General features: G+C 37.6%; 2 protein-coding genes and 2 long non-coding RNA genes across 7 annotated transcripts; 1 reads left to right on the top strand and 3 right to left on the bottom strand.

Moving 5' to 3' along the window:
• Nucleotides 1–62,501: 62,501 nt before the first annotated feature.
• Nucleotides 62,502–77,233, bottom strand: CEP44 (centrosomal protein 44). 3 transcript variants are annotated; one of them, XM_056347430.1, is made up of 11 exons: nucleotides 77,137–77,233; nucleotides 73,761–73,912; nucleotides 73,037–73,184; nucleotides 71,938–72,084; nucleotides 70,912–71,019; nucleotides 69,547–69,678; nucleotides 68,966–69,175; nucleotides 65,893–65,962; nucleotides 63,767–63,891; nucleotides 63,480–63,517; nucleotides 62,502–62,676 (listed from the first exon to the last, which is right to left on the bottom strand). In XM_056347430.1, exons 2-11 carry the CDS (start codon nucleotides 73,847–73,849, stop codon nucleotides 62,628–62,630), a joined length of 1,116 nt encoding a protein of 371 aa, XP_056203405.1. In that variant the 5' UTR covers nucleotides 73,850–73,912; nucleotides 77,137–77,233; the 3' UTR covers nucleotides 62,502–62,627. The 3 variants fall into 3 exon arrangements, with proteins under 3 accessions (XP_056203405.1, XP_056203414.1, XP_056203399.1); XM_056347439.1 differs by lacking the exon at nucleotides 77,137–77,233 and having other exon boundaries at nucleotides 73,037–73,179; nucleotides 73,761–76,003; XM_056347424.1 differs by lacking the exon at nucleotides 77,137–77,233 and having other exon boundaries at nucleotides 73,761–76,000.
• Nucleotides 77,234–77,285: 52 nt separating this feature from the next.
• FBXO8 (F-box protein 8) lies at nucleotides 77,286–95,162 on the top strand. 2 transcript variants are annotated; one of them, XM_056347450.1, is made up of 6 exons: nucleotides 77,286–77,486; nucleotides 81,544–81,880; nucleotides 84,053–84,179; nucleotides 91,840–91,958; nucleotides 93,580–93,776; nucleotides 94,520–95,162. In XM_056347450.1, exons 2-6 carry the CDS (start codon nucleotides 81,552–81,554, stop codon nucleotides 94,705–94,707), a joined length of 960 nt encoding a protein of 319 aa, XP_056203425.1. In that variant the 5' UTR covers nucleotides 77,286–77,486; nucleotides 81,544–81,551; the 3' UTR covers nucleotides 94,708–95,162. The 2 variants fall into 2 exon arrangements, with proteins under 2 accessions (XP_056203425.1, XP_056203434.1); XM_056347459.1 differs by having other exon boundaries at nucleotides 77,300–77,486; nucleotides 81,541–81,880.
• LOC130153050 (uncharacterized) lies at nucleotides 78,005–81,878 on the bottom strand. Its single transcript, XR_008823195.1, has 3 exons — nucleotides 81,807–81,878; nucleotides 80,124–80,245; nucleotides 78,005–78,633 (listed from the first exon to the last, which is right to left on the bottom strand). It is a non-coding gene; the product is annotated as an uncharacterized LOC130153050 (long non-coding RNA).
• Nucleotides 95,163–96,394: 1,232 nt separating the features above from the next.
• Nucleotides 96,395–108,663, bottom strand: LOC130153046 (uncharacterized). Its single transcript, XR_008823190.1, has 3 exons — nucleotides 108,539–108,663; nucleotides 104,556–104,646; nucleotides 96,395–96,662 (listed from the first exon to the last, which is right to left on the bottom strand). It is a non-coding gene; the product is annotated as an uncharacterized LOC130153046 (long non-coding RNA).
• Between the last annotated feature and the right edge of the window lie 17,881 nt (nucleotides 108,664–126,544).

Here is a 126,544-nt window from a genome sequence, read left to right as displayed (position 1 = left end):
AATAGTCACACAAGAATAAATTAGATATGTAATTAAACTCTAGGACACCTGGAAAATCTAAGCTTATAACTGGGAAAGATTTAAAGCCATATCTTTCTTCTATGTATAGGTCGCTTCTGGATTCTTCTTGTAACTCTTCTAGAAGAGATGTTTTCAAATCAAAGCCATACAGAAAACTTCATGAAAGGCAGATACTGCATTCACTTCCATCTGATAATTTGATAAGGAAGCCTCAGAATGCAATAGATGCTCATTTGATCAAATGTTTATACTAAGATAAATCTTAAATTATTAGCACATCTGGAACTCACTGAAAGAAACAAGGAAGTAACAACGAAGTAAAAACCCTTGACGCAAATTCTAATATGAAAAATAGAAAAATCAATTTTCTACCTTTTAATTAAAAAAAATGCCCCAAACCAAACATTACAGTTTCCCAGTTTCAGTTAGTCTGTATTAAAACACATCTGAGGGTTTTATCGGTACAGGAAGAACAAGTCCTAAATATGTTTTGGAAGGGTTTCCTGTAAGACTTCCCCCTAACCTTTGGAAGTCTTCCAGAAAGCAAGAAAAAGAGCATGTTTGATTTACAGACAGAAACACCCAGAGAAGCAGTAAGTAGAAAGATGAGTTAAAGGAAGAAAGTGAGTTTCATTTTTGCACAAAGATTGTTTTGAAACTTCATCTTCAGTTAAAAGTCTTGACACAATTTCAAGACTTAATTTATTTTGCCTAGGAGATGATCGTTTTTAAGAAGAGTGTTCCAGTTTTGTAGGGAAACTCAGCCAAAAGGAAAAATAAATATTTTAAATGAGATACACTAATTACTAAGAACATAAAATGAGAAGTAATAATCTAGACTCATATAATAATCATTATTTGCAGTGAACATTTAATCCCATGTGACAAGAGTTTACTTTTCAGTGGGTCCTTACAGTTTCAAATAAGAATCTTTTAAGGGTAAAGAATAAATATTACTAGTGAGCTCCATTTTTTCAGTGCTTACAATACTAAATGAAAGCCCAAATCATAATGCATTTCAACTGCTTTGTGACACGACAGTGTTATTTTATTTGTATTATTTAATGTCTTGATTCAAGGTAATTTTTTTAAAAGGTACATAACCAGTCATCAACATAATTATGGGGGTAAGACATTATATTCTCTATAGTTCAGAAGGACCTGGAATCTACTTGTATTACATGTACCATAAAATTACATGTGTAATATTTTTATTATCAAGGGGATGATCCATGCAGTAACAAATCCTTCTTGTAGTTTCCTTAAATTAAGAAAGTCCTGATATGAGAGACTAGACCTCTTCCTCTTGCTTGGAGCATAAGCTTTACAAACAGCAAACCAAGATTAAACTTTTGTAACACCAGAATCTGGTTTCCACTGAAATCTTGAATATGAGCCCGATCTTTAAAGGAACAGCATCAGATACCTAATTCTATGGCTTTTGAGCAGGATGGGGCTCTTCTGACAGATAATGATTTCCTTCCTCCAGTGCTGAACTGCCATAAACTTTCTACAGGATGATTCTCCAGCTTGAACTTCCTTTTTAGCTAAGTCTATTTGCTTTGCATCAAGGGATGTTGACAGTTTTCAGCTCTAGCTCCAGAAGTCCAGATGGTTCAATGAAAGTGAAGGATAATACCATATGACTTAGATTACTCCCTTTTTTTTTTTTTTTCTTTTCCCTCCAGTACAAAAAGGAACAGCTTAATGTCAGGTCAAATTTGCAATTCAAACTGAGAGGGACAGTAAACAAGAAGAGTTACGCTCTTAGTCTGAAGGGACAGTAAGCAGGAAGAGAACAGGTTGGGTAAAAACACATAAAATGCAAAAAGGCTAAACCTAAAGCATCTTTAAAATAAGTAACTTCACTGTTTATGTGGAAGGCCATTATTATGAACCGTGGACTAAATTTAAACTTGTACAGAGACAGTCTAACACACTATTCCCAGGGATTCAGAGGATAAAATGAGGATTTTCACAGTAAAAATTAACCTTAATAAAAAAAAAAAATATATATTTCAAGCAATCATTCTTTAAGCAGTGAAGCATTCACAACAGTTACACATTCAGTTCTTTTTAGTTTTCTACAAGCTCTGTGCTAATTCACTGCTGGCATCTGCTGGGCAAACCTTACAGAGACCATTACCACTGCCAAGGCAGAATTAATTTCTTGCTACAGAATTGCACTTTTTCAGCATTGACTTTCATCAGAGGGTTCCTAGCCCTCCTGCTGTCAGCCAGAACAGAGGCCACGCAGGACAGTATGATCATCTGGTGACAAGATTCTGACCTCTTGTCCAGGATTTCTGGATGGTTTAAGGCTCTTAATTCAGCCTCATGAAGCACAGATTTATTGCAGTGACATCCAAGAAGAATGCAAAAGATCAATCACCCTGACCTTGCCACCGCCTTCCCTGCATGTTTCCATTGGATTACTTTAAACACAAGCATTTCAGCAGTGAACTACGCTCCAGCTACACCAAAACACAACTGTTCCTCCTCTTCAGCAGTCACTGAGAACACACTCACTTAAGACATCACCCATTTCGCTGACTTCAGAAATGCTGTAAGGCCAGTTTATTAGCTCACATAGCGCTTCACTCCACAGAAGTGACCCAAGGTATCTCAGCAGCATTTTTCACTTTGTAATGTGAGCTTTCCTCAGCAGCCACCATCTTGAGAAACTAAAGAATAGGAAATAAGGCTCTCAGTTACGCAGCTTTGAACTTCTTACTATAGGACATGAGAATAAGCACACTTCTGCCTGCTTTCAGAAAAAAAAAAAAATGCACAAAGACAACTGTAAGTGCACTTTCCCACAGCTGCAAACAAAAGCCACAGAAGAGAAGACGAAATAAAGATATTTTTGGAACACAGGAATGTAAAACGCTTCAGAAAAATGGTTGTGTTTCAGCTCATCTAGCCATTCCTATTTACATAAATGACTAACACCTCAGAATCTTGTACAGCGTTTGACCTTGAAGACGCATTTCTGCAATTAAGACTACAAGCAGTTAACGCCATACACTCATGAATGCTGCCATTCTCAAAGACCCACAGACGGGCAGAGAATACTGTAATCTCTGCCACTCATTCTGGAACAGCTCTTGCAAAAGTAAATCAGCTTCCTTGTACAAAATCCTTCTGGCAACTTCGCTTCAAACAGATATACTGTTCCTTTACAAAGCTTTTTTTTCTTCCCTGCATTCATAAGGCTGTTTAAATACACAGCCCTCAGCAATGCTTACAAATTAGCTGACACTTATCAAAGCCGTTGCTGCTGCTGTTTTGATTTAAGAGAGTTACTTTCTCTGGTATGTATTAATGCAACGCTAGAGAAAATGCAGTTAGGCATCCACACATGCCCTGTGCTACACCAGCCCTTCGTCTAATACTCATATTCTCCTAGAGGAAGAACACTAAATATTGACTTCATACAGGGACTACTACACATTCATTTTTACATACTCTATATGTGACTTTTTTTCCACACATATATGTATTTATATATATATCTACACACTCACAGAAAACACATAGAATGGAAATTATTTTTTGTTCTAGAGCAACACATACTACCTATGCATGTACCTGCAACTAGTAACTTTTATAAAAGTTGTAAAGCATTATTTTTCAAAGACACTCATCTGCCAAATCTGTTCTCTGAAGTTCATGGAATATGCTTAAATCTGTATAAACTACATTTCCTTGATCGGGTTTTACCTCATCTAAGTCTAATTTGCAATTTAATTTTTCTTCTCTGTTCCCAAGTACATAAAAATTAGATTTACTCTTTAAACATTCACACATTAGCTGACGTATAATCTTTGACTCAGTATGTATTCTAAGTGTCTACTTGCTGAGGCAAATCTATGGCCTTATCTGTTATAATTTCTTATATATTATTTTTATATATTATCATAGATAACTTTCCCAGTCACTGAAATGCTTGTGATTCTATGCATTGGACACTTCCCAAATATTTTGTGAGAGTCTTTAGAATCATAGAATCATTTAGGTTGGAAAAAAAGAGCTCTAAGATCACCGAATCCACCGTTGTGGCAGAACAAATTTACTTTTTTCCATACAGGTCTTCCTCCTGCTGTTTGAGCTGCTAGCATTATTACTTTTTCCTTGCAGAACGGAAAAACAGAAGAAAAAAACCCCGAACTCCCAAAAGAACAACTCGCCTTCAAAAGCTATCCATCCAAAGAATAATGACAAGTCAAAAAAGGCACAAGAGAACATACATTGCATTTATTGAGCATAACTGTCTACAGAATGCAACAGTGAGTTCTGCTTAAAAAAAAAATAAGATGTTACAGCGTGGCCAAAACCAAAAATGTGATCAGGAGGTCCATCTCTGGGACTGTGTTCTTTGAAAAATCATCAAATATATCATCTGAGTAGCCTCCTTATTGTTTGTCATTCCTCATTATGTCTAATAATGTCAACCATGCAAAAAAACCCAAACAGAATAAAATGTTTCCATAAAGTACAAGCTGGACTGAAGATAAGTAGCTATTTCTTCCAGTATAGATATTTGTCTGTGACACGTACATGGTGCAAACTCTGTGGCTGAAAGAACAGGACTCGCTTGTATCAGCAACAAAGAGTCTGTATACATATTGTTATGAATAGTAAGGTTGCTTTTGGCCACTAATTTTCCCTCAATTTTTCATTAAACCATACTGCTGGAAAAAAAATATTTATACAGCTTAAGGAAGAAAAATGGTTCAGTAATTACTCTACATGCTGAAATGGCATCCAAACTTCATTTCCAAGGAGAGTTTCCTAGAACATTTGACCACAAAAATATGATTATTTTTATAAACATAAATTAAAATATTACAGGTTGCCAACAAAGATCTGTGGGGTCTGTTTAACAGACACAGGGACTAAAAACCTATTACACTTTGTTAATGGTATTTACAATTACTGATAGCTTGAAAAGCAATCATAATCATTTAAATAAACTAAACATGTTTAATTTCTGTAGATTTGGTAGAATTTAAATTCTGTAGACCTTGGTGCTGCATTTACAACAAAATATTTTTGTTCTCAAATTAAATGGAATGTCAGCACTGAAACATTAGTCATTTTGTAGAAACATCTGTATATAAGGCAGTATTTGAAAATGCACACTCAGTTTCAGGGAAATGCTTAGACCCCATCAATTTCAGTGAGACTGAAACCAGCATACAAGTCAACTGAATCAGTCTAGTTCTGTGCTATAGACAAAGAGTCATGAGTTAGCATATAGCAGTGAAGCATTAACTGCATACAGCTCCTGAAGGCACAGAGCTTTCCTTATTTGCCAAATCCTCTTGTAAGGACTAAGCATTTTGGACAGCGCTTGTAGTCAGAGAAGGCAAGAGCTATGCAAGAATCCCTCAAAGAAATTAGTTGGAATTTTCTGCCTCACTCCAACGCCTCCTGCACAACATTGCTCTCCACCTTCTGGAGAAAAGCCGTCTTCATTAGCTGTCTGGGTTGTAGTTAGCTCTTTGCTTCCAGCTTTCCTTAATTTCTAGATATTCAGATAAACATTCAGTTAAAAGCCATTTTTAGCCTATACCAGAAAACTAAAGTTCATCTCCATACGTATTGGGTCACAGCTTCTGAGCTGCACAATTCTAGAGAAAATGCAGAAGAAAGTGTTAATTTACATGGATTTGGGCACTAATTAACATTAAATGATGCTCCACAGAATGTGACAAACCACGAAGATTTGCTAACAGTAGTTGCAAAACTGCATAAACTGAGATTTCATGTTCAATTTCTAAATGAAATGCCAATGTCAAACCCTACTGGCCACACACACTCTTTCCCTCCTCTCCATGGACAGGTGACCAAGTCCCCAGTTCTGGAAATCAACAAACAACATTGGAAGAAATTAAAAGAGAAAGAAAGAGCTGACATAAGATGAGACTTTACAGTCACAGGTGCAGATTAGCACAAATCTACCTATAAAGACTCTAGCACTATAGCGTAGTAAACATTCTAAATTTTCAGTATTTATAGGGATTTGCTTAACAGGGCTTGCTATCAATTAAGCAGGTAATTTTATGCTAGCAAAGGTATCCTCAACAAATATTAATACTTAACACTCATTGCCATTGAACTCTGGGGTATAAACACATTACACTTTTATAAACTGGCAAATAACAGCTAATAAGCAGCATGACTATTGTCTCTTGGAACTCAGCTACCTCTTTCATATTAGAACTTTGAGGAAAGATCTGACCTGCAGAATCATAGTTACTGGTTTCTAAATACTTACATTACTTTACTTTTTTTTTTTGTCCTTGCATGCTGTTGGTTTTTTGTATATTTAAACCACTCAGAACATATGAACAGGCCTCTAATCATCTGCAAAGCAACCTGCAAATATCCTCAATGTTTGCCTGATATTCAAAAACAGTTTTTGCAGGTGATCAGCCATTATGACAGCGCTGCTTGGCCCAGGAGTTAGAGCCCCAAAGTAGAAGTGCAAACACAGCAAGAGAATGCATTTTCATTTGCAAATCTTTGCTTTAGATTTTGCAGGTCTGATTAAAACTCAGAGACTGAAATACAACTATTACAATTGAATTTATAAATTTCTACTCTAATTTTTCAACTCATTAGCAACTTACGCATTTTGACCAAATTACACTCTCTAGTAATTCTTAAAGCATACTTTGAAAGTGAGCTGCATAAGAAGTTCTATGATTAGCCAGATTCAAACCAATTCAGTAGCTTTGTTTATAGGGCAGCTGCCAAGACTTGAGTCACTAAGTCAGCCTGTGACATGCCCACTTGTATAACTTGTATTCTTTGGCAGCATTTGAGAGTTTTGTGTATCTGTTGTTGGATACACAATTCTACTCCCATATCAAAAAAAATCAGTGATAAATTTGTACAAAATTAGTTTTAAAACTGTACTCAAAGATCAGTGTATTTTTTTTTCTACATCCTGCACCATACTCTTAGTTGGTGGCCAAAAGCTGGTAAAAAGCAAACCTCTTGCCACAAATCATACTTGTGATTAAAAGAACAGATTTTAAATCCACCAGGATACTGTATCTTCTCTGACAGGAGAACTTGGTGGACATACCAAATGTGCAAACTCAATCAATTCATCACAAGTAGCATCGACTTTAGCCTGCTGCATACTGATAGTGACCGCTATGGGGAGAGAGAAAGCACATTCTGTCTGCTTCTTTCTCTCTCCCCCCACCCTTAATCAAGTTAAGGAAAGAGTAGTAAACTGCAAGCACATTTGTCTGCTTTTTAAGCTAAAGTTGGATGTAATGCTGAAATAATGTTTCTCTTATCACTCAGAGAACTGTTCCATTACCTTCCTGCAGAGATTTCATACCTCCAGGAGTTGTTTCCTAAATAAATGGCTTGAGAACAACAAAACACAATAAATGTTTTGAGAAATTATTTGCTTTGCTTCCTCTAACATCTAGCAAACAGTTAGGCTTTCTAAACCATCAACTTTTAGTCCCAAAGACAGCATTGCAGTTCTGGATTAAGAGTTTCTAGTCACCAGCTGTTATGTTACTTTTTTCCTCCTAAACCAGAGGTTTATTTAGTGGAACAACCAACTTCTATCAATTTGATGACTCTGGCATCCTCTTTAGGTGGTATAATATAATCCAATTCCGTATCAGACCTTAAAGCTTGTCAGAGCTTGCTTAGCTGTTCCTATTTATCTTTCTCTGGAAAAGAAAGGAAATGTTTTGTTTGCTTTCTTGTCTCATTTTGCCTTTGAGGATTCCAGTGGGCCAGGTTGAAATCCAGAATATTAATTACCTTGTATACCATTACGTCAACACGATCTGGAGGAAACAGATTTTTCTGGGTTTCCTGTTCTAAATGGTGTGGGTTAGAGTCAGATAGAACATCTGATAGTTGAGGACTGGGGCCTCTCTATATGCAATCAGTTCTTCCTTATCTAGTAAAGCATTGTTTTTAATTTCTTGTTCTGTCAGTGCCAGGCTGAAATGAAATTACACTGTTCTTTTTTGTATTTGACCTTTCTACACCTACAACTTCACAGTTTTACACTTTGAGATAGGGTGTCTGATGGTCAAGGATGAGAAGGTGCAGTGAAGGTAGTCATTAACAAAGTGAATCTGTAGAGCTGTAGAATCAGTGGACACTGAATCGGTGTTTCCCCGCATATTTAGAATCACATTAGTACCAGGTTAGTTTCACTTGAATTCTGGTGAAACACATTCACTAGATGGCTAAATAGAAAAGAACTTGAAGAGGAATTTGTTACCCACTGGCTGGAGATCAGCCCAGAGCCCGATGAATTTTCCAAATTCCTATGGGGAAAGAACATGAACCAGTGCCAGTGAAGAGAATAAAGGGTAAAGGAGACAGACAAGAATCCACCCAAGCTTCAGGAAAGCCTTGTTAGAGGCATCTGCTTCAGGACAGAGAACTTTATCTAGATGATCATAATCTCATCTAGGCTCCCTCTCCCATGAAAGGCTGGACCAGATGGTCTTTCAAGGTCCTTTCCAACCTGGTCTGCTCTATGGTTCTGCACATTACTTTTTTAATAGCCTCTACATGGGCCATACTATGGTGCTTCAGGAACTACTCATTTGCAGACCACCATAGCATTCCAATCTGTTGACAAATTGCTCGTGACAGATGGTGGCAAGTAATGGCATAAAAACCCACTTTACAGTGGACAGCTATGAATTTCCTTCCTAAAAAAAAAGTCAGGTTTTAGGCTTTGGGTCAGAAGGAAGAGAAGGGAAAAATACTTTTTTGGATGCAAAGTTCTTGGTTTCTCTTGAAGTCACTGAGCATGGCTGCAAAGTTCCACTTCCCATGTCAGATCCAGTGGTTTAGAAATCACACATAGAAGAACGGGTTGCAGGATTTTATCTCATACCAACTGATAACAGCCGTGCTAACTGTAGTGTAATGGGGGGGGGGGGGGGGGGGGGGAACAAACAAAAAAACCCCCACCAAAACACAACACAAAAACCTGAAACCAGTTGTGAGGTTGTCTGAAACAGTAGAAGTGCTGCTTCCATGTGCACATGCTGATGAAGGAAGGGAAACTTTTGTTTATGGTAGAAAAACCCCAGCACTACCAGCAGCATGAGGACACCATGTGCAATGCCTTCATTGTTTCCGAGTTACCATTAACGGACAGAAAGTAGACATTGAATTCAGTCTGAGAAAAGGAAGGGTTTTTTTCCTAAGTTGGCCTGGAATCAGCTGTGAAAAGGAGGTATCTAACATTTCAAAGGGCTTCCTAGGCAGCCAGATGCTGCTACATTAAGGAAACTCCAGACTTGACAGACTGGAATGGAGTAGAATAATATGAATGCCTGTATATCCCTCCAGCATCAGCTCTGCCCAGGAGGAGGTCTGGGGACATAACTGTACCTGCCCTTCCTCCCCTGTTCTTGGCCCATGCACCAGCAAGAACTGATCAGCTGATACGGAGTATGCATCAAGTGCATCTTTGGCTGGTCCTAACTCCACAGCTTGCCAGCTTAGGAAAAAGCACAGCTGCCAGCTTAGGAAGGAAGCTGGCAAGAAGGACTGAAAGGCTAAGGAGGGGACTTACACTCATAGGCCCCTGCTGCAGCATTTACTGAGATATAGTATTTTTTGCCTTTGCAAAAGCAGACAGTTTTCAAGATGGAAGGCAAATTTAATGGGATTACTTTGGTAAGGCAGGATTCCTCGCATAAAAATATCACATTCTTAATTAGTAAAATAGTCTCATACTTCTAATTTCCCTGTATACTCTTATTTCTCAGAAGACATCATTGGCTGTGTTAGCATTATGTTCAAAAGGCTTTTAATATTTTCTAGCATTAAGGGGAAAGGTAGAAGTTTCATTTTATCCAAAAGATGAAAAATGCTTCATATAAAAATGTTATTGTCAGTGATAAACACAATCCTGAATTTGTTTGGTCTATTTGACGCTAGGAGCATTAGATGCACTTAAGTTATTTTCCTTTGCAGGTAGTCTGAGCTCAGGGAAAAACACTTCTATTTCAAAGATAATGTATACTGTTACATCATAGAAAGTATTTCCAGCGTTACTGGCCTGAGCTCATATCATTTAGTCTCAAGAATCCATGACCTGTTTGGAACTGAAACTCACTTTGACCCTGCATAACTACGTACTGCAACTACCCTATTGTGTAGGGGTAGCAATTTTATTTTTTACCTAGTAATTTATATCCAAATATGATTTATATTTTCTCACGCACACTAGCTGTCATATATTTATCATACTACATTGCAATAGATTACATAGATTAGACTTCTATGTACAATATATTTTAGAAGGAATGAAACTAATTGGGGAAAGAGTTTAAATATTAATAGAAAGAAATGATCTTTCAAAACATCTATGTAGCAGAGCACACCATACCTTCCTTACTCTCTTGTAAACAATTGAAGTAGCCAGGCAGGTTTTTGAAGGTCACATTGCATTATTATGGATGAAGCTCCAGAAAAAAGGCTGAATTGCAATGTTTCTGATATCACATGTGGCAATATGTACTAACAAGCATGTGACCTGTACCACAAACTCTGTAATTCATAAGTTTTTGAAAAAACAAACATACTTTAGATAGCTCCAACTTACAGATAATCACTCTTACTACACAGGCTCCATGAGAAAAAAAATGGAACAAATGTATGCCACCTTCTGTATCTTGCATAAAACAAGAATAACACAAGTTTATTGAAAAGCCACGGTTTTGGAGTTTATCGTTACATACACAGGTAAGGCTGAAACGTAGGATGTCAGCTTAAAAAGGTAAAGAAAGTGGAATCAATAACCTGACTATACCCATGCTGCCCCTTGCTCCTTCACTGCCGGCCATTCATCCCATTTGGTCACACTACAGGCCTTCTTAATGAGCTGTTCCTGTAAACAAGCCAGCTGCTGATAAAGTGGCACAAGGAATCCAAGAGCTTCTCTGCAGTCTTGTACCTCGCAATATGTGTAACTCAGCTTTCAGAAGGATGAACCAGTTCACACCACCAGGGAGCACCAGCATCAGCGCTAGTATGGGATCATGGAGGCATGAGAATGACTAGCAAGCCCAAAGCCCACATCCTGACCACACAGGAAGATGTTTTTAAGTACAGACCAGGCTTGCACATTCTGCTTTTCTTTCTTACACTTGGCCCAAGGAGGAAAGCCTACTGGATTAACTTTTAATAACATTTAATTTCAAAACTTCAGAGGGCACTTGCCAATGCAGAGATGCTGAAATTTTGGGGGAGTTAAATTATGCATTTATAATTTTCTCTATTTTGGTCTCAGGTTTTTTTCTCTGCCTTTTAGCTGTCTGCTGTTAGTTTGTTATCTTTTACTTCTCTGCACTTGTATGATTTCAGTCATAGGTTTCCGTGTATCCTTGGTTTCAAAAAAAATTGTGATTTCTGGTATGCTATGAAACCATTCTTTACTACATATGAATGTCCTCTCTCTCACTAGAAACCTTGCACCAGCCAATGCTGCAGAAGAATATGAAAGGTCTGTGAGCCAAACATCAAGAGAAGATTGAGAAAAACATTGCAAGTAAAATGTCTTGTGAAATTCCTGCCTCCTGGGAGGGACATTTCCATGTGAAATTTGTTCTCAGCAGAAATAGTACAGTGTAAAATCAGTAGCCCTAATTTAAGTAAAAAAAATTTGCTGCAGAAAAATTACATTCATAAGTAAAGCCTGACTCCCTGCTACAAGAAGGTTTGCAGACAGAGTGTATATGGGGAAAAACAAGGAAAACTGATGAAGTACTAAGTGGTTGATAAGCAGGCCCTTTCTTTGTCTTCTCTCAGCAAGCTCTTTTCAGCAAAAGACAGAAAAAGAACATAAAAAATTACTTTATGCTTACAGGGGCAGATTAATTGTGAACCTCATTTGTTCTCCTCTTGTTCTTCGCTAGACCACACTCTAGTGCCTTCTTCATCCAGAAGTCTGTTGCAGCTTCTTACTCTGTCCCTGGTTCTCCCAAACCACTGACCTTGATCATAAACCTTTTTCTCAAACTGCCTATACTGAAGAGGAGGAACTTTCAAAAGTTAACAGTACCCAGCAGCTTCTGGCTGGGATTGGCAAAGGGATTTAAAAATGAGACTAGAAAACAAAGAGTGAATAATGATGGTCATAATAAATAAAAATGGAATTCCAAGTAACATAAAATGATACAATAGAAATGTTATACAATGTTTACTCTGAATCTCTTACTCAGCTTGTTTTGACAGAGCCCCTAAGCGTTTACATGACTAATAATAGCATAGCAAACCCAAAAATCTTTCTTAAAACACTTTACCAAGAACCTCTTTCTCAGAAGAATGACTTTTGCTGAATATGGGTTCTGTAAATGAGCCTCTTCTAAGAAAAGCAGCCTAAAGGAAAAAAAAACAAGACTTCACCAGAACTGTGATGAAACTTGCAGTGATGATTTTACTGTCCTATGGCAAGTTTCCCCAAAGGCAGCATCTTGGGCTACTTTTCAGAAGAGTCACCAATGCTTCCACAAGACCTTGAATATCTTAACTTTAAATTTACATTGCTATAGCTAGCGATAGTCAATCTTGACTTAAGGCTGTGTGGTAAACTACCTTATCTTCTTTTAACATTGAGACCTGGATTAAATTTTCCCTACAGAACTTGATAGGGGTAAAATGCCAGTATACTATCATTAAAATGCTTGTAAAATGTGCATGAATTTTGTGATATTTTGTCTTCGGAAAAATATTTATAAATTATGAAAAAAATATTGAAATTAAATGTTATAAATGTTAAGTTTTAGATTTGTTTAAAGGAAAAGGTTTTTTTTATATGCTTCCACTGAATAGTAAGCATTTTGTTTCCCTTGAAACAAAAATTGTCAACTGTCACATTCTGTCTCTTTTTTTAAAATATTTTTTATATTTTTTTTACACTCTGATCAATTTCTATTCTGATAATTTCTAAGCACTAATGAAATGAAATATGCATTACTTAACTTGCTTGCATGCTTTCCTCTAGAGTCCACTGTATGATTTCTGGAATGCTGATTACTTCATATTTTTTCTCTGCACTATCATAATCCTGCTAGGGATCCAGACAGAGACAAATTTAAGCAAAATTAAGTAAGTTATAGAAAGCCCAGTCTTGCAACCACATTCTGCACTGCTCTCATGTGTTACTACATTTCCCATCCTCACATGAATGAAGCACGTTGGGTTTTTTGTATGCCTGGTTGTCCAGTAAAGAACAACTATGATCTACAGGGAAGAACCTGAAACTGAGACATTAAATCCTACCTTCAAAAAGTCTATGGGCTTTTACAGTTTTCTTTAATGGAGACAGTATTTTGTATATGGGTGCTTCATAGCTATGGGGCATTGAAACAAATTTCTGAGTAGCTCTCTAACCTCTTGACCTGTCCTTTTTATATAAACCAGTGCTACGCTTTGCTTCTAGCTAGCATTTAATTAGTGGAGGAGAGGAAAACAACACTTTCTCTGGGAAACACTAAGAAATGAAACAACCTGCAAGATTATTACCAACCCCAACGCCATTCCCAGCTACCACACAGATGACTATTTCACTCCAAGTGTTGTAATTTCATATTCTGATAACTTTGACTTGCAGATTGTATTTTAAAGGAAGAGTTCCTGTAATGTGCAAACTCTGTTCATCTCGCCAAAACTTCATTTTTGTTTGTTCTGGAAGCTGCTTGTCTGAATCTAAAACAAAAGCAATTGGTTTGCCCTCAAGGTTTAGTACAAACAAAGATTTTGAGAAGATTTAATTTAAATGTAGAATAAGTAGTGAAGGAAGAATATTCACAGATAAAATTTCATTTTTCAAAACATTCAGGAAAAATCAGTGGACTGCAGGAAATATGCAACTGGAAAATGAGATGGTCAGATAAGCAATAAGCTTTTTTTTGCTGAACATGATATCAGTTTCAATTTGCAAGAATTAACTGTGAAATACAACACGAAAAACGTGTGGTTGAGTCAAAAATCCAATAGCAAGATACTTAGCTAAACTTCAACACCAAAAAAAGTCCTTATGGAGAATATATTTATAGAAGGATTAAAGAGCATATGCATACTATAGAAACATAAATGTTAATAAAGTCTCCTGAGAAAGCAGTGAAAGTACTGTTGGTTGAACTGTAAATAAAACCTAAAAAAATACCTATTAATCATAGAAAATAACACATGCAGAGGTAAACGTACACACTGCACATGTAGAGGTAAACATACACGTTATTTGATCTGTACTAAAAAAGGAGGCAAAGTTCTGGAAATTAAATTGTGGTTTATTATCTCAGCAGGTTTAATTTGTTTCATATACATGGTTTGTCTGGGGCTTTTAATCAATCTAGACAGTTCTCCTGTTAATTATTAAAATGCCTAAAGCCTCTGCATGTACTTCTTGTAGTTGACATAATGGAAACAGAAGTGACAAGTTTTTCTAAGCAATTCTGTGAACATACTGTTCAGAGCATAAGAACAGGGACATCCTACCACATTATTTGACTGTTAAGAAAGGAAGTGCTGTTAAGTAGTTAAGTAATTCTGCCTCAGATGCTGGTGTATTACTGGTGACATCCTAAAAAAAAAATTAAGAGTTAACAACTCATATACATGCAAACAAAATTAATTCATCATTTCAAAAGCTTTTGTTGTGCCTAAATACGTGGGGATACCTGTATCCTATTGCCCAGACATTTACATGTACTTTCATGATCTTCCATGCATGTTACCTACAATCACCACACTTATTTTGTTCCTATATTTAAAAAGGATCCAGGAGGAAAATTACTTCCTGCGTTTATGGCCACAAGTCACAATAGCCCTGAGCAATGTTCGTAATGACATTCCTTATCTCTTGCAATCTTGGCTTCCTTTTGTTTGCTGGGCTTGTTGGGAACACTTTGTATAGTAGTTACTCTAATCTTGTTCTCTTTCCTAAAAAACTTCCACACAAAAAAACATATTTCAATGCAAGAGAATTAATTTACACTGTTAGAAACAAATCCAATTACCTAGGAACATCTATCGATTGCAGTCACTGTAAACAGGGCAGATCCTGAACCCCAGAACTGACTACAGTCGGGCAGATGACGTAAGTGGGAACTTTCAGTAGCTGGTCTATGCTGTTTGTTTTTTTGAACACAAAAACAAGGATCAAAATTGTTACGAAATCTCAAAAAGTGGGACAGCATAGTCTTTTCTGTTGTTCCTCCTACGGGGCAAGGAAAGGAAAATTAGTAAAGTTACACATCTGAAATGCATAGAGCTTCTCCTGCATCTTTTATGAAGTACTTCTCTGGCACACAGACTTTTCATTTAGTATTTTTGGATCTGTTTTCTCCATTAAAACTAAAAGCAATGTAGAGCAAAAGTATTTCCCTCTCCTTTATGCAAACAATGCACATATCTGAGGGTACACAGGAATTGTCAAACTTCCATATCCTGTCTCTGACAGCAGTCACTATCACTGTCAGAAGAAAGCAGGCAACAGTAACAAGATCCTTATCAACATGGAAAGCTGTACACACCATCTGAAATTGATTCATGCCTAGAAGATATCTATCCTCAAGATAACTAAAAAATACAAATAATCTTGTTACCTCTACAAAGTAGCAGACTGGTTTTTAGTCCTTTGGCTTTGACATTACACAAGAATTCTTGACCTTCTGGTGTATTTTCAAAAAAACATCTCATATCTCCATCACAGCACAAGATCCCATCTCCCACTCAGTTCTATTGCCTAATGATAGAAGACCATTTTTTTTCCCAGCTGAGACACATGAACTTCTAGTGCAGGACTGCCAACAGCAGCAGACAAACATATTGTACAAAGTTTCTACTCTACAACTACCCTCAAGTTGTATCAATAAGGTTCAAATTATGCAGTGGGTTTGGTCATCATTAAAATTCAGAATAAATTATTATGCAACTTTATACAGAAACGTACTAGTGATATCAAAGTACTTTCCCTTATATTCTCTACTTTATCAGTGACAATCTACAGGACTTTAGCGAACCTAGTGCTGCTTCTCAGCATCAGACAACATAATCTGGAAAGTCATTCTGACCTTCCTAAAACACCTCTAGTTTTTAAGGCATACTGTAAAACCAATCAAAAAGAACAATTTCATTTTTTCTACAGGTCTGGTACTCTGATTACCTGTAAGAAACCATGTCTTCTTCAAAGTCATCTCAAATGTGAACTGAAAAACAAAATTAGAAAAGGAGCTTTTTCAATGTGAGTGTTGAATATTCCCACTGGGAAAACTGCAAAGAAAATTCAGCATAAAGTAAGTTTAAATAAGCCTGATAAAAATAATGTCACTTGTAAACTCATTTAACTTCCTCCATCAAAAGCTTCAAAAATGTTATTCTCTGATATCTGAGGTCACATAAATACAATTTCTTGTGAAAGTCAGTTTTCAAAGATGATAATGAAAAGTCACAATTAAAACATGTTCTTGTATTGCATGGGAAATACATGTCCTTCTAGTGAAGGAATTAGATGAAACTTTGGAGTGAGTTTTCATTTTGCATTTCACCTTAATACTAATTTATTTTTAGAATGCTAGTATAGGATTTCAAAATTAACTTTTTTCTTTATCTTTTGCATCCAGTCTTTCTATGCTGTTAAAAAAAAAAATAAATGCTAGCCAGACCTGCTGGATTAGATCATCCAGCATATTTCAATACAGGCTGCTCCTCACAGACAGGATTTGGTGTAGTTTTTTCTACAAAAATCCACCATACTGGGATTTCCACAACTTCTATCAAATGTCCCTTTCTTCATAGATTTCAATCTTAAGAAGCTTTTACATATTCAAATCTTAATTTTATTTTACAGATTTCACCCTGTTGCATTGGCTTCTAGCTCAGTGGATTACAGTAAGTAATTCCTCTTATTCTTTGTATCTCTACATGCAAAAACATAAGTAACTACAGGTTGATTTTTGCTTTTTTCTTCCTTGTCTTTTTTCTGCCACATTTCTGAACTAATAATCGATACCAGGAAAGAAATGAAGGCCATGTTACAGCTGAGTGTGAAAGAAGAGGGACAGCAAAGAGAGAGGCCACAAAGTGCTCTTAAAGAAAAGGGAAATAGCTCACAGCTAATTAGTATGAGATACACTGGGAACCAGCACAGAGATGCAAACTTCCAAAATAACTTACACTGAGAACTATTCTGTTTAACAAATAATCAGTGACTAATCTACTTTCTTTTCCAAACTAAAAACAATGTGAAGAGGGGAAGTATAATGTTTACATTCTTTTCATGTAGCAGTATTTTTTTATGTACAGTGTGCATGTAGAATTAGTTGATTAAAACCAGCAGACCATATAAAAAAAAATTTGAACAAAACCCTTCAATCTTTTGGGATGTTGGATATCTGCATTATTTTCTCCGTAAGTATTTGATTAATTCAGGATCCCCACAAAGGAGAGCCTTACTATGAATCACCTCAAGTCTGGCTGGTTTTCGCAAGGCCACAGGAATGTTCCCACTCTGAAACGTACATTTAATTGGAAGGAATTAATCAACTGTTTAGAGTTGAAGAAAAATACAGTAGGCTCCATCTGCTTGGGAGCTCAATAGTGAATAATCTTGCAACTTTTTGATGGTTTCTCTAGCTTACTAAGAACTTGAAATATCTTTAGCATAAAGACAACCAGATTCTCATCTCTGTTTTCTGTTCTTCTTTCCTTTCTCTTCTCACTCCATGTTCAACAATGTGAACGTTGTTGTATATACAGATGGTGCTAACTATTGCCTAAGAAATACTTATCCAGGAACCCTAAAATGGTTACAGTTTTTCCCATTAAATTATTCAAGCTGCAAACTTTGCACAGAGGAAAGTTTCTACCCCTACACAACAGAAGTGTAGTGGTACCTGGCAAACCCCATTATTTCCAGAACATGAATGGATTAACATTTTAATGTGTTATGATGGAGGCCAGTACTGCAGAGGAATCTAGTCATCCCACAAAGGAAAGGTACACTACATTGCAACACAAAGGTCTCTGAACAGTCTGTACAATCGTCAGTCAATATCACGTCAATGCTAATTAAATAAAGCTGACAACTTTTGTAAGAAGGTATGGAGAAAGATGTCTCAACTTGGGAAAACTTGTGTAGTTTTCTTGAGTAACATTTGGGTTTAGTAAGTATCTGATTTATATAATGCTTACCAGTTCTACTGGGAAAGAGACAAATATGTTGTGTGTACTCAAATCTGAAAGGAAAGGAAAGTTAATCTGCTTGAATGCCATAGTAATGTAATACATAGCATGTAATAAACGGATAGCATGAGAAAGAAAAATGAAGTATTTGTACAAAGTAATTCCGTTTCCAGGGTAGAAAGATTCCTGGTGCCTTTGGTGGATGGAAATTCACTAAGATTACACGTTATGACAATAACACAACTCTTTTTTCATATGAGTTGCTAGATGGGACATAACTGGTCAGTTGCCTTATTGATTTAACAAAATTTGCAAAACAAATGCATTTAAGAAGATAGTAATCACTTCACTGATCACAAAAGTAACATTCTACATTTATTTTAAACAAAATGACATCTATATGCTTTCAATTCTATCTCTCTTTTAGATAATTCCATTGTGCTATCTTACGTGGTAACCACCCTCACAGTGTCATCTGAATGCTTTCAATATGAGCAGATTATTCACTTGAAGCCAAGGATTATCCACTTTTGAATAGGTAAGAAGGACAGATCAATAAAAGTCTTCACACACAGTACATACTCCAGAGTTCATTAGGAGAGAGGGGATAAGAAAAGTTTGGAGCAAGACAACTTACTGCCATGGATAGTAGGCAGCCAAGCCCCAGCCAGCCGCTCACACACCCCCCCCTGCAGTGGGATGGGGGAGACAAACTGAAGAGTAAAAGTGTGAAAACTTCAAGGCTGAGATAAAGACAGTTTAGTAGGTCAAACAAAAGCTGCATGCACAAGCAAAGCAAAATAGGGAATTCGGCTGTGTCCCCCCCCAGCTCCTTGTTTCCCCCAGCCTGCTCGCTGATGGGTGGGTGAGAGGCAGAAGAGGCCTCAGGTCTGGGCAAGCGCTGCTCAGTGATAATTAAAAGACCCCTGTATTACCAACACCGTTCTGGTCACAAATATAGCACCCTACAAGCTACTGTGAAGAAAATTAACTCTATCCCAGCCAAACCCAGTACACTCAGACACAGGGAAAAATAAAACCCTAATCAGAACAAACACAATACTTTAACAAGATATAGATCAAATACACCATCAGAGTCAGGTCAGCCCAATTTATAAGTCAGGCTGTTACAAGCTACAAAAAGAGAAAAAAAATCAAAATGGAGGGGTGGAGGCAGTCCCTCTGAAATCACCATCTACTCAACATTTTCCACTTAAGGAAAGCAAAACATTAAATGCAAAGGGTAGGTGTATACTTTACAGTCTTTTTTAAAAAATGATTTTTTCCTGTGAAAGCAGATGTATACAGACAACAAACAAAACTGCACTCTCAAGGTTTCAAGTCAAATGGGTTTTGGAGAGGAGGAATTTAGTGAGCATTTAATAGCATGCACATTGAATTTGAGATATTTAAGTGCTGGAAGGAGGACATATTGCAAAAATACTTCTGAGATCCCAGGCACAAAGGTGTTTTCCCCATGGCACAGGAGAATTCTGTTCAGAAAGACAAATAAGAAACCTGAAGTTGTTGTTGGACAGTTGTTTGTGTGAATGGTGCCTCAAAGCAAGTACAAGGTCAGTGAGAAAACAATAATGCAGAAGATGAATTGCAATGAAAATTGCAACATTTTTTCTTCTCCATAAAAAAAAAAAAAGAATGAAAAATACAGCTAAAGAGCATGTATGGAAAACATAAATTTTACAGTGATCTAGATGAGAGGAGTGTATGGGTGTTAAGAAAAGTGCTTGACAACATTTTTTCTGGAAATGTTTAGGAAGTAGGTCTTGGCCCACTTAAACACTTGACACTGGAAAATATGAATAATTTTCAAAAAAATCGACACAAACATGGTCAGTAAAGGTATGCCTGGGGCTTTCTTTCTCTGCCTCTGCTTCTGAAAGACACTTAAGTTATTAGTTTACACAATGAAACTATGTTGGCTGAACAAAGGAAGAGCAGTGGCCACCACAGTCAGAGGCACTGCACAGACAACAAAAGCAGCAGTTCTATGTGCATTAAATATACCAGGAAAAGATGACAGTTTGTGACACACCAGGCTAGCCTCCACTTTGAGCAATGTGTAGGGAGGAACAAAATCCCCAAGGGCAGGAAGCTCTGTATCACATTGGATACCAACTGGAGTATATCATAGTGGATAGAAATTGGAGTTTATCACGATACTCTCAAGTCTGGCTCTCATCTCTCTCTTTCCTTTGACCCGATAAAAAAACCCAAACATCTGCAGCAACTAGAAAGTGTAAAAGCTCTCTTACAAGTGGACACACCAGCAAGGAAGTCCAAGACATTGTCCGACAGCTGAGCAAAACAAGCTTCACACTGTTCCTCTGAAGCAAGCGAGTTCTCCATGACCTGGAAGCATGTGGGACAAGCAGGTACAGTTCAGCATTGAATTGTGAAGATGGCTTCAAGGCAGTAGGAATTCAGAGTAACTGTCACAGCAGGCAGAGTAGCATGAGGTCCCAGTTCAAATTATTTGGTGGATATGCAAAAACTACTGTAAGCTGGAGGAGCAAACACGTCTACTATGTGGACAGCAAATTCATTGTCCTGTCCAGTGAACATATTCAGAGTGGCTTTCCTGTTATCTGACTCATGTGCCACTTTAAATACTATAAATTAAATATATTTGTTGACAAAATGCACTTAACACACAGTAATTCAAGGAAATGCCCAGCAAATCTCAAAACAGCAGCACTAAGGACTGGGAAAAAAGTCAGCTGCTACAGTAGCAAAACCATTAAAGTTTATTGCTTTATCTTGGCACTAGAGAATGGCGACATCTCCAGCAGCAACAACCCTGCACATCTACTGTCATTGCTTACAAAGCTGCTGTTGGAATGACATTCGCAGTTCCTTGTGTTGCTTCCCCAGTATCTACACACAGCAAGTGCCGCAAACAAAACTGAAAATGTCTATTAATGTTTACTAGCAACTTCTCTTTATTTCAAAGGATGAATCATCCCTTGGCTCCCCGAAACTCTGAGTTAATCTTAGCCACTCCTGCATTGACTCATACTCACTATTATTATTATGGGGACTCCAGTGAGATACTCCAGTCCATACTACTAGTGCCATAACACATGTCTGATTCATCCCAAACAGCATATTGTCAGCAAGCACAGTATGATCCCAGGATGTATGGGACAATGGAAACATAAAATCAGAAATTTGAAATAAATTTGTTGAAGGATTAGCAACTGGACAAGGCACTTGATAGCTCCCAACAATATGTTGCTGTTCAGGTGATTTGCATCAAATTAGAAGGTACAAGAGCCTTGTGAAGCCCCAACGAAAATAAAGAAGGAAATCACTGACTTGTGGGCAGAGTGTCATCGACTAGGAGCTTCCTTATTTGTGCTCTTGCCTCAAGAAAAAGGGGAAAATGCACTCTGACCCCTAGTGACTATTTTCATCATTCAGGCTTCTCCGGAGCCTGCCAGAACCTATTGTAAATGTGCACATACCTGGTAATCTCTCCACTAAAGGATGTTGCTATAAGCCTACCACTATCATATATGACAAGTGCTTACAATAAGATCCAGAACAAGTCAGGATTGTCAGGGCTCCACACATGAGTCTTCACAACTCCAGAACTACCTTACTAGAAACATGTAATATAAAAAGTGCTATTCCTTAAACCTTTTAGTTAAATAACCATTTGCTAAGGATTTCAGAGACAGAAGAAGTAACAACGCAGTAGCATGACCCCTTAATGGACTTTTTAGCTTCAGGTTACAAATATCCTGCTGTGACTCCCATCAGTACAAAGTTTGTATCCAGGTCACAGATAACACAGTCACAACTCCTATCCAGCTCTACAGCACATCAATTATGTGGTCTACTCCCTCTGCTCTAAAGCAGCCTCCCACTCCTGTGGAGTTGATTTTTGGGTTTGGTGTTCAGTGGAGGGGCGGAGGGGTGAAATTTCCCTTTCCTGTTCCTCCCCTAGCTTTTCCCACAAGAAATCTGAATAGGAGAATAATCCACAGCTCCATCAATATACCAGCTGGGGAGGTCACCTGATTTAAAACCAACTCCAGAGCCTGCTTCGACTGTAATGCACAGACCCCTTGAAAGTGTTATTCTAATTGAAACAATCTGAATGTAAAAAAATAACAAAATAAAATGAAACAACTTCATTCTGTTTTTATTGGAATGGAGTTGGGAAGGATAATTCAGGGAGAAGAAATGATTTCTTGCTTTTAATCACAAAAATACATTTTTCCCTACTTCTCTTACCTCCCTTTAGTAAATGAAACATCAAAACTTTGTTACTGAATTTAACATGGATTGTGAATACCAGATAGGATGGTTCACCTGCATCGTTGCATTCAGTATTCAGAGTTATCACAGAAGATAAACCTAATTACTAGTAATTAGCCCTCTTCCCTCTCACAATCAAACCCAGACATTTTACTCTAAGAAATAACCTTAATTGAGTCTGATGGTCTGTTCTGTGCAAGGATGACATGTAAACTCTGTCACACTCTGGATCACAGAATCATAGAATTGTTTCAGTTGGAAAAGACCTTTAAATATCAGAGTCCAACCACTAACTCAGGACTGCCAAGTCCACCACTAAGCCGTGTTCTTGAGCGCCCTATCTATGCGTGTTTTTGAATACCTTCAGGGTGGTGATTCCACCACCTCCCTGGGCAGCCTGTTCCAATATCTGACCACTCTTTCAGTAAAAACATTTTTCCTAATATCCAACCTAAACTTCCCCTGGCACAACTCGAGGCTGTTTCCTCTTGTCCTGTCGCTTGTTACCTGGGAGAAGAGATCCACCCCCACCTGCCTACAGCCTCCTTTCAGGCAGCTGTAGAGAGCAATAAGGTGTCCCCAGAGCCGCTTCCTCTCCAGGATAAACAACCCCAGTTCCCTCAGCTGATCCTTGCAAGACTTGTGCTCCAGACCCTTCACGAGCTTTGTTGCCCTTCTCTGGACGCACTCCAGCATCTCTACATCCCTTTTGAAGTGACGGGCCCCAAGTTGAACACAGGATCTGAGGTGCAGCCTCACCAGTGCTGAGTACAGGGGGACGATCACTGCCCTAGTCCTATGGCCACACTATTCCTGACACAAGACAGGATTCTTGGCCACCTGGGCACCCTGCTGGCTCATATTCAGCCAGCTGTTTACAGCACCCTCAGGTCCTTTTCCACCAGGCAGCTTTCCAAGCCACTCTTCCCCAAAGCCTGTAGCGTTGTGTGGGGTTGCTCTGACCCAAGTGCAGGACCTGCAAGTTCTCTGTTGAACTTCATACCGTGGCCTCAGACCACTGGTCCAGCCTGTCCAGATCCCTCTGCAGAGCCTTCCTGCCCTCAGCAGATCAACAGTCCCACTCAGCTTGGTGTCATCTGCAAACTTACCGAGGGTGCACTCAATCCCCCCATCCAGATCATCCATAAAGATATTAGACAGAACTGGGCCCAGTACTGAGCCCTGGGGAACACCACTTGTGACCAGCCACCAGCTCGATGTAACTCCATTCATTCACTACCACTCTTTGTGCTTGGCCATAGAGGTAGTTTTGTACCCAGCAAAGAGTACACCCATCCAAGCCATGAGCAGCCAGTTTCTCCAGCAGAATGCTATGGGAGACCACGTCAAAGTCTTTACTAAGGTCCAGGTGGACAACATCCACAGCCATTCCTTCATTCACTAAGTGGGTCATCTTGTCATAGAAGGAGATCAGGTTAGTCAAGCAAGACCTGCCTTTCATAACCCATGCTGTCTGGGCCTGATCCCCTGGATGTCCTGCACATGCCATGTGATGGCACTCAGGATGATCTGCTCCATAACCTTCTCCAGCACCGAGGTCAGGCTGATAGGCCTGTAGTTTCCCAGATCCTCCTTCCTGTCCTTCTTGTAGACAGGTGTCACACTGGCTAACCTCCAGTCTTCTGGGACCTCCCAGTTAGCCAGGACTGCTGATAAACGATGGAGAGCAGCTTAACAACCTCTTCTGCCAGCTCACTCAGCACCCTCAGGTGGATCCCATCTGGCCCCATAGACTTCCGCGTGTCAAGTGGAGCAGCAGGTCACTGACTGTGGTGACTTCATTCTGCTCCTCATCCCTGTCTTCCAGCACAGACGGCCAAGTACCCTGAGGGTAACCGGTCTGACTATTGAAGACTGAGGCAAAGAAGGCATAAAGTACCTCACCCATGATCAAAAATACCAAAATTCAGCTGGTGACCCAGAGCCAGGTATTGATCAGTGTGATCTTTCAATTACTTGCACCATCGTTCCCTGCAACTGGCAGAAGAAAACACTGCTTGAGCTCCTGATCCCTCAACCAGTTGCCACAAGACCCTGAGGTCTCTCTTGATTGCCCTCAGTTTTATTGTTGTTTGGACTTCATTGCTGCTCACCTGAAAAACTAGTAATGTATAATAACCAGAGGGCTGTACCAGACAAGGGAGTTTTCTAGTAACATCCCTTACCTGGGTGCCATGGGGGCAGCAGATTTCCCCGTAGGTTGGGTCCAGTCAGCATAATGAGCCGTCTATTCCTCTCAGAGTGGAGTCACCAACAACAATCACCCTTCTTTTTTTCTTGGCAGAGGCGGTGGCAATGTGTGGTGTTGACTGACTCACCAGCCTAGACAGCCCCTCCAACCCGGACAGACTTTCATACACATAATCATTTTCCTGGCCCTCAAGTTCCAGAGCCTCAAACCTATCATACAGGGGTAGCTGGGAAGGTGAATTAGCCTGCCAAAAGCTAACCCAAACAGGAGAACTGTTTATGCAGACTTTTTGCACAGGGAATTTCACCTTAGAAAGCATATCAAAAAAACTACAATATAGAAAGGTTTAAGTTACTTTACAAGTTAGTAATCTACACAATAATTAACCAAGGTAAAATCCTGTTTAAAGCAGAAAGAATATTTTCATACTCTGAAGTGTTACTCATGAAGCCTCAGGACCTTGGCTTTTATATTATTATTTTTAAATCCTTCTTGGTTCCTATAACTTATCCATAAATGTCTCTGCCTTTCTGATAGTTCTAGCATGCCTCTTATCCTCAGCCCTTCCCCCCTACCACCATACACCATAGCTGCTTTTTTTAGAAAATACTTTCTAAGCCTTCTCTTCATTTTGCTCCACTGCCTACTTTTATTAAGTATTCGTATGGCTCTTCCTTCTACTTACCTGTTTTTATCTCCTTTTGCCCTTTTAAGTTCACCTCTTCAAAGCTCCCAATAACATCAGTCTTCTGGTTTTTAATCCAAAATTCTTTTTACAAGGGCTTGTGACTGGAAAGATTATTGCTTTTCTCCTTACAGCACACAGCTTCCACCTTCTGTTTTCTGACGAAGCTTTTTTCCATCTGAACACATGAGAACATACACAATGCTGTAGAATAAAAATGAAAAGGAACAAATGAAACAATGTAAACTCAGCCAAGTCTTGCAATAACGTAGCACATAAACGTGAATACAGTTCATACAGAAAAATTAAATAAGGAAATCATAACAATGTAAAAAAGGTGAGAGAATCCAGACCACACAGAAGTTGCATACAGAAAATCAAGATTTACTCAATCCATCTACCTCATCCATCTTTAAATTTGAAATTAAAGAAACAAATTATTTCTCGTGTTTTGTTTATCTTTGCCATATAACTGCACAAAGCCAAGATAAATCTGTTCAATAAAACTACACAAGAATTGCAGTGACCTTGACAATGGATCTGTAACAATTGTGCTGTATAGATAGCGATGGTTTTACTGACAAGACATTCAATTTACGTACAGTGATTCTCTTGTAAGTGATAAAAAACATCACTGTCACTGTTTGATGAGATAAGAAAGGACAGCTTTAAGTTTGATTAAAATTCAAGGGCCTATGTTAGCACACAACTACGTGGGACTTGCACTTGAATGCTCCATGAAGTACTGACACCAATGCGGTGAAGTAGCGCGCTCTGAAATTCAGCACAAAGCAGGCTGGCACTGAGCTTGCCAAGTAATTGACACACTTTGTGACTCAGCTTCAAGACTGTCATTGGGCTGCCATTGACCCAATAAACCAAATGAGACAAATTGCTTTCAAGGAAAAAAACAAAACAAAACAAAACCAAACCCAAAACAATTCTGAAGGCAGTCAGATAATTAGTTTCCCACAAAAAGTTCATATCTGTTCTTTCATCTTCAAAATGCTGAGGAATAATTGAAAATATTCCAGGTTTAAACCCTATTTCCCTCACTCTGAATTTTATATACAATGCTGAAGCTCAACACTTTTTGGGCCACTTTTCTACATAAACAGTTTGCGCTGAAGAATAAAATAATCCTATCTCCAACTTTCATATTGGTTTTGAACATAAAAATCTACCCCTTTTAAAGCTTTCACTGGGCAAAGTAAATTACCTCATTTTCTACCCTATTCCTCCAGTCCTAATTCCAATTTAATTCCTCCTGTAATTATTTTAAATACTTGAATTATGTTCGCTGGCTCACTAATACTGGAATGCAAGGTATATGGTATCTGTCATGCCTGATGTGTCATGTTTGGCTTGGCTAACAGCTTTGAGCCAAGTAAATTCAATGCGGGTTTATCATCTTTATGTATCTTTGATTGCAAATTCCCCAGGGCAGTGACTGAGCCCTCAACAAGGTACTGAAATCTGCTAAACAAACATCAGTATTTAACCTGTACAGTAAGTTTCCATGACTTCACTGATGTCAAACACTTTTCAGTACAATAATTGCCAGCCAATTAGGAAAGTTCCTGAACATCGTTTAGAAGAGCATTTATGGTTCAACTTCCAAAACAAACTCTACAGTCACATATATTGCTTGACAAGTGTTTAACCTCCAGTCCCTTTGCCTCTCCACCTTCTTTGTTTTGAAGTGCTTTCAATATTTCTCTTAGAATACCATTAGTATAGACAGAACCAAGTTAATTCTACAAATGTAGTAAAAAATCCAACACACATGTATGGAATATTTGTAAATCACAGTTTCTATTATTTAAGAGCATAATCCTGCCTTGCTTCTAAACGTGCAACATGAACAGCAATTATTAACAACTAGAGGACTGAATGCATTATCAGGCCTCTAAGAACTGTGTACACACACAGATCAACAGGTATCCAGGGAAAGAACCACAGCTGTATATACACAGAAATTCTGATCCTACGATAATACACAGAAGTCTGTTTTCAAACATTTGTTGAGCCCAACTCAGACAAAAAGTAGCATTAACCATTCAGTTTGCAAAATTCTATTTTATCAGTCCAATAGTGATATTTTAAAGCTACAGTATTGCCCATTTTCCTCTTTTGTAAGACATGAAAACACAGCTGCTGACTGCTTATGATTAGTAGAAGTTCCCTTACTGTTTTTCAATGAACTGAGATAATGCAATTACATTTAATTTGCAGCCTTATATTGTCATAAATTGTCATTTTGACTGGAAGAATAATTTATTTTTTCTGTTCTAAAATACATCAACATGCTATTAGTATCAAATACACATTGTATTACAATAATTTATTATTTCATGATGTAGACGGCGAGCTAGAAAATTTCTTGAGTGCCTAAAGATGACAGTGTATCTAAATTTTAACTGATCATTTGCAAGACTTCAAGATATTCTACATACAAGTGCTTTCAGAGTTCTTAATTTTCTTTTGAATGTTTGCACCAGTTTTGTACAAATGAAAGCACTCAGATCTCATAAACAGACTAACAAGTAGATGAAACCACTGTTCCTTGGCCACAAGAAAACAGGATTATTCTTAATTTTCCCTACTGGACAGTCAAAAAAAAAAAAAAAAAAGCAGTCTGCCAGAACATACATTAACATTTTACAATATTAAAAAAGTCACATGGGTCTGAAAAATAAAGTATTTGGATGCTTCTCAGCTCTGTTCAAAACAATACCTATCTGCATTGTGAAAACCCTTTTTGGGAATACCTAGATTAAACAATCTAACAGATAATCTGTCCAGCTCTTTCTGGAAAGCAGTGCTAACAGCTGTCTCCAGAAAGCCTCCCAGCTACACTTTCTAGTCCTTTGCAGATGCAGCAGTTGCTCCCGTATAAAACGCAAAGTTCTCAAGGGGCATCTGCTGGAGACACTCTAAAACAACATGTACAAAAAGCTGTAGTTTTGTCAAAGAGTAGTTCTGGGATCCTGGTATTCTCTAACAAATCTATATGAAGTACAGTCTTATCTAGTATTTCCTTATGAGATTTGTACTATATCTCCATGATTAAGAAGTTTTAAAAATCAGAATATGGATTTGTGGGCGCACATGAAACTCCACTCCCTGATGGGCCAGAGAGCAATTAGTCCTGCTGAATGGAATACGCTGCAGCAAAATTCACGCTGCTAAAACACTTCCAAAAGGCAAAATATTAAATTTATCAGACATTAGTTCAAACCCTCAATTAATTTCTAGGGGTGGCAGAGAAACACAACACACCACCATCCATCCCCACCCCCCTAAAAAAAAAACAACAAAACTACCAGCCTCATCTTAAAAAAAATGTAGTGCAATTTAAAGCCAATAATACTGAGGGTAGGAGGCAATTTGTTTCTCAACATCCAAGCAAAGCATTTTTTCCTCATAGAAACTTCTCCTCTATGTTTTGATGACAAACTTTAGCTGTAATTTTACCTTTGGGCTAAAAGATGCAAAAGTTGCTCATCATTTTTGGTGCTCCCTCACTGTACATAATCTAAACAGACACCTCATTGTTCAGAGTGTTCATGGCCTCTAACCACAAAACAAAGGGCAAGAAAGCAGTTACATCTATTTTAAATAAATTATACTAAATCCCAGCGGTAATAGAAGTTATTGAAGTTCTGTATCACTCAGGATTTGACTAAATGCAATAATAAAACACTTATCCATTTATAACTATAAAATAATTACTAAGTTAACACTTTTTTTTGCAGAACAATTTATTTTAGCTCAAACAAGTTAACAACTGCACCTACACCGCCACCTTGTGGAAGTTATCGCTTTTGCACTGCTTGGACAGGCTCAAACACAATTTCAAAAGGAAATTGCCTTTTCTTTTAGAATGCTGCTCTTACCTGTTAGACACGTCAACGTTTTCTTAATAAGGCAGTATCAGTTTAACTTGGACTCATTTTTCTACTTTATAACGTAAAAAGGAGAGATAAATCCTGCACCAAACTCACAGTTTAAAGTGCAACTCAGCTAAAACCAGTAACAGGAAAAATGCACCCTGAATGCATCTCAGCGACCAGTTGTTGAATGCCCTCATCTTCCAGAGCCAGCCTTGTAAAATCCCCCTTTCAAACACATCCTCTACCCTAAAATTTAATCTTTATATACTCAGCAGCTCCAGTAAGGCCCCCAATAACACCTGTACAAGATTTCTCACCCTCAGAGGAGCTGTCACTGAGCAGAATTCATGGCCAGACTGGGACCAGCTCGCAGCAAATACAAAGGAAGCACCTGTGTAAGAAGCTCTCCATCAGCCTTTACAGGTTAAGACATACTTCCTCCTCACTATACCCTGCAAAAACTACAACATATGCATTTTTCATTCAGGGATTGCCAAGTAACCTTTATTCATTTACAAATAGCATATCGTGTAGATTCAGCAAAAGGATAAGAACTTGTCTAATTTTCTGTTTACCTGAATTTCATTATACTATGATTGATAATGTTGAAGGAACCACCAATAAAAGTTAAAAAAGCAAAATACCACACCACAGCACAAAACTTGGCAGCATAAACTATAACAACTGCAGCAAAACTACAGTTGGGATCAAGTCTGAAGTTTTGCAAATGCACTCTGAAGCCTCTTTTGTGGGCTGTCAGTTTGATATATTTAACAAATGTCATCAAGCCTTCCGCATTTTCACCTTGACCTACTCTACATTCATGTTAATCTCCCTAATTCTTCTCCCTTATCCCTGGCACTGTTCTATTAAAAATACGCTGTGTTTTTATCTTGCAGATATAAGGTCATCTTCCTGCATAACTTATTAAATCTGCCTGGTTTTGCACATCTGTTAAAATGGAGACATCAACAAGCTTTAAAAGACAGTGCAAAGGTAAAACTTCTGCTTCCACAGACAAGTACTATATGAAAGTTTTTAAAAACTGTGCGTACAAAACTGCTTACATATTTTTGATTATATGAAATAAATCTAAACATTTACTTATCTAAGGATATGAATTAGTTCCTACACATGCTGGCCTCCTCAGGCTCTTCAGGGACAGCAGCAGCACCACCACAGTCTTGGCCCAATTCAGAAAACCTCAGCTCTACCTGTCGCAGTTCCAATTGTGAGAAACAAGAACAAAATTAATTAGAAAGTTGTATGTAATTGTGGTGGTTTGACCTTGGCTGAATGCCAGCTGCTCACCACAGCTGCTCTGTCACTGCTCTCCTTCACCAGAGAGGGGAGAAAAAATACAATGAAAGGCTCTGTGGCAGAGACGACAGGGAGAGATCACTCGCCAATTACCGTCATTGGCAAAACAGACTCAACTCAGGGAAAAATTAGTTCAATTTGTTACCATTCAAATCAAAGTAGGATAAAGAGAGATAAAACCAAAACATAAGAACACCTTTCCCACCCACCCCTCCCTTCTTCCCAAGCTCAACTTCCCTCCTGAATACCTCTTCTGCGCTACACGGTGCAGGCGGATGGGGAATGGCGGTTACGGTCAGTTCATCACACGCTGTCTCTGCCATTCCTTCCTCCCCATACTCTTCCCCTGCTCCAGCATGAGGTCCCACCCGACAGGAGACAGTCCTCCACAAACTTCTCCAATGTGCGTCCTTCCCACGGGCTGCAATTCCTCACACGCTGCTCCAGCCTGGGTCCCCCACAAGGTCACAGGTCGTCAGAAAACCTGCTCCAGAGTGGGCTCCTCTCTTCACAGGTCTTGCCAGGAGCCTGCTCCAGCACAGGCCACCCACAAGGTCACAGCCTCCTTCAGGCACCCACCTACTCCAGCATGAGGTCCTCCCCGGGCTGCAGGTGGGTGTATGCTCCGCCATTAACCTCCCTGGGCTGCAGGGGCACAGCCTGCCTCACCATGGTCTTCACCACCAGCTGCAGGGGAATCTCTGCTCCAGCACCTGGAGCACCTTCTCCTCCTCTTTCTTCACTGACCTGGATGCCTGCAGAATTGTTGTTCTCACATACTCTCACTTGTCTCTCCCAGATGCAATTTTGTTGCACAGATAATTTTTTCCCTCCTTAAATACACTATCTCAGGGGAGCTGCCACCATCACTGATGGGCTCAGCCTTGGCCAGCGGTGGGTCCATCTCAGAGCCAGCTGGAGTTGGCTCCACCAGCCATAGGAGAAGCTTCCAGCAGCTTCTCAAAAAGGCCACCTCTGTAGCCCCGCCACTACCAAAACCTTGCCATGCAAACCCACTACAGTATAATAGGTTTGTTTTAAATAAATAAATATTATTCAATGAATAATACTTCTGATATTCTTCAGCTTCGCAAGACTGTGAAGTTACTTTCTCAGAGACTTTTTGGGGAATATGTACTGTTGTCCAGGTTAGGTTAATAATCATAATCAAAACTGCCTGGGATTTTTGGTGCAAGAAAGAAAAGGGGAAATAGAGTTTGGGGGAGTTTCAAATTAAGATAGAATGAACCCAGGTGAAAGTGTGAGAAACTCTGAAAACACCCATTTAATAAATTTCAATAAATGATTAAAAAATGAGAACACTTAATAGAAGCATTCAATCTTTTCAAACATGTACACAAAAATGTATATGCACACTGACTGTGGCAGGTCTAAGACCAAATATACATTCTGTACCTTAATATGCCAGCTATATCTGTATCTGTCTTGACTAACACATAACATGCTTTAATAGTGTACATAAGTAAATCTTCAGCAGATCACATCCCCTTCAAACACAGAACTTAGCACAATGTAAGTAAGGTTGGCAAAGGCTGCAGTTTCCTGAACACAACATATATTGGATGCTTGCTTGTCAAATAACTCTAGCAAGCACATCATGCCTGTGCGGACAGACTGGGATACCTCAGGCATTTGCAGAACGTTGTCGTGAGCTAATTTTATTTTTATGATATAAATTAAACAAATACACATTGTCATGTTATATTTTCTCATTGCATTATCACAAAATAAATTACATTTTGAGGCTGTTCCAAAGCCTACTGGTGAAGTTATAAAATATTGTGCTAGTATTTTTGTCACAGTTATAGTCTTTAAAAAATAGGTATCTATCATGGGAGGAAGGACTGGATTAAAGTGCTCAGAAGACCAAGATCCTCACAGGTGAAATCCAAGGACAAATAACCAAAACATAAAATGCATTAATTTTAATAAATCTAGAAGGGAATCAACTCAATTCTCAATAAAATTAGACCGGTAACAGAGAGATAATCAGTTAACTGTTTTACATGGTGACTTATTCTTTGAATTAGTTTTCTTTATAAGATGTAATTATTTTAGCAGAGCCAAGTATGTGTGTGCACATGTCTGTATTACTGTAGCAATAAACAGATAGATACATAATATGTGTACAGAATTAATCTTGCCAAACATTCCATACTAATTCTCAGTACCAAGAGACCGATATCTAGTCGTACTAATGGATGTCCAGCTTTGTGAAGAGATATTAAGCAGTTTCACATGCTTTAGGGCCATTTGGTCATTTCTTTCAGTGTCGAATATATAGAAATATTTTAGAAGAATTCCGTATGTTGATGGTAAATATGCTGCGAAGTAATTATCACGTGGCATATCCAGGCAGCAGATCAAATATCAACTGCGCCTCACCAACCGGGCTGAAAGTAAATTATAACTATATAATGCTACTGTGAAATGTGTCACAATGAAAAAAGTCAAAGAAAAAAATCAAACCTGTTCTCAGAATTCAGTTAAACCCAAAGAAATTCTGTCTTGAATTTGGCTCAGACAAATTGAAGATGCTCAGAATACATCATATGCTGTATGTATAAATACATATGGTGCTTCTTTATGTATTTGATAGGAAGCATATGACTGGAATCTTTCAAACCTTAGGGACAGGCATAAACTTAAATCCATGCATGAGGTATCAAAGGTACTTCGCGTAACTAAAAAAAACCCTTCAAAAAACAAAACCAAAAAACCACCAAACCATAGGGCTCTGTTATTTGTTAGGCAGATTCTGCAGTAAAAATCACAATACAGCAGAACACCATAAGAATTAATTTCTACCTGTCTAATTATATGTGAAATCCCCAACGGCTGTACTTAATCACTTCCCTTGAAAACTGATTCTAAATGAAGACAGGATTTTTCTCCTTACATATCATGAAATTAATTGGTTTGCTGTCTTTTCCAGTACATAACTCTTTTTACTGTTGGATCTCCCTGTCTCAGGGAGTATGTATAATTCCACCATAGAGTACTGCAAAAACTGTTATATAGGTGTCACACAGGGGTATAGACTAATTTACTAATTTAACACAAATTACCAGCAATTACTAGGAAAAAGACAATCTGATCTGTAGATGACCATATATTACATATATATATGACTATCTGCCTTTCTTACATGTTAAATTATTTTACCTGTTTAACTGCAGATGGAAGTACTCCATTCTGATTAGTGCAATCCAGTATCTCATCACTCATTTGCTGATATGAGTAGATTTGCCTCTCGCTTTACAGAATAAATTGGTAAAGTTGTTCTATACATGCTAACGCCAAATATCCTAGATGCTTTGATTTGGAGTTCCCAGGCACTAAAAGGAAACCAACATCCTGGAAAATCAGAGCAATGGGACAAATTCACCAAAAGTGACTCCACTGTCAATTCTTTTCTGGTGTTCAATATGAAATTAATGGTGATGCATTGAATAGCAGAAACTATGTTTTCTGGCTTCAACATAGCGTTGTTGATTTTATGTCAGCTTGACTGCAGAGATTTAGAACCAACCAAAGAAATATTTTGAGATGATAGTTTAACTCTTGTTGCAATCATACTTTCTACTTACTTAGGTAATATAGTTACTGCATGAATTGGAATTTATAGAGCCCTAAATAATGAATCATTTGTAGGACATCTCTAAGGGCTCTGCTGTGCTCTGTAAGATACTCTCAAGTCTATCAAATAGCTTCCTTGGCTTCAGAGAATAACAAATTTTTTTTCAGGGATCACACTCTTCTGTAGTTACCCACAAATTTTTTTCATGTTAAAAAGTAGGTGAGAAGTTACATGTTCCTACTTTTATTTTCTAACATTTCTGTCAGACTATAAACTGGAATGTTGATATTATGTAATGAATGCAAGCTGAAAATTAAGTGTCCTTCAAAAATCTTGTTTCTTGCCTTTTTTAGAAGGAAATTAAAAAAAAAAAAACAAAACACAAACAAACAAAAAAAAATCCAAAAAACAAAACCCAGGGTAGAAGTATAAACAAACAGCACACTTCAAGATTTTGACAAAACCACTTCCAATTCAAAGAATGTTTCTGTAACCTCACACTATTTTATTTTTTTATTCATCATTTATTCATGCAGAGATAACAAGGTGGGTTTGCCATGGAAGAAATCCACTCTTGAAAAATAATTTTAAAAATTGCAGGTCTGTCTAGGTAACTACATTGCCTTTCTTCCAAAGACATGTAAGTCAAGAATCAATATCCAAGAATAATGCCACCTGTTATGACAGGTCTTTCTTTTTCCTACTTTCAGAACTACTTCAGGACACCTTTAATGTTTTCCTTTAATTCAGAACAGAATTAAGTTGCTGTGCCACAAAAAGCAAACAGTAACAGCTGATTGCAATGCAATCCCACAAGACAAGTCCCGACTGCCATGCTTGTACTTGGCACTGAGGGAGGCTACTCAGAGGCCAGATGAACAAGAGCTTTTGTTATGCAGCCTCAGTGGTCTCAAAACCGCAGACAGAAACATATGGGTAGCATATCAGCACTGAAAATGACAGGTCTGCAAATGTGCAGCATCCTCCTGATGGCCATTATTATTCTATAAGCCCAGTTTTCATACATAAAAATCTGAAGATCTATTTTTATTGCCTTAGAGCTGAACATCAGAAATCACTTTAATATTTTAGAGCTATCAACTCAGTGTCTGAAAACACCACGGCTTCATGTTCTGTTCAATAAGGATTTGATATTGGTTCACAATTTCCCTGTCTCATTTAAACAATCACCTCTAGGGGATTTTGTGCCCCTTTTCCCCACACTATACTTTCACAATTTCTCTGATTCTTGGGAACTCACAGAAGTTTTACACATGTGTATCAAGATGAGAATAGCCACTTTCAGTTAAGTAAAAGTAGGATCTATTCCAAAAAGCTGCAGACATCAAGAGAGCAAAGTATTACTGGACTGGTTTAGGGCCTTGACTTTCATTTATTCATGTTTATCTCAGGAAAATTCCTGCTTTCTACATGTTGCTTATATTAATGGCCCAATGGCACAGTCTCAGAATTCCTTCAGTCCTATACTCTTGGACATCAAACAGTTTTTCAGGATGCAGAAACCAGGGACCTTCTTTAAAAGATGTATTTTTAAAGCACTCCTCCTAAAAGTTATGATTTTGTTGTGCTCAGGTCCATATACATAGCTTGAGCCTCCAAATTCTCCTAAATCTGAAATGATTGTGGTGCTCTTTTAAAGAGAAACTGCGTAGTTTATACAGAGAGTCAGCAATTACTGCACAAGATAGTATTGCCACATACTCGAGTGGTGCAGTGTAAGGTCTTTCAAGAGCAGTCATTCCTGTCTTTTCTGTGACTTATAAATTCAAATTATTTTACTGGAAGTTTTTTCACAGGAGTCTCATTTTTGCACATTACAGAATGTTTTAAATGTTCAAAGCATTCATAAATATAGTAATTAAGTATATCCTACAATGTTAATTTATTTAGGCACTATTTAAAAGACATAAGAGCACACAGTATTTCATGCTCAATGCATACTTAAACTGTCTATCCAAAACAAAAGTTTTTATAGACTGAAGTGATTATTCTACTCATATATTATTCTTTATTCTTTCTACATATGCAAACCTATTTAGCTATTTATCTATGTCCTTTTCAGTGCAGCTTGAAACAACACAAGAAGCTGTGAATAGATAGACAAGAATAGCCCAAACAGCAGCATATAAATCTGAATCATGATCAACACCCCTGAAACAAGTTTTCCCTGCATCCCCCTCCCCACCTTGCTGTTGAATGTTGGTTACAGTTTCTGCAGGTGGCAAAAAAAAAAAAAGCATCCCACTGAACACTTGTACATCTGCCATACCTGAAAGAAATTATAAACATGCTCACTGTCTTGCTAATGCTCTTCCTTTGGCCCAAGGATATTCTCATGCAATAGTGATACATACATCAAACAATAAGATTAAATAAAAAAAAAAAAAGTAAATTAGTTGAATGAAGTACTGTACAAGAGCTCCAAGACTTTAAAGAAAATCCAACCAGCCATTTCTTCAAATAACAAAGCTTTTAATATACTTTAGGTACTGTTCATTTACTGTGCAATGAATGACCTGCCGTAGACTTCTTTACACATAATAAAAGAAAGAGTTGGACTTGTGAGTATCGGTACTTAAACAACCTTATAAACTTGTGCAAGACTGATATAGCCATAAAAATTTTGTTCATCACTAATAAATCACTCTCTCTATTTTAATAGCACTACCATAAATCCAAATTATAATAGTTACTGTCTAGACTTACAGTGATGTAACTGAGGTCAGCACTTGGATCCATATGTTTTAGCACATGGGTTATTTCTATACATATTTAAAACTCTGGAACCATACAGAACTAATGAGGCCACAAAGGAGAGTATAAGTTGTCTGTATGCCCAATACAGAGCGTCTGTGCACAAACAGAGAAATGGATCTCTCTATAGCAAAGCTAGTTTGAACTTTGTATTTAAAGATATATATTCAGCAGGGGGAAAGGAAGTGCATAGTATAACAAGAACAGCAGTTTCACAAGCCACTGAATTTCACTGCTGTCCTGCTCTTTCTCTGTACAAGCAAGTGATCACTAGATTGCACAACAAAAAGATGTGTGGTTTCAAGACATATATGGAATGGAAAGTACAGGACCCTGTAGCTCAGTTGCAGAAAGAAAATGAAACAGTCATACTAAACATTAACAGATCAATTCCATCAACACCACAAACTACAAAATGCCTTTGAACATGCACCAATTGATTGCAGAAATGATACTGCTTAATTTAGCCAAAAAGAACCCTGTAACTATTTTCTGGAGTGCTGCATTTCACTTCATGTAGATAGGGGAAAGGGAACAGAGAAAGGGAAGGAGACCAAAGTAGTTTTTTTCCATTTGTACTCTGTGGTAGGGAATTGGGGATGTGCTCTCTATGCTGCTGATTGAGTCAATCAGGTCACATGTCCTTGAAAAAGCTTCCAAAAAGATGCCTGTCTCTATAACTTATCTCACTGCCCAGTATTGTACTGGAAAACACTGTAGGACACATAGATTTGTCAATTAGGTTTCTGTGTTAAGTGTTCTGTTTTAACTGAATAGAATCATGCTGGCATGCCACTGAGAGAGTCCTTCTGCCATGAGCTTACTGTTCAACTATGTTATTACAACTAACAAATGGAGATAAAGATCACAATGAAGAATGCAACTGATTTTACTACCTCAAATCACTTGTTAGATTGTAAGCTTGTTTTGATAGCATCTACTTTCTTTCTTGTATCCACAAAGTACATAAGGCAGCAAAGCCTGGTGCATTTAATGGGATCTGAGAACACTCCTGGAAGGAAAGGAATGTATATAAAATTATCATTTCCAGAGTCCTTATTTTTGCAACCAAATCAAAACTTCTCTGCACACAGTTTAAAGCCATTTTGCCCAGAAGTTTCTTCGCATATCTAGAAAAATCTCTGGAAACACAACTCTTGCATGTGGAATGTGTCAGGGAACAGCAAGCATCAACTGTTTTCAAAAACATTTTTGAAGAAAGATAAATGCCATTTCTTTTGCTTTCAATTTACAGATAGGATCATGGTATTTTCAATAGGTTTTGTATGTCTCAGACTACCATGCCTCAGATGCAAAAACACTACATAAAACACGTTTGTAAAATGGCATTTCCACCTTTCTTCCCAAAGCGTGTTTTGCTTCTACAGGAAAACAAGCCAACAGGCTCTTAGCCCTTCGGTGCTCTCCTCACCAAGGTGACATGCAGCCTTCCACATCAGATTCTCACAAGCTGGAAGGATTCCAGAAAGTCTCCAAGGACAAACTGTAGCAGGAAACCCTAGTTAAAATATTGGCAGCACATAAATTTGTCTTTTTAATGGCAACCACTTTACATTGTTTAGCACATTTAGCAGGATTTAAAGATGAATCTAATACTGTCAAAAACTCTCAGAAATAGCCTGTGAGGTGGAGGCGGGGGAAAAAAATGGTGAGATATGAAATAGATACTCACTGCCAACAGGTCTTGAGCAAGCATTGCATGAGCAGGTGAAAAAAAATCTAGTGACTGCGAAGAGCTTGATGACAGCTCTGGGTCTGTTTCCTTTATTCAACTGTTTCCGCTTATATTCACTTCTGCATCTGTTATATATTTAGGGATGTTTTTATTAGTACTTTTGGATCCATTGAAGCAGGTGAGCTTGTGTTCAAAAGACAACTAAAAAAAATGAGAAGTTAAAAAGAAAATATGAAAAGATTCAGAGAAAAGTAAAGGAACAAAGCGTGCTCTCTGCAAGTAAAGGCATCCACATTTTGTGTCTATGCCATTTGAATGGAATCAAAATGAATAAAACCATTTAATTTTAAAGTAAACCGAAGAAAGCAGTTTGATACAAATAATCTCTCTTGGCAAGGACTGCCCAAGATGGATAACAGCAAATATACACACATACTACATGCAAATCTCTCTTATACAATGATGTTCCTTAAGCAGCCTTTCCCCATCTTCCCACCCCTTCTACTTTACAATACTATTTAAATCTCACTTCATAATCTTACCTGTTTTCCTCTGTATTATGTGATGACAGCAGTCCCAACTAAGGAAAGCACCTGGTATGCACTTGAGATCCAAGTGCATAGTGGCAGGGAGACAAGTTAATTCCTCACAGAATGCCTTTCCTGAATAGGAATTCTGTGGCCAGGGGTGATGAATTTATGCTTTTGTTTTCAAGCTATTCTTGGCTGGAAGAGAAAAAAGAAAACAGAAAAAAAAAAGTAACATAGAGACTTATCTCCAAAGTACTAATTACATTTTGGGTTATATGTAAAGGTTTTGGGTTTTTTGGTTGGTTTTGGTTTGGGGGGGGGGGGGGGGTTGGTTGGTTGTTTTGTGGGGGGGGGGGTTGTTGTTTTACATATAACCTGTTTTTAACACCTTAATTGGTGGTTAGGACAATGTGCAGCCTTATGTTTGCGGCTATATGCAGAAGTATTAAAATAAATTATACCAACTTCCTTTGTACTGCTAGGAGTACTGAATTCTGACAGGTACTATAAAGAATTCCACAGTCCAATAAATTGTAATTTCACATCTAAAACATTTAGAGGTGCTGCAGAACCCCTTAAGTACATCACCAGCTCCTCCCTCAAAGCAATTCGAAGGAATACAAACATCTGTATTATGGCATAGTTGCATGATACGTTGTCTTGTCTTCGGTCAGCAAAGGCTGTTTAGGATGTTCCCATGCCTTTCCTCCTTGACCCCAGCTACTCCTTCCTTCCTTCAAGCTGCTTCCTGAATTGAGCCAATTACAGAAAAATCTTGGGGGTAGGGGGGGTGGGGTGGAATCTTCTTTGGGGCTTCGGTGTTTTACCTACAGTAAGCTCCTCTCTCTATTTGGGATCACAGATGAAAACACTCTCCAAATTATAAGTACCTACATATTATTGGAAGAGAGGCATTTTTCTCTTTTAAAACACATATGGTGATGATGTTTATAAAGTAATCCAGAGGAAATTGTCTGGGCTGCAATCACATAAAAACCATGAAACTCTGGTCTAGCCATCCAGGAGCTCACAGAGAGACAGTTCACATTTCACTTGCTTATCCCAAGACTGCTTACCCTATAACTGCACGTATAATGCAATAAAAAGTGAAAAGTTTTGTGAAGCAGGAAAAAACCCAAACAAACCAATATGCTTCTTATGTGAACTATTCTACAGATTGGTGGTTAGGACCATCCCTGACAACAGAGACACATATTTGGGTTCCCACCCCTGAGGAAACTACCAGATGTCCTAAGCCATAATACAAAAGGCAAGTCTTGCCACCAATCTTGCAAGCAGACCACTGCAGTTAGTGGGACCTGAGGACATCTATCAGACCAAACCCCAAGAAAATTACTGTAAATGAGCTGGTTGGCTTTGGATACCAACTGGGTGCAATGCTTCTCAGAACTGGTTAGAACGGGACACAAACAGTGCAGAGCTCTACAGAACTATACACTTATCTGAATTTTTGTTTTAATGTTTCTTTTGAATTCTAGTGGCCTTCAAGAGACAGCTTTGTGCTCTGGCATCATAATTTAATTTGATGCCAACTTTCTTCAAACTTAGCTTAATAGCTCCTTTGAATCCTCTTGCTAATTCTAAATTCATAAGGCAACATTTTTGTTCATATCCCAAAAAGGAGATGTCATACCTGATATTACTAAAAACGTGGATGGATGCTTTCTCAAAAATAGTTATCATACGGAAGAGAACATACTATGATTTAATCAGTGAAAACGACTCCATTCTTGAAAGACATATGAATAATAAACACATATGTTGAGAAGAGCAAGGCATCTACAAGTATAAAATTTTGATCAACAGCAGAAAATACTTCTGTCTGAAAATGTTTTATAACAGTCTGCAAACCTGCAAATTAGGCCAATGTTCATTACTTTGTTGAAGCTACAGGCACAGTGTGAAATTAAAAGTACAAACCATAATAAGATGACATACATATGAAATTAATTTGTCATTAACTACATTCTAGCCTCACAAGAACTACATTTGTTTTCATTTTTTGTCACATATTTGGCAAATTTACAGACACCTCTGGAATGTTAAATCAGATTTAACAAAAACAACCGTTTGCCAACTGTTGATGGGGGAGCAGCTAAAACATTCAAACTACTGATGGTTTGGATACAGTCAATGGGGCCAGATCAGGTCTAACTCAAATCAAAACATGCAAAGCATATGCTGTAGGGGACACCGAGTTCACATTACCAACTGTTTCACCTTCAAGATCTACTTTTACAGTGCTGCAGTGCTTACCAAAATAGACATAGCCTTACAAAAATTGCCTCTCCCCTCACTACAAAACTTAATTTTTGCTGTAACATACTTTCTGAAACCCCTTCACTTTTAATTTCTTGACAACTGCTCTGCCCAGTATGTCTATACTCACCTTACATGTTCCAATTCTAGGCCAAATGACCAGGTAAAAAACACTATAAAATACTTGTATTGGGCACAAAATTAATTATCCTGCAATCCGGTATCCAATATATATTCAAAACTGAGTGTGAAATTATCCATAAGCATTACAAGCGTAATCTTCAAATGGTACTATTGAGTGACAATTGCACACTCAGAAAAGAAAGAACAACGGAAAAAAACATAGTGCGGAAAAAAGAAAATCACTTCTCTGAATTGTGACCAAATAAAGCTTTTCAACAGGTTTTGAGCTGATGCCCTGAAGGGGGTAAAAATGAGCACCAAGGGGATTTTTTTAAATGTAACAGCACCTGAAGCCTTATATTTCACAAAATGTGTGTAAAAAAAAAATATATTTCTTCAGTGAATAAAATAAAGCTTAGAACTTATATCAGCTCTAAGCTGGAAAGAGAACTAATGTGACATTGTCTGCAAAAGAATAAGCCCTATTCATAGTACAAACTATACTAGGAGGAGAAAGGAAAAGAGAGGGGAGACTCCAGACCAGGGTTCCTCAAACTTTTTAACCAGGGGGCCGGCGTGAGGATGCAGTGGCAGGCAGTCATCTGCGGCTGCTTGGTTTCCCCCCCCAGCCCCCGGCGGGGGGGTCTGTAAATACCGGGGGCCGAATTGAGGACCCTGAGGGGCCATATCCAGCCCGCGGGCTGTAGTTTGAGGACCCCTGCTCCAGAACACGTGAGCGAGTCCTGGGGATTTAGGCAGTAGAAAAGAAGAGAGTATGGTCTATTCAGGAGACAGATTTGCCAACTTTTGTCAGTTTCCTCCAATACTTGCAGAAATTTGGTTTCTCCAGAACATATTTAGGGAGACAGACAAAAATAATGCATCACAATGTAATTCTAAAAATGATTGAATAATCAAATACATAATTTTCATTTATTTTGTAGTAATTTTTAACAGAAAAAGTTTTTCCTTCTTCAAGGAAGTTACAAAAGCAACTTTTTCTGACAGTCTTAATAGAATTTGCTTGCCCCTTTTGTGAAACTATAATTGACCACTTTCATTTTTATGTGCAAAACATTTCACACAGCTGTAGAAATACTGGAAACACCTGTTGCTTTCAAATTCCTGAAGGTATTTTAAAAAAAGTATACCTCAAAACCCCATTTGGCACAGAAAATAATGGATAGAAGAGATTACCCCAAGACATACCTGTTTCTCATTCAGGAGGCAACCGATCTTTCTTAGTTAAAATACCCAAATACATGAATGGACGCTTCTAAATAGTGCTGTTATGAGTAAATCTTCAACATTCTGCTGCATGGAAAGGCTAGTATTATATTCTTAACAGATGTAGTGTGAGAATGGTTTTATACTCTTTAGAGAAATCACGTAGTATGATTTATCACCCTAACTCAAGTGAAACAATGCTGAATGGAGTACTGTCAGTGATGAATGACAATTCCAGCTGATTGAAATTTACTAAAGAAAGCAAAAGATGGCATCATAGCACTATTTTAAAGCCTGGGAAAGCAGCCTGGTGTGCTGAAATCCACCAGAATTTCTGTAACTAGTGGTTTTCCACTATCTACTTAAAGCAAAGGAATTACACAGTGTAGATTATGGGGCCTGAGGCCACACGCAGTGTAATTTTCATCATCTCTGGAGAAGGATTTAAATATCAGTATAGCTTTATGCAGACACCAATTTTCCAACTGATAGAGCGTTACTATACAAGAGTACTCAAGGTTAGATGTTTTCAAATCCTTGTAACTTGAAACCTAGATTTCCAACATACTGGGCCCAAATCTCTCTGCTACAAGAAAAAGCTAAGCACAAGGTAACTTTCAATAATAATGTGATATTTAAATTCTTTGAGAAATACATCATTGTCCAAGTCTGAGTGGTGTACATAATGTGTGAGGATTTGAAATTTGCACATACCTATTCCAGTGAAATAACTTTCAGTAGGGCTTGAGGTCTATTTTTGCTACCAGATCAACAGAAAATAAAGAAACAAGCCTTGTTCACATTACTATAATGTCCCTCAAATGCCTTAAAACTTGACTGTTTTTTCCTCCCCAAAGGGAGAAAAAGTAATTTCCTTCATTAAAGATCAAGCATTAAAACTTATTGGGGGGAGAGTGTGTGTGTGTGTGTGTCCATCGGTTGTTTTTTTTTTTTTTTTTAACATTTTGACATTAATACTTGGAGCTTTGAAGTTCTAGTCAGCATTGCATTAACTGTTGCTCTAATGAGTGTTAACGCAGTTCTTGCCTGTCCTCTAAAGCGCTATAACAACACAGTGCTTTCAGAATTTAGTTAAGGATATAAATCTTGGCTCCAGGTGTTTCTGAATCACTTTTCATAATCTGAAAAGAAACTAGTCTTGACCAACTCTAATAAAGTTTGAATGCAGTACAGGTTTGTACTAAGTTAAACTATCTTAAGAATGAGTATGTAAAATAAACCAAAACTTACTGACATATTTACTTTCTGGAAGGCATGTTAAATGAACTTCAAAACCAGATTTGAAAATCCAGCTGTAAAAGGGGTATGCAAAAGTGATAAATGAGGGCTGAACACCATCCAGATCACATACATAGTTTTAAGAACTACAGTAAGCAACTAAAAATTCCACCCTGAAGTAACAATTCAATTTAAATTAGAACCTGTAGTTACTCCTCCAATTTAAGTCAATAGCTACTCTGTGGTTGCCATATATCAGAAAAACATGCTTAGTGAGAGTATGAAAAAGCTCAGCATAACAAATATAAACAATGAACTTTTCAAACATCATTCCTGAGTGCAGAGCACAAAACTTCTTCACTGCCAACCCTAACACAAATCCTCCCAAGTCTGTACCCACTAATCATGTTTCTACTTTCAATGAGGTTCTGAATGTCTGCCCTGTCCCCCCCTACTTACTCACTAGAAAATCCTCCCTCATTATCTTGACTGATTGCTTCAATTAGCAAGTAACTCAGACGCTCACATTATGTTCTGTATTTCAATTCCAGGACAGTAAAGGTTCAGTGATACCCTTCAGGTTTACCTAATTAGAAGGAAAATTAACTTACATGCTCTATAGACACAGTGCTGGGGTAGACTGCCTGAATAATGCTTATATATCGTTTGCACCAGCCAAGACCTTCCTTGATCACAGACTTCTTTCTATATATTTATAGAGACATATTTCTCTTTACATTTACCTCAGAAGAACAGATGGTTAATTGAGATTTCCACTAGAAATACTTGGAGTTTAAGATTTGGAGCCTGTAAAACATCCACTATTAGGTAACTCACTGAATCAAAATAGCCCAGTTACTTTTAGAGTGATTTTTTTTCTGATCATTGTGACTTAATCTCAATAGGTATTCAATGATACCTGCTTTAGTAAAATCAATTATTCTTCAAAATTTTCCTTTTTTTTTTAAAAGTACTTAAAAACAAACATTAGTTTGGACCTTTTTACTTTTAAAATTATATGAAGTATTGTTTACATTTTTTCTGCCAATGCAGTTTTTTCAGTTACCCGTGATTCTGTGCTGCATTTAGCACATCAAATTCCAAGTCCAGAGTTTAAATAATTTAATCATCCAATTTTCTTACTGCATTTCAGATTTTTACACCAGTTCAGGTTTTCTAGCACTAGAAAATGGACTGAGGTGCACATGCATACAGGAACAGGCAGCAGTACTTTCTGGAGTTTCCCCTTCACAATTCTGAAAATTAGTCAGAGCAAGACTGAGACCTGCTGCATTCTTCACACCCATCATTCACGATTCAATCACAGGTTTGTACCACAGTGTAAATAATGTCTTCCAAATCTATGGTAAATATGTACAATATACTCTTGAGAACATACTAAGAATAGTACTAAACATTAAAGGGAGAAAATATGTTCGAGTACTGCGCATCAGTAATTTGGCTGGCTATTACCAGTTTGGTTATTTTTCTGAAAAGAAAAACAGGACAAAAATAGACTAAAGAGTTTGGGGGGAGGGGGGAGGGGGTGGTGTCTGTTTTTAAATTGTACATTAGAATAGGTAATAAAATTACATGAACATGTTTATCATAGCCAATTTTGGGTTTCCAATCTGTTCTGTATTTAGAAAGGGATTTACACACCCCTCAGCAATTACCATAAGTGGAGTATTTTCAGTGGGAAAAATATTTCATGTTGAAAATGGACATTTTTTCCATTGCTTAAAATACAACTTTATTAACATGTTTAAGGAAAATGGCAAAACTTGCGTGTTACTAAACTTACTTATCTTGCATCAGCAAAGATATAACTGCACCATCCACAGGAACAGCCATTCAAAAAAGAAGTTTGAAAGAATCACAGTAATGAACTGTTTTCTTTTCTGAATATAAGGGAGACTTGCATTAGCTGTTATGTCATTAAGTCATCAGTAATTTTGAGTAACAACCCCGTATAAGAGGTCACTGTTGAATTAAGAGTTGGCATAGTTCAAGCTACTTCATCAATAGTAGTACATCGCAAAGCCCTTTGGCAAACAGAAGTATAATTCATATGTTGTTTAAATCTCATGTAGCTTTCAAGCATGAAAGCCATACAGAAAACCCAATTAAAATGACAGTGAAGCAAAGAGTCTGCATAAAATCCATAGAGGAGTTTGTTAAAATAAAATAAAATAAAAAAAAAATATCTCTGATAAGTCTTACAGTGTACCTCAGGTTGTTACCAGTCATATTCACACATGTTAAGGGTTAAGGTAACCTGTAACAACACCTGGAGATATCAAAAAATGTATGTAGAGTTAAGAGTCATTTGGGGGGGGGGGGCGCAGAATCAGGAAATCATCTATCTACACACAGCCAGTTGACAATTCCTAGGGTCACTTCTCCATCAGAGCATCAGAACCAAGAACATGGTCTTGCTGTAGCCAACTCACCTTTAAACATGGAAAATCATCTTAGTGTGGATACACATTAAAAAAAGATCCCTGGAATGGTCAGGTATTACTCAGCATTATACATGATCTTCCACACCAGCTAACCATTCTCCACCTGCAAAAACTGTCAACATTTTCTTGAGGATGGTGACAGCTTTATGTAAGACAACTGATTCTATTTTCATTCAGATTTCTAACCAAAAGGTTGAGAAATTAAGGACTCTGGTTGTATATACTCAACTTTCCAAAAAATATCCTGTGTTGTGATGCATTCCTTAAGCAACTGGCAACTTAAACTGTTCTCAACAGCTTCTATACAGTATTTGAAACAAAGAATCAGGGATCCTTACAGGAATGCTACAAAAGAGAAAAAACAAGTTTGTTGCAATGTAAGAAATCCATGAATGTCAAATTTGAACAGTAAAACGAACAGCAGTGTAAAAAAGTCTTCAGGTTCAGCAGTAGCTTTAACTATGAGGTACTTAGTTTTAAGCTTCCTAACAGTAATGCCATTTAAAAGTAGGAAGCAAAAATGAGGAGACAAAACCCCTGTTTTCTGTGGGATTCTGACTTTTTTCCCCCCAAGACAACACTAAGTTTCAGGTTATTACTAGTAGAATAGTAGAAATTACTAAGATGCTGTCATTCACCATAAACAATTGTTAATGACTTTTCTTATGTTTTTTCCAAGTACAAGAACCATGCAGTCTCTAGTCAACAGCAGCAGTAAACTCTCTACTGATGTGACAATGGTTATACACTGTTTTGTTAAAAACAGCCTTTCACCTTCCCCCTTTTACCCCATTTGGAAACACAATGTGAAATATCTTAGTTTTTCTTAGATCTCAACTTTTAGATTACCCTGAGCTTTGAAAAACTTCTGGAAGCATCCAAGTACCTAAAAGAAGGTGAATTTGAAGGAAGCAAACCCAGCCCTTTGTTAAGAGGTTGGAAGAGCAAATACACATATTAAAGTGGAGGAAGAAGCCACAAGGAAGTATTATAGATAAATAGTGGAATATTTACCATTTTAGAAAAGGAAGGAACTGGGTTATTCTGGCTTGCTACAAGACAGGGATATCGAAAGGAGATCAAAAGGCTTCTACTTATCTCAGAAATTAAGAGATTCTTAATTGCTTTACAAGTGAAAATGAGTACAGCAAGTTTGAGCAGCTTTGAAGAAAGACACGTTACATTCGGATGCAGAGCATTTTAAGAATCTGAAGATAAACAACAAAGTAGCCTAATGTTAAACAGTAAAGTTAAACAGACTGCATAAATTATGTTGGACAAAGTATTTCTAGAAAATTATATTGTCACAAATGTGACCTACCTATCTACATCGAAGAAGTGCTGAAGCTTCACGTAAGCAGAAGTAGTCTGGACCAGCTGTCCTTCATTATGGGTTTCTAGCTTAGCTGAAGATTAGACCCTCAAGTCTCTGCTGACAGATGTTTGAGTAATACTTTATTTGGTTGCTTTTGCAAGAAAGGGCTGAAATGATTGCCTTTGCTGACAGGAACCTTAACAGTAACTTGAATTTGCAATGGTACCTGTTTCTCACAGGTCATCTGATGCAATTTTAGCTATGTAAGTAAGTAGCTTTGAATCTTCCTCAATTTCATCAGAGACTTCTGAGTAGCCTTAAGGTCTCAGGCAGACAAGTTGTTAAAGCTTAGTACCAGACAGAGGGCCTCAGAAACCTAAAAGAAAGAAGAAAAAATGCATAAAGTCTTTCATACTAAAACAGCAGTCCTCAAACTTTTTAACCAGGGGGCCGGCGTGCGGATGCAGTGGCAGGCAGTCATCTGCGGCTGCTTGGTTTCCCCCCCAGCCCCCGGCGGGGGGGTCTGTAAATACCGGGGGCCGGATTGAGGACCCTGGGGGGCCGTATCCGGCCCATGGGCCGTAGTTTGAGGACCCCTATACTAAACAGACACCATGGTTAAGTGAGCTGAGTGGTCAGTTTCAAGGTGTTTATCTTTTTAATGGGAGTTTAAATGTAAAATAATTACCCCTAGGTTACAGTTATTATTAAATACCAAGCAGTAAGTTATGTTACACCACTGACAGTATGAAATTCAGTTCCTTTTGAAGGGTGCTAGACTCTTATTTAAAGTTGTCGTTTCTGCACTTACACAAGAAGTATGCCCATTCCTAAGAATCCATCAAGTTTATCTGTATTGTCTTTTTGCAGGTTTTTGTGACAAATATCTAATTTTCCTCATATCATATAAGCATTAGATACACAATACCCTCAAAGTACTCAAAAGGAGAAGCAGAAGCCTTATCTAGCATGTTCATTTTAAAGGGATATTTAGGTGAGAATTTCTGTTCAATACTGTGCTTCCAATATTCTTCGTTAAGGACCACAGTTCACATAGAGCTAACAGGCCAAAGAAAACTAAATGTTTGACCTAAGAAAGCTAAACAGTAAAATATACAATTGTTTCACCTAGATAAAGCAGGAAGAACAGGTAAAGAAACAGAGATGTATGGATATACAAGGCCTCAATTTGGAAAAAGTTCTGAAGCTAACAGACATTCTGGAATTTTGAGAATTTTTCTTTCAGACAATTCTCTGAAATTTCTAGAGTGACTCTTTTTTTAAGGGTCAGACAACAAAAAGCTCAAGTAACTTACAAGAAGGCTATGTTAGGACAAAGATTTAATGAGTACTATCTTTTTAACAGATTTAGCTGAGCATCTACTGCTAGAAAGTAGAAATATCAAATCCAAATCTATTCCTAAATGTCCTGGAAGATGTGATTGTGTGATAAGACAATTTTCCTGATAATATTTAGTTTGTTAAGATGGGAAATACTGAAAAAAATATTTACTGGAAATACTAACAGAGTGAAAAAATTGCTAAAAAAGTTCAATGCTGACAAACATAAAACAAGATATATGACAACTCAACCTTGCAGTGATGAGTTCAGAGTTGATTCTCCCTATTCAAAAGGGAGATACTGAATGTATAGATGGGTCTAAGAGGCAAAACAGCTCCTTTTCAAAATCTGAGAATTTTGAAAATTTTTTTTCTTGAAATTTTTTAAAAATTACGTTTTGCTCTGAAGAATTCAGGTTTCAAACAGAAAGAGCCTGCAGAAAGCCCACAGTGGTCTTCCCTTCCCGAAAAATATCCTAAGTGATGTAGAATCTCTACTAATACAACAGGCTAAGATAATAAAAGCAGCACTTTTGCCATGGAACTTGACTGATATGTTTATTTATTCCCTCTATTTCTTGTAGGTTCCTCAGAACACAAAACCCATCACAGTAATAGCTCTCTCCTGAAATGCAAGGCATAAAAAGAAAGCATTGGCAAACAAGATACATACTCACCTGATACAGCAATAAACACCATTAATACTCCTTCCTTACTGAAGGACAGGAAAATGACCCAGCTTAAGCACAATGTTACCCAAAAAATATAATGCAAAGGCTTAAAGGAATAGGTATGTTCAAAGCCATATTAGAATAGTATGTTTGGAAACAGTATTTCTGGCATTTCTTAAAGCTCTTGCTTTTGGATTCTTTTTCTTTCAAATCATCACAGAGTAAGTTCTGTTTATCCTAAAATGCAGGCAGTGTTGATCTTTTTCATTTTCAACAGGAAATATAAGATAAAACTTGAAAGGAGAATCAGGTTTAGTACTGGTAACAGAACCTCTTTCTTCTCTCATCTCCCAGATCTTGCATTTAATGTCTGGAATGCATAAGTAGTTTCTGAAACAGAAAAGTATAGGTTTTATTTGTAAAGAAAGAAAACATTAGCAGGGTGGGTATGAGGAACGTAGAAGAAAGGAAGAGAAACGGCAGTAACACACCCCTTCAGCTACAAAAGTAGTTCTAAATGAATTTATGATAAGGACATACCTGCTAATAATGATAGTAATAGACCTGGAATTAACTGGGCATTAACCACCATTATGGGCAATAAAGTATTCGCCATTAACATCAGGAAAATCTTTCTTATTGAGGGAGTAGATATGCATTTAGAGATGCAAGAAATACAAAACAGAAATTTCCATAGAGATTTCAAGAAAATGTTCTTGGGTATCTTCTCTTAAAAGTTAGAAAAAGTAAAATTATAGGGTTTATAACTGCAACACAGGCTTAGTGTTAAAATAAGGGTTCACATGAAGAACAAAAAGTGAACATATAGGTAAATTTCTCTTAAAAAGAAAACCCTACAATTTCGAAATATTCTCTATATTGTAGACAGCTTTATAATTTTAAAGTTCAAAAACTTAAGCTTTTTATCATGACCTATGTAATTTAACGTTTGTCTGAATTTTGAATTGAGAATTTTTACGCAGAAAAAAGGACTGATTTTGTCAGCTTATTGAGTTCTTTAGTGTTTAATCTTTTTTCCAGACACAAAGGCCTTGCTGCAAACTTGCACCATTGCTCTATTATTCAAAGATGTTCTTATCTTCTCTGTGACTTACAGAACAGCAGCTAACATTTTTCCCTGATAGGACAACATTGGCTACTGTTATCTGGAAAAAGCAGCAAATGTCAATCTTTTACAAAAAAGATGTAGCTTAAAGACTAAACCGTTTATATTGCAGTAGACAAGTCTGTCTACATTTGACAATAAACTATACCGAAATAGAAAACAGTTATCGAAATTTATATGCCTTATTTAGATGAATATGCTATAGGTTCTCTTTGCAGTAAGAGTCAACTTTTTATTTTGTATGACTAACATGGAAGCAACAAAAAAAAAAAATAATCCTGTAGTAAATTATCTGACTTAAAGTTCAGACCTAAAAACATTATTCTTGCACAAAGACCAGGCTTCTTTTACATGGAACAGGATATTATTCCTTACATTACTCCAAATACAATTTCAACAAAATCAAGAAAGGATTGAGCCCATTTTAAAATAGAAGTCTTGAGTTCTGGTAAGTTCAAGCCCAGCAAAAACTCATTAGTTTTAAGGTGTAATGAAAAAATGCAAAGGTAAGCAAAGATTATTCCTCACTTGATTTTACCATTTCTGTTAAAGATTATTAAACTAAGTTATGTTTTGAACCTTTTTATTCATATTTTAAAACATATCTTTCCCTTTAGTTCCCATAGAAAAACACATTAAAATAGATACAACAATCTTTGTTGGATTCATGAGATACTACAACTGCGCAGCATGAACTACTGAGAACACCGTTTAACTTTAGATCCCGTGTTCAGTTAATGATGTATATGCTGCTGTCCAAGTTGTTAAGACTAGAGTTATCAAACTAGCCCAGTTATCAGCAAGAGCACAGTTACAGCAACAGAGATTGGTGTGTCCTGGCCAACAGGCTTCCTGGGTCATGTAGCTTGTGTTGACCTCAATATTACAGCCCCAGTAACAAGTCAGGACCTGAGCGACCCAATTCACTGGTAACTTAGGTATGTAACATAGGCTACAGTTACAATTTTATTTAAATGGACTTAAGTGAAAAACACAAAGATTTCCTGAGCCAGCTTATGCTGCTGCATATACCCAGGGTTTAAGTGTCCACATTAAAGCTCACTCAGGTAGACAACAAAAAAAATCCAATCATCCCCTCGTCACGTTCTGTGTGTCCCGTCCCTCCCCCCCAACATTAAATACATAAGCATAACAGAAATAAATGCTGTTAGTATACCTGACGAGACTCCTACCATGAGAAGAATGCAGAAGACACTGCAAATGAGGAGAGAGCTAAATGAGTAATCAAGACAACTTAAGTGAGGTGGACTTCCTTAAAGTTATCTGTGGGCTAAAGTGTGCTGCTGAGGGTCAGCACAGGTCTGAAAAGTCTTTACCTAAAGCCTGAAAACCTTCTCTGACATCTGTGCAATTTTAAATAACCTGTCAATTTAAGTTGTCTCCTCTCATTTCCAGGTCTGTGTAAAAAAATTCAAGATACCAACTGTCACGTTCTGTCCTCACATTGACTAAAGGTCTATGACATCATTTGCTGAAGCAGTATTACTGTTCTAGTACTAGGACAGTACATGTTAAATAACCTGTAGCACTTCAAAAGCCTACAAGAAAATACAGACACAGACTTACGTGGTAGATACGTACACAAACAATGAGATTTGATAATGAGAAGATATAAAACACATTCACTGAGAAGCTGTAGTGATTTAGTTTGACTGTCTTGTAAGCCAATTTGGTCTTGGTTCTGCTACTTTTCTCAGGGAACTCCTTTCCATTCCCGCATAAGGTGCTTGGCTGCAATGGTTCCCTGCAGGGTCAAAACACTCATTTTAAAGATGAAACATGGAACACTAGAACAGTTCTCTTGAGGTGAGAAAAGGCTTAGAAGTGCAAGTGAAAACTTGCATCAACAGCAGGGAAAGGACTAGCATCTTTAGGCAGTATGCATCTATTATATCAGTTCAACCATATGGCCACAAGAATCTAAATAAGGAATGACTGGAACATCTTTTGCTGTATTTCAGAGGCTTGAAAATATTTCAGTTTATGTACTAAACACTATTTTAGCAGTGAGCTTCTTACCATGCCAGTGTTTGGTTTTCCTTAACAACCTGTTTATTTCTTCTTTTTCATCCCATTACAAAATGAAAGTTTACAAAGCGTTGGAAGATATTTAAAGATTAAAGTGACTGAATGTTACTAATTTACTGATCAAAGGAGAGTGTTTTGTGTGCTTTATAGAGCTATGAACAATGACAATATTTATTAACTGTTACACTTACTACTACAATGTTTTATTATTACACAGCCATGTAGTCATTGCTGTGTTCTTAAGACAGGAAAAGAAAAATGTAGACATATACAGGAACACATAACTGGCCAGCAACACCAAAAAAAAAAACAAACCCCAAAGCCCCAAATCAAACGACAACAAAAACAAACCAAAAAACTAAAGCACTGTGTGGTTTCATTGTATTCAAGGTGACTGTGATATCTGTGATAGTAGCCTTGACCTCATATATACCCTAAAATGTTACAGGCACTCAAAAATCACCACAGCAGATGTAAAGTAGGTTGAGAAGAGCCTCTCTGAGGAGGTACTATAATAGAGGACAAAGTACCCAAGTATTCACTCACCTCAAATCATAGAAGAGGCAAATTAACCTGTGCAGGCAATTTCACAACAAAGTCCTTAGTAGTGAAAGGACTTTTAGTGCTCAGATAACTGAGGGTGATGTGCAACAAATATTGTAACACAACAGTATCACAGCCTGTTACTGCCAAAGAGGATAGCTGTCCCAAGCTCGCTTCTGGGTACCCCCAACCGCTTACTCCCATCTTCTTCTGGTGTTGCCTTGACTTTGTGCCTAGCCAATTCAGTTTGACTGAAATCTGCTTCTCTCTTGCACCTGGTCTCCCCGCAGCTGAAATGATCGAGTTCACACATTTCTGTGTGCAGAGCTTCCTGATAAACCAATTCATTAAGAGGGACAGACAAAGGGTCAGGGCAGAACTTCATGGGAAAAAAAAAAAAAAAAGAGGGCTGCTGGTTTTGGCTTATCAAAGGTTATGGACCTCCAACAAGCTTCTATAATGGTGGTTGTCTAATTAGCTGAGATATACCCAAATTAGGCTAGTAAGTAAAAATCTGCTTCATGCAGCAGAAAAAATAAAATACCTGAGATCTTTGACACTCCATCTGTGAGTCAGAGAGGACCCCGATCCTGAATAGCTGTCCATATGGTTGTCAGCAAAGCAGGAAAAACATACCAATAAAGAATTTATATTAAAATTTGCATTAATTTTTATTGCAATATTAGCAGAAATTAATTATTAAGATTAGCAATATGGACCCTTTTTTTTTTTTTTGTTAGACAAACAAAAAGCCCATTCCATACCCCACAAGCCCTTGATAGACCTCATCAATCATGCATACACTGGGCACAAATTCCTCCTTGACCTTGATGACCACATTCTGAAGCATGATATTTTGATATTTTTGTTTTAACAGGGAGTTAGAAGTGTTCTGATGAAAACATGGAGAATGCAGAGGGTATTACCCAAATCCTGCCTGGAAGTAGAACAACAAAAAGGCTTTGAACAGAAACACCAATTCAGACTCCCAAGTCTAACCACCTCCCTCCAAAGGCATACAGCCTCATTTTTTATTTTTTTTTAACAGAATTGTGTCAAACATTTTCATTTTTACACCACAGCTCACCACTCTCCCAGTTTCGGAGGGGTTCCTGGGTAGAATGTTTGCTAAACTTCTGAGCAGTCTACGAGTCTGAACCATCTCCTCTCTTTCCACACATCACCCTTGAAGATTAAGTTGTAATCATCATGTTGCCTTGGTCACAAAAAGAGCTATTCCACTTCATTATCAGTATGGCCATCATACTGTAGTGTATTTTTCCTACTCATTTGAGCCGTTCTAATTTCAAATGGTTCTCAGTATACTTTTAATTAAATGCATCCCCTTTGTAGTTCATTTCGCTTGACTGTCAGACACATTACATTACGAACCTAACCTTTTAAGCATTATTTAAATAACATAAGTCCCACTGACACCTGCTTTTGGTTCATCCAGAGCCTTTTTCCTGCTTCCATTACAGTTCCACTTTTATCTCATCCAGGATAATCTCCTGCTATGCAGACCTTATTTCAATCAGGAAAGACCTCCATATTCTAGGCATACATTTTTCAAGGCCATAAATACTTCTACAAGGACTTCAGTTTGCTCTTTACTCCAGCAGCTTCTCTTCTTAAACAGGAAGATGTTCATGCATCATGAAGATTTACCTAATTTGTTGCTAAGGTGAAACTGTACCTGTACAACAAAGCTCACAAGCCTTTCAAGAACACCTACAGATCATCACAGCTTCTTCTAGTTCTGGATCAGTATTAGTTAGTACACATTTATGTCAATCTTTTAAGCTGGTGGCAAGATCATCAGAAAACTCACTAAACTCAAAAACCAGAAGTATATCAAAGCCATGCCTGTAATAAAAATACTTTTACACAAAGCTAAAGTCACAAAACCAACTATGAAATAACAAGACATTAATCTCTTTCAGTGCTCTCCCATTCACTAGAACAATTGCTTTTTTATATATACTAAAATAACATAATGATTGTATCCGTTCCCTCTGTAGAAGTAAAGGAGTAATTTACACTGAAGACAATTTATGATCAGTGCATCAATGTAAAATTATGCAAGTCAAAGTCAGCTTCAAATGAAAAGTTTTAACAGTTTTTAATGTGTTCAATTACAAAATAATTAAAGCAATTGTTTGCTGGTACATCTTCATGAAAAAGGCTATATATAATATAGCGAATACAGAAGCGTTCCACCAGTGACATATGAAAAAACCTACAGAAAACTGGAGTCACTTGTCATAAATTGTTATATCACAGCTTAAAGGAATTTGATAAGGTATTCAGGCTAGCAATCTCCCACCATATCAGCACCTATTTTTCTATAGTTCACACAAAAGCACAACTACTTCATCTGAAATTATCACAGCTGTCAACTACTTTTATAACTACAAGAAGCTGGAGCTTAAGTTACTACTAATACATAAGCTCACATAAGTTCATGAACTTAGCCTTTAGTTCCTTCCATGGGTTCCAATGGAATGGTTTCAATTAAGTGAACTCTTAAAACCAGACTACATTTTTTCCATTAGCTTTTTTCTTAAGTCATTCTTAAAGTGGGCATAAACAATAAACCAAACCACATAATACCCTCAGGAGGAAAACAAGAGGAATCACTTAATTTTACAGTTGGAGAAAGCAGACATAAAGAAGTTACTATAAATGAATTATGCAACAATATAGGGATAAAGACTCTATGTAATCCCAGATCATAAGTCAGTATGATAGGAAAAGCATAGCACATTCAACCTGATCACCTATGAAGTAAATGAACATGCACTGCTAAAAATAACTGGAGAGTCTTCACATATGCTAAATGTCACTTATAGTAATGAAGTGCTTCAAACTACATTAATTAGATTGTCTAGCTTATCACTTTATGGTTAAACTAAGGTTGAAGGGAGGATTTCTTTCATATTTTTACAATACAGTGTGATCACTAATATGAAATACTATTCTAAATGCCTTACACGTGCATACATGTTAAAACACAATACAAAACGTTTCCAAACATTCCCTGAGGATTGCTTTTTGCATTTGCCTGTACGTTTTATGGTCATTTTACATAGCAACAAGGGAGAAATATTTTTTTAAAGACACATGAAAAATATGCCTCCAGATCAACAAAAATTGTCTAGGAGGGGAAAAGATAAATAAAGCAGAAGTACATGTAATAAATAGAGCTATTTTAACACTTGAAAACTGACCCAATTCCAAAATGTTGATTCTCTTTAATCCTATTTTCCATGTTTTTTCAGACACACATTTGCCCTTTCATTCAGTCAAGTCAAACATAAATCAAACAAACATGCAATAAACAAGTCTTCATGAATACGTACATTGGGACTTTGCATAGGAACTTCTTCGCTTCTAGCTCACTCTGTGCTTAGACAAAAAAATCCTTTTGCAGTAGAACACTAACTTAACCCATTCTACCTCCTGCTGCCCAGTTACTTGTTGACACCACAGCATGCTGCTCCAACTTAAAGTTTAGATGCAAATGTTTGTATGCAATGTCATAAGCTGGACCACAGAGCTGATGTGAAGGGGAAAAAAAACCCAACAAACCACAATAAAAAAAAATTCCCAAACCGAAAAAAACTATCGATATCCCTCACAATGTATTTTCAGAAGAGTATGCTTAAGTCACATCAGTTACAAAATGCAGTTCACAGAATAGTCAGATGGGAATGAGCAGCAGTGGGAGGAAATCCCTTAAGCTGCCAAACACTTCAGCTCTGTGAAACTATTCTCAGCATTCATGGAAAGTATTCAGGACTAACTGCAGTTCTCTTAATCCCAGTTCATATTTCAACATGCACTCAACGAAGCGCAGCAACACCAGGTAAAATGAGCATACAAGCGTGAAAGTTTGTGAAGATCTTGCAGTATGTTTTAGAAACATAATTATGTCTTTGATTAAAATACCCTGAGGCATAATATTCTTTGATATCACTTACACTAAAAATTAATCTTTATAAACCTAATGGGAACAATTATATTTCTGCTGATTCCAGAGCCTACCATCAAAAATTATCTTGCTTTACAGCATACGAAGCTTCCTTTACAATAACTGGAAAGGTAAAGGGGAGGGGAAAACCAACACACATCGCTGTATTAGAACAACAGTGCCTCACACTACTGCTTATTGTTTTTAACCTATAATAAGGGTTTTCTCCCAGATAGTAAAAAAACTCACTGCTTCCAAAGAGGATGAGGTTTGTAACCACAGATATAGCATCTTTCTCTCTTAAGATAAGGTCACATTGCATAAACAGGTATACTAAATTTCCTACACCTCATGACATCAGCTGTAGGATGCTCAAGTGAAGGAATATCACACTTTTAGTATGACTTCTTTTCCCCATTTGAAACACTGAAGTCACAAGTGTTTTAACTAGTACCCTTGTATTGATTGCTCATCTCACAGCTGACAGACTGCATCATCCTAGGTATCCTACAAAGAACACAATACAGGCCTCTATAGCACAGAAATCTGCCTAGATACCACAGAAGCAACATACTATCATTCAACAATTTTTGCAGATTTAATAGCTTTCCTGAAGAAGTGCATTTTGCTGTCTCAGGATTACAAGTGAACTACTTAGATTTTCACCACACAGGGTTAAAATCAGATTCTAGAAAGAAACTGCAAAGGAACTATAAGTGTTTGGAAAGAAAGGTAGTGTAAAATAAATAATTTTAAAAGCAGATTAAATTACAACTGCAACTTTCAAAATGAAGGCTAAGTTCCCATATCAAAACAAGCAGCTAACAGAAAAAGCTGGTTTAGCCCTTGTTCATTGATGATTAGTAAAGAATTTTAACCACCTCTAATGAAAAGTAACTAAGTAAATTCCACGAATATTAGTAGCTTCTCATATATTTTGACCATCTTTCTTTTCTTTCTCCAGAAAAACTAACCTTTACAACACAAGAATGTACTTCTCAAACTTCAGTGTATCTATATCCTTGATTTTAGCTTTTTATTATAATAATAAAATAAAAATAGATACAATAGATCAAACAAAAAAAAAATGTGCAAGAGAAGAGGAAAAACAAATAGCTGTAAGCAAAAAATTGGGTTTAGTATGAGCAATAGGCTGATAGGCTGGTTCTACCACAGGCTGTAATAGCAACTTTAGCAACACAAACTTTGCTGTGAAGCCGTATGGGCACCAGACAGCCATCCCCACAACTCAACAGATACTCTTGTTTAAAAAAAAAATTAGAAAGAGTACCTCATTTGAAAGAGCTATCACCTATTTGATAATTCACAGGGAGAGAGGAAAACTGCCACTCTCATCATGTATAAACTGTCACAACACTACATGCTACTAGCAGCTCAAGCTATAAAAAATAATTATATACATAAATATATATATGTACAATATTTTTCACATTGGAATATTTCTTCAAAACTCTACAATAAATATACCACATTACCAGAAAAAAAAGCAACAAAATTACTTTTATATTAGAATTCAAACAAGGTGGCTCTACTCATCGCTGCTAGACTTACAAGGAAGGAAAAACAAGTAACCGCCCTCCTCACAGTCTAGATTACAGTTCTGCAAATTCCATGAGAGATTTTCTCCTTAATTGAACTGATTTCAAGACAACAAGTATTCTGTAACAGGCAAATTTAAAAGAATGTAAAACTTTCAAAAACATTTTCAGTCCAGGTTTCTTCTGCACCGCGTTTGCTGTTGGGACTAGAAACTGAATCGAGCCTGATGTGGGACATGAGACTAAACCAGAGCAGAAACACATAAAAAAACTGCAAGAATAAGCATAAGAAAACTGGACATACTTATAAGAAAATAGAACACACTTAGTAATTAAGGCTTTGAGCTTTGAATACACTTGTGGAGATGCAAACCAACTCCAAGTTAGGTATAAACACCAGGATATAACTGAACTGAGCCTGTCTCATACTTAGGTACAACCAGACTTGAGTGATCTACAACACAAGTATCAGATCTTGAACATCAAAAGTAACATCATAAAGAATATATTCTAGGGTCATAACTACAATAATTTTCTTAGTACTTATGACCCAGAGCACTAGCATTCCACAACATGTAGTAGTATATACACAGATGGAAAATATAACTGAGAGGTTATCAGACTGCTTTTCAGTATTACAGATTTGGGGTGAGAGGATTCTTACTATGTTTTCCATAGCATGTTTTAATTTCAGTAAGTGCATAGTCATATTGGATAAGAAAGAGTAGAAAAAAAAAAAAAAGATCTCAATGGTAATCCCATAAGTTTGAATAGATTCATAAACCTGCTTTAAAAAATTAGGTTAGAAAGTATTTTTTTTTGTAGAAGCTTCAGTTTTAGCATTCTACTTTAATGCAATTATGCTTCACTATCCCACATAATGCATAAATATTTTGTTACATAAGGTGGAATTATTCTATTTATATTTAAGGAAACAGAGTTGTCGGAACAATTCTTATATATCTATACTACTGATTTTATAGTTAAACTAAATTAAATTCAGTAACTTTAAGAAACAGCACTGGTTCGATTAATGATTTATAACCATAGAACATGTATCTTGAACAACAGGAATTTTTTTCTTCATTGGAGAGAACTAGGCGTGACAAACTATCAGGAGGAATAGTCTCAGGATTTTTTTTAAAATTATGTTTCAGAAGGTATCTAACATCTCCTGGCACTCAGCAAGATCCTCCCACCCAACTGTTCACACATGTAGAATGTCAACTCTTCAACTGTTGTGACAATGCTTGAAGTAGCATTGCATCAGCAATTACTCAAAGACTGTTGCTATTTTCAGTCATTACATGTATTCCCCAGCATTGCACTGCTTTGGTGGTTTTACTGTGACTTACAGCATCACTAGAACTAATTGTTTCCACTGATAGAACTGACTTAAATATTAATAGTGCATTCAAACCCTCCTTACATGGTTGAGGGTTTTTTTAATATTTTTTTTTCTTTTTCAGAACATGGTACTGTCTTCCAAAACCAAATTTCATTTTTTAAAAAAGAAAGCAGATGTGAGAAGACCACCTTTAGCAAATTCACTCTGTTGCCCTAACAGTAAAACAACCGTGGCTTCAGTTTGATCAAAGTGAGCTCCTGCTTGGTCCTGAAAACAGGAGAAACAAAGCCTTTATGTACAAAGGCTGAACCATTGCGTAGTACTGCATTTAAGTTTCCAGAAGAAGGAAACAGTTTCAACAATTCTGGATTTTCAATTTTGCAGCACTACATATTAAATTGCATACCTACTGAAAGACCTTTTTCTAACTTTCGCTGCATTAATCAGATGCATTCAATGATAAATCCCTGTAACTTGAATAATTTATATTGACTAACACATCCCATCCTTGCCGTAACTTCAACAAACAACAGATTCTTTCTCCTGGTTCCTGCCATGATTATCAGATATCATACATACTAATTATCATGCAGATTATAATTATAAGAATATAAAAACATAAAATCCTCTTTGATTCCAAGGCAAAGCAGAAAAATTAAAGAGAGGTAATATTTCAAAATATATGATCATTACTGGTTTAAAGCAATAACTTTAACTGTTTAAGAAAATACTTTTTTCCTCCTTTGGTAATTACTTTGTATAAGGATTTCCACAAGATGGTGCTGTAGTCCTATTTGAGAAAAACTTCACCTATTTTCTGTTGAAATGGTCTAAAATTCAGAAGAAAACCTCATTTCATTGTTAGGATAATGAACAGTGATTTCCAATGTCTATTTACAATTAAGGAGCAAAACATGTTCACATCATCTAACTTTCCAACTTTATAATTTATTTTTTTTAAACAACTGGGAAAGTAAATTCTATTGCAAAAGTAAAAAAAACCTCAGCTAGTTTATATAACATAATGGATCACTATGTTCTTCTGTTTGTATGTAAAATAGTCAATTTATATTCCATATGGTTATAGAAAAATCATAATTAGTTAAAACATATAAATCACTTTTTACAGCATAATGTCAAACAGCTGCTTTTACCTTCATTTACAAACCCTGCCAAAAAAAATCTACTGGTTTTGCAAAATCAAACTCAAAAAAACTTTATAAGTGGAATATTATAGCACAAAGACACCTTGATACAATAGGGTAACAATTTACTTAAGAGTAATAAATAAATCTTATCAAACTTCACACATCTTTGATTTCATTATGTAATGTTTACGGGAGTCTTACATCTACCTACGTCTCTAAAGAGAAATTTTAATACAGCTTAAAATCATTAAAATGTTGCATCTCTTTGTATACTGGATGGTCTCCATCTGTGCTGCTGGTCTTAAAATGCATTGGGTAAGAGCACTAAAACACTCAACACATCTCTTGCAGTCAAAGTCTGTGGACTTACTTGCACATTTTAGTGTTTAGGATCAAACTGACCCTCACTTTGCCAGTGTTAATGGAAGCCATAATGCACTGGTGCACTCCAGCTCAGCAAGAAACCTTAGATTTGTTTTTTGTTTGTTTGTTTTTTTTAAAAAAAAAACAGCAAAAAAAGATACATATTTGAAATTGTGTATTTAAGTTTTCATTAAGACTTATTCAACAGTACAGATGGTAGGATGGTATGTAAGAATGCCTCTTGGGTGTAATATGCAAGTCCCAGCTGGAACGTTTCCAACAGGATGTAAACCACGGTCCTCAAGCCTGCACTCTAAAAAACGTATTGCTTAGCACACTGCTAACAAATGTCAACACAAAAATACACTGCTGTAATGACTTCACTTTACAAAGGTGGAGGGGGGGGCGGGGGGGGATGTGCAGGGAGGAAGCTATTTGAACAATTTTTGAAACCAAAAATTGGGGCCAGGGGAGGAAAATCAACACACAGATGCATTAGAAAAATATTTGTTCAAAATTTATTACAAATTTGACATCTTAAAAATTTAATGCTGTACAAACATACATATTAGTTCTGATATCCACAAGTCTACAGAGACCAGGTCTGAAGACCTGTGCTTTCAGGTCTTCTCAAGTGGTGTTGCTTGATGTTTTCAACAATTCTGAGGTTTCTTCAATTCTGAAAATAAATTTTGTTTACACACACACTTACTAAAATGTGGTAGGAAATAACTGACCTGCCTTTAACTCTCAAATGAATCCAAAATACTACCAAGCAGCAAGAAACCTGAAGTTTCCTCTCATCTCCCCTTTTCCTCTGCAATTGGTTTTGTATTTTAAATGCCTACCACATATCAACAAACCTTAAATATACATAAAGAACTAACCCATACAATAAAATTTCATCACAAAAAAGGCTACAGCTTTTTTCAGTTCAGGCACTTATAGAAATCTCTTGCTAAAGAAACATTACACAGCAATGTTTTCTCTTCAAGTATAATAAAAAGATTTCAAACAAAAAAAAAATTTTTGTAACGGATCTCAGAACTAGCATCAAATATACCTTAATACAGTTATCACAATGCTTAGGCTGAAATTGGTTTTACTTTTCCTTAAATACTAAAAAAGAGAGTTAAGATATTGTAGTTATTTTTCAGGATGAAAAGTTGGAAGTTCCAGGGAATTCCTATCAGAAAGTAAATAATACTCCTATTCCTTACCAACCAGATTCTAAACACTCTTTAATATCTAGTTAATAATTAAGAATGCTTTCTATTGCTTTTTAGAAACCAAAACAGTGACTCATCCCACAAATACAGAACTGTAAGTGGATTTATTATCCAGTGGAGTCATAAGGAAATGCCACACCTGATGTAGAGACCTTTGAGGTTTGGAACACATATGTATGTTCTCTATAATGCCTCAGTCCAGTACAACTCCCTCCTGGGAAATGAATTCCTGCTGCCCTTTCCTATTACTTACATTTTACTTATCCTTTCCATTCTTTGTCTTGTTGTCTCCTGCAATTTAAAAGCAACAAAGTTAGTGAATTCTTCAAAGCTAACATTCTTCAAATGGACTTTCAGCCCAAAAATCCATAGAGAAAATGTGACTTTAAGCACTGTTTACATATCAAAAGGATTTTTATGAGACAGACCTAGATGTAGTTTTGCACAGTTTCCTTGTTTTTCACTAGCATATACAATTAAAACTAATGCTTACTTGTTCTCTTGACCTCACAAACGAAATCAGCTAAGCATTTTACTTACCTTTGAAATTGTCAGACATTGAGAATTAATGGTCATGGCTTTGGGAGATGGGTTTGGGGATAACAGTGAACTGTATCCAGGCAACTGATGAAGGCTCTCTGGCATGTCCTCCTTCCTCTCTGTATCTATGGAGAAATACTCATTTTCATGTCACCTTTGTCTTTTCACTCTCTTATTGCAAGGTCAGCTATCAAATAGCTTGATTTACAGTATGTAATAATGGAAGAGAATGTATTGTTTAGAAAGGGGGGAAAAAAAAAGCCACTGGTGAGGATCCAAAATAAGTTTCTCATTTTCTTAAAACAAGGTAAGTGCAGTATACTGTGTATAACACACAGACAAACTCAAAAAAAGATTACTAGGAATTCTACCTTTATCCTGATTACAGTAAAACCAACACTTAAGACTTAAGCCTAATTACTGGGTCAAACATTTAATAGTAATTTTGAATAGTTTATATTATATTTATTGCAGTTCAAACATGTCTTTAATTTGTGCTAAGTAACCCATCTTATAAGCAGTAGAAATATAAACAAAATCACCTCCTTGCTTAGCTTAAAATTTGTACCAGCCTCTTGCTGTTTCCCTAGCTTTCTTCCTGTTGGTATAGGTTTAGCATCCATTCAGCGGAAAAACTTTTCTTTTACATTGCGAAGGTTTTGATACTCTGCAATTTTAGAATACTATTGTCAGGAAGAGAAATCAGTATTTAGGAAAAAAAGTGTTCCCTTACGCTTATTTTTAGTAAGGCCATCATATACAGATCATACCTGTGGAACATGTTTAGCTACACTACTCTAATTAAAATAATATTAAATTATTTTTAATAAAATACAATTAAAAAATGTTTCTTCTGTATAGCTGTCACTCCTGAAGAGCACTACAACCAAAATAAGCACCAAAGCATTCCAAGTACTGTACGTCTCAGACAGAAAAGTTAAGACCGGCCTAAAATTTCCTGAATCATATTTTAGAAAAATAGGAGTAACAAATTCAGAATTCTAGAAGTCTGAAAATATGAAAATTCTATTAAATACCACCAGCCTCCTTGCTAACTATAAAGTCCTCAAGTGTCAGTAACATACCACTAAATATATGAAAGGAAGTAAACATGCAGCAAGCTGTCTAAGGTCTGTAAAAAGGTCCCATTTCTGAGACTTCATAATTAAAACAAACTTCAACATAACCGAGAAACTACCTTCCTAATTTCCACAGAAACTGCATTACTGAGATTCCCTTTTAATGTCAATGCAAGAGCCCAGCACTGGACGAACCTAGTAAGTGAGAATGGGAAACTGAATACCCTCCTTACTACTGGTGGTAGGAATAACAGCTGCCATAGGGAAAACAGGCCAAATTACTAAAGAGAATGATGCAACGCAAGGGCTAAAGAGCTACCACCGACTGAGAAAGACAGAATTACTTATGGCCTGGGGAATATTTTTAATTTCTTTCCCACTTAAGGCTGTCCTATTTACTTCTTGTACATTATCAAAATGAAGTTGGAAATAGAAAAAAAAAGATTTTGTCTTGCTCTTCAAAATAAGAAAGTTTAGTAAACATGCTAGTTGGATGCCTGCTAACTGCTTCAAAAGGGATGAAACTATAGAGAATATTCAGCAGTGATTTGAAAAATAACATGGATTATGAATGAGAAAGACCTGATTCGTCCTGAGCCCCATTATAAAAGCAAAAAAAAATCATAAATATGACACTATTTGAATTATAACAAACCCATTGCAGCAATATAATTTTTTGTGCTTACAAATAAGCAGCTTATTTTTAAAGCATTATAGCTACTTTAAAGCACAGATAACATTGCTTTTTCACAGCTTTAGCTAAAGTACTTTAAATTCGCATCTTTGAGATTTTTAGTAGTTATTTGTAAACATTAATTACTACACTATATTTTCACTAATGCTTTAAAAACTATTTCAGTAAATAAAGCTTCCGAAGAATAAATTACAAACATGAAGTGACTAGCAGGTTAACTTCTAATTTGCAGCATGCATTTAAATTCCTAAGTCACAAAATTGCAATTGTCTACTTAAAAAACACTATTTTAGTCAACATCTGCAAGAATTTTTAATATATGATGTCAATTAAAGAAAACCAATAATACTCACCAGCAGAAACTGGAATCCTACCAGCAGTACATTCTTGGCCGATGTTGCTGACCTCTGTAGGTAAGTCTCTCTGAAATATAAGTTTACTGCATTTTAGCCATATACCCTAAGTCATCTTTTGACTGAACAAAAGTATATTTAAGTACTAGCTATGCGTGTATTTGCTACACCATCCAGATATGTTGGCACCGCACAAGTGTCTTTATAGGACTAAAACATCCAACATGTACACACATACACTGCATTAAAAACCTAGTCTAATTCACGGGCGCTTTTTCAACAAGCATCAATATTGCTGTTCATGAACAGGCCAAAACCAGGTCCAAGGACAGTACATATAACGTCAGTATGAGTAGAATGAACAATCAGACTGTTCTTGGCTGGGCTAACACTTACATCTTGACATTGACTGCCGTTACCTTAGCAAAATAATTGTACCTTCTACTTCTGGTTGATACTCAGAAATGCAGCTCCTCAGTCCTAAAAAAATCAGCCTATAAATGAACTGAAATTCATTCCACTTAAATGCATAGAATTCAAGAGTCTATTTTAAGCTAGTTTCTGAGGCTTCTAAATGAGACGGGGCTCTTTTAAGAAAAGTTCTCCGTTTAACTCCATCTAGCTTATAGAAGGTTGTTCATAAACCAGGAATCAGAATTAACATTGTACTAACAATAATGTTTTCTAGTACAATCTCCTAATTTCAAAATAAAAGAAATCCAACACTTAACACCTAGACATTTTTCGCCAACTAGTCATCATTATGATTTGAATCTCAGCCTTTGGTAAATTATAGCACTTTATATACTGGAGTAACTGTATCAGTTAACGGGGAATATTATGCCCAAACAAGTGAATGAGGGAGAAACACATATTATGTGGGAAGAAGCTGGAAAAACCTGTAGTAATTAATACCTCTAAAAAAATTAATACAGAAACAGATACCTGCACTGACTACTTCTGCTCGGTTCCTTTCATTAAAATGGATTTGGTAGCTTTCAGACTTTCGCAGAGCTAAATGCACAACTACTGCTACTTTGGCAGCAGTGCAAGACACATCTCAAAGCGTGTTCCTGCTACGCTGGCTAGATGTCAAAAGTTCCCTGAAAAATTCCAAGAGTAATTCTGAATTGCTTCTATATCTGTGAAGCACAACTTGGATCGAATTTCATGAAACAAAAAAACAGCAATTCTCTGGCCCAAAGGGTTATTTCTCGGCAATTTTCAAATGCCTATTGGAAAAAAATTAGGGTTTTCAAGATTATTTTAAGGATAAAAGAGAGCTTATTTGCTTTGAGAAAGAGACAAGCAACAATGCCACACACAAATTACATTCAAATATGTTTCTGCAGATTACTTATTTCAGTAACATGCAGTACAGAAATATAATTATCTTACTGGAAATTCTTTAGTAATATTAATGTTAAGTATTTTCCAAATATTACCCAAATACTATTCCAAAGCTTATGCAATAAACATGTTACTGAAGTGATAATAAAACAGATTTACAGAAATAAAAGAACAAGCCTAGGCTGAAACATAAGCTTTCCCATGCTGCTACCAGCATAAATGCAACACCTTTTAAAGAGAATACACTTGAAACAGGACCAAAACTGTCTGTGGCTGTTCAGCTGAATACTAGCAGAAGAAAACATTATCATTGGTGGTGTTATTTGGACATATGTCTACTGATAGTTAAATTACAATATCCATAAGAAATTGATTTCAAAGGGTAAATCACTTGAGCCATTACTGACCTCAAAGTGTGTTTGAAAAAAAGAAAAAAAGCAATTGAGAATGTAGGTCCTTACAGTTTGAGCTACAGCCTTTAGAAACAACCTAGTGATCAATCCAAACACTTCTTCAAGACTTCGCGTAACTAGCACACTTTCAAGGCACACAGGAAAAACAAAAAACAAAAACATGTCTTTATATAAGTATTAGCAACATTTTCAAATTTGCAGGGCCAGCAATGCACACAGAACTCCTGCTTACAAGTAAATTTAACATTTTTGCAACTACAAATAAAAATGCAACACTGATCAACTATTTTCCACATGGGTTTTTAGCTTCTGGAAAGCATCTGACAGTGTCTGAAGGATACAGGAGATACATATGCAAATACACTTTGCAATTAAGCATGTGATCACAAAATTGATGCTATGGTTCACTGCATCTCAAGTACTCATGTACTTACATGCGTACCTATATGAAATTATATAATGTGCATACAGGGACCTTTCAACAGCACAAAAAATAAGTCTTAACACAACAAAATACTTGATTTACTCTGACAAATATGCCAAACATAGCCACATCACAACTATAGCACTTTCACACATTTAAAAATGCAGTGAACACCATGGACAAGAAATAAAAAGTAGGGAGTGGGGGTGCAAAAAGGAGAAAGACCATCAATCAGGCTAGACATTTCAAAGAGCCACAAACTAAATCAAGAATTAACTTCTCCATTAACCTCGTATATTCCATCGAGCAAGCCATCTACTTTTGTCAACATGAGTTATACAGACTGAAGACAATCTTCCAAAGGGAGTATCTGTACCTGATTAGAGTTTGGAGAATTAACAAATAGATATTCAGCTGTATCAACAGCAACCATTTGCAGGCCATTAAAAGAAAAACAGAATAATGCAGGCCAGAATAATGTAGACCAGAATAAGAAAACCCTTAAATGTGTCACTAGCATGATGAAACTCTTAGCTACAAAAATATTAAGCTTTCAAAGACAGCATGATTAAGACTCTTCAAAAGCTTCCTTCTACAAATTCACTGAGAAATAAAAACACACACAGTCATTACTAATGAAAACAGGTTTAGCTATACCTTCTGTTCCTGCAAGAAAACAATTTCCAATGGACGGCTTTGCTTCATAGAGCATGAGAAAGCAACACAACAGTTAAGAAAAAAATACCAACTCCATAAACAGCCCCTTCATATGACGTCTTTGAAAATAATGAAGAAGCACACATCAGGAGGCAGGAAGAGCAGAAACAGGCTGACAACATTGTGTTGAGCAATTTTTGTTATAGAAGAAAAACGGAAGTTAACATACCTTTTTGGATTGCAACAACAATTCTGTTTCAAGAAGCAAAACTCGACTCAACAAGTTATTCCAGTCCTTCTCATCTATGATCACCTTTCCTTTCAGTTTCTCTTCTAAAACATGTAGTTTACCTTCCATCCAATCTAGCTTATGAAGTTTTTCCTGGCAATCAGCAAGCTGACTCTTCAGGAACTCAATCTGAGTATTATCTTCTATTACCTGAAAATATGGAACACACGTCCTCTAATTTCAAAACAGATATAATTCATGATTTGATCAATAAAATTAAGCAGAATCTTCCTCAAGTTCAGTAACCATGTGCTGCTACATTAGAAAATTATTTTTCTTTCAGAATTGCCACAATATGCCCATTCATGGAACTCAGCTTTTAAAAGAAACTATTCACAGTATTGGCTCTTGAAAGGACAGTACAATTTAACTGACTTTAACTTTTTCCATCTATTTGATAGATATCTACTCGTTATACTTCAAGACCATCCAGATACCTTGTCAAAACCTTTATCCCTTTAGAAAAGTCCTGTAAGAAAAGTTAATACATACAGACAGCATCTTAAAATAAAAGTTCTTACTTGTTCACATTTGACTTCCACAACATCGTTATCAAGGTACGATTCTTCTTCATTACATCCCTGTGCTGGAAGGGGTAGTGGGTTAAGGTCACAATTAACTTCATTTCCTGAGTGCCGTTCTACTTGAGGCTTCTTTTTGAGTATGTTAAAAAAAAATAAGTTACCAGTGTTATTATTACAAGAACATTTCAATTCATCTGCCAAGTAACTGACACAAAAGACCTATCATTTTAGTATGCATTTATTTATTTATTTAAATCTGACTAAATTATACCAACTGGATGCAAAGTGTTGATTAGGAGGTATGAATCTCGCTGTATGTATTAACATATGTATAGACAGTTCCAACATCAAAATCACCACTTGAATGTTTAGAAAAAGAAGTTTAACTAGGAAGATCAGAACTCTTTTTCCTTGACAACTGTCAGCAAAATAGCACTACTAGCTACACATTTTGTTTCCTTTGAATGTTTCCCTTAGAGAAAACAGACAAATTTTGCCTTTCCTTCCAGGTGGATCAAGTCCTATGATCACTACCTGCCACAAAACAAAATATATTACCTAATGATTATGAACCCACAATTGCTAGATTTGTGCGACATCTTAATATTTACAGATTCCCAGACACTTTAGTGAAGCTGAAACACTTGTCTTTCTAGGGAATTCTTAATATGCTCACATATATCCCCATTTGGTTCTACCACTCCACAACCAGAAGTGCCAGATAAGTCATTCCAAATACCTTTTCTGTGAAGTTTTCTTCACTGCTAAAGGCAGTATTTTCCTTCTAAATAGAAATCACCAACATTTTATGGGCAGTCACAGTCCTATAAGTTTTGTACAACTTTGCTTTACACTCTTTTAGCATAAAATATTAGGAGAGGTGTCTCCTCCACAGGCAAAAAGTAGCATAATGCATAGGATGAAGTGTTACTCTCATAAAACTGAAGCCAAGAGGAATGTTACATACATACAAAGCTATGTTGAAAACAGTGCAATGTTAGGCCAAACACACTTCAGTCTCCAAACTAGATGCATATCCTTTTTCCAATTGCATCATCATTGCTGTTCCTCAACTTGGTAGAATTCTAATGGCAAACAACGGTACTAGATCATTACCACCAAAACTTTTGAGATCAACTACTCAGTAAACAAAGAAGCAACATCCTCTCTGTTTGAGCGCTTATTTCAGTCAACCACACTTTGGGGAAAAAAGTAAATTAAAGAAAACCAAAAACTAACAAACAACAACTCTGGTCTGAACAAGCATAAAAACCTAAATGAAAACACATTCCAGAAAGAACCTGACTTGCTGCAGATTAGATTAACCTTTAGACATAATACAACATAAAACTATGATTGTACCTGTTTGGAATTCAGACCACTGCCACTAGGATCAGCAAGGACATTACCATAATTTGACCATACTTCACATTTAACAGATCTGAGTTTCTTCCTCGTTTGCAATTTAACCTTTGAAGTGAAAAGGAGAAAATATTATGCTTCTAACACCGGAATATTTTCCAGGACACACACAGAACATGGGAATGGGATGACACACTCCATTATCTGACATCACTAACAAGCAGGAAGATTACATGGCACACACACAAACACATTTAAACCTCTGCAGTACAGTGATGTCTAAATAAAAAAATAAGTACAACCCAAATTTACAGAGAAAATATTTGGAAGTGAACGCCATATTCATACACTCATTAATGCCTATGCAAGGCTGCATCAAAGTCGGTCATAAACAGAAAAGACAACTTGCAGCAGAGTTAAATGACAAGCAAACACACCCCAAAAAATGTAGCTATGCCCCCAAAAGTGACAAACACAGAAATTACAATTATAAATGCAAATGAAACAAAATTATGTTAAATATGAACTGAAAATTCCTTTTATTAAAGCACAGATACACAGCATACACTGAAAAAATTATGCTTTAATGTAAAACAAATTTGACTACTGAAAATAATGATTTAAATCGTACACCACTGAAACGTGTCATGTTTAAATTAGATGTTACCAGAATTTCAACATCAGTTTTGCTTTGTTTTTACATCTACCTGCTAAGTCTATTGAGTTACACATTCACTGTGTTGAGAAGTGTAAAAGAAAAAGCATCACTTACTGTAAAGATACCAAGTACCAGCTTTATCTTCATTCTAATGTTTTCTGTTTTAATACTACAAAGCATCAGCAGCTTCATGTCTTTTGTATACCTGATAGCACTCCAGCATCTTACAATGGAACTTCATACTAATTTTCCCCCAATTTTGACCATCAGCAATGCTGCATCTTCAAACAAACTGGTCTTCATCTTCTACCTGCAGCATCAAGTATGTCAAAAGAAACCTTACAATAAAGTTACCATTTAATCAGTACCTTATTTGAGTTACTTAATTCCTTATGTTTTTTCACCACACAGTTGATAATGTCACAAACAATCTGCATCTTTCTTTCCGCAAAGCCAAACTGAAGAAACTGTTGTTTTGTTAAAATTGGTTTATATTGAAATTGATCTCGAAGAAGCTGCAATAAAATAAGATTTTATTTCACTTTCAAAACGATTGCGCAATTTGCTGTAGAAATGGCATGCTCAGATTCTTATTTTCTACAATTGTTTATTTCATTCTGCACTTCAGCAGTTAAACTTTTTCTCATTTGTTTTATATATTCTCAGCTGTTTCTTCTAACTAGACCTGAAACATGCCTCTTCCAGAAACATTTCATTCACATCACTCTTGTAAAATTTAACTCAGTCTTGAGATTCATTAAATACATGACTGTAGACATTAATATGAAAAAAGTTAAACAAAAACTTTTTAAAACGAACACACAATAAAAAGTTTATCAATTTTGGCAAATGCGTCAGAGTGCTAAGTAAGGCTCCCACAAAGTCTCTTTGTAGAAAAGCCTCTGTCCTCAGATGAAAAACTAGCCTGAATAAGATAGTATTCATTAATACATCAAGCCACAATTACAAAAATGTACTTATGTATATTTTTTAGGATAGCTCAAAATTATTTTCATTCCATTAATAATTTTATTCCAACTTATAAATTAAGTATTGGACTTTATATATTAATATGGCATGGTGTTTTAAAATAGCTGTATTTCTTAATTGTGCTTTCATCATAATTATGTGATTTTTTGCTGGTTATGATTTCTTCTAATGCCACTACTATAAAACCTATTATATAATAGGTATTTCGATATTCTGCAAAACTACATGAAACAATATTACTTTTTCTGCAACTGCCTCAAATCTGAGATTTGGCTAATAACACCCAAACTTATTTTCATGAAAATCTAAATGAAGACTTGCCACACAATGACTTACTACTCATCTTCAATTCTAATAGAATCACAATTCACATTCATTGCCAAAAATTTTCGCTTCATAGTAAAACTCAGATGTTTCATTTTTATGAGGCCATATTCAAAACTCTATCTCTTCTGCAAAGAACATAAAGATAAATACCTTATAAATAGCTTCAATAAAACGCAAGTCACTCTTTGCTGTGAGTTCCACATTGCACTTTACCAAAAGCTCTGCTATGTAAGTTGAAAAAGATGTAAAACAATAGCTGATGATAGGTAAAAATGCAGCTGCATCACCCTTTACTAACCTATTGAAAAACAAAAGTATTTTACACAGCAGAAGATAACAAAAGCCTTTCATTACCTGAATTCACACATTTAACTTGAAAGGTGTTTTAACATAGTCAGCAAGTTACAACCAAGTATCTCCTTCATTTTAAGGCATTTTTTCCCCCAGACATATCTTTCAGCATGTAAAACGCTCAAAACAACGTTTTTGTGACCATCATATAATTTTAAGTCAGGTCTAAAGCCCACCAGTATTTCCACCTCAACATTCAACATTTTTTAATCTTTACAGAATGAAATTTTCTTTTGCTAGTACTTTCAAAGAAATTAGAAAGTTGAGAGATGAGAGATTAATCAAAGAAAAAAAAGCAGAAGAAAGAGCAAGATAATGGTACACTTCAGGATTACTCTAAGGATTGCTCAGAACAGCAAAACTGTATCCTTTTATCTTCCAGTTCACACGTATCGAACCTCAACTTCCCCCAGACATACGGTCTGCTTGCTTATCACTAGGTGCAACACTAATATTTATACATATCTTTACACATCTTGCTGTCATCATGTATTAGGACAAATCTATTCACACTGCCACTTACACTGTGTAATCCACATCTCTTGGATAATTTAACAAGCGAAGTCCTTGTTCAATTTTTCTTAAACTTCCTTTTAGGTCTCCTGTTGCCATTATTCCAAATGCTATTCTTCTTTCAGATTATGAAATAAATGTCATATAGTACACACTGTCCTCCTTAAAAATAAAAAAAAATGTACACAAAAATTATAAAATGCAATAGAATTATCACTGAAATTCAAAGGGATTTGCTCTTCTTTTCTAGACACTACTATTCCTTAAGTGTTACAATACAGCACAGAGCTACGGCTCCATACCAACTGATATCAGTCATCATCTTCATTCATTCTAAATAGAATCAAATAGTAATCCTCAATCTGATCAACCATCAAAGACCTCTGAAGATAAAGATACCTGAAAGCATAATAAGAATTTAGGACTGGCCAAATCCACTGAGTGAAAAAAAGTTACTTTGCTGTTTCAAAGGAGCAGAAACCCCACCAGAAGTGAAAACCTTTTGCATTCTTCAGCTTAGAATGCTTCTTATTCTTTTATTCACCTGGCCCCAAGCTCACTGGCCAAAAGAACAATGTTTGGACGTGTAAACATCAGAAGACAGGACTAGCAACTCATCACAGACAATACTTCCCTATTTAGATGATCCATTAAATACACCTAAAATTGTTCAGGGGGAAGGGGGTAACAGACTGCCTAGATACTTCAAAACAGATGCAAGTTTATTGAGATTATAACAAAAAGATCCCAGTTTAACTTCTACATTGTAACACACAAGTTGAGAATCTGCTTTTAATTTGCTGTGGGCTTTGCTTCACAGAATAAAGGGATTCATCTAATGACTGTGCAAACTACAAAAAGGTGCCTTTTGCTCTGCAGGACTATCCCACAGGGACACTGAAGACTGCAAGAAAAAAAACTATAGGAAGGGGGAAAAAAAGAGAGGAAAAAAAGGTAACAAAAAGGAGTCAGTAAAGCATGAAATCACCATTCAAATCAGGTTTTAGATCTGTCAAAGGGGTAAGTACAGGAAACTCACACTTTTAATACATTTTACCAAACAGAACTGATTAGTCAGTTCTCAAATGGGGGTGGGGGATGGGGGATTGCCATAAAAGCTCTAAAAATACTGGCAACTCCACCTGGCTCATGAAAATGAAACACCTGAAGCTGTACCTTCAAGTATCAGTACTACTAATTACCTTAAAGAACCTTGTCCCTCACTCCATTGCTTCAAAATACATTTATATTTAAAGAGAGCATACAAGTACTGTTTACTGTATCTTGCAACCGTTTTTTATAAGCAACCAATATAAGCTCTTCTACAACCCAGACAGGATGATAGCCCAGCTTCTTAGGTCACAATGGAAAACAAATTACTTGCATCTTAGCAATCTGGACAGACTGACAGAACTTGAGAAAGTGTATTAGAAAACTGCCAAACTCAGGTTTTTGAATGGTTTTGAGAAAACACAATGAAAAAAAGGAGGGGGGGGCATAGACAAAGTTGAAGTACAGAAGTACATAAAGTTGACACTTCACACGAACAGTTCTCCTTCCTCACACATCCTTGAGAACTGCTTGTGACTGGCATAATCCTCTACAGTACTTCCCCAAAAGCCCCAGTAAAAGTAATTATTCCAGTATAAAGCCCTAGAACAGAAAGAACCTGGAAGATAATTGCCTGTCACTGTCTTCACTGAATTTTTCTTGCCAGAGAACAAATAATTTGAAGCCTACCAACCTGAGCAGTAAACAGGCATTGCCATACATGAAAAGATACCCTCAAAATACGGAACTTTTTATCATTTCTCTTGCTGACATATGAGATTCAGACCAAAAGACCAAATACTCCAAAGAGATTATGCCTAGCCTTGTCAGAAATCAATTCCAATGGGTACTCCAGTTTGAGCTTTGTTATTTGGTCCTACTCACTAAAGCAACGAGTCTTCTTGAAAGGAACTTCTTGACCACACACTTCACTTAGAGTAATTAAAAAAAAATAATCCAAAACAACAAAAAAACACCAACAGTTAAAGCTTGCACTCACAATGGTCTGGGTTTTTTTCTCCTTGTGCCTCTGGTATTTAAATCAGAAGTCTTCAAAAGATGAAGATCTTCACTTGTGTTCTGTCCTTGTTAAAGTATTTTCTTCCTATTTAATTATCAGGTTCTTCCTCTTTAATTATTACTACGGGTTATTAGCCATGCTAGTTATAAGTACACAACACTCAGCATTAAAGGCTGGGAAAATTTAACCTCAAGTATTAGACACTGAAGCAGCTATTCTTCCTGCATTACCTTACAGAGGATCCATCCTATGGTTTTGCCAATTTAATCAGATCTCAAAGACAAGTCTCAAGGAGTCTGACATAAAACTGAAGCTCTAATCTGCAACGCAAATACTTACAGAAGACTCTCTCATAGGAATTAATCTAATCATACAGGCTGCTTCCCAAAGTATCAACAATCCTTTCTACACCAGACCTCTGGATGTAAAAACTGGCAACTACTGTCAATACAAACAGAATAGGTCAAGAGATCAAAAAAATAACAAAGTAAGTAGAAAATACTTTTAACATCTTAGGGAGGTGAACAGTAGTAAGTTGCACATAGCTTTTGCCTGTAGGAATTCAGGGATGACAGAACAGTTACAGAACATTGGCTATCCAAAATAAAATCATATATAATTAAGTTTTAAGAGATGATAACATAGAACTGCAAGCAGTTTAAAGAACAACTCTCAAAATTGCATACGGTATTCAAAGAACTAATGAATGTAAAAAAAACAATCTCAAACCCATGCAATTTACAAAGTATCTTAACACTGTAAACCCTGTCTTTGAAATGTCTAACAAAAAGAGACTTGATTTTTTCTAATGGTATTATATGACTCTTCTGTTACATGAGGTAGGGAGCAGGAGAGGAAGTCACGCATTATGCAGAGATACAAAAACGTCAAGGACAAATACTGCGTTTCGCTGTCGTGCCAGCTGCAACAGACACACCAGAAGCACACAAGGTACTTGCGAACAACTGAACCACAAGTTCGCGAAGCCCGCGAAGGAATTGCGCGTCGCAGGCCGGTTGCCCTGGGCGCCACCGAAACAGAAGAAAAATCCGCGGCCCTGCCAGGGGCAAGGCCGGCTGCACTCCCAGAGCCGCACCAGCGACCTGAGGAGAACTGGCAAAAGCAGGACCGGGCCCAGCTCCCTGCCCGCCCTTCCTTGCCCCCACCTATGCCAGGCGGAGACCGGGCCTCCCCCGCTCGGCCGCAGGGCTCGCCGTCCTTGAGGCGAGGGAGGGCCCTGGGCTCGGGGCCGTCCCGCACAGCCCGCCCCTAAGGGGGAACAAGCCCCTGCCCCAAGAAAGATCCTGACGCTCACCCGCGCCAGCCGCCGCCCGGGCCAGTGGGTGCCCCACCGTCTCCGCTCAGGAGCCCGCCGGCCCGCCGCAGCTCCCAACCGAATCTGCCGCCGTCAGACCCAGCGGCCGCTTCCGCTTCCCGCGCGTGCCTCCGCCGTGACGTCACTTCCGGCAACAACAGCGAACGTCAAACCCGCCGGGCGAGGAGACGGGGTGACGGCGGTCTCCCTGCGTGCTGGAGGGGCTTCCTCGGCTCTCGCCGCCTCTCCCCGCCGCCGGGGCCCGCTCAGCCCCTTCCTGCCCGGCGAGGCTCACGCACCGACTCAGGCCGGGCTCGTCGCGGCGGCGGTTGGGACCCGAGCTCGCACAGGTACAGGCCCCGCGGGGCTCCCTCAGCCGGGCAGGCGGGCGCGGATGGGCAGGCGGCGCATCCAATCCGGAGCCGCGGCCCGTGGGGCGGCCCAATGGCGCGCGGGGGCCGGGCTCGGCGGCGTCCGCCGGGAAGGAGGCGGCCCTGCCCCGGCTGAGGCCCCGGCTCCCCGGGGCGGGGGAGGCGCAGCCCGGTGTGGCGCTGGGGAGGTGGCGAGTAGGGCGGCTGCGGAGCAAATCGGGGCGGCGGGAGGGCAGCCGCGGCCTTCGGCCGAGGGGCTTCCTTGGGTGGGGGGGACTGGCTGAGCCTCGGAGCTGCCGGCGTAACGGCCTGGAGCCGGGTTGGAAGGGCTCTAACGGTGCGGGGCTCAGCAGGCCTCGGCCACGGATGCTGCTGCGTGAGCGAAGCCTCAGCTTCGATAGCGTAGAAGGAAGGAACGAATTCCTGTGCGGATAGTTGTGGTCGCAAAGCAGCACCTGTGGGGTTCGGTTATCATAAAGTGGAAGGGGATTCATATCGAGAGTGTATGTTGGGCTTTTATTTAATTTAATAAAGCAGAGGCTGACACCCATACAGCATTCATCTAGATTACATTTAGCTTTTAGTATCCTATCATGCTCATCAACACTGCAAAAGATTTATTATGCAGTAAGAAAGTAACATGAAGAAAACATGAGTAAAATCGGAATCAGACAGAGCCAGCAGAGTATCAGCAATTTATAAACAAGCTAGATGTCATTTTTACTGTGGTAGTTATTACAGCCAAGCTATCAAGAGGTTTTAATGATTAGATAATCAAAGTTACTTAATTGGAAGTTTGGAAACATACAATTGAGTCGCCTATTGAATCTGGAAATTGAAAGTGTATGTTCAAAGTAATTTAAAAACATAGTTCTGGACACCATTAGTTAAAAGTCTTTATAATAACAATGGGTTTTCTTGTTTTACGAGTGAGTTCTCAAAGCATTCCTCCTGAATTACTACAAAGTTGAAAGTAATTGCCCAATGAGGAAGATAAGAAGTGATCTAACAAACTGCACATGAGCTGCTACACACATGTGAAAGCTTATGGATTTTTTGCACCTGGTTCTGGAATGGGTTAAATTGTGGCTCACTGTTTCTTCTCTGAAATTTCTTCAGATGGTACCTAAAATAGCAAATACATATTTTTCAAAATATATTTTACATTTAAAAAGACTTAAAATTATTTCTGCAGTGATATTTTCTGTTTAAATATGTGAATGCATTATAAGAAGGCTAGTTTCTTGAATGACAGTATTTTTTAAATAATTCAGATTTGATTATGTTGTTGGTGATGTATAGTAGTTAACTTCTGTGTGGGGAGAAAAACTCTGTGAGCACCAACAAGAGCTGTTGATATTCTTGCTAGCTCAGTATTCCTCAATAGAACGTATTTTGTGGACAGGAACTTCTAGCTGAGTATTGCAATAAAGTTATTAAACTAGCAAATAAAATTTGGATATTTGATTTAGGGCTAGGTAGGAAACCTTGGTCCTCTGTGACCGCTACTAGTAGTGCATGTAAAACAGAAAGATAATGTGACTTTGAAGAGGTCTGAAAGCTATTATAAAGTTGCCAGATGCTTACCTGATAGCATAAAGTTCACTTGATAATTGACTGGGCACAGCCTTTCTATGAAATAGAAGGCCTTTCTATGAAGTAGTTTCTTGATAATGCTGCTGGTCTTTCTTGTCTTCCTGGTGTATTATGATTATGAGACTTGTCACAATATAATTCCTAATGAATCTTTAGAGCCTTGAATTTCCTGTTACTCCTTTGTTTGTTTATTTAACAGTGCCCAAATAATAAGTATTTTCAGACAATTTTTAACAGTTGGAGGTTAACAAATGGGTATAGAAATGTGGCTTTGTTATAATGATATAAACTAATGTCAGGAAAGATGGCAAAAATACTAGCAAAACAAATTCATTAATGTGTCTTGCAAAAAGTTACCTCAGCAAACAATTTCTGCATTTGGCAGAACTTTCTCTCTACTTGACATACACACTTTACATAGAATAGGTTCTCTTGTTTCATCTTTTGTAAAAGGCAAGGTTTAACATTGTAATGTTGACATACTTTTTTCTTCTGATTTTTGTTGCCTTAGTGGTTAAGGATTTGAAACAGCGATGAGGAATTGCAGGCCCTCACTCCTGGTTCTGTCTGTCCCTGAAACTAGTACTTTGCTGACTGGCTATTTTATCATTTTGTTTATGGAGTCAATGCTATATTGTTCAGGCAGATTTTGTTTTGGTTTTTACATGAAGAGGTACACTGAGAAAGCATGTAGATTGTATGTGAGTTACATCTACATGTGTATGTATACGTTTATCTTTTTCAAAACCTCAACTTTCTCACATAATTGAATCGAAAGATCATTATTATTCAGTCATTCAGATCATCTGGTATCTTCTGAGAGTTAACACTGCCTCTAAACTTGGCATCTGTCTATTTGAAAGTGTAATACCTTGTTGGCAGTGTTCAATTTATTCACAGGGCTAATTCACATGGCAGATTGTGGTATAGCTTCCTCTTGAGAAGCAGCTTTACCAGTAGCCCTAAGGACTTAAGACCTAAGCCCTAAGTTATATGCTGGTCTCAAGAAAATGAGATTACCTTCTTTATGCATACATTCTTGCAGGCAGTTGTATATTCTGTTTATGCTGTGACTCAGTAAGCTTTTGTTTTCTTGAACTTGCCTGATAATTTGTAGCAGTTAGTCATGGTTTAACCTACCCCTGTAAGACAAAATTAAGCCAAATGTGTAACTGTACAGGACATGAGAATAAAAATAAAGATGAAGTTATGTAAAAACTTGCGTTATTACCAAACTGAATATAATACATGTGGCTACAGTTTCTTCACAACTGTGGCCTCATCTAGAAATGAATTCTTGAACTTCCTCTGAATGGCTGCTGTTGTAGAGAACTGCTTCACCAGCCAGCTGAACCTGTCTGTTGTCTACTTCCATCTTGGTTATGCTTTTTTTTCCTGTAATTTCTCCATTTTTCTCCCATAATCACTCAGCATGGGTTGTTTTCTTCTGCTTATGTAGAACAGTTTGCATTCATGTCCAGTCTTTGTGTTAAAATCTCATTTTTAATTCCCCATGCTAATGGAATATACGTAATTTCAAATACATGTGAGATCCTACCAGGCCAGGCTGTAAGTGTTTCTTGTTTTTGTAAGTCGGCATCAGGAACATGCAGATTACTAGTATGATCACTTTAGTGATCAGTCATCATGGCAAAAATTAATAAGATAATCACCATATATACACTGCTTGTGATAGTATTAAGACAACATTCGCATACTGAATTGGTATGATTTATTGTACTTTAATTTTCCCTCTTGGTAAATACAGTTGGTTACTGAAATTTGAGTTGTGGCATTCAGAAGTCTTAATAACTGACTAACATGCAGGATCTCTTATTATTATTACTATCTGCAGCAAAGTTTGACAAAAAATAACAAACACAGTTATAAGAAGCCCTAACCTGAAGTTTTTATGCTACTATGCAAGAAAGCTTGAAAAGATACTTTGGGTGCTCAAAGCCAAGAAACTGAATCCTTAACACATTGTCATTGAAGACATTAAACTTTGTCTTAATGTCACAACATTTTTGTTTCTCCTTACATTCCATAGCACTTCATTGACTCTAAATAAGCTATTTTTGTTAAATTTTAAAGGAAGACTAAAGATAATAATTCCAAATGTTCTGATGATTAAGGCTTCTTAACTTGCATAAGATACAAGTTAAGTTTGGTGCTGTTTGCAGAAGCTCGTTGTTAATTTTCTAACTCTTCAAGCATAGAAATTTTTTTAAAAAATCTAGTTTTTTATGGTGTTTGTTTTCAGTGTTTATTCAGTTGCTCCATTGGAGACTGATTACATCATCAGCATAACTTTGACAAAACTCACTTTTTTCCTATTCAGATGAGTCCTACAATTTTATTTTTCCAGTGTGTGCTGAGTTTGTCTTACATATATTTATAAATAGCTGTCAACATTTAACTTGGATTTTATGTCCAGCAGGCTCGCAGATGGGTCAGGGACTCTGGAGAGTTGCTAGGAGCCAGCAACTGCAACACCAAGGATACAGCAGTCAAGGCTATCTTACCAGAGAACATGGTAGGAGGATAGCTACTAACAGTGTTTCCAACACAAGTCATCGCAAGCAAGCCCAAGGAGGCATTGACATCTACCACCTCTTGAAGACAAGAAAATCTAAAGAACAAGAAGGATTCATTAACCTGGAAATGTTGCCACCAGAGCTTAGTTTTACTATTTTGTCGTACCTGAATGCAACTGATCTCTGTCTAGCTTCATGCGTCTGGCAGGATCTTGCTAATGATGAGCTTCTCTGGCAAGGGTAAGCAAAAAAAAAAAACAAAACCAAACTATTACATTTTAAATTTGGCTCGGTCTATGCTTTTTGTCATTCTAACCTTAGCAAAGGTTTCCTAAGTTAAATGAGATTTGACATGGGGAAACATGAATATAGTTTAAAAATGTTATTCTGGATTTCCAATTACTGTCCAGGATTACTGGAGATGACTACATATACAAGTGTGCTTGGTGCAAGTACATGTGTATTATTACACACCTGTTGTTTAATATATCGTGGGGAAAAAAAACAAGGACTTGTCTTCACCTTTTTATTAGCTCAAAACACATCTCAAATGTTTGTATTGCTTCTCTGAACCTCAAAAAAATATCTAGCTTTAGCAAGCAAAAGTATTCAGCTGAAAGTCCAGGTGGAAAAGGATGAGAACTCATCTATTATACTTGTCTTAAAGCAACTTAAGTGCATGGTTTTTGGGAGACAGTGATGGAAGGGGGAAAGAAAAGGTTGGTTCTTTACATGCATCAAGTGAAATTTCTGCAGTCTAACAAATGAAACACATCTATATAATATAGGCAGAGTTCATATGTCCAGGAGATAAAGGAATGTTCTGTCAAACAGAATAAGATCAAAATTTAATTAAAAGTATTTTCTTTGATATTTTATGTTTTGCAAGACTAGGAAAGACTCATGAAATCGTGCTTATCTTTAGAGTAGATGGTCAGCAGAGCTTGTATCTTCTTTCACAACGTATTCTTACCCTTTAACTGCACAGACAGTTAAGTAGTATTTCTGTAATAGTTGGGCAGCTTTTCAGGTGCAATTTCCTTATTGTGCTCTACATCTCTTCCTTCCCTCATCTATCTCTTCCCCTCTGCATTTGAATTAAGCAGCTTCCCTTCCTATCATACTTTGTGAACTCAGCAGTAGCACAGTGCAGTTATAACTTCTTAGTCACAGTTCTGTTGTTGGGGACTGTTGTCTTGGCAGGAAACAGGAATTCTAGTGAAGATCCTGCTAAGCTTCTAAGTTTATGTATATCAGTATGCCTTGTACTGTACTCAGTTCTTAGTATCAAAACCACATTAAATACAAATATATTCCCTGGACCAAAGCTTGAAGATACTAGAGCTACTTAACTACAAGCAGTGTATATTCTTAACATACAGGGAAGGGGGGAAATACATATTTTCCTCAGAGTTCGTCCCGGGCAATAGCTTTTTAGTGAAATCTTCCCAAAAAAATACCCAGTTCAAAGTATAGGCTTTGGTAGTGAAAAATATATCCTGATTTAGCTATAAATAAAAATCTCAGTTTGCTTAATGTCTATAGACAACTTAAGTCTTCCATATTCCACATGTATTGGATGTGTTTGAGTTTCGGTATTGGCAAGCCCTGAGGCTGCAGTTCTGAACTCAGTCCAAAGAATAAGTGTTCCTGAACTGAAAACGAAGTGTCTCCCATGTCTCAGTGATTACCTGTTGGGTCCTAAGCATTGTGCCTCATAATTATTTACAAAACACATGTGTTGAAGCAGAGCTACCAGTTCAGGAAGGAATCTAGGTAGCAGAGTGCCTAGAAAGTGAAAGTTCAACAATTTCAGATAGTGTCATCAAGGAGACTGAGATGAGAGACAGAAACATGAATACAGAGTCAGGGTGGGATAGCAGGGAGAGAAACTGAGAAGTGATGGAAGATTGGGATGGGGCTGGATCAAGCAATTAGGACTAGTCAAGACTGGAAAAAGGGCAGACAGGGAAAGCAGTGAGTTAATGGCATAATTTTGGTCAGATGTGGTGTCTCACTGCACAACTGGGGCACAAGAAAAGAAACAATGTTTTAATCGGTCATACTGCAGCAGGAAGGGCAACTTGTCACGGTTACCCAGTGTTCAGACACTAGGAATGCCAGAGATCTCAGCTGTGTGGACGTTGCTATGATGCCACCTACTGGGATATGTTTTGAGATTGTACTTAACTACAGCAAAACCTATGAGAGCAGAAAACAATAATCATCGAATTGAAGACTTCAGGAACACACATGCAGAAAGCTTAACAACTAAGTGTTACGATCAACCTGTTTCTAACTTTTCCAATAGTTTGAATATTTGGCTTTGTAGTGTTGATTTCATTTTGCTTCTGTAACATACATGAAATACAGAAAGGAATTTTGATAATAGACTTAATTCTATTTTCATAGGTTGTGCAAATCCACTTGGGGTCACTGTTCTATATACAATAAGAATCCGCCTCTAGGATTTTCTTTTAGAAAATTGTATATGCAGCTAGATGAGGGCAGTCTCACCTTTAATGCCAACCCTGATGAGGTAAGTGAACTGTTGCTGACAGTGATAAACAGTTAAAATAATTGTGATTGTTTTGTAGTTATAGCCATATTAAAGGCCAAGTTTTAATAGGTGCTTGTTTTACTGTAGGAATGATTAATACTAAATTACAGCCCTATCCTGATATTTTATTGCATATGGTATATGTGCACGTCATTTACGTGGCTTGCCTCTTGAGCTCTCTGTACAGTGGTCTGACCTATGGATGCCAGAAGTTCATAGCTACGTATTGACTTAGGAATGAGACAGATATCCTAACTGAAGAGAATATGGTGAATTTGAAAAGGATAAAATATGCTTACATAATTTTAAATGTTAAAATGCTTCTGCAGAGTATGAGTTTGATCCAGCTTCACTTAAGGCAGGATGAGATATAAAGTAACACGAATTACTTTATGACAGTTACTGTTCCTGTAAGGGATTTTTAAATATTTCCACTGTCAAGGAGCAAATTTGAAATATGAAAAAGATGTACTGCTAAACTATCCTAAACATTAGTTTGATTTGATTTCTGTAGATGTTTGTTATGCACAAACATAATATTTCTTTGTGTTATATAACAAAATATATTCCTTTTCAAAAAATAACCTCATGTCAGACTAAAAGGTTTCTATTTATTAGTTTGTTAACTACCTGGAAAAGTCAGTTTCTGCTTTCACTGTCACCTTTCAAAGAAGAAAAGAGTGAGAGTAGGCAGCTTTTGCCTGGGAGATACGCAATTGACACCCAAGTGACAGGGAGTCTTTTATGTACAAAACCATACTCCTGCTTCATGTTTCCTAGGAAAAGAAGGTACGCAGTACAGAACAAAAAGTAGTGTTAACTTCCTGCATGTATTTATTCATACACAAGGAAGTGGTGATTGGATAAATCAAAGTAGGAAATAGGTTAAAGGAACATGAAAAGATAGACTTCTAGGAGCAAATCATTCACTCTGATAGAATACAGAAAACATGAACTTGTGGACACGAGGTGAAGTAAATAAAGCAGTCACATGCATCATTACAATAATGTGATTTTGTTTAAATTCTTGCTTTATCTCATATTCTGTTAAATGAAGAAACCCACTGCTTTTATTAGTTACAAATTACAGTATTTTTTCTTTTTTCTGGTAGAATGCTGCCTTGAACTGTAATTTGCAGGGCCAAGACATCTTACCAGCACCTTGCCACTTTAGTGATTAGCCTTGATTTTCAGCAGGAGTTTAGTGATGATGATAATAATAAATGTAAAGCTTTACATAAATGAAACGCAATATTTAGGTAACAAAAATCTATGTTCAAGAATATATCAAGTTTTAATTGGTAGCATCTTTGTCTACCCAATTTTTTGTCTTTTGATTTGTTTTAATGTAATTTTTCACTTACTATCTTAGTTTATAATATGCTGTTATATTCCAAACTAATTTAAAGTATCCTTGGTAGTTTTAAAGTATTTGGAGCCTTTGCAAAAGGCACTGAGTAAAAAAAACACTAAAGGAAATGAAGCAAATTAGAACTACCTTATAGTATACCTAAATTAGGTATTAAATTTATTATACTACACTTACTTCTTCTGGGTTCATTTTGCTTATATTGTACAATAGTAGTACAAACAGTCTGCTTCAGGCCTAGTAAGAGATGAGAACCTCAGGGTATCTCCTAAGGGCTTCTGTTCCTCTCTCCCTGTGGAGCACCATAGCCTGGTAGGAATCATTGAGGACCTGAGTTTCAGGAGAATTCACAGATACCATTGCGTTTATTGTTTACAACTGTGATATTGGCAGAATTATTATTATAAGGACACTGTGACTGGAATATATGATATGACATTCCACTATTACAAATTGCATCTCTGAGTTTCCTGCCAAACTCTGCTTTACATTTGATAACAGACCTGATCAAATTACTATAAAAATAGGAATACTTACAGCCACAGGAGCAAGATTCTCCAAAGGACACCGCCCATGTCATGAAAATGGGTAACCAGGCTCCACAGCAACAGCTCCAGAGCTAGCGGTGGCTCACGGGGTAGGGAAGAGCATCTACACACTTTGTGGTAGGATTCTCTGGTTAGCCATTGTTGTGTGCATGGTGTTGTGGTATCTGCCGTAATTTAATGTATTGATTGTGTGCATGAGCTTGCATAATTCATAGCAGGTGCTCACATTCTGCTGGAAGGATGTGCCTAATCACGTTACACATAATCTGAAAAAAAACTCCAGTGCATGTTTGGTATCTCATTATTTTTTTTGTTTGTTGGTTTGGGGATATTTTTTCATATGGCAGCACCATTGTAGCCAAGATTTTGGAACTTGTTTTTTGTTTCTATGGGGAAAGGGGGTGGTTTAGTGTTAGTATTAACACTTCAATATGAATATTATGTTGTTTAATCTGCCTACGTGGTCTCTGCTGTATTCTATTCTAAAGACTGTATGTGTATGTGAAATGTTTCTCACGCAGTGCTCATTTCATAGCTCATATGCTTATGACTCAGAATTTGTAAGCAACCAGGAGTTATTTCCCACTGTTTTGTATGGTGTTTCTAACTCCCTACAAAATATTTTGTCACATTTATTACATGGACCTATTTATGTAGTTAAAATTGGAACTGAAGGTGGAAAAGAGAATCCTTTGTCAGGAAAGAAGATCTAATTTTTGTTTCATTCTTAATAATAATTATTCTAACTGATTCTGTTTAATAGCATGTGTTTTTATGGATCTGTTGCAATCTGGACTATATCTAAACTCTCACACTTTAATAGAGATCAGGATTTCCCTTATGTAGCATAATAACAATAAAGTACAGTAAGACAGTGCTTATAGTAAGGCTGGATTTCCACTCTTCTGAATGTCTCACTCATTACCAACTAGCTTTAGTTTTTGTTAGGGGGGTCAATTTTCTGACCTTTTCTTAATTATAAAAGAATTGTTAGCCACTTGCATAAAGCTACCTTACCTGACTTTTAATTATTGATAGCCTATAAATCATGGAATGTTTCCATGCTGTATGTTTCTAACCAATTTTTTTTTAAACTTACCCAATTTAGTGATCTACTAAGCAAGCCAATTTTGGGATGCATTGATTTATTCGCCCTGAGATTATTAGAAGTATGTGTATGTTGTAGAACAGGGGTCCTCAAACTACAGCCCACGGGCTGGATACGGCCCCCCCAGGGTCCTCAATCTGGCCCCCGGTATTTACAGACCCCCCTGCCCCCCCCCCCCCCCCCCGCCAGCGGTTGGGGGGGAAACCAAGCAGCCGCAGATGGCTGCCTGCCACTGCATCCGCGCGCCGGCCCCTGTTTAAAAAGTTTGAGGACCCCTGTTGTAGAAGGAAAAAGTTCTTTTGTGGGATTTATCTAAAAAGTTGAAATGGACCAGACAGCTGAAACCTTATTAAAACTGTACGTTAAAGGCAGAGAAATTTAATCTTGTAAGTTATTAGTTATAGATTCCATGTAACATGAGAAGTATTTCTACGTTGTGCTTGTGATTTTTGCCATCATAAGTGTGTATCACTGAGACTATATTTTAAAGACACACAGTGAAAGAGACACTGTTTGAAGTGTATGTTCTATATTGTGTCCTCATTTGTCACCAAATGATTTGTAACTTAGGAAAAGAATCTTAAAAGTTTCTATTAGAAAATATAGCATCAGTACTGTGCATTTTGTTCTAGAGGAGGCACCATGAAATATATTAAGATACTGCATTTCCCTGGAAAAATCAGAATAATACCATACATGTCTAATTATTATTTACTAATAATGTTAGTGTTACTTAGAAGCCCCAGTTAGAAATTGAGGTCCTATTACACCAGACACTGTATGTACAGAATAAAATTACAGTCACGGCCCCCAAAGAATTTATCTAAATGGTTAAGCTAGTATTTAAACTTGAATTCATGTATTTCTTCAGCTTTTACTTAAGGATACTTGAATTTGGTCAGTGATCAAAATCGTCTTTTTCTAATACAGTACATATTACAAAGAAATCAGCATTTTTTGTTGATACTCATGTAATCCTACCAAAATGTAAAAGCATATAACTCACAGAATTATAAATCACCTAAAAATGTTACTGTCAGTCTGCTACTAGTGATTTAGTCACCTTTCAAAACTATTTAAGCTAAACAAATAGAGCATATGTACAACCATTTATGTTAAATTTGAAATTTCAAATATTAAGTGGAACTTGTTTTTATTGACAAATGTATTTGTCATGTATTTTCTTGCACTACTTTTAAATAAGCATTGGGTAAAATGCTTCATTGTCTTCCAACTCTGACTTTGCAAACAATTCCATTTAAATATTTTAAAGAGAAATCACATATATGTGTAGAAAAATACTGATTCCAAAATTTCTATGCCATTACCTTAGAACATGCCTGGTTTGTTTTGTATGCATATCTAAACAGAGATGTCAAAGGCAACTGCAAAAGTTCTAGTGTTGACTGCTGTACTGAAATGTTCTGAAAGTACTCTTAGCAGAGAAGAAAATCAATGCAGAAATGAAACCAATACTGAAAAAGAAAGCTTCTCAATTTTCAATACCCTGTATGGATATAAATGAATGGAAAGGCTCTTGGGAACAGGTAGAAAGCAAGCAGGGAGTGTCAGTGCAGTAATAGAATAGCTTGATAAAAGAAGCATTTTTTGACTGTACAAAAAGGAGCAACCTATGTAGAAAATAACATTGAAATACAATGAATGGCTTTTGTTGTTACAACTAGTGTATAGTTATGATTGTTATTTCCATATATAATTTAAATCAGCACTTTCATACATTAAGATTTTATCGAGGGCTGTCTGAAACTCAGTGGCACCATTCTTGTCACAAAGGCAAAATATTCTTAAGGCATCTTTCCTAATTCTCTAATGTTAAGAACATTATGGTGACAAGCAGGTTCCTCGTCTAAGTTAGGCAGACAAGGCTACTGGAAATCTTTGCTGTTGTACTGTTCACCTAACTACTCTTCCACTAAATCAGAATTAGAAGAACATAACCGTGTGCGCTGATCCTGCAGTGTTTCCTGAGTGTTAAAAAGACCTTTTCAGACCTGGTAGATAGTGGCACAGATCTGCCTACCTGACTTCAGTCAAACGTTTCCGAAGAGAATCACCAGATGACTGATAAATAATCTTAGCATACATTTTAATAATGTGTAGAGCTACTTATATCAGGCAGTATACCTGCCAGGAGTGACCATTTTAGCTACCAAAAGTGATTTATTTGAAGTGTGGCTTCAGGGAGGAATTCAAGGCAGTGTTTACAGTGTTACAAAAAGCAGATTCAATGGCATGCCGTAAATCTTGTAAATAAATTTCATTTGCTGTGAGTCAAAATTTAAGAACTTTAAAGAGAAATCAGGTTTCTATTGTTGCAAAGTAGTTGTGGTTACTTAGGAAGAAATAAAAAGCAACTAAAAATGATGGCATGTGCTGAAGTATATTTTATTTATACCCTGTTTATTTGTGGAGATGAGGAAAATTAGTAACGACATTCACGGGAAGATACCATCAAGCATGATGGGGGGATGAGGGGGTGGAAGGAGAGAGAGGGAATTAAAGACGGAATAAAAATGCTTTGCAAGGAATTGGTAGCTTATCAGGGGAAGATCCTACATTGAGTTGAAATATAGTGCATGAAAGAAATTACTTACGGTATTTACTGTCACAGAGAAACCAACCCATTGTCTGTCTTAAAGAAGGTGTTATTTTCATCCTGCCTCATCTGTGACGTGCCAGGTATTTTCTGGATATGGTGCAGTGTTTGTTAAATAAATGCAGCAGGAATACTACTGAGTCTTTGTTGCCAGACTTCAGTTCATATTACCTTAAGCTAACACTTATTACTAAAGCAAATGTGTAAGTCTCATTAAGTCAGGATATATGTGAAGATGTTCTTCTGCTAGTCTTGCATAAATTGCCATAATGCTTGAGGAATTAATACACAGTTGATGTTAACTTTGATCTCCCATTTTTAGTTTACTATTTAGCTCTAATTCAAGAAAATACTTAACCTTATGTTGTCCACCTGTATTATGGTCAAACTTAAATATGATCTAATTTGGACTTATATGTAATCTTATAGTGTAACACATTTCATTACAGTCTTAAATAAAGATTCTTCTTAAAATTGGGGTCTAAAATTGGTAGAGGTTTTTTTCTGTCTTACCTATATAAAACCTTCTTATTCATTTTATAAAACATCCCTTTAACAAAAAAAGGTATGCTGATTAGCTGCTATTGTCTTGTAAGTATGTATGCAATTATGGACTGGTGAAAACAGCTAGGTAATATTACAGCTGTTGGTTGCCTTTTTACTTGTGTTATCAATATCTTAAACATATAATGTAGTTTATTTTTTGATTAATATAATTGAGAGTTTGCTTTACTAAGCGACTTCATAAAACAACTTTCCAAACCTGCACTCAGCCCTTTATTTCTTTTTTAACCAAAATTGAAGAGCCCTGGGAAGTTAGTTTATACACTGAATGACAGGTTGCCCCTGATGTGATGTAATCTAAAAGGGCAGACTTGCAAAATATTGTGAAGTCTGATATCAGAAGATTTATGAAAAAAGATTTCATAAGTATTTTAAAAGTTATTTAGGTTGTGGCCTTAGTACATTATCCTTTGCAGAAATGCACTGTCCTGCACATTTTTACATTATTTCAACATTATGGTATAGTCAAGAAATATTGTACTTAAGTAACACGTCTTTGTAACAAATGGTCAGAACTACTCCCAGCCCCTGCAAAATTGAATTGAAAATAATTGTTTATAGTTATTCTCAGATTTAGATTTTTGTTGTTGAAAAATGTGAACATTTTAAAATCCATTTAGGTTGGTTTTGATTTCTGAGATCATAAGGAAAATAATTTTATGCTTTGAGACATTTCAATGAACAGAGAGAATCCAGAATATCACTGAAATATTTTTAGATTAAATTTGGCATGTGGAATCTATAAGAAATGTGTGCTTGGCAAAGTGTGGAAAATTCTGGAAATCATAATGTTAATATAAGATATATACAATTGTCCTATCTTTAAAAACTTTTTTTGTTAGGTACAGTGTTCTTATTTATGTGTATGCATATTTATATATGTTGATATTTACCTATGCTTTGAAATCAGTGTGCTTGTGTTTATTTACATTATTACACATTTAAACAAATGCATTTACTGCATCTATTTGAATGTGATACATTGTATACATGTGAGAACATCAATGTTTTACAGAAAGATATTAAAGATTAAACACATTATGGCTAAGATTTTCTTATTTACAGAGGTTAAGAAATTAGAAGTTATGGTCCCCACAGCATTTTAAATACAATTACAAAAGTATGAATATCAAAATACTAGTGCACACTGTGAAGAAATTATTAAAGAACTATCATGCTTGTTATGGGGTTCATAATTTTAAATTTCCTGCTGTGAGTATGTGTAAAATCTCAACCATAACAATAAATTGTTTCTTTGCATTTGATTTATAATTTTAGAGTGTATTATGCATGTTGAAATGTGATTTAGAGGAAGAAGAATAATTCTGAAAAACAAACCAACTAATTAGTAGGATTATGTTCCTACATTGCCAAGTACAATAAACACATTATGAAGAGTAAATATATTTATACATACATGTATTTTATCTCAGGGAGTCAACTACTTTATGTCAAAGGGCATACTAGATGATTCGCCAAAAGAAATAGCTAAGTTTATCTTTTGCACAAGAACGCTAAATTGGAAGAAGCTGAGAATCTACCTTGATGAAAGGTAATTTGAATTTCTCTTCAGACATTTCCTATTCATTTTCCATGTACAGCACCATTCAACAATATTTTGCTTGTACGGATGTAATTTTAAAGATCAAGAAAATGCAACTAAGTAACGCTGCTGCTAAATATGAACAGTTAACAGGGATTTAAGTGACTGTAACACTTTATAAGAATCACTGAAAATACCACGGATAACACTAGCAAATCTCACATCCTGTGCTGCTTCTGTGTTTTTGCATTTCTGGGCATAAAATGTTTTTGAAGTTGCAGTGAGCATTTAAATTGTGCAGGATAAAATCTGGATGTCATAGAGCATGAAGATTATAGCGATTTTGTTGGGTTTTTTCACTTGAGTTTTCTTTTTTTCCTGTCTAGTATGAGTGTTAATCAGCAAAAGCAGTTACCACTTTACCAAGTGATGATAGCTTTCTAACTAATGTTAACTCATTTAGCCATTGTTTGGTTATCTGATACTTCTCGGACAGAAGTCACACCCACCTCCTAAGATGCAATGGAGTATCCTCTTGGAGGCAGCATGAGCTGCAGTAGGGAACACTGCCTGCTGTAGCATGCTCTTCTACCTCCACAATGTTTTCTCTTGCCCTCCAAGATATCTTCAGGTTGGGGTAGTGCAGTATCAAGAAAAAGGAGTACCCAAACGTTCAGGAGAGGTTGAAAGAGGAGGAGAGTAATAACTGGACCTAAACAGGAAGAGCAGAGGGACAGCAGCACTTCCAGCAGGAATCCTCTCCTGCTTCTCATCTACCTCAGCCTGTACCACTAAAGGAATAAAAGAAGTCATTCTGTAGCGTTATCACTGCTGACAGTTCTGTGCTGTAAAACTTCATATTACCAATTTTTTGGCAACAGAAAAAAAAATACAGAACCGTTTAGCAGATGAGATTGCAAGTTTATATTAGCAACACTACTGCCATTCATCTTCTCTTCATAAACAGAGTGTAATCAGGCACTAAAAATAACTAGGTTTCTAAATGTTGAAACTCCTTTTAATACTGAAATGTGTAATAGAAAGGATAAACATACGAGAATATTCTTTGGTTCACTTCAAATTTGCTTCCAAATTTCCTTCAGATGTTTTTTGCACATGTAGGCTAGTCTGAATCCTTTAGATATTTCTGTGTTCAGTGGAAAACACTTGAGAGCATCACACCCTGATGGACTTAGACTTCAAAGGGGTTTTGTGACCGAATTTTATCTAACTTAAGCCTGGTTTTAACAAGATACTCCTGTAACGGCTTCTACTTAGGCCCCAAAATGTGTGACACACATGAATCTATTCCCCTTACTATCTTTTTAATGGCTTTGTCAGACAGTTTAAAGGAAGTGAAGCATCTATGTAGACTGTGATTGAATATACGTATAAAGAAACTTAGAATCCTGATGAATGTATAATTTTATAGTATTTGGCTACTATTGTAAGTGTATGAAGAACATGTGTTTATATTATCTTTGTGCTGTTAGTGATAATTTCCTTTGTCTTTCAGCAAGAGACAAAGATCATAAAGTACTATAAAGCTTTTTTATTTTTAAAACCTACATTTTCATATTTAAACAGTTAAAAGAAACTTCTCTAATTACATGGGATTTTATTCTACCAGGCGAGATGTTTTGGATGACCTTGTGACGCTGCACAACTTCAGAAATCAGTTCTTGCCAAATGCACTGAGAGAGTTCTTCAGACACATTCATGCTCCTGAGGAGCGTGGGGAGTACCTTGAGACTCTCATAACAAAGTTCTCTCACAGATTCTGTGCTTGTAACCCTGATTTGATGAGAGAGCTTGGCCTTAGCCCTGGTAAGCAAAATAGAGCTTCGATATTCAATGGATCAGTCTTTATATTTCTGGATGATGATACTGTTTTGTGATAGTTTTAAATTCAGCGCTTAAACAAGTATTTCTCCAAGTACAAACATGGCTTGGGAGGGTTCAGTATACAGGCATCATTCTACTTGGGTTGAAAATAAACGAAAAAACCATAAAGATTCTTTTCTTAAACCAGATGGTAAGTGAGTTTTATTTTCATGTTATCTTTCCTTCACTTTTGTCTGTGCTTAAGCTGTGTACTATCTCTAAGTTCCCTCTTGCAAAGACTTAGACACTTCACATTTTGCCTTGTGGATAGTCCCACAGAAATGAGAGGGAGTTCTGGGCCTCGCTCAAGTTAACAAGCATTTCTAATTGATTGGGGGGAAGCCAGTTTTCAGCAGTTGGACTGCTTACATATTTAGAGATAAGCTTTAGCAGGATGTTGGCCTTAATTTACAAAAACTTCAAGAATCTGTTTCAATGCATGTGCATAAAGCCCTTAGTGACTTTTGGATAATGTAGAAGCATTAAAAGATACGCTGCCGTTATTACTTTGAAAATTAGTATATTATATTTCACTGGGATACCCTTTTGGGTTGTTACATATGTGTAGATGTATATAATGGTAAGCCCAGATGATGAAGACTGTAAGGTTCTCGGACAGGGAACAGTATTATTCATGATCACAGTGTCCTTTCTAAATTTTTTTTTATTTATTCTCTCTTGTCTAGATGCAGTTTATGTACTGTGTTACTCTTTGATTCTACTTTCCATTGATCTAACAAGCCCTCATGTGAAGAACAAAATGTCAAAGCGGGAATTCATCCGAAATACAAGACGAGCTGCACAGAATATTAGTGAAGATTTTGTAGGGCACCTTTATGACAACATCTACCTTATTGGCCATGTGGCTGCCTAAAAGCACAATTTGCTAGCACTTAAAACTTGTAATTTTCAAAAGCTACATCAAGAAATTAATTATTTTGTAGAAATGGGGGTTATTTTAGTGCTGGTCATTCTAACCTCTGTATGCAATCAAAGTTTGTGTGTGTAAGTGTGTGTATGTGTAAACTACTTTTTCTATCTATTTACTGTGGGAACGGAAGGATTTGGAGATTTGCTTTTCATAATTTTTTTAGGTTTGCACAAAACACCACCATTAGTCTGATATAGCCATTCACAAATGTTAAACTGACATTACAGTCTAAGCTGACAAAGTGGTGAGTTTGTGCATTAGATCTGCTTGAAACTTTAATAAGTTCATTCTTTTTAGAATACCCTGTAATGTGTATATATTTAACTAAAGAGATTTATAATCATAATTATTTTATTGTAAAATATTTTAACTAAAATTTCTCCTTTTATCTCTTAAAATAGTGTTGTACTTCTTTCTTCTGCATCTTTTTTACAGTGATGCCTACCTCAGCTACTTAAGTTAGAGAAACACTGGTCTGAATACTGCAGTGAAGTTTATTCTAGGAGATGACAGAAGACTTGTAAAATGTCTAAGCTGTTATTTAATGTTATATTGATTAACTTGAATTAGCAAGTTGCCAATCTGCTATTCACTCAATTTGAAAGGAGATTACAACTACTGTTTTAGGTGAACCCTGATGTTATACAGGGGTAGCCTAGGGAAGTCGTGCAGTTTGCATAGATAGAGCTGACCTATATTGCAGACACCAGTTACTGGAGAGGTAGGACAACTACAATCATCTATTCAGCATGGTAAGCAAGGCAAAAATCTCAACAGGGAAAGTGGCAGGGGCAGCTAACTTGTTGCTGCTTTCAACTGCTTCCCTCAGTCTGGAAGTGTCAATGATGGAAATGCCTACGCAAATATGTACCAGATGACTCATTGCTAAAGCTGGTAAAAACTGACTGTGCAAGATTAGAGCAGTGACTGTGCAGGACTGGAGAGCTATTTCAGACACAGAGACTGAATTACTCTTTCTAAATCTGTCATTGTAGTTAGATTTTAAATAGGTCTGGATTTACGAAAATACTTCTAAAAATGGTTGTAGTCAGGTTGTGTCTTACAAATTTTCTGCAGTATGTAGAATATTAGCAGTGCAGCTACCATGCATGTGCAAGAATTGAATGAGAATTTGCAGGTTTTTGTTCAGATAACTCGTGGAGCAGTGCTTTTCTGAAATTGATGTAACACGTAGTTGAAATCAGAGCTGTTCCTGATTATGTTTGTTTACATATTATTCAGCTGTTGCTATCATCTGGATTTATCATGGTAACAAGTAAATGTGTCATTTTTCCCTACCACACCATGAGGTGAGGTAGGAAGGTGTTCTGTTTTACAAATTAATCTGATTTTTAATGTAGGAAGCCTGTGGCATAGCCAGGAATTGAATGCAGGTCATACTCTACACAGGCATGCACTTCGACCACAGTGCTGCTTTCTGTTTGGCACCTAGAGGGTGTTACATTTGTCTTGGATATGAGAAGAGTGATGACAGTGATAGTCCACATAAGGGCTACATAAATGACAGGGAGAAAAAGAAATGTAGCTACTGCTCCTATTTCAAGGGTTTAGTACATTTTGTTTATAGCCCTGGTTCATATGCAAAAATGCACCCAGAAAAAGTTGTGGGTTTGATTACATTACCTTTAATCAAGCGTAAATGCCATTTGTATTCGTGTAGCATACACAACCCAAGCCAGGAACCAGCAGTATTGCCGCTATCTTCCAGACAGGTTTTGCAATATCACCCCCTTCTCTCAGGATAACTTCTCATCACCCTGTGTCATTTCATGGATTTCAGAAAGCCCAAGGATGCATTCCACAGTGGTCAAGTAATCTCAAATGCAAATAAAGAGTATACAGAACGCTGGGGAACTTTAAGGCACACATATTTGGTCCTGTATTAAAAAAAAAAAAAAAAAGTTGAAAAACATTTAATATAATCTGTAAAACCAACAATAAAGGATGTGTCTCTGTGCTCCTTAAAGCGATCTTATATGAAGACTGCAGAATATGGCTTTCCACAAAACACTTCTCAGAAGTTACACATGTAAAAAGAAGAATTCAGTGATTTTAATTACAACTGATTTATCAGGAGATGTTTTCTTCTCAAACCACAAATGCAGAGTGAGGTCTGATTCTCTTCTGACTTGTACTTATGTTGACATTAGTGATGCTGGTTTTGATTTTGCACTGATTCAAGAGTATGAATTGTTAATCTACATTTCTCTTAATTTCGAGTTATGCTTAGTTCCCATCCTCAAAGAGATACAGAACAAAGCCTCCAGGCAGACAGAATCTTTTTTTCTGGAACAGATGAGTACGTCTATTAACAAGGTTTAGAAAGCTTCAAGGCCAGTGTAACATCCAAGCAGATAAATCAGAAACAGGATGGTATGGTTAAAGTTTCCGTAAGACGCAAGTCTGGGGGAAAAAAAAAAAAGAGAGAAAAAAAAAATAGTCCTAATCACATGCAGATAACAGCATCTGATCTTTACAATAGGATTTTGAACAATGTTAGATGGTTAGCACCAGCTCACGCTCTACATTACTAATCTACATTACTAATTACTAGTCTACTAATGCGGACTGGAACAGAAAACAGCAAACACAACATGCCAAGTGTGAATTCTATTAGAGGCAACCAAGAAACAAAAAAATTACAATAGACGTTTCTTCTGTCCTTTCTTCTTTTGAAGTATTTCTCCAGAGTGGCAGAGAAGTAATTTTTTGTGGTTTAAGAGTCTAGACTTTTCATAGTTAGGCAAATTTCTGTCATGAAAGAAAAAAAAAAAAAGTCTTAAGTAGGTGTAACAATGCAAAGTAACAGTAACAAAGTGTGGAAGGTAAAGTTTGAATTCTCTTAGTCATCCACTAAAAGCCCTCAAAAAACGAAGTGCTGGACAGTGTCGTCTTCAGTGCATTGGTGTCCTATTGGTGTCTCCATGTACTTTAAAAGAAAATAGTGATTGATCCAGGCATCATTAATGATATGATGTGGGCATAGTTACTTGATGAAGCACTTCAGGAGACTTAGAGGATCCCAGACCTCTAAGTTATGAGCATGATCATCCTCATAACGGCAAAGTGATTCCTGAGCTACAGTGATTCCACCACTGCCTGTCCTTGGAACTTTGGCTATGTGATGTTGCCTTCACACCGGCTGCACGTAGTGCTGAAGGAAAAAATGAGCCTGCAGCCCATCCCCCTGCAAACACTAGTTATTCTGGTCCTAAAAGACACTCAAGCAGTATTCAGAATGGCCATTTCTGAAATTTTGCTAACTTTAGCATGCACAGATGTGACAGAAGGACAATTGTTTTTTGTTCATGAAGAGGAAATGAGTATACCTGTGTCCCTGTAAAGGGGCACACAATACAGCTCATTTTTGCCTGTATTGAAGTCTGAGACTCGCTGCATTTGTTCAAGGAATATGGCATGTATTACATATTCAGGTGGTTTAGTTATAGACAGTGTCTGATAATCTACATTTTCGCAAAACTCTACTTCTGTCTTGAATACTTTCCATTCATACTCTAAACAATAGATTTATATAGCTTTGGCTTTTTAAAATAAATCAAGGGTCCTTCAACATATGAAAGCCCAAACAATTGTAAGTTAGAGACGTTTGTCAGTTTTGATGTGGGCAAGAAATTCGCATTCAGGGAAAAAAACCCTGAATTTCTTCAACCTTTCCCTCCCACTCGCCCTCAATGGAAAAAGAAAAATTATAAACAGTTTCAAAATACAGTTTTAGGAAAATAAACTGTCTAGCTAGGCAAATAAACATTACTGTTTCCTCTTCAGTATACTGCAGTTTACTAATGTTCTTTATATAAACAAATTTATCAACAGGAATTGCTCTTGTTTTCAAGTGGTAATAGGTTTTTTTTTCTCTGTGTAAGGTTGTCATTGTGCAATCTGATTTTTTTTTATAGTTCTATTTTTAGAAAACAAGTACTAAATTATTTTAAGTGTTTAAGCAAAATTGAGGAATACCTACTTGATCATGTTAAAACGTCAAAATAACAACAGTAAGTATTTAGAAAAGTCAGATTTACTTGCAATATATTGAATTGGTTTTTTTTTTCTTTTCACATATTTCATGTAAGTATCAAAACTAATAAACATTAAGGCTGATGACTTGTTCTCTGCCATTGTAAAATCTACCACTCTAATCTCAAAAGCACTATTAAAATGGACAAAGAACAGACTTAAAGGATTTCCTGTGTCTCCCATAGGCACATTATGGTTTCATTTTGCCTTAAAGAGAAATAATATACAAACTTATATAATCTACCTATAATAGTGATTTTAGTAAGATAAAATTTTATGTGATTGTCTTAATATTATTTATCAGATGTTAAAAGTTAAGATTTACCATACAATGTGTGTAATTAAATCATAACCAGATAGTTAGGATTAGTTACAGATATTAATGTGTATGTGAAAAGCTTCAGAGAGATCATGTTGCTCCTTCATCACTTCAGTGCTTTTGCTGACAATGATGTTAATAAATTTGCATTTTCCTTTCTTATTCATATAAAAAAAGCTTAAAGAAGAGATGGATTAGAAAACGTTTACACAGAATATTTGCATTCCCTATGTGATTTTTTTTGCATTGAAAAGGAACTTTCTGTATTTGCTCTATAATTTAAAAAAGCAAAAACCTATGATTCATTGAAAGACTGAAGAGGTTCTGATTTTTAGTTATGTAATTCACTCATAGCACCTAATACAGAGAATGAGCAAAAAGCACTTTTCAGATTTCTAGCAATCCAACAAATACATTATTTTTTAAGTTTAAAAATACCGCTTACTGAGTATGTGTATGTAACGGAAGTCAAGCATATTTATGTGAAAGCAGCACGGTCAGGATACCAGTTCTTCTCAGAGAGGGTATTCATTTGTAAAAGTTAGCTTTTTTCTTGGCAGTGTTGGAGAGGAATGTTGGATTTAATTTAAAATGATTAATGAGATTTTGTCAGACTCCCTGCCTTTACCACCACTGCAGTTTGTCAGCACAACAACCTGGGAAACCCGGACGCCACTCTGTCGCCCAAAACAGCTTTCCAGGAAAAAATAAACCTGAGTAACTAGTGCCAGGTACATGTCAATGGTATTGTCTTTCAGCTGTTGAAAGTTTAACTCTTAAGTTGGGACATTTACACATTCTGAGGAAGTGAACCTCATTTGTTATTTCAATAGTCTGGTTTTGACAGTGGATACCAGTATAAACTTAAGTTTTCAGAGCAGGCATAGCCTTTATATTTAACCATTTGGAAAATCCTATAATCCATGCAAACAAGAAATTCTTTAAAGGCGGCAGGGATGATCAAAGCTCATTCCGGTAAGTTTTTCTGGACGAAGACCATCTATGCAACCTGCCTCATTTCTGGCTGTATTCCATTAGGGGGATCTCATCCTCTGAGCCCTACGCATGCAAACAGGCTGCCAAGTGGCAAGGAATGCTCTGGTGGACTCCAGGCAAGCACAGCTGTGTGCGCATGATGCCAATACCCAAAACCTAGCAAGTTTGCAATACTAGTTGTATGTAACCATAACATAAGAAAATGTGCAATTCTTTTGAAATGTCTGGTAGATATTTATAATTATTTATAATTTGCCTTTTTCACTTTCCTTGGTGAAATTTAATCTGTTGGGCCACCGTTTGAGCATTGTGCTCTCCTTCCACATGAAATAAACAAGAACAGGAAAGGAGATTTTAATTTCAAAAGCAGCCTTCCCCTTCTAAGAAAACATATATCAACTGCCTGTGCTGCACAAGTCTTTCTGCAGTCACATAGCCCTGTATCCAAAAACTGACTTCTCATTCGCTCCTGTGGACCCCCTTGCACATGAGTCCTACCCACTAAGTCAGCAGGCCAAAGCTCCTGTGAGGCTTCACAGAGATGTAGATGATGAAAAAGACTTGGTACTGCTCTGCTACACCAGGCAGAACATACTCCTATGGAGCATGGTGCCACAGGTGTTCCTAGCATGACTTTTATCTTTGCCATTTCTTACCTGTTGAAAAAAGCATTTTCACAACTGCTGCTTCCATCTCCATATCCAGAATTCAGACTAATTCTCATATTACATGTAATGCAACTGAATCAAAATATATTTTTTTGTAATGGCAGAACTTCTTAAGCTTACTTGCCTTCTGCAGCATTGATCACCTGTGTGACAGAACAAGCAAGGAAAACAGAGAACTGCTTTAGAAGTGCTACGGAAGCGCATCTCTCAGTGTGCTTCTTAGTGACTGTCAAGATCATGCGTTTTTTCATTCTTCATTTCATATTACATATAACTTATTTAATTAGTTAGTTATATATATAACATTTATATTATTTCTAAATTCCACTTAGGAATTTATATCAACAAATATTTTACTGTTCCATGCTGTCTCTGTCTCACAGTACCATTTCTGCTTCGTACTAGCAAAAGCTGGTTTTCTTGGGCGTGGGGTTTTTTTCTGGCTTAGCAGCAAAATTTACAGTAGATATACAACATTTATCTATAACAGTAAAAATATGATAAAGAAACACTTGAATCTTTTTTCCCTATATATATGGTTTAGATGTGTAATAAAATACAGAAGTGACATGATTAGTACTCAGCTTTTACTAAAACTTTTTTCAGCTTTTTAAAAATAAATGTATAAATATATTATTATTTCCTTTTATTGGTATTAAGTGTTCACAGTGTACATTGTGCTGCATAACATATACTGAAAATCACAGCACTTGAAGGGCTAATTTGAAGATTTAAATGGTACATAGATAGACATTGTGCTGACTTCCTATATAAAAGATTGTATTTATAATCACGAAGACCCTGAAATGCATTGGAAATTCCTATAATTGAGTAATATTTAGTAATATTAAGTTAAATTGTTAAACATAAATCAAGATTTATGACCTGGGTCTGAAAACAGAAATTAGTAAAAAGGGAGGAAAGCTAAAGGAAGTTATTTTCTTTTCATTAAAGGCTTCATTAAAACTAATATCTTGTTAGTTTTAATGCAGATTAAGACAGAAGTTTTGAGAGGTGAGATTGGTGGTTTCTGTAAGAGGATACCTGGTCCCAGCCATATTCATACGTCATCCTCCCTCTTTCCTGCGGTAACCTAACAGCCTTCCTGCCCTTCTGACAAGTCTGCTCCTCTCCGCAGCTGTCCCCAGTGAGGCTGAGCAGCCTCCCTTTGCAGCCTACTCTGCTCTTCCCCTCAAATTAGTAAATGGGTGGTGTGTAGTCTTGTTATCTTTAAAACATATAATGTTCTCTGCAATTTCTTAACACTGGTTAAATAACAGAAATGAGAAGTTAGCAGTTAAGATGTACTCTCAGTGAGAGTCAACGTTTTTTAAGTACATTGTTCTATTATACAAAACAACAACAATAAAACAGAAAAGGAAGCCTATGTTGCCAATCAAACAGCTTTATGTCAATAACTTCAACCTCGTAATTATTCCAAAATCATCCTCAAATTAATTCCACCAATGCTGATTAGTGGTCTTTAGTCTATTATAGAAGTTGTTCACTACATGCTTGAACTAACCATAATTATGCATCGACTGTGAGGTAACAGTTGCAGAGCCTTATCAACATTATCCTTACCACACAACTTCCAAGATACACCCTAGTGAAATTCCAGCCCCACAACTGTCAAAAGCCAATCAGTAACTCACGGAGTAGAGTCAAGATGTCATATGGTTTGAAAGAAGCAAAAGCTTAGAAGTATCTTTAATCCCTGACCTTCTGACAGACCCATGGTTTCAGCACACTGTTTAAGCTGATAAATGTCACTGTGTTATCGACTGCAACATAGCAGTATTCTCAAATCTTTTTGGATAACCTATTCTCAGTAAAGCAGAGAAACAAAAGCAGGTTGACTCTCTGGAGGCTTTCTGCTTACTACAAGTAGTGCAAGTAATACTGGTACTTAACATAAGCAATGCCGTAGTCAAAAAGCATTTAACCTCAGAGAAAAGAGAAATAATGAAATTCAATGCCCATGATGCATAGGAGGTCTGTAAAATAAATAGCAGAGTCCCACCTGTACAGGCATAGCAGAATATTGGTCTAAAAGAAAAGGTGTCTCAGTTTTAGTAAACTATAATCTGATTTTCTTAAGTGGTGATTAAAGTGCCATTTTGGTTTCACCCCCTTTGTAGCCAAATCTCAGGGTGCAGGTATACCAAATAACGTAGCGAAGGAGAATGTATTTGTTCATATGCCAATGAATAGCACCTGTCTGCTCTGGCTGGCACTTCTCAGAGTCTGGTGAGTCAGTAGCGTTGTCTTCAGAGGTAAGATCTTTCAGAAAGAGATTTGACACTTGCCATATCACAACGTTTAGAAGGTATGCTCAAAGGCTGAAGAAAACCAGGCTGGCTGGCTGGGTGGGGTTTTTACACTGCCAGGTATGTGTATTATATTAATCTCTCCCCCTTTCCTCCTTTTTCACTTTCTTCATTTCCAAAAGACCTTGTTTATATCATTCTTAACAATCAATTATACTTGGGGAGGGGGGGAGACTGTGAATCTTTGAGTATAAAAAAAAAAAAAAATGTGTGAGCTTTCACAGTTTTTCTGTAACATTAAAATACCATTCCTGTGGAATTTTTGTGCATAAAGATTGTAAACTTTGTGTGAGCCCAAACTGATCCACTGGTATCTGAGAGGAGAAGAGAGTCACCTTACAATTACTACCCCAGAAAGTTAGAACGTGGAACTGGTGTTACTGTGCTTACAAAAATATCACTTACATCAAAGTTATTAAATATTTACAGAATCTTTTTTTAGTTATTTTTATTAGTTATTATTATTTTTTATTTCATGTACTATTTTAACTGAAAATTGTCAATTAATAATTTTATCCCCAACTGTGTCAGTCTTATCTACCTTAGCTCAAGACAAGTTTCTGTGAAAGGACTCCATAATATGTCGCTATGGAAAATCATATATCAGGTTCACAAGAATAAAGCTTTGACTGATGAAGCTCTCACATGGTGATAAGTATAAATTGTTATACAAAAATGAAAATGGCCTTTAAGCAATCAAGTGATTCAATCTGTTTTAAACACAAGTCCTTACAGAGGGGGTTTTATGTGTAAGCAGATGAATAACCCAATCCCTATTATGCTGATGATACACACCTTTTAAACGCATACTTTCAAATTTCTGAGAAACCAATGACACCAACTTTCCTATTTATGTCTGCAAGACCCAGCCAGCTTGGAAGGGCAGCACCACAAACCACTCTCTTGACATGAGTAGTATTTGGTTCGGGCTCCTTCTAAGATTTGTTTTAACAGATTACGATGAAATGAAGGTGAGTTTAATATCAAGTTTATTCTCAAAAAGAAAACTTTATTACAACAAATGCAGTAACCGCAACAAAAGAAAAATATGCTTGAAAATGGCTCTATAGCAGCAAGGCAGTCACAAGGTCTTTCCTGAGCAAAACCAACACTCTGGTCCCCAGTTCTACAAACATGTTTGGCAGGTTTTGCCAGCTGGGAAAAGCTTCCCTTGATACTCCTGTCAAAGCACAGCTTCTGCTCTCTTGAGCATCATTCTCCCACCAGGCCACAGCAGCCCAGGGCTTTCCTTGATGCTCACTATCCAGAAGAAAGGGCCACAGTTTCAGACTATGGCAACGTAAGAACAACCACACACCATTTCTGCAGTATCAGCCACCTCTCTGTTTCAGTGAAATTCCTAATTTACACCAGCCCAAAATATGCCCCTCTTTTAAATCCCAGACCTTGATTTTCTCCTACCTTGGCATGTAACTATTCTTTCTGCATTACTAGGATGCTACAGATCTGTTATGCTCTTTGTGCTATGGATTCCTTCTTCACACATGTCCTCCTGCAAGCAAAAGACTCTGTGTCAGAGAGGGCACAAACTCCATGCCGTGCAGAGCTCTTATTATCAAAAGATCATAAAAAAAAAAAAAAAAGCAGAAAAAAAAAAAAAAAAGCGCAGAGGTGCATTTGCAGGGACCTATCCCTGGATACAAATATGTTTCAAATTAAAGTAAGACTAGAAATGACTGCAACATGAAGAATACTTTGCTGACTAGAAAATCTGGTAAACTCATGTCTTTTCCAGATATATCTATTGCCTCGTATTTTAAAATGACCAGGTTTCACATTTTTCAGCCACATACTCTTGAAATTGTGTCCCTGACCATAGGTATAATAGGATTTTTTTATTTTTTTTTAAGTCTCCAACTTGCTTAAACACTTATTTTCTCCTTCTCTTTTCTAACATTTCCCTTGCTGGTATTAAAACATACAATGTAATACATAACTTTCTAACAACACCTCCTACTTTTTCACTGCGATTTCCTAGCTTTATTGGGATCTTTCTAGATACAGTTTCTCTTAGAACGGCTTACAGGAAAAAAAAATTAAAAAGTGTAAATACTACAAAGTTGACAGGGTTTATATGTGTATATTTCTACCTTGCATATATCCTAGGCTCCTGGTCTGCTTGCTTGCCAGTATGATTGATTGACTGCGTCCTGCAACGTGTTTATAAAAAGCGGCAGGTTCCGTGTTTGTACAGATCTGCAAACATCCAAAGAAAGCCAAGCGCCCGGTGATCCTGCTGTTGGCTCTATTCCTGCAACCTCAGACGGCAGTATTACTACGGCAGCGGTTATTACTGATACCGCTGATAAGATGCCCTTCCTCCTCCTCCTCCTCTCCACCTCCCCGGCCGGGGCTCGAGCGGAGCCCCTGCAGCCGGGGTCCTGCGCGGGTGCCCGCGGGGATTACCGAGGCGAACGCAGAAAATTAATCAGCTCGTCCTTGCTGAGGCTCCGAGGAGGCGATGGAGAGAGCGGGGGGAAGCGGGGCGAGCGGGGTCAGCGGGGTCTTATCTCCCGCCCTGCCTCCCTGTTTCAGGAGGGTCCCCTGTTACTACAGGGCGACAACTGGGTCACTTTACAGCCGCGTCACTTAGAGGGGAGGAAAAAAAAAAAAAAAAAGCATAAAATAAAATAAGCTGCCCAGGGATGAAGGAGCCTTACTCCAACGCGTTATTTATTTTAGAGCCGAGCCGAGCCCTGCTCCGCCCCACCCGGTCTCCACCTGCCAGGGCGTAGGGCTGGGAAGATCCCCCTGCCCTAACCCGCCCTCCCGGGGGTCTTTTCCATGTGGATCCCATTATCATCATTTGCTCCTAGTATAAGGGGGATTAAAGAGATTAGAATGAAAATAATTAAATGATCTTCTAATTTACCCCTTCGTGCTGGTTGCAAGTGGAAATGGAGGGGGGATTCCACCTAGAGCAACTGAGACAGGGTTTGTGATTCCCTGTGGAAGGGTTGGGGTTTTTTTTTAAAGGAAAGGAAGGAGAGGGATGGGAGGGGGGAAACCCTCACAACTGTCAACTGTTTTCCAAACACTGGATTAATGCTGGCCAGACCTTTGTCGTAACGTGACCCTACTGTTTTCAAATGTGTTTTCCAACCTGTAACCGTTTGTTAAATCTCAGCGTTGACTAACGAAAGCAAAAGAAAACCCCAAAATGCTCGGATGCTCAGGGGTTTCATTGTTTCGTTGTTTTGGCGGTGGGAAGGTGGAGAAAATATTTTGAGGTTGGTTCGTTTGTTTTGTTTGTTTTTTTTTCCTGCAACAAGCGAGATCCCTATACTTCTTCATTTGGAATAAAACCGTAATCCCGATGAAAGGATTTAAACACTTAAAAATAACAGGCAGATTTTAATCTGAGGAGGGCTAGCCGTTTCAGCCTCTTTTCTTTTTCAAGGGAAGTGCTATGAACAAGTGAGAAAACTGCTTATATATATAAGCACACACTCACATATAGCTGCATGTTCACTTATGTACCTACCTTTATGAATCCATACCTCAATCTTTACGGCTTTCGTTCACACGGATAAAATTAAGAGCTTAGAACCATGTCCGAGAAGAGGTAAAAATTCAAAGTCGCAAGCGCCTTTTTGGGGGGTTGTTTTTTGTGTTTGTTTCTTTCTTTCTTTGAGTTTTTTTTAAGTAACGTTAACATTAAAGAGAATATTAATACACAGGGGCCCACCTGGGGAAATTGCCGAAGTGGATTTTCAACGGCAAAAGGCGGCAGCCTTCGCGAAGCCAGCGACAGCGGCGGTCATCGACGCCGCGTCTGCCTTTCCGAGCAGGGACCCCGGTGAGGGGCGGCGGGGGCAGCGCTGCCGCGCTGCGAAAACCCCGCTCGGCCTCCACCCACAGCCGCCAAGTCACTAGAACCAGTCGATTCATTTTAAATGGGCAGAGACGGCGACATAACCCACCCCTTCGCGACTGAGTAACACCGAACCAGATTCGAATTGTAAAGCCCTCGGAAGCTGCGGTGCTGCTTGGAGGAGGCGGGGGGGGGGGGGGGGGGGGAGATGAGCCGGAGACGCTCAGAAAATGCGAAGTTTACAGCTGTAAAACCTCTGCTACCTGAAGGCACAGCGCCAGAGCGGGTAACTCCTTTCGGCAATTACTTCGTTTGACAGCAAGCAGATCAAAAAGAAAACTTGTAGGAAAAGCTTCAGGACCTGCAGTGGAGGGTGACACTTCTGCGCCCCCCCGGGTAGGCGACAGTCCTAGCACACCCTGCGGATGCTCCGCTCTCCGCGGCTCTGAGCCTGCAGGGCTGCCCGCAGGCAACGCTTCGGCTTGGTTGGGTTCAAAAGGTACTTCTAAAGCTGAAAAATTGTCCTGCGGGGTGTTGTTACTTTTAAAATAGTAGACCTTTCAGGGTGAAGTGTAAGTATAGAAGTTTCTTTGATTCGACGAGGAGGGAAAAATCCCGTTTGCTGTCAGAAGGTAGTTTTCAGCTACTGGAGAGGTTACCGACTTTAAATATTTTTCTTTCCTCTATAAAAGTTATTGGCCTGCTTTCATGGTTACTGAGATGTTTATCCGGCATTAAATGGAAGCCTGAATCCCGGCATTCATTTGGCAGTAACTCTCTCGGTGAATGCCCGTTACTGCGGCGCGGAGCCCTGCGCCCGGCGGCTGCCGCCCCCCAGGCGGCCGGTGGTGCCCAGCCGGCGGGGCGAGGCGCGGCTCAGCCACCTGCGGAACCACCGCGGCCCGCGCCCGCCGGGGGCGGCCAGGCTTTCGGCCCGCGGTGCCCGAGCGCTGCTGCCTCTAACGCCTCCTTTGCTGAGCCGATGACCGGCCGCTCCTGTTGTACTGTGTATGGACCATAAAAGCTCCGGCGTGGGGGGAGCCGCGGGAGGAGCAGGTGGCCGCTCCGAGAGGTTTCTCTTTTTTCCCCCGTTTTAACGCAACATAGACAGACCCTCGGCTTTACTCCCAGGGCCCCCAGACCCTCCATTTCTTCACGGAAGAAACGGGAGGAGCTCCGGGGGAGAAGTGCCCTCTCCCGCCGCGTCGCCGCCGCCCGTTGGTACCGCTCGGAGGCCGCGGCGCTGGGGGCGAAGCTGCGCGGCAGGAGCGAGGGGCGGGGGGCGCCGGGGGGAGGAGGGGGCGGCGGGCGGGCGCCACGTCCCCGCGCTGCTCCCCCGCCACCCAGCGCGGGGCCAGAGCCCCCTCTCCCCCGGCAGGTCCGTGCCATTCAGTAAACGCCGAGAGGAAGGAAAAAGAGAAGGGGGGGGGGGGGGAGAAGAAGAAGAAGAAGAAACGAATAAATGGGATAAACCAACAAAATAAACCCCACGAGAAACTCAAACCAAAAAGCTCAAACCACCACCACAAACAAACCAACCCCCAACCCACAGCGGCCACATGAGGTTTACCTTCCGCGGCCGGGAGGGATGCCATTACTCTCCCTTCTGGCGGGACGGGCTCCCCTCAGAGATCCCCCGTCTCCTGCGGTAGCCGCTGCCTCTGTCACCTAGAACGACACACGCGTGCGTGTAACACGCAGCAGCTCCCCCGCGGTTCGGAGCCGTGCCCGGGGCGCCCCCCCCCCCCCCCGCCATATAAGGCGCTCCGGGAAAGTCCCGCAGGACCCGCCGGTGCCAAGCATGGTCCCCGCCGCTTCGGGTCACCCCACTTCGCCTCAGCCCCTCCGTCATGGGGAAATCCTTCTTCTCCTAGAAAACCCTGGTGGGTTCGGTGTGGTTTTTTTGTTTGGGTTTGGTTTTGGGGGTTTTTTGTTTGTTGGTTTGGTTTTTTTAGGGGATTTGCTGGGGCTGGGCTCGGCATGCCCCCTCCGACGTGTCGGGAAGAAGCCGCCCACCCAACTGGGGCTCCTCGGGCACTCCCAGAGCCGCGGGGAGCCCCCAGCCATGCCCAGGCGGGGGTTGCGCCGGCCGGAGCCCTCACCCGTCCCGACGGCTCATGACAGCCCGCTCCGCCACCCGCCCGCCGCGGCGGGGAGCCGGCTCTGCGTCGAGTCGGGCTGGACGGAGCCCTCCCCGGCACCGGCATCTGACTTAGAACCGCCTCCACAGAAACACAAATAAACAACCTGGGGAGAGGGAGAAGAAAAAAAACCACCACAAAACCCCCAACCCAATCCCAAAGCTGACAGGAGCTACAAACACTACATACGTGTAGGGACGGCAGAAAGAGCAAAAGTAAATAAATCTGAGCGAACTCATTGCAAAGCAAAAGCGAGCCCTTTGTGTAGGCGGTGCCGCCGGGGAGGGCGGCCGGGGCGCTCGGAGCCTGCCCCAGCCCGCGGCGGGGCACCTACCCTCGCCTTCAGCTCCAGCCCAGCCGCCCCCAAAGAAGGAAAAAAAAAAAAAAGTATTAGGAGGAGTCCGGGAGACGGGGAAAGGCTGAGAGGCACGAAAACCTTCCCCAGGGGCTTCTTCTTTACGTGAGAGGGTGCAGCGGGAGGCGGGGGCAGGGAGCGGCGGGGAACCTGCAACCCGGCTGCAAACGTGCAAATAAAAGCCGATGAAAGGAAACACCTCTTCCCGCCCCCCCATCTGCAAATAACCTGTGCTGCTCGAGGAGGGCAGCGGGACTAGCAAAAGAAAGAACATGGCCTTTTAGCTAGGGAAAAGAGGAAAAAAAACCCAAAAAGCTTTGGCAGAGCTTTTTGGGTTTTCTTTTTAAACTAAGTGTATTGGCCAGTGCATTCGTACTCATGTTTCTCTGCACAGAAACCAAAGGATCAAACAAGGTCCCCGAAATCAGTTGTATCTTAATTATTTGTGGCAAAATCCAGAGCCTTCTAACTCTGAGCTAATACGACAAAGGGCTGAAAACGATTCCCCGAGGGAAGGCTTTTCGGCGTCTCTCAGACAAACCCACAAGTTTTTCTCCCTGCATTTGTAATCACGCCCAATAATTTTCCAAACGCAGAAGAAGATGCATACGACCAAACTCTTTCACTGGAACTGTGAAGTTATTCACACCACTCTTTTTTTAAAGAATTACTCTCGCTCGGCAGCTTGAGAGGATGCACGATGCCAAAGGATGCTCTGGACACACGCTTTCAGACTGCAGATCAGTCATGTTCCTGCCTGTAATCCCTCTGCACCCGCAGTAATTGATAACAACTGCAATTAACAGCTTCGATTTAATGTCTCAGTGTTCTCCACATGAAAATATACCGATGATCTGCAGTCTGCAGATCTCAGTGTTACAGCCATCTACAGAACCACTCTCAAACACTCCTTTGCTCAAATATGACCGTCAGGGTACCCCTCTCCGGGGCGTGAAGGGGGACCTCCCCCACCTGTCCCAAACCGGTTTGCAATCATTTGGCCTCTTCTCAGGTCAGCCTCTCCCACGACACTGATTCCAGCATAATTTCCATTAAAACCAGCAGGCTGGTGACTCCACAGACAGTACAACCAGTTCCATTCAGCTGTTTCAGTTAAGAAAAAAAATCAGTCCGTTAACAGACCTGTCCTAAAATGGAATTGATGCGCACATATACATATTCCTAACAAATATCAGTAGTATTTTTTTCTGATACCTCTCCTGTATATTATGGATGCAGTCATAAGTGTCTTTACAACCAGTGTATAATATTCTTGATATGCAGGTGCATATCTGGCTTTACCAGGCATGGAGAGGGTGAAAAGGGCCTGTTTAGTGTCATCAACACTATGTAGTGTCACATTCCTAATCAGATGGTGCAACTGCAGAAGAGCAATGGCCTCTCACCTCACTCCAGGCCATCACAACTCTAACTGCAGAAAGTCTTAAGAAAAATAGCTATCATCTTCTAGTCATCATGTCCTACCATCTCAATTTTCCAACTACCAGAAAGTGTTTTGAAAATGCAGTTTTCATGTAGAAATACAAAGATGATTAAAAAAGAGTAAAGGTAATTTGTTTTTAAAAAATATATAACCATTCATGAGATGTGGAAGTGAAAACATTTAAGGGGATTGCCTCAAAATTAAAAAAAAAAAAATCTTCTTACTGAGGTTCTCAAATTCCCATTTTTAAAGTGAAAGCATACATTTCATTTACAAGTTCACCTCTAGGGTTTTGTTATGGAAATGTTGGATTATTTGCTGCACAGGCAGCTATAGACTTTTTAAAAAGGAAATTTTGCTCCAAGAGCTCATGTTGGCAACTTCCAGTCATCCTAACAGAGCACAGCAGCTGTTCAGTAGTCAGCAGCATTAATCAGGAGCCTATGTCCTGCAGTTTAAAGCAATGAATGGGTAAGGTAAACAGCTATAAATCCTTATGTCTTAGAGACAAATCCTGCATATCGTATAAGAGGGTAAAAAAGAAGGTGAAGAGAGCCTTTGCTGGCTTGGTTGTCAGTATGGAAATTTTCCACACCACTCCTAGCACCAGGTGAGAGAAGCGCTGGCTGGTAGGGGGGGAAGAATTAGCTCTTTGGGCAACTGAAAATGGCAGGGTCAGCAGTTTGCTCACAGGAGAGTCATGCCTCAGGAACAAGTCAAGAGAGAAACAATTACTTGTAGGCAATTATACTGTCAGTCTGGCTATTCACAATACTTAGGTTCCCATCCTATTTTTCTGAGAGTCCTGTCAGACAGACCTTGAGTCCCCCCAAGTGGTCTCAGGTATTGCTTACTGCGTTGGGCAGTGCAACGACAAATCTGGGCACAGGACACTGCCAGAGGTTTCCCAAAGGCTCCTGCAGGGACGGGAGTGGGATTTTTACTGCCTGTGACCCTTTACTGGGGCATTTCTCAGAGAAACCTGTTGCAGTGATCTGATCTGCTTCCTCACCTTCTGGGATGATTTCTCCTCTTGCATCTGCTTTACTGGAGTACACAGAGAAAGAGGGATGAAATATTAGAATAAGCATGAAAGCCATTTTCGAGGCTGGACACTCATGTATAAGATTCCTACATTCCTGCTTTTACAGACTTTGGAAATATGTTCTATGGGTGTTGTCATGAGATGGATGGTGAGCTGTTACCCAAAGGAGCATATAAGGAGCCAGGGCTCCTGAAGAACTGTCCTGGTGCTAGACCAAGAAGAGCTGGGAGGATGGTGCAGACTGATGTGAGCTGGTTTGTACAGTCAGCATAGATATGCAGAAGCAGAATGTCTCTATTTGCCTGAGTTAACAACCCTGCCAAACAGCTTGTGAGCCCTGTGGTAGAAGTAGTACATCTCATTATTCAGGCAATGCTTAATAGTTTGGCTATCTTGCAAACAGCGGCTAGGCTGCTTTTAGAAAGTCACTACATGCCTGTCCAGAAGAGAAAGAAAAGGAGCAATGCACACACAAAAGTGCACAACGGTATGCTGAGCTTTATTTTCCTCCCTGAAGATCAGCTCTGTGTATACAAATTTAGGAATATAACTCTGGTGATGAGATGACATTTGGACAAAACAGGGCACGGCTGAAATGGAGTTACTCTCTATTAATCAGAGTTTCTTTTTTTGTGTGGATGTTGTTGAGTTTTTTTAAGAAAACAGCAGGAGTACAGCATTACTGCCAAAAGCTAGATCGTTCATTGTTACAAATTCATAAACACCATTAAAGTTAATGTATATTCTGAAGAGCCTCAGATTTCAGCTCTATTTCACTTAAAAACAATTGATATGAGATTGATATGAGTGTCTATGTGCCAAAGCCCAGCCTTGAGCTGGACTTACTGTTCAGGGCTCTTTATGTTTTTAGAGAATTCAAAACTAAACCATAGTTCAAAGTATTCAAACATTATAACTACGCTGAAGTTGGCTATTCTTTTTCCTGGGATAGCTTGACCTTGTCATTTTAGCCTGACTACCAGAGGACCCTGGCATGCAAGTAAAGACAAGAACAAACTACTGAACCTTTCTTTTTTCCTGCAATTAAGTTTCAGAGTACATTGTATTATTAGACATGCTCCAGAATACATACTGCAGATAAATCAGCCTTTTTCTCAGCTTTCTGAAGTCAGAAACCCTCTTGATTTGATACAGCACTTACTACCTAGATACTCAAGGGTTGATTCCTAGGTTGGTTACAGAAGAATTTACAAAACCACTACATTTTGCGTGATTTGTTTATGACTGCTGAAACCTGACTATGGGGACAAGAATGAAAAGCTACAACTATGAATTAAGCACACTAAAAGCTTTAAGATCTATGAATCACAGTTTTAGACTCAGGTATTTAATTCTGCTTTCAGTTGGTGTTCATATTACTTAAATTCTGTAACTGTGTACTTTCTGATTCTAAAGTTTCCTGTGTACCTTGAATTTGATTCAGCATAACTGCAACTAAACCCTGACCCCACCTAGGATCCAGAAAGCATAGATTTCTCTGCAGAAATTCCCCAAGGTGGCTCATCCAAAAGATATCTTCTCACAATACCATCTAGTAATCGCTGGATCAAGTTCCTTATCAACTGCAATTATATTGACTCTAAATAAAAAAGAGCTGCACATGGTTGTGTTACTGTTGCTCAGACACCGAGGAAATGGAAGACAGACTCAGTGCCTTTCAAAACCTGAAAGGGCTAGAATACTTTTCTTCTTTTTTTTTTTTTTTTCTTTTTTTTTTTGGTGTGTGTGTATGTGTGTGTGTTAAAGGAGAAACCACAATTTCTGTGTTTAAAAGAAATTTAAGAAATTGAGTAGAAGTCAAAGGATGCATGGAGTTATCTTGCTTCTCCATGAAGTATTTAGGCTTACAAATCATTAAAAATTGAGCAATTTTGTCCATCCCTAAGCAAGGCAAGTGGAAATAGGTGGGGTTAAAGACACAGCCCTGCCCTCCATGTTGCCGCTGGCCAGTGGGTGTTTTTTGATCATATAACTGCATCCCCGTGCTGGACCCTTGCTCTCTGCTCCAAGGGTCTGACACCAAAATTTCTTAGCCAAACCAAGACCCGTGTAAATATCTGCTCATTACCTGACATAATCTTGCTGAGAAACCCAGAGGCAACTATTACGTGTTGCAGTGTGTGAACTGGAAAAACCAGCGCATTACGAAGCTGAGCTGTGTACACTGGAGGAGGACTGAGGCTCCCCGTGAGTGGTGTGGAGTTGTGCGAAGGCTCAGGCAGCACCGACAGCAGCTGGAGAAACAATTGCAGCCCTACTTTTGGAAAGAAAAGGCAGAGTGCCAGATGGCAGCCGACCAGAAGAGCTGAGTTCTAAACAAAAGCCCTAAAAAAAAAAAAAAAAAAAAAAGAAAAAAAAAAAGAAAAAAAAAAGGCGGCTAAGCAGAGAACTAGTCTTTTGGGGCAACACAGATTTCATTGAGAGGTATGGAAAAAAAAAAAAAAAAAAGATGTCCATGCTGTCTGCTGCTTTTCCAAAGGGCACATTTTCTTATATACCTGCACAAAAAATATTGCAAAATATTACCTAGCTTACTTGTAAGTCGGAAAAAAAAAAAAAAAAAAGCTTTCTTCAAGGGGAGTTTGATGTGCTGTTTAGCCTGCTCTGTCATTTTTCTTGTCTCTCTTCATAATCCCTATGTAACCCAGAAACGGCCAGTAAAAAAGAGAGACCCTCTGCTTGTTTAATTACTTCCTGAAAATTTGACAACTAGTACTTCGGTCTCATTGGATAATCTACTTTTAAATTGCCTAGTCTTTCAAAGACAGCATAATTATTTGAGTACACTTACTTCCCTAGCTATACATCATGCCTATCAAAATTAAATGCTTCCAACATACCATTGCAGTGTTTTAATATTTCACTTCTGTAATACATTTAACAGTAAATTGATCCTACACTTCCTTTTAAAAAAAAATTTCATACCTTTAGCAGTAAAGCACAGTCAGAAGTCGGGTCTTTTTTCCCTGATGTGGGAATAAAGTTATTTAAAGAATGATAGAGAGACTTATAAAATGCAAAGCTTGGCAGCAATATTTGTGATGTTTAAAATTTTTTCCTTTATTTCTGCTTTAAAAAAAAGTCAATTTCATAAATAAAACTAATTTCTGACCTAAATATGTAAGCAGACATAACTCCATGAGTTTATAGTTTTGCTCAACATATAACCAGAATGACAGACGTTATCTCAAAGGAATTGATGTCATTTTCCTCTGAAATTTTGCGATTTTTTTTTCAAAACAATAACATTATTTTCAAAAATCAAGAGTAAACAATTTAATGTACTTATTTAGAAGACTTTTCCACTGACATTTTAACTGGTGAATATGTAAATTTTTAGAACTATTTTCTTCTGTGATCTGTATGATTGCTTGTGCTTTATCATCAGAAAATGAAAAACGCTCTTAACATGAATTGATTCATCATCAAAACATGCACTAAGCACGTATTCAGGGTGCAGTTGCTGCAATGTGTGTGTGTCTTTTTCAAAGCTGAAAGACTAACCCACACAGTACTAGGATTTCTCCTGTAGAGAAATGGGAAGCTACAAGCAGTCACGAGCACAGACCTCTGCCCCAGACATTAGCATTGCTTTTGAGCATTCCTCTTTCAGGATATGCTGGATTTGAGGTTGTGTTGGTTTTCGGGTTTTTTTGTTTGTTGTGAGACATGTCAGTAAGCCACATTTTCAAAAGAGAGAGCAGTTTTATTTGCAGGGATGCATGCAGACTCTCGTGGTGGATCCTGTTGGTATATGCACCACATGTGCGTGTATGCATGCAAGCCAGAAGACTGTCTACAGCACATGTGCAGGTCAATCCAAGATGAGCAAAACCAAAAGCAAAGGAGGTAAAGAAATAGCACGTAAAAAAAAGGAAAGACAGACACCTCCCCCCCACCCCTTGGTTCTAAATCATCACAAAGACTGCAATATCCTGTTATCTATTGTAGTAACAAAACAAAAATAAAGAAACAAATGTTGCCCTTCTGTGAAGGGAGATAATAAAAAGATCAATTCATTAAAGGGAAAAAAAAATCACAGAGGGGAGAAGAAATATGTTGTTTTAAGCTATACTCAAGAAAAGCACAGGCTGACATAACTTTTAAGCAGCCCAAATTTCTTCATATTGGCTGTTCCCATTGTCTTGTGGAGCAAACAGCACAGACACGAGATGAAAGACAAGCCATTGGATGTCTGGTTGCAGCAAACCTGTTTCTAAACCACACTATCAACCAAGGGGGAAGGCGAGCTTTGCACACTGATCTTCATCTATTTTTTCCTACTACAGAGCTAAAAAAGACTAAAAAGTACCAACCAAACATGTTTTTGTGGGGCTGATAACAAATCCATTTTACCTTAAAGTGGGAATACTACTCACCAAGGATCAATGTTGATTTAAAATACCTGTCCAGAATGCCTCCTTAATTCTGTTATTATGGTTACCTGGTGGTAATCAGGTGGATACAAGGAAGAAAAAAGTGTCAATTAAATGATGAGAAAATAGCAACATCACTTTAGACACCAACATTTTTTAATTTAATGTCAGAGTTAAATTAGTTAACTACCTGTTTCTTAAATTCTGTTTTCCGATTTCATTGATTTACCAATTTGAGTTTCATCCTGTCTCATACCCTAAACACACACACATGTTCAGAAAATATTAAAAATGGCAAATCTTATTAGAATTTATGAAACTTTTTCAGAAATAACATATAAAATAACAAATAGTACGCATAAATTAATACTACTCCTTCCCCTACTACAGGATCAAGGCAAAACAATGTGTGCAAAGTGAAAATTGATACACAAGAAAGCAATTGGGCAAAATCTTGACACTGGGAATATTTGCAAGATCTGGAAAGACTGACAGTAATCAACTATGCATAGAGTAAGAAATTTTTCAAGGTCAGGCTGCTGAACAAAAGCATTAGAGGTATATGCCTACAGCTGGACTCTCAGGATCTTATTTGGCCCTCAAATAAAGTCTGGCCAACAATTCCCACTAATGCTAGTGGAAAGTGTCCTGCACTTCTGAAAACTGCAACACTTATTGAGCTGCCTAAATAAGGTGGCTCGTTAGGCAGAAGGCATATTAAAGGGAGGGAATAACCCTCCATATCCTGACATCTGCACAAACGCTCTCAGTGTACTTGGGCTGCTACCGTGCATAGTTGGTGCTATTTTATCTGTGGGAAGCACAGTAACATTTTTTTACTCTTACATAGTATTCAAAGGCACACACAGCATCTCCCTGTTCCCAAGCTTTTTATTTTACCAGTGGTTTGGAGACAGTGCATGTTTAGATTAACCTAAACTTTTATGTAAAAAAAACCCTCAAAAACCCTGACAACAAAGAAAACATAACAGTTTATTTGAATTTAGTTGATTTTGATTGTAGTTAGTTGATTTTGGTTAGTCATCATCAGATTTGGAAAAATAAAGACATCTCAAATTTCTGTAAAAAAGTAAATCTAGATATTTTTTTTATTCAGAAGAGCCTTCCTTAGTAGTTGTTACTGAGTATCCCATGCGTGTTTAATATTTAAGGTCAAAATAGTCACAACAGAATTAAATCACTGTCCTGAATAGAGTCATGCTCCATTCAAAATCACAATACAGTGATTTATAAAAATAGATTAGATCTTAAAAATCAATCATTCTAAATGAAAGAATTCCAGGTGACATCCCACCTGGAATTAATATCTAATTAAATAGAACAGTCTCAAAGGGGAAAAAAATGCTTCAGTAACTTATGCACATGTATCTTGCATTTCCAACTTTTCTTATATAGAAATTCTTACATGGTAGCTGCCACTCAAAAGCTATACTTTGGTTTCAGTCCCAATTTTCAAAATCATGTTACACTGGGTGTCAATTCAAAATAATAATTAACTACTCCTAAACTTCTGATCCATCTTAAAAAGCTTGTACTGAAGTATATTTTCAAATAGAAGTTTGACCCAGAAGTTCTCAAAAATACCTGAGAAAAATGTTCTGATAGTGGTTTACAGTATTAATAATAAAAATTTAAAAAAATTAAAAATCAATGTTTACTTTCTCTTTCCTGGTTTTGTATGCTCTTGATTTTTTTCTTGAGGTGTTAGAATGTTATTTCCTACCCTCTCCTTAAACCATATTGTTCTAACAGGGCATTGCAGAGCTGCTACACAACAACCCTATTTGGGACATGCAAATAGCTTTCTTGGTTTGAAATATGTCCTTGTTGCCTGCATACTCTGGGCAAGGCCTGGGGGGAATCCTCACTTCAGGCAAATCTGGTTCCCAGTTGATCATGATGGAGCCAGCATTTTGTAAAGCAAATATATTTGTAAGAGATGTAATGTTCCTGTAGAATGCCATGAAAGTAGGAACAACTCAGGTACTGTAGTCAGACAAGTAATTCCTTATCCTTAGAAAAACAAAACAAAACAAAATAACTTTATAAGTAAATATAACAAGCTTTTTCTAATAATGGGTGATTTTTTGACAATCTACAATAAAAAAGTCCATTGGGCCAGAAATTCCCCTTCCCTTTAAGGGATTTATTTTTACTTCTTAATTTTTGACTTTGAAGAAGGCTAAGAATTATTTATTTAAACAACTGGCTGCAGATTAAAATTAACACTGTACGTTTCAATTATTATCAATTCATCAGGGAATCAAAAGACTTGGTATCTTTTTAATTAAAATATTTTTATCAGATAACCTAAGCCTCTAAAGCCATATATTTGATTTTAATTAAAAAAAATTCTGGTTGTGATCATTGTTCAGAATTAATATACCAAATAAAATATGGGAAGAAAGGAGGTAAGGGGAGGTTATATAGTGTTACCTGATAAAAGGAGACAGTAATATTTAAAATGAGGTAAGTGTTACACCGATTTATGATGTATTTTATCTTCTAGAGAAACCCTAGTTTATCGTAGTGTCGTTCAGTTTGAAACGTCAGCTGTATATCTGTCTGCTTTTGAATGTAACTCTAGGTTGAAAGGAAAAGGCTTGCAGTGATGTGATGTATAAGCAGATCAAAAGCTTGGCATTTTTTCTGGGATAATTCACTTTTATATTGAAACTTTTTTGTTGTCACAAATACATAAATATTATAAATATCTTATAAATATCTTGAAAGAATATTAATTAATAATACTTAACATGCTCTCATCTTCATGGTGCTGTACAAACATCTATTGATCAGAAATTATGAAAACACTCCTTTTGTTTTAGTCCCCACTCAAATTATCCTGTAAACATCCTCATCCCCAACCCACTAGCGCTAGGATTTGTATTTTTTATTTTGTTTTGAAAGCAAAACAAAATATTCGCATTCAAAGTCTGCTTTCCTTTGTATCCATAATGTATTTGTATCAGGAGTCTTGCCAGTATGAAAGTGATCCAGTTTGTGAGAAAACACAAATACTTGCATGGTGGCCTTCTGAGTATAAATATAGTGCCCATGTAGCAACATTGAAAATTAATTTATTCTCACTTTATATACTCCCAAAAATTGTAAATCAGACTCTGCTTTTGCTGTGTACTTATTTAAAAGTGGCATGACCTTCCTAGTTGTTCTTGTACTCAAAAACAACCAAATCGAACAAATAAAAACCCCAGCCAAAAACCAGAACAAAAATAAAAAATGCCCAGTCCCAATATAGCAGGGCAAAACAAATCACACACCTAATCTAATCACTCAAAAGCAACCTACCACCAGCCAGATGGCAAACTAACCTGTGTGTTACAGCTAGCACACACAGCACGGCAAACAGAGGTGACACTTTACTTCAGCCGCCTGCAGTGGACGAGATGAAAACGCTCCATCTTTTCTTAAGGACAGTACTGAATGTAGTATTTATTTTTATAAAACTAAAATTATAAGCCAGCCAGGATCAAACAGTTGCTGTGAATGAAGGAGGAAAGATGGCACCAATTTGCAGGTGAGCAGGATTTCATTTCTTTCAAGGTAACAGTTCCTACCTCCCGCTGATTTCCAAATATCAAAGAGGAGAAACGTCATTTCTCAGTGATTTCTCTCTAAATATCCTGTTGGTTCTCATCTCCTAGGATTATATTAGTGGACCATTTACCATTCAAAATCAAAAAAATTGTGGATTGCTGGTCCCAGTGCTTGAGAGCATTTAACTATCTCATTTCTGTATGTGCGCCCATGTATCCAATGCAAAATATATTTCTAATTTTGATTTCATAGTTTTACTAGTATATACACACTTTAAAGAAATTAACTGAAGGGAAAAATTGATGGCCTTCATTTGTACCTTCAGTGGGTTATTTTGCTTTGTGTAAACTAAGCCAATCCCCATAAGCACCACTGCTTATTTCCATTTACAGCAATTTATAGGATCATGTATAGTTGTAGTCTAAGGATTATAGTTGCCTGACACAATTGTCAACACACTTTATTAAAAGAGTGTCAGCCTGAAGTCCCATGACCTTCCACTTTTCATCTTTAGAAAACTTTCAGTCTAGGTTACAGTAGATTTATTCATTGTACCATTCATTTTTTATATCTCTTAGCTTGTTCTGAGAGTAAATGGGATAATAGCTATTGCAATCTATAAACCATTAACGTATTTGCCTCATGAGACCTCAGTGTCTGGGTTGTATACTTCAGTGTTAATATCTCAGATGTAACTGAATCACAACTAAACCAGAAGGATTAATTTTTTATTATTATTACTACTCTTTAAAAAAAAAAAAAGCCAATTTTTTTCAGTTAAGGAAAAGAAGAAACTTGCATAAATCTTCCAGAGACCTTAGCTCACAACTTAAGCTCATTATGGCAGATAAGGATTAATGGTTGTTGAGCGTTCATACATGTCCTGGGGATTTAAATGAGCATAATTTAGACATGTATGACAGCAGGGTTTCGTTTATGCATATGCAGTAATTTAGCTTCTCACCACAACAACCTGTTGGATCCACTGGGCCCATTCCAAATCAGGCAAATGCAAAAGGAGACTCTCCTATTGACTTGGGGTGGTTTTGATTGGCCCAGTGAAGAAAGCAGCTCTTGAAGACTTTTTCAGACCTTGGCCAGACTCCTAGACACATTGTGAGTTTGGAACAAATTTAGAAGTGCCACTTGGAGCTTTAATTTTTGTCTGTTGTTCTTCCAATGAATCACTCTCAGATTATAATCTGAATAAATTATGCACACACCCAGACAGAGATACATGGATGCACATAAACACAAAGTCTTATTTAGAAAATTAAATGTATGCTTTTCTGATTCCCTTCCATGATTCTGAGAAGGAAAAAAAAAAAAATTACTTTCTTTCAAGTCTTTTAAGGACAAGAAAGGTACTTGAAAGACCCAAACCAGAGCACTGACCAAGTTCATTGCTGAACTGGCAATGTAACAGAAGCATGTAAGGAACCCTTGATTCTGCCTTCAGTGGTTCCCTGTTGGAGAAGCATCTGTTCATCTGCTGTTTGCTGTTTCCATCAAGCTAGGAAATATGTAGAACTCTGCAATGTTTGATGTTGCACTGGCAACAAGTTACAGTTTATAAAAATATTAAGAAAACAAAAGCAATTATAAAGTATTTGCACATTGAACCCATTTACTATCTCTTTCCCTTTCTTTTCCTCTTTCAGAGAGAAACATTATGCTTTTCTGAAACACTAGGCTACCCCGGTGAAGAAAGGGAACAAATACATAATCAGTGTCTCACTCTTCCCTCTTTCACTGTCTTAGCAAGCTGACTCCAGAGTTTTGGCAGTTGAGGTATATGGGGAGGGAGTTTGCAGACAAACCCCTCTTTTGCCAACAGAAGCTGGGTGGAAGACAAACACGCAGGCCAAATTGCTCCTTCATAATTGGTCAGGGTCTACAAATTATAAAGGCACTGCAACATGCACAGAACCATCAAAAGACACCATGAATCATCGAGGAACAGGAGAATTTACCCCTGCACAATTCTGAAAGAAGAATTTTGATCTCCTCTTCTGCATTTTTCCATAGCACACTTTCTCTCATCAGTTTTTACTGTTCATCTGTTCATACCACTCCCAAACCAAACAAAACACAAGCCTCAGACATTTAGCACCGTGGTAGCTGTTGTCAGCCCCACTACTTTATCACCTGTGTTTTACGCAGGGTGAACCTGGAGCACAGAGAGCCTGCCATTTACCACAGCCAACTGAACAAGTAGGAAACCTAAAAATAAAACTTCTCAAGACTCCTATAACCAGCTTCCAGGGCTCTAGGTACATATCTGTATTTTTCCAGTCAGATACCGTGCCCTCAGAATCTGAGGGCAGAAAAGAGCCTTCTTCATTTAAACCCATTTCGACTCCAAGGAAGAGAAACTTTGACTTGTTTGCTATGCTTCACTTGACATACTGCCTCCAGGGCAATGTTCAAAATGACCTTACATAACAGTTTACATTCATAATCCATCACTGCAGAAAGAAATCAAAACAACAGACTCTTTCCCGCTTCGTTCTGAAGGGCTGCTCTTGTTCTATGTTGTGTCCTCGGGAAAGAACCAGTGAAGGAATCAGAACTACAAAAAACATCAAACACCCGTCCAAAAAAACCCTCGTCCTTGGCAATGTGCATTTGCAAATTAGTTGCAAGAATCAAGTGGCTTAGTAATGAATAAAACAACTTCTCTTCAAAGCTCAAAGGCCTTTTAAATGGCTGGTTACCAGGTGACAAATCCCGATGAAATATCTCAAGTATCACATTTAGAACAGATTAAATATTACAATATGCACACATTATGCCCTTTTGCATGTAAAAGTTACATTTTTTTTTAGTGAAGATGCATTTCATACAGATTTCTTTTTCCATCCAACTTCTTTTTGCACCTATCAATATAATTTTCCAGGATCTTGCAAAATAATGTTATTACTTACCAGAACAGGAGAAATCTCACCCTCTTGTTAACTCGAAGCTGACAATGAATACCTCCCTCATTCTACTTGTCAGTCCAAAAAAATCCCCCATTCTTTCTCACCTCACAAAGTGAGTGAATAAACAAATATGACACAGAAGGTTTAGCGATAAGAAGTCAATTAATTGATAAAAACCTTGAATTCTGAAGTATTCTTACTATCACCAGATCTAAAACAGTTTTGCTAAACAGCTCCCCTTCTTTGGTAAGAGAAACAAGGGTGGAAGCTTTACAATAGCCTTCAGTGCTTCTTGATAAATAGCAAAAAAGTGCAGTGGAAATGTTCAACTTCTTTATGATTAAAAAACAAACCTTTAATGTAGTTTTTGTTTACTGTGTCATAAGTGCAGTGTTGGAAGTTGTTGCCAAAGAATCATTGGAACAGGCATCACTAAAGCAGTGTCAGCCAGCCAGCTCTTTGAAAATGATTCAGTTCCTCTAGTCTTATGACTAAAATAATATCCAGTGGCTCCAGCTCGAAGCCTGGTTAATACATCTGTCCAGAACACATAATTACTCGGTCATAACATTCCCCCGGCCACCAGCCAACAGACCAATCAGCATTTCTGCCTAACTCACTAGAATTTTTGCTGTGTCAAACTGTTTGATCTCTAGGTAGTAAAAATGCAAAAAATGGAAGGACACTGCACTGGAAGGTTTTAATTTAACATAGTTTCTCATGGAAATTAAATCTGAGAAGAAACATGTTTTTGTTGACATTGCTGAAGCTGAGATTTTCATTCTGCTTCAAGAATGATATTAACGTATCTATCTTGCAGCTTTCTTCTTATCTCTTCAACAGCTAAGATTCTGCAATGTAATGTCACTCTCATTAATTGCTTTCACAAGGAAACTTGTGTTTATGAGAGAGTGAAATGATACCAGCAAATTTAAAAGGCTGTTATGTGTGTGTAACTACCAAGGAATATGCTGTGTACACTGTGCACGGAAATGAAACTGAAAGAGATGAAACATGGTCTGGATTTACACAAATACTACTATCCACAGTCCTCTAAGCTTTATTTGTAAGAATACATGTTTAATTTTCTGAAGCTAAATTTTGAAAACGCTGATCCAGATCCTGAGGCACTGGAATCAATAAAAGCTTTATATTGACTTCACTGGGACATAGAATCAAGAGAACTGTAGAGTTATACTTCCCATATCATGTGCCAAAATCACAGCCAGGAAAGCACTCCATACACATTGCAGAGTAATTGGATCTTTTCTCTATATAGACATAGTATTCCTAAAATGACAAAAGAAATTGCCAAAATTTCTATAGTGAAGAACTTAGGAAAATGTGCAGCCTCAAAAAACCCACATAATTTCCAAGATCATAGTATATTTATTGCTCAAATCCTGTAGTTTTACACAGTACCCTTTTTCATGGTGTCTATGGACCAACAAACAAGTTTAGTTCACAGCCAATGTTTAGAATTTAAAGGCACTACAGGAATACAAATAAAGGACAATGCACCTCCCCTCTCCACGCTGAATATTAGTCATTCATGCTGGTGAATGGGAAATGAACAATTTCCCTAATTTCCTTCTTGAGAGCCACACCAGATGTAGATATGTTGGCTTTGTCTAGACTAGTGCATGGGTGAGGACAGTAAGGTGCCCCTGTTCATTCTAAATGGAAGACTGGAAGGAAGGCAATGTAGCTCTCATCTGGATTCTGTGTATAGGTTTTCTCTCCATAGGCAAAAGGACACAGAAAGAGGAGGGATTGAGAGGATCCCTCTTTTCAAACGGAGCTAGGATATGGTTGGAGTTATTTTCAAAGAAACTCAGAAGCTTTCCCAATTCAGACTTTGCTGTTTATTCCTTATGGGTATCAAATCTCTCAGATTCAGCACCTCTGTGCAAAAGTGGAATTTAAGGCATCCAAACAGCATATTCAGAATTCTGGGCCTACTACCATACAGGGATAGTTAGATATTTCAAAGGTATATAGATTTGTTCTATGAGTGTTAGTGATAGTATCATACATTTCAACATCAACAAAGATTTTGTGCATTTAGGTGTTAGAGAATCTGTGACAGAACTGCAAAATGGTTCATTACAACTACAAAGTATGCCAAAGAATGATGGGGTTCTTATCATGTATACCAGCTTCTGCCTGAAAGCACCCTTACTTTCCTGAATCTAAACATTCAAATTATTTTACTTAAAAGCAAAGCTAACTCTTCACAGCACTTTGAGCAAAATAGGAAAACATTGCATAAATTGTATCCCCCCAGAGGATACTTAACAAATGTTAAGGCTGACCAGGTTAAGCTTGGAACTGCCAGAATAATATTGCCTGAATTCATGCAACCTACCCTATCACCTGCCTCTCTGTGCAAATCTATTTTTACCCAGCTTTAATTCTATTATCCTACATTAGATTTTCAACACGGCTCCTGTCTTATTTGATGAAATTGTAATACTGCATTTTTTATGTCTTCAACATTCATTGTATGTTTAAGTATTACACAGAGGCACGTTACCCAAGCCCTGCTTTGAATACAGAAGTATGAACTTCATGTTTTTATATGCACTTCCACCTTTCTCCCTCATACTCGGTTTAATGGAGTGCTTTGCAGATTTATTTTCATACCACCTTGCTATTAAGACCCATGAGATTACTGGTATTTTTATCCTTATAGAGAAACCAAAAATTCAGATCAGGAGCAGTCATAAATTTGTAAGACCATCTTAACATACATAGTTCTGTGAAAAACTGGATCTTAAATACATAGATTCTGAAAATCAGCACTGAACAATTTCAGCAGTACTCATGAGGGTTTAGTACTCCTGGAAAGCTGGCCACAGGTCTTCCAAATTATTTAACATAAGATATTATGAATATAAACATCTGAATGAGAGCACTGGCATTTGCATACTTTGCCATTTCCCTCATCTACAGGAGTGAAAACACCCCAAAAGAGGGATCTCAAGGCAGCATTCACTGAGAGCCTATTTTTCCCTGTCCCCCTATTTTTTAATCTCTTTCCAGCGTCTGTGATAAATCAGGCACAACTCCTACAGTCACCTTCGCTACAGCAGCCTGGTCCACCTTGGAGCAGGGCCACAGTATAGTACTGCCGTGCAGCACAGAACCAGCTCTCTGGCTTTAATTCTCATGACCGTCCCCTCTCCTGGCTTCTTTTCTTAATGAATCAAAAGAAAAATAAAGAAGCATATTCTCCCTACCCCTCCTTGGTTAACAAAAAAAAAAAAAAATAAATTAAGGCATATTTTATCTTTAAAGGAGCAATGCCAAGTGCCCAGTCTCTGGACTTGATCAAACTAGCTCTGGGGATACTGTGATTAATTTGAAGAATCCTACATGCTTTAGGGCAAGGGCACCTGAACATCAAGTTTCTTATTTGGAAATGTCTACAGGTTTCCATGAAGGTATTTCCCAGGGCTGGGGTTTTGGTTTAAAAAATTATCCCCCACAGTAACATAGTCACAAGACATTTTGTCTTTGGAACAAAGTGCAGGAAGGCTGTACATCTGTAGATATAGCTCAGCTTTACAAGGCCATACATGAGTAACAGTGGGCTTACCATTGTCATCATGCTCGCTCTCATTGCTGAACTTTGCTTATATATTCATAGACATTATTTTGGGTGAAGGAATTTGTACGAAAGACAGAG

Source organism: Falco biarmicus, chromosome 1 (genome assembly GCF_023638135.1).
Source record: "Falco biarmicus isolate bFalBia1 chromosome 1, bFalBia1.pri, whole genome shotgun sequence".
Taxonomy (NCBI): domain Eukaryota; kingdom Metazoa; phylum Chordata; class Aves; order Falconiformes; family Falconidae; genus Falco; species Falco biarmicus.
This window is presented reverse-complemented; position numbering and strand designations above follow the sequence as displayed.

What these genes read in the sequence shown, in the direction of transcription:
- CEP44 (XM_056347430.1), bottom strand. Translation starts at nt 73,849, where the DNA reads ATGGCAACAGGAGACCTAAAAGGAAGTTTAAGAAAAATTGAACAAGGA. An exon ending in TGTTGTTGCAATCCAAAAAG is followed by an intron (nt 65,963 to 68,965) that starts GTATGTTAACTT and finishes CTTATATTTCAG; the next exon opens with AGAGACTTACCTACAGAGGT. An exon ending in TAGGATTCCAGTTTCTGCTG is followed by an intron (nt 63,892 to 65,892) that starts GTGAGTATTATT and finishes ATTTCTCCATAG; the next exon opens with ATACAGAGAGGAAGGAGGAC.
- FBXO8 (XM_056347450.1), top strand. Translation starts at nt 81,552, where the DNA reads ATGGGTCAGGGACTCTGGAGAGTTGCTAGGAGCCAGCAACTGCAACAC. An exon ending in TTAATGCCAACCCTGATGAG is followed by an intron (nt 84,180 to 91,839) that starts GTAAGTGAACTG and finishes ATTTTATCTCAG; the next exon opens with GGAGTCAACTACTTTATGTC. An exon ending in AGAGCTTGGCCTTAGCCCTG is followed by an intron (nt 93,777 to 94,519) that starts GTAAGCAAAATA and finishes TCTCTTGTCTAG; the next exon opens with ATGCAGTTTATGTACTGTGT.